The sequence below is a fragment of the Corvus moneduloides genome, chromosome 6, assembly GCF_009650955.1.
Source record: "Corvus moneduloides isolate bCorMon1 chromosome 6, bCorMon1.pri, whole genome shotgun sequence".
Taxonomy (NCBI): domain Eukaryota; kingdom Metazoa; phylum Chordata; class Aves; order Passeriformes; family Corvidae; genus Corvus; species Corvus moneduloides.
In genome coordinates this window covers 31,559,083-31,692,473 of record NC_045481.1, presented here as the reverse complement: position 1 = coordinate 31,692,473, position 133,391 = coordinate 31,559,083, and the positions used below count along the sequence as shown (strand labels likewise).

Below are 133,391 nucleotides of genomic sequence, written 5' to 3'. Positions count from 1 at the left end.
TCTTCACAGTGGCTGGTATGGGGCTGTGTTTTGGGTTAGTGCTGAAAACAGTGTTGGTAATATAGAGGTGTTTTTGTTATTGCTGAGCAGCAGTTGCACAGAGCCAAGGCTTTTTCAGCTTCTCATATTGTCATAGTAGAGAGTACCTCCACCTGTGAAGGGACTGGGGGGACATGGGAAGCTGGGAGGGGGCACAGCCAGGACAACTGACCCCAATTACCAAAGGGATATTCCAGGCCATGTGGCATCATGATCAGTATATAAAGCTAGGGGAAAAAGGAGTAAGGGGGGATATTTGGAGTGATGGCATTTGTCTTCCAAGTAACTGTTGTCCTGGGGATGGCTGAACATCTCCCAGCCTGCCCATGGGAAGCAGTGAATTAATTCCTTGTTTTGCTTTGCTTGCATGCACGACTTCTGCTTTATGTATTAAACAGTCTTCTACCTCAACCCACAAGTTTTCTGGCTTTTCCTCTTTATTTTTTAACTTATGTATATTCTTACTTTTTGGATTCTCTCCCCAGCCCCAGTGGTGGGGGAGCGAGTGAATGGTTGCATGATGCTTAGTTGCCAGGTGGTGTTAAACCACAACAGCCCTTTTGACCTTCTTTTACCAGTGTTTTCTTATATGGACCTTCAGAAAATCCAGTGGCTGAATCTATGATGAAGACCAGAAAGGCATACAATCGGATGGAAGTAATTATAACATAGATGTTCTTAACGTATGAAATCTCCACAATTTTTGAAGCAACTATTTTGAATTATTTCTATTTAACAGAAGACGTGGCTTTATTGAGTGCTAAGCTTTAAAAAGTGAGAATCAGGACAGCCATGACATCCTCCCACACCCACAGACAGAAATCTAGAAATTAAAAACATTGTTTATGGCAGTCGGGGAAAGAAGAGCATCCTGAAGGCTGACACACTTATGTTGACCATCTGTGTACATCAGTGCCAGTACCTCAGCAGTCTCTTTCACAGCTCACAACTGTCTTGTACCATATGACTGAACTTTAAAGGGACTTTTGTTTCAAATGGGCTAACATAATTTCCCTAAATGAAGGAGTATGCATCTGAGAGCAGAGATTCCGAACATAAACTCTTGCTCCTTTTTAAACATTAACATCCAATTAATAGAATGAAAAAACAAGGCAAGAAGAACTGGACAGAAATAGCCAGTTCTCTTTTCCTTTCTGTTTTAAAGTATTATCTCCGTGCTACCCAGAGTGATTCATCACTGTACAGTTGTTCTGCAAAACTGAGCAGTTTTCATATCAGTCAACAATGTAGGCTAAGAAAAAGAACTGGGAATAATTAGAAGTAAAACTAGCATAACATAATCTATCAAAACTAAAAAGAAATCTGGTAATTTAAGAGATACTGTGTGTACAAGTAGGTGGCAGCATTATTCCCAGGGTCTCTCTGTAAATTTTCCTACATGCCATTAAAGTATTTTGCTAATTTATGTTACAGGACAATACCTAAATTGGTAATTTCTTCCACTGTCTTTTGATAGCATTGCTTATATCTTTCTATCTATCTATATACCTATACCTATATATATATGATATATATGATAGCCAAGCATATGTATCAGTCACTGTTTTAATTCCACAAGGTGTTCCTGAAAAATTGTAATTTTTCTTTATACTAGAGATGTTCTGTGTATGAGGGAAAACAAGTTGGAATTTCCCAAGTTGTCTCTTGACACCCACAATTGAAAGATGACTTTGGTTGTGATTATATACTTTCCTCTCATAGTGTTACCATTCATGCAGTCCACAGCTTTCTCCGTGTCCATTACTGAGTTTCCCATCTGTGGGGGAAGGAAAAAGAATCATGAGAAAACTGTCTAAAATACATTTTGTAACCATCTATGCCCATGGGTGTGGACTTTGCCTTTTCCCCATGCCCTTTGCAATATACAAACATAGGACCACAAACACACAAGTGAGAATACCAAAGGAAGAGGTCTCAGCACACAGCCATTACTTTCCAACAGAAGGCCTATGTGACTTTAGCTATGTCACCAGTGCCCTAGAGCTTTTCAGTTTTTGTCAGGATTTCTTTTTCACTAGTCTGCCAGCTAGCCATCTCCCTCAGCAGTCAGATAACTCTTGGTGCTAGCACAAGGAAGAAATAGAAATGCACAGCCAGGATTAGAAAATGAAGATCTGGATCAGCACTGGCTTGAATCAGCTTGAACTGATACAAAATGGCGGCTGTGTCTGTCTGCACAGCAAAGTGAAGATGGGAATTTTGGGGAAAGGTCTTCTGCCAATTTATTATTATGTATTATTAGGTATGAAATCTCTACAATTACAAGTTGCCTGTAATCTCGCTAAAAAACAAAATACATGACTCAGTTTTATATTGAGGTAGGTAAACCTCAACCATTTACTTGTGTGAATATGACAAGTCACAAATTGTTATGCTGTCAAAACTGCTTGAGAGATGTTCCTGCTGCCAGACTTGCAATGGGCATTCTCAGACAGCCTCATGGCAAGAATGGGGTGGAAGGGTCCTGCTTACTGCTGCAGCAGGGCCATCACCTCCTGGTCTGCACTGCCAGCAGAGATGGCTTTGGGTTCTATGTGGTAGGCATTAGCTATTTGCTCCTAGAAGGAAAAATAAAGCTGCCCACAGACGCATCAGCTGCACATTTAAAAACTTCATTGCTTAGTCCTTCTCATATAGGAATAAAAAATGAGATTTCTTGAATTCAAACAAAACGGAGGCAGACACTATTTTAATGCAGGAGAGGTACAAATAATTTGTAGTACTAAGAAACATTTAGCATACAATTAATTGACCACTAGAGGGGATCATAGGAGTGGAGTAGGAGTTGAATGTACTACATGATAAATGCTTTCCTCTAATCCAGGCTCACCTACCAGCGATGTTGTACTGTATGTGCACAGTTTAAAAATTATTGAGAAAAGAAAGCACTCTCTGTGTACTTAGGTTGATATAAGAAGCTTATATTAAGTTTAAAATACATCAATAACAGGTTTACTTGTTACAATGACATAGCTTCTTTACACAGATATTTTTTCACCAGTTTAACTTAGTACAGAATAAGTCTGTTCAGCTTCCATCTGTAAAACAGTGCTAATAATTCTTTTAACCCAGAAAAAAAATCGGTTCTGTTCTTCAGACTTGCTGTCATTTAAACAAGTGTAGCTTGCTTGTTTAAAAACTAATGTTAAGTTGCTTTTAATCCTTCTTGTTCTTATCTTTAAGGATGATTTAGGAGTAGCCACCCCAGGCAGTATAAACCTCATTACATCATTGTGGAATCAGACTGCAAGTTGACATTGATCTATGTATTTTAATTACATCAGTCTCACAAAAAAAGTATTTGCAATATGAATGATGTGATATCAATTTCACCAAACCTGAACAAATTTCCACTAGCTACAAGGATCCTGCCCATCCTTTTACTGGCTATCCTGCTGAAACTGAACTTGACATCCCATCATAAATATTTGATTTAGAAATCAGCCTTCTAACATCTTCCAGACCAAATCAAGGCACCTGAAGTAGTGACATCAAAGTTTTCAGTCCAGAATGAATTCTTTCAAGAAACTATGCACAGTAATAAATTCTGCAGAATGCAAAATTCATTTCCTTGAAAATCGCCTGCTCTCAAATGACTTTGTTGTGGCACATCTCTCTGCACAGGGGTGGGAGAGGTCAGAGCCAGGCAGCCATCAACACCTTGCACAATGACTGCAACATACTCACTAGTACCCTTTTTCCAGTACTTGTCTAAAAAGATGGTGGCTTTTCACTGTCCTTGAGTTGGAATAAAATGAATAATAGCTTTGCAAGGTTATAGACTTAATTGCACACATTTGAAGTTACTGAGTTCTGTCATTTACCTTTGAAGTAGTAGGTGTGGGGCCTAAATATTTCAGTGAGACATGCTTGTACCTTTCAGCATCACTAAATAAATATAAATAATCTGCTTCTCTTTTTTTCTAGAGGTGTATTACAAGAGAAGCATTATGACTATTGAAAGAACCTAGATTTCTTTTTGCTTAAGTGGAGTCTAACGTGGAATATTAATACACAAAATACAGAAAGAAAGGCGCTGAACATAAGCAGCTTTATAAAAGGGAAAGCTGAGTGACTCGTGGAATTGCCTGCACCTTTCACCTCTGTCAGGGGACTCAGTTTGTCTTTTTGCTACCGACATAGTAATTATACTGTGAGGACTAATTACTTCTGAAATTTCTGTGTTTTTTGTTGTTGTTGTTGTTGTTGTTGTTGTTTTTAAAGAAAAAGTGAGAAGATGATTTAGCCCATAGGTGCCCAGTGAACATTTGTTTGCAGAAGAGGGTGCAGAGTGCACCCTCTCCTGTAGATGTTGTTCCATTATGAATGAGATTGAAGCCACAAACTAGTGCAACATATTAAGCGAGCAAAAAAAGACAGACCTGCAGTAAGTCTGGCCCCTGCTACAGCAAATGTTCAGCCTGGCAGGACAAAGCAATGAATATTCCAAGTTCATATTTCTCATTCTTTTAAAAATAAACTCTGCCCGTTTTGCTCTTCAGACCATATGGCATGAATCATTTCAGGGAAGCATTCATCACACCATGATTTACACTGACATTATTTCTTAGAAGTTAAGTGGTGGGGCTTCACTGGGAGCAGCTTCGTGTATTACAGCCATTCTCTTCTCTTTCACTTGTTTCACTGAAAGGTAACTTCATTAATCTCAGCTCAAAACTGGAGTTATGGGAGTGAAACCCAAGCACAAAGTGTTCCTGTTTTAAGGTTTTCTGGTTGAAAATTAATTTACTCATAAACACAAGCTTTTTATTTTAAGCTTTTATTCTCGTGTGTGATGTAGTCATAGGTGCCCAATTGCTACTTTGTTTTCATTTTAAGAAAGTACAACAGAAAAAAGTCTTATGATAGTTATAGCAAATACAAATTTAATTAGAAAACGCTGAATATTTAAATGGAAAAGAAGGTATGTGATCAGGAGTGTGAGTTCCTGAGAGGGATTCCCTGAGAGGGATTCCCTGAGGTCAGAAACCTGCTACCGTGTCCTGTGTCAGTAACACTGGAAGACTGCAGAGTTGTCCAGGAAAGCCTGTGAACAGGGGCACCACAGACACAGTGCTGCATCCATAGGGAAACTGGGTATGTAGATTTGCAGCAGCTCCCTCTCTCAGCTCTCAACTCTCTTTTATCACTACCTGTTTCTTTTTTTCCATGGATTTCCCAAAATTAAGTGAATTTTCTGTGGGTTTTCCCCCTATTAACCCCCTGCTGAGAGATCAGAGAAAGAACTTCTGCATATAGTAAGACAAAATTATTTCTCTGCTAGTCATGTACACAGCATGACCTTGGGAAATCACTTAAAGCTTTATACTTCAGGTGTAAAAGAACACTGTTATCTGGGTAGTAAAGCTGGTAGACTTCTGGTCTAATACATATAAGAAATAATAATCATCCTTCTGACCTTGACTGATAAAATGTAAAGTATCAGAATATCTATCCTAGTGAAAGTAAAAGACAGGAAACATGGAATATTATTAAATGATGGGAATAGTTTACTTCTTAAAAAAATCCGTGAATCAAAACATAAAGTGGCAAATGTTGGGTCTTAAATGTAAAGCTGAGACTTTCAGAGTATGAGACATCCATTCCACTGGGGCTTGACTCACAAGTCATACTTCACAATTTATAGCAAAACTGGGTTCTTAACATATTGGAATAAAGATTTTTAACAAGCTTCCATCTGTTAAACCAGCGAATTGGCTTGGTCTGGTCATGCTTGCTGTTTTAATAAATAGCCAGCATCATTTTTCAAACCACAGCTTTGAAATTAGTTTGGAGCATTCCAACTCACACTCGTTGTGGCCAGTCCTGAAAGATTGACGTTGCTTGTACGTTTGGAGGAGCCTACATCACAGAGAGAGCCCAACCTCCCATCCTGGTGGCTTGGAAGAAAGGCATACCAGTGCCATTTAGGAAGGGTGGGCTGAGAAGTGACCTCAGGATAGCCACTTCCTTGACTAACGGTATTGCAAATGAGACATAATTGGTCTCAAACAGGAAGGGAGTTAACCACTAAAGTCCGAAAGCAACTCCCTGTCTGGAAGGTGTGTTTGCCACAGCAAAAAAAAGCTACTCTGTTAGCATGGGAAAATGAACTGAGGGCATATTTGTCTTTTTGCTGGGTTTTTCTTTTTCAACAGCACAAATGAAAATGTCAACAAAGAAGTGTGCATGGAATTAAATCCTTGCTTTTCCCTCTCTATAACAAGACATTTAGGGTGTACCTATATTTTTCAATCATTTTATATATTAGTATTAAAGGTTAAAGCAAAGCATCAGTAAAGATAAAATGAATGTTTGTGGTCAAGAGTAAAGCAGTCAAAAAGCCATCAAAAAGAAGTCATAATGGGAGAAGTTATTAAAAAAAAAGGGGGGGGGGATTAAAAATATGACTATTAACAGCTAAAAAGATACACTAGCATGAAAGGCTGAACATGTTTGTGTTATGCACCATGCTTCTCAAGTCTTGAGTGATAGGAGTATCCAAAACAGAAATGATGAGGATTTGGATGCTGACCACCAATCTATACCATTGGAGTGTTTCTTATGAGACAACAGGAATAAATGAATTGTGCAGTTTGTTGTTTCTTCTCTATTTCTACATCGACGCTCATCAGTTTCTCACTCATGCTTTTATGGGGTGTTTGATCCAAACCTTTTCTCCTTTCCATCTCAGTCTTGTCCCAGTTCTCATGAACTCCAAGAGACTGCAAAGCACAGGAAGTGACAAAGGTTCAGTGAAATGGTTGCTTAAATAATATAATCTGTTTGAAGCAGCTGAGGTGACATAGCTGAAATAATAAAAAAATGAGTAAATTAAAGGAGCGTGAAGCATTTGAGCCCAAAGTATTGAAATCTGGCAGCATTAGAAGCAAATTAAAAAAGTATGATGTGGCCTTTAACGTATGGAGTCGTCCTCTCATGGAAAATTCAATACAAACTCACATGCACACATCCATACCTATATGTATGTATATATAAAAGCAGGTCCTTAACTTATATTTCAGGCTGGGGGGAGGTTTTGGTTCTAAGTCTCTCTTTTTCAAATGATTCACTTAGGAACTGCTTTTGTGAAAAGTTCTTAGCATAATTCTATTGGATTCTCCTAGAAAAAGAAATAAGGTATTTTTAGAAAGCTTATTTTGCTTTCCCTTGACCTGTAGGGCTTTTTTTTTTTTTTAATAGTAACTCAGTCTTTTGGTTTTCTTTCATCCCTTTCACCCCCTCTGTTGCTATTCCTTGAGAACTGTGGGTGGCTGATGAAGCGGTGAACATCACATGATGTCACTTAGCAACCTGATGTTCATAAATAGCAACAATCATTTTTCTAATGGCTATTTTCCCCATCAAAAAAAAAGTTTAGATCCATTCCATTCTGACAGTGCTGAATTCTTCGTCTGATTTCCAGTACATTTATTGCTTATGCTTTCCTTTTTGGGGGTCCAATTTCACATGATTATATCATGGCTGATGATATTAGGAGGCCTCTAACTTTTTTCTGAGCTTACTGGTAACATGCAATGACAGTAATTGTCAGCACCATTGAAGATCTTTAAGAACAGTCTCCTCTCTGTTTTCCTCAATGCCTGCATTGCATGTCTCAGATGCTCTCAACACACTGTTGGTGAGATGAAATCAGAAGGGTCATCCACAAAAAATGTTTTTATTTTTAAATATCTTTGGAGAATGCTCAGGAAGCTCAGAGATTTACCAATTCTTTCAGAAAGAATCTGGTAGGATTTGTGTGTATCCTCTTAGTATAATAATTTAAAATATTGGTTTTACTGTGAAGGACTGTGTCTGTTAAATGACAATTTTTTGCAAACAGCTTACCTTCACGAGTATTTAGATGGAAACCAAAAGAGAAGATTCTAAACTATGGAAAGTAGAATTGTTCAAGCCTTTGAAAAGGATCTTGCAAAAAATCGCTTAGGAAATACAGCAAAATTATGCAACCACCTAAGCCCAGCTTGTCCTTGAGGAGTTCTCTCTGAGAGCACAGAAGAACAACCAACCCCAAATCCTGTCCGTGCAGCATCCGTTCCCCTCTCCCTAACCATATGGCTGCTCCTCAGAGAGCTGGGGGCTCTGTAACTGAGAAGAGGGAGTAATGTGGGTGAAACCAAGACACTGTCATCGTGTGTGCGTGACTGCTTCCACAAATCCTCCAGCTACTCTGTAAATACTCCTCTCCTTCTCACTATTTGCATTAGTAATTCATACACCAAGTAAGTAATGGCTGAACTACACAGATGGGAAAAGTATCTGGTTTTCTTGCTCCCTTAATTGTTTTATAATTTGATTAAAAAAAAAAATATATATATACTACAGAAGAAAGAAATAAGGAAGACTGTAGTTCCTTTCTATTTCCAAGACATCTTTGTCATTCATACCTTCTTTCTGTGGATCTGCATTTCAGTTCTATAAAACTGGGGGAAAAACCCCTCAGATAGAAACACTTATGCCCCAGAGCTCTATACTGCTCTCACATAGCTGCAGTCTCTCGCATCAGCAAACTGTTGCTATCTGAGCCACTTTAGGCACAGCAGCTCATGTCTGGAGGGTGACAGCAATGAAATCTCTACAAGCAGTCTTGAAATTTTAGCTTCACTGTGTCTAGTGGAAGCCAAAAGAATAAAACTGCAAAATAAACTGCTTCCTCTTATTGAGGGAAGTGAGGACAGAGGTACCTAATCAACAGCTCTCTGTCTACTAAAACCTTTAAACTCAGCTTAACAGGAGAGGCAGATAAAGTGATACATGTAATATATTAATTTCTACATTTTCTTCCTGTGAGCAAGCAAAATTAAGACTATTGTAATGAAAGATGAATTAATCCAAACTGGAAATTGATGTAAATTATGCAGACTGAGAAAATGAATATTATGGCCTCTGCAAATGCATTTTTTATTCTCTGCCAATACAAGGTTTATTTTTTTTTAATTCACATTTTTATTACTATATACTGATGGGATTATTCACAGAAACCATCACATTCTGGGTCTGCTGGCTGGAGACATAGGAAGACAAAGTCCTTAGCCTGATTACTTCCCGACATTTATTTGCCTCACAATCTTTTTGCATTTTATAGTGCGAATTAGAGTTGGAAGACATACCTAAATCAAAGAGAGGTTGTGGGGTGTAGCAAAACTAAAATCTCAAAATAGCTATGAGCTGCAATGAAGATGATTTTAGGAAGGAAGACTATTTCATGCTCTTTGTATTTCAGTAGATAGTGCTCTGTATACTATCTGCACACACAATGTATATGCATGGAATGGTTTTATAAACAGTGATTAGTATGTAGCCTTCCCTTAGTGCAATGGAAAGAACTTCTGGGGAAAAAACCTATATAGTAAATTCAAGCTATTCACAATTCTAGTTACATTTACTTGAAAATATATGTTTTGTCCCTTATTTTCTAACTCATCTTTGAGTTCAAGTATGTTCATAGAGGGGTTTCGCTTCAGTAGATCTGGCTTCTGCAGCAAAATATCAGGTAGCAAGTAAAAACATGCTAGTAAATAAGCTTCACAGCTTAACTGAATTTCATTGTAAGCTCCATACACAGAACTACGTGTTGTACTTAGATCTTTTTAGGTACTTATCTGAGAATGATATTCCTGAATAGTCTTTGAAAAGCCCCATTTTAACAGTAAACTTACTTTTAATACATTTTATGTTAGCTCTTGATGCTGACCTTACCAAATTATCATTCTCCTTATTTGTTCCAGACATTAGGGGACACCTCTAACACAATTGGTATTATTTAGGACTTCTTTTGTGGGAGCTTTTGCTCATCCTTATTTTATTTTTTTTTACTCTGTAGGCACCCATTCAGATGCCAACCTACCTAGAAGATTTCCAATTATAAATAGGAATAAAAAGTAAGTAGTGCTGAGACATTACAAAACTTTGAGTTATGCTGTTTCCTATTTCTTTTACTAAATGAAGAGTTCAGCATCTTGCAAGGCAGGAAGCTCTCTGTTACAAATCACAGTATGTACAAAGTATGTAAGTTGTCAATGGCCCACTATTTTGGCAATGGAAAAGCTCCTTTAAGACAATTTGAGTACACCTTGTAGGCACCCAGGGATCTTTTCACCACTCCTTTCTCACACAGAGCTGGTGCTCCTTGCTCTCTCTTTAAACATAAAGATAAAAATAAAGATCGTGAAAAAGCATTTTTAGATGGAAGAAGTTGGTTTAGTTGGTGATTCCACTGAGACACTGCTGTGTTTCCAGAAGAAAAATTCAGTGAACATAAAGGAGGAGTCAGGATAACATCCTGGAGCAGTTTCTAGGCCAGTTTTCAGCTCTATCAGTTTTCTTGAAGACAAGTTAATGGAGGGGCTCAAGTCCCCTAGGTTTTGTATGCAACCAGCTGCAATGCTGTGGTGTAAATGTGCAGCCTATCTTTCATAAAAGATGAAGAGTCTTAGATGTGGAAGGGTAAAGCTCATAAAACAGATTGATCTGAGCAAGAGATAGCTTAGTTATCCACTGGGAAATACCAAGGGACAGGCAAGGGTCCAGGTGTTGCTGTTGTTCTAAGTAACAGTCAAACTGTGTTTTTTAATCACTAAGAAAAGAGGGGAAGAGGTTGTATACTTCAACTCACTATTTCTACATTTTCTATGTTGTGGGAGACCCAAATTCGAACTTCTCCTGTGCAGCCTTTGGTCACACCCCTCAGGTCACACCCCTCCAGCACCCCCAGACCCATCTGCCAACCCCCATCACCCCATCATGTGTGATGCCAACCCCACCTCCCCCTGCCCGCTGTCCCCGCTTCATGTCCCCAGCCTTGGCCCCCCCATCTCACCCCCATCATGTCCCTGTCCCCATCCCATCATGCTGCAGGCTGAGGCTTTCTCAGGCAAGCCTTCTTCTTGAAGACTGTCAGTTATGAATAAATTGTTTTCACTGAGAAATTCCTAGAATGAAGTCCTCCCCTACCCAGCTGCATGCCTTGGAAATGTGCCTTTTTGACACAGCAAATGTGTGTTCTATAGAAAGCAAACTGCACTGAAGAAATTGTCAGAGAGCCCAGTGGATGGAACAATCACCATCCATTAGGAGCATTGACACTAGCTCTGATGGGGTCTAAGCCTGGCACTCTTAGCCCAAGGGGTTACTCAGACAGGCTGCACTACTGGGACTAATTCACATGCCCTCCTTACTGGAAAATTTTAGGTAGTAAATCAAGAACCATAGATAAACTATGAGGAACCTCTGTTTTGTGAATCCTGGCAGATCCCTGGAGCTGCTCAGCAACTGGTTGTTTGGTATGATTGCAACCTGATGCACCTGTATGTCCAGCCAATGTATAATATACATTCACACATGAAATATTAGGCACTGAGTGGTTTCAGGTGCTTTTTAGTGTGGAGTAGATAAGGCAACTGTGTCTGTAAGTGCTTACAGAGACACTTGAAGAAAAAATCCTGGCTCTGAATTTAGCTCACAATCCCTATGAGGCGCAGTTGGCTGTCCATGAAAAGGGAACACCTCCTGAAAGTATTATAAAGGAAACTTGGTAAGACTGAGAAGTGTAAAGGCAGTACAGCTGTACAGAAAGAGGGGCAGGTTAATGTACTTGATAGAATAAGACACTCTCTTGAAATATAGATCTCAGCTGGAGAAAACACATTTTCAAACAAAAATGTCAAGTAAGTTTCTTTCTAGATTCTACAGCTGTAGTAAACATTTATGAAGAAATGACCAATTTGAGAATCAAAAGGAAGATTAAGAGCTTTAGTTTTATACGCTAGCAGCCAAATTCATTTCTCACTTTGTGGAATTCATCCAGGCTTCTACTCTAACTTTAGTGAGTTATTCCAGATTTAAACCAGTGTAAGCAAGGGCAAGTTAAAAATACTTGTGCCACAATTGGCCTTGAAAATACATTTCTCCATGATAGACGTTAAACTGACTGCTGAGGCAGACAGCATGTCTTGCCCATAATAATTTTGTATTTGCTTCTTTTCCTCAGTCCTTAAAATGAGTTCATGACTTCATGACTCTTAGAGTAAGTGCATTATATAATGAATACACTTTTTATTCAATATTTGGGGGAAATTAAAGTAAATGTTGTATGTAATAATACTGCATGGAAAAAGCAATGATAACAATCACATGAAGGAGTTAATATGAAGGCATTTAGTTAATCCTGTGGTCTGAGGTAAATGGCAGACAATCATGTAAACCTAATTAACATCATAAAACAAAGACAAACAGCATTAGCCCATCAGTTCTTGGCTAATCTCTTATTTTCTTCAGAATATCATGAATTGCATGAAAAGGTTAGGGCTTACATACTCAATTAAACCTAATTCCGTAAATGATTTGTCATGCTTTAGCCAAAATTGACCCAGACTTTCAATCTACGCTCCTGCAAGCCGATCTTACACAGGCGGACCTCTGGAAACAAGCTTTGCCTAATGGCATTTCCTCCATGTTATTCTGGTACCTGAGCACAGAGAGAGGGATTAGTGAGAAAACAGAGAAACCACACAACCATTGCAATAATTATGATACCAAATTTCAGTGCAGACAGTTAAGTGAAAGGAACCTTGCTGAAGCATCAGCACCTGGGAATGAGTACGTTTTCTTTGGATTTTATTTTTGGTTGGGGGAAGAATTTGTGACATTTCCTTTGGGGCTTTATAAAGCAAATATCCATAATGTATCATTACATTTAATTTCTGGTCATTCTCTTGTTTCCTTCTGCTGGTCATTAATCCTGGAGGATTCTACATCACTCGTAGATAGTCTTTCCATGAATATAGTATTGTGGCTGAACATCATGAGATGTACTTTGGATGTCACAAAGGTCATTTCTTTATACCTTTTTACACAAATTTGGACAGAATATCAGAGGATAGACAATAGGAAACTTTTTTAAAAACTATTTATTTTTCACAAATTAACTTAGAATTGAGTAAATGGGAATCTCAGATGGATTTTTGAAAAGTGAGTATTTTTTTATCTGCCTGAGCTACCTGAGAGAAACTAAATTTCAGCTCACAGATGAGAAGGATTATCAGATTAAAATATCCATGATAAACTAGCATGTTTTTCCTAGGGAAAAGGGTAATAGATTTTTTTTTGGTTTTTTTTTCCCTGTTTATGTAGTACATATATGTTGCTTGAGAATAAACAGTTCAGTTATTTCATTATATGTCAACTGTTAAAGGGTAAAAGTGCTAAAATCAGGTGCCAGCCCTGAATCCTTGTCCCTCTTCAGTCCTGACCTGGCAGCTGACCATCCCCAGGGAGAGTCAGTGGGGATTTTCCTGTATATACTGGGAGTGACAGGGAAGACACATAGAAGAGCAATTGTCTATCTGCTGGAAATCTCTGTTACGTTGTTCTGCTCAATTTTACCTACGTATCTCCATCTCTGAAAGGAAGAGGAGGAAAAAAAATCTACTGGAATAGAGAACAGCTTTTCTACTTTAAACTCAGAATTTGTGCAAAATATTGGGTGCTTTGTCCATGATTCATGAAATTCAATGGACATTAGCTATAAACTTGAGAATTTTTTGTTTTGCAGAGATGTCACTATGATAGACTTTGAAGAACCTTTCTATTCAATTTGTATTGTCATACTTTGTTAACTGTATTGCCCTCTTCCTGTTGCCCTTCTTGTTTTATTTTTTCTCCTAATGACAAAGCAGTCTAATTAGATTTTTTAAAAAAATTACCCAAATATTAGTCTTTATTGAGAACTAATAGAGTAAAGAACTCCCTGTTAAGAAATAAAACAAATTAAGAGGGATACGTGCATGTAAGTAAAGAGGTGTCATGGAATGAGAGGAAAAGGGCAGCACCTTTAAATTAAGAAAGGAAAATGATGTAATAATGATTAAACCACAAAACAGAACTCCAACACAGTGAATAAGCAATGAAAATAAGGTAATAAAAAGGAGTACTGAACTAGCTCATGAGACATGTTATTACAGTGAACATTATGCTAGGGACTGTTTATTTTGCTTGGCATTATGGCCACCTTCAAGGTTGCTATGACAAATGTGTGAGCGTTTAACGGAAAATGAACATTTTTTTTTTAGCTAAGAAGGCATCCACCAGCTCTCTGCCTACTCAATTTCCTAAATTATGTGCCACATAAATTTAACTTCATTGGCACTAAACAAATGTTAACGTTAACCACTTATGGGTTAAAGCAATTTTTGAAATATTCAGTATGTTTCTCTGTTGAAATTCCTCAATCCATGAATTGTAATCCATGCAGTTTTGCTTGAAGAAAGCATTCACTCAAAATGTAAGGCACAATAACAGCACCTAAATAAGAATTTCTACTAGCTAAAGGGCTGATCCAGATTAAAAATGAATATATTCAGCTTCTACTGGATTTAAGGGAAATTAAAGTTTTTTTCATAACTGGCCTTTCAATGACTTTTTTTTCCATGGCACTGAAAGAGTCTTATTCATGTGTGACTAAGTGACACTAAAATTTATGCCAGGTTCTTACAGCAGAGGGAGTAAGGGAGGAAAAGCACAACAGGGTTTCTCCGTGCGATTTACAAAAACATTATCAATGTTGTTCATTCATTGAGCAGTGTCAAACTCAGAGGCCTGTTACCAGCTGGAATAGATGTACTGGACCAAAGAGGGAAAGGGGAATTGGGACAACCACAGTCTGAAAGTGAGGTAAAAGTAGAGCACAAAAAGGTCATTGGAACCCAGTGCACAGGAGGGTCACGCATTGACAGGGCTGTTCTCCAGGTTGTAATCCAACTTCTAAAGATTAAACTGGGTGTTTGGGATGTTTGGAGGCATAGGAAGCAGGTAAGGAGTTCCCACCTGGCCTGTCAGGATGTGTAAAGGGAGTGGTAGAAAGCTAGATTAACCTTGCAGAATTTGAAGCTGTGCAGGTAGTGCTTATTAATGTAATTAAATAATGAAAATACTAAATGGTGAGTGAGGTCACAGTGGAAGCTCTGAGATAAGAAGCAAAGATGGTGTAGAAAGACTATAAGATCAGGAAGCCCAACTAATCACATCTCAACATTTCAAAAGGAATGGATCGATTTCCTCTCCTGGGACCTCAAGCTGAAGGTACATTGCCCTCTAACCTGACAACAAAAGACATTATGTGTGGTATTATTGATGGAAACCTTGTTATATGCTTTTTCTTTCCTGAAACATTGTTTAGGCATCCCTTTGTTTGCTAGTTCTTTCTGTGTTTTTAGGGGATGATTGGAAGAAAACCGTCATGGTTTTTACATCTTAACACAAGATTTGCAATTTCATCATTGAGGTGAGTGATGATGAGATGAGATGTAACTCCGTCACTGCCAGACTAACAAAAATCATGAGGAGGCTCCAAGTCACAGCACAGGAACCTGTAAGACTACAAGTGATACTGATCATGTTCTTGCCTGATGTTTGCTGTTGAAGATTCAGACTTGGGACAGATCTCCAAAAGAGCTGTCCATGACATTGTCAAAGGATCTCTAGAGTAGCATGCATATAGATGAGGCACCTCTGCAAATGTTCCCAAAGCTGATGCTCTTCTCTTCTAAAGCTACAGGCAGCAAGTAGCATAAAAGCCTAAACTTGCTGCTCAGGGAACACTGTATGTAAGCAAACAAGTGACTGAGAACTAGAGAGAAAAAAAACCACAAACCAACCCAAAACACTTTTCTAGAATGTACTTGGTGGTGGGAGAGAAGCAGAATCTCCTGGCTGTGGAGATTTTGCTTGAGACACCACAATTTGTTTACCTGGTTATGCAGATTTTGCTTAAGGTACCACAATTTGCTTCAACATCAGGGTGGGTATATTTGCCATTCCTTGGGACATGCTGTGGTTCACTAAGCTCTCCTCAGCTGAAAAGAAACTTTTCATGCCATGCCTCTGCAGAGTGCTGCATGCGATATTTGTGTTGTTAGAAGAGCTGGAATGGAGACTGTGTTTGAGTTAAACAGATGAGCAGAACTAATGCAGGGGTTGAGCAAGGCTGAATACCAAGCTGCTAAGGTAACACCAGCTCAGCTTTCTCATTTTGATCAGTTAATGGCTTGAAAAAATTGAAGTGAACTTATACAGCTGATGTGTAGCATCAGCCCTCAATAACTCATCTGGAACTATTCCACCTGAAGAAGACTCTCAATAAACCACAGTAAGATATTGTTTACATGTTATCTAGTTGACTGATTAACTGCTGCTTGCTCACTGACATACATACTGGATGAACATAAGTCTTCAGCAAGCCTAAGTTTTTGGAAGAAATCACGACTGTGCACTCAGAAATCCTTTGCATTCACCACATTGTATATGAGTCCAGTTAATATTTTAAGCAATTTTACATCCTGAGTTGCTGAGATCTATGATCACTATAAATTCCTATATTCAAATATGGACTTGGAGGATGCTACCAAAAAAAACCCTGTTTGGGAAAGATCTTTGCTTCAGTCCTGATTTGACATCACAAATTACTGTCAGCTGTGACTTAATAGTCAGTATCATAAGCAGACAAAGGTAAGACACTAAGTTTCCAGGTATTATGCTGATCTACATGATGTCATGCCAGGCTTTTGACTAACTCTGCATAACATAGCTATATCTATAGATATATGAATAACATAGCTAGACTACGTCCACTGACACTAAGCACCACTTGTTGATACTTACCTCTTTACTAGCTTTCTCTGCTTTTGTAAGAAATCAAGATAAGAGTGAACTGACAATCTTTTGAGATCTTCTTTAAAACTCTTGCTGTAGATGTGTTATTGACACATTACTTATTGTCCAAAAAAGAAACCAAAGAACTCACTGAAAATTCTGTTAGCATGTAGCTACCAGCCACATTTCAGAAGTTGTTTAAAGTCTGGTAAGTGACTATCCAAGCTTATCAGCAGCTGGTGAGATTACTGCAAGTACAGTTGATCTTCAATGTCAGAGATACAGTTAAGCACTAACTGCACCATGTAGTGGAAGTAGGGAAGAAAAGGATCATTGCAAGATGACTGCAGCTGATGAGGTGCCATCCAATCATCCATGTAAATATGCAATCTGAAATTCCTCTTGGGCTGCATCACAGATGTCAAAGTTCCACCAAGTCCTGGCAGTGTGTTCACCAAATGCTCTGACAGCCAAGACTTTCATCTCAAGTGATGTTGTGTTAGTATGTCAGTTGCTGTGTTTTTGCAGACATGAATCATTAATGATGTCAGCCTTTCCTAAATGACCTTTGCAACACGTGGGAGCAGTTCCATTTAAATGTTCTTACGTCCAGTTACCACACACAGAGTTTTAAACTGGGCATGCTTGAAGATCCTTTCTGCAGTACAATCATTGATTACACAAGGTGAGATTTTTCACACATGCAAAATTTGTAGAAGGCAAACAATCCCAGAAGCGGTTCACACACACAGCAGGACCTAGTTTGTCCATTTACAAACCTGTATCACGTTGATGTCTTGCAAAGGACAGGTCTTTAGCCAACAACCTGATAAGGAAGCCTACATTTTTTAAAGGTCATTTGTGTATAAATGATAGTAATGCAACCCATCACTGATTTAGTACATGCTACTTATGAATCAAAGAGCAAGCCCGGGTGGTGTTCTGTCCAGGTCTACAAAAAGACTCCACTGTGTTACCTTATGATTGCCTGCTTCGTGAAGGGGAAGGCTTCTATATCTTCCTCCAAAGATTAAAAGTAGGTTTTCAAGTGCAGGTGGTTAGGAAAAGTGAAAAATACACAAATCAAGGGAGCAAGGACTTGAAATAAGCTGTTGCCCAGTGCAGGCAGCTTTGCACTCAAGATGTAACTGAAGCCTGTCCCCAGGGGTATGATTAAAGGTAACTTCTATCTCATTTTTCAGCAGATATGTAGCCAACTGGAAATACCTGCACTGGGCAAAGCACATTGTAAAGGTTAGTTTGGAAGAAACTATTATGTGTTATCTAGAAATATAAAAGTCAATTGGTTGAGCATTTTCTAAATAATTCTAAGTAATAACAACTGTCCTAACACACTGTTACAATACAGATCTGCTAATGTTCTCACCCTACTTTTCCCTCTAAATGTAAATGTTTATGTTAAAGAAAATCAGAGGGAATGGAGATAACTGCTGCAGCGAAGGAGTTTAAGTAGACACATCTGGGCCGCACATTCAGGGTGTGAAGTCAAAGTGAGTCTTACAGCTCCAGCGCCTTACAATCCTAACTCTGGTGCCAAAGGTATTTTACTGCAAGATTGAGGAGCGATAGCATGGAAAAGTACAACCAGCATAACCACTCCCGCCCTCCCTTAGCTTACTTTCCACCTTATGGGAGGAGTAGGGGTTTTTTTGGTTGATCTTGGGGCAAAATCTTACTACCTTCCTTACACTACTGTAAAGCCTCACAGCAGCATTTATCAAGAAGTGGTATCTACAATTAATAAATCTTGAAGGAAAATACTATCAGTGGTCAGAACTGCCACCACATTCGTAAATGTGAGCCAGTTCAGAGGTGTCAGGCTGAACAAATGAGGACTGAGGGGAAGGCAAAGATGTGACTGGTCTAAAGGGAGGAGAAACTTTAGGCAATAATTGAGCATTTTTTTGAGAAATGGATTAATGGAGAGAAAAGCTATAGAGAGCATGGAGTCATCAAGGATAGTGCAGGAAGGACTTGAGTCACAATCAGCATGTTATTGAGTAAGCTGATGAGCCAGACTTACCACTTCACTGCTGGCTGGAGGTAAACGAGCAGGAATCTGTTGGCAGCAAGACACCCAACAAGCAAACGGTGTAGTTCAGGTACTTTTGAATTTTCCAGAAACACAAAAAGGGCCAAAGTTGTTAGAAAATTTCATTTTTCTAAACTTCATAGGAGATGAACAGGACTAAGAAATGTGATCTGGCAATTATATAGTTAAAATCTATTCTAGTAACCACTTAAGACAAATGTCATTCTAAAAATGGGATGAATATTTGTGTGCAGTAACATTACTTCAATTTTTTAGTAGTGGCATGAAGGGGAATGACTCAGTCTTCTCAAGTCCCCACCCATCCTTTGGCTCTGGCTAATAAGAACATTTAAAATTTTGTAGTAGGTACAGGGTCCCAGAACCACTGACTAGTTGCCAGCTCTGCCTGTACTTACCCAGGTTCAGTCTCACCCTGCTGCTGATGCTTCAATATGAGCAGATGCACATGCCTTCCAAATATACTCTGCACAGGCATTTTTACCTAGCTTTGCTCAGGCTTCAGATTCCAGACAGGTTTTAGAGGTGCTTTTAAGATAGACTGGTAATCTGGAAAAGGTTTGGAGGTCCTGAATTAATTTTTTTTTTGACTAAACTATCTTGAAGTTAGAAACTGTGAAAACATTTTTTGTGCCAAAAGAGCACGTGAAGCAGCTGTTCAGTACTTACACAAACACCTGTGAATATTTTTAAGCTTACTAACATTTAGCTTCCCCCTCACCTCAATACCATGCTAATACCTATTAGTTATATTGAAAAGCCTTTGTTCATGAAATATATTCATATTTTAATAATTCTGACAGTGAAAAACATTGAGTTATAGTGATGACATGACTAAAATGACAGTCCTTCAATGGTAACTTGAAATACTCAAGCATTACCAGTAGGATTTGCCTCAAAATTAGAGATCAGATTTAGCAGGCACAAAATTACATCACTTATTCTGAAACTCTTTTGCTTCTCCAAAATTCTTAATTTTCTTGAAAAACAAGCCACAGAATTGCTGATGCAGTAAGTGAATTCTGGAGATCACCTAGTCCAACCTCAAGCGCCCAAAGCGGGGTCAGTTTGAGCAGATTACTCAGGGACCTGCCTCAGTGAGTTCTGAATGTCTCCAAGGATGGAGTCTTACCACCTCTCTGGCCAACAAGCTCCAAAAGCACTAAAGCCTTCAGAACTATGACTTTAGAAATGTAAGTTTACTAACGTAGCTAACACAGAGATATCTGTGCAAGTCGGCCACAAACTAGAACTAATCAGAAGTCTGGATAACACCACTATTTTAGAACGGTGTTGTTAATTGAAATGTCTGGACAGCAATCAACCTTCCATACCAATCAATTAGCTATTCATCTGTTGATCTGCAAATCACAGACATGCACCATTTACAAAGAGGAGCGTTCTGTAGTATGACTTGGCAGATTTCTGAGATACTGCCTATTATGGAAGAGCCAGGGCCTTGACTGTATCACACTTATTCATTCAGGTACACAAAAAGGCTGAAAGGCCTTGGAGAAGTCAGGAGCTGCATAGCTGTATTCAGAATGTTTGAAATTTCTTGTGAATGCTGCATCACTTGTCAACACATCCTGAAGAGATTCATTTTGTGAGCAGGGCCAAGGTGATGCTCCTCTTCCTCTGCTCTCCCTCTCTATTACTATGATTCCACAGAGGTAATTTAACCTGTGTCCCACAGTATACCTCTTCACTTTGCAGGGATCACCATTCTCACTTCTCATGTCTCTGCTAATTTCCAGGCTTCTAAGAACTAACTGAAGATCACTAAGCCCAAGGAAGCAGGAAGAGTCATTCAGCATTCTCATGAGAGAAGTAGCCCTGAAAGAAAAGCAGTTCTCTCCTTCATAAGCAGCATTTTTAACACTTAGCTGTAGAGTCATGGAAAACAAGAACAATGGATCGTGCACAGCTGGTGACTCAAGTGTCTCTAGTACTGTTGAGGACCAACAGTGACAACCTTCCCAAACTAATTTCCACCTTGTTGGTTTCAACATAGTTCCAACAACTGTTACAATTATTTAACTCTATTACCAATGTGATTGTTAGGGCAAGTGAGCAATTTAAGGGTTGTTTAGAGCTTCAGTGTTTTAGTTTTCTTGCTCCCCTTGAAAAGAGTCGCCCAGTAATGTTTTGCAGAATCCAGCCCACTACCCATCTTATAAACAGTTAAATGCAAGTAGGCAAGAGACAAAAGAAAACTTAGGTAAAACCATATCAGGCTTGGAAAAGAGTTCTTTGGATTGATCAGTCTGTGGCTGAATACCCACCTAATGGAGACAACTTGTCAGCATTATTCAAGAGTGATGCAGTATTTCAAACTCTTTTGGTCCTTGCAATACAACTTTTAAATACTATTTATAATGGCCATTTAGTAATCAGCAGCTATCATCATCAGATGCACACACAGCCTGTAAAAACCTCTATGTGCTGGCAGAGAAAGCTGAAGATGACTTCAGAACACATAGAAAGAAAAAGGGAACAAGTTACGGAGAAAAGACAGGAAAGATGAAGTCACTGTAACACTTCCCTCACAGGCAATACAAAGCAACAACAGAAAAGCACCTAAGGACACTGACAGGTACAAAGAGACAGCCAGCTCCAGCAAAGGGCAGTGATAACTGCTGACAGCAGCAATATGTTTGCAGAACCCCTTTTTACTTTAGAAACAATATTCTCATACTTTTGGTTTGAAAGAAGTAGTTCACTACACCGCTTGCTGTTTACGTGGGATACAAAATGGCAAGTTACCTACACAGAGGGCTAGGAGGCGTCAGGTGTAAAGAGATTTTACTACAAATGTAGTACTGGAAGGAGAGAGCTCATACAAGAATGGCTTGGCAGGTTGCAATATTGGAGTAAGGAAGATTAGCCCCTAACTCAAAGCCAGATTTGCATGCAACAGTAAGTTTGATCATATTAACAGGCTTTCTTGTAGCTAATTTTAGCACTGACCAGAGAAACAGATTTGGTTGATCAGTACTGGGTCGACATTTAGAAAGGTGTCTCCTCCTCTTTCAAAGTTATTATTTGGTCAGCTTACTTACCCTGACTCGTATTAGTCAAAATCAGAATGCAGAAGAGGTTTTTGTTGGTGGTTTAAAAAATAAAAAAGCAGCAAATGCCGAATATGAAATAATTGTTCCTGTGCATTACCTCGAACTGACATAGATAATTGCATATTGCTAAAAACATCGGATATAATTTGGTGGGTACTGAGATATGCCTGGAGTCTGCCAAACCACCACTTAGCTGAAATCACAATTATCTGAGAAGCTTATTCTGTCAAAGACATTTTTTTCCTCAAATATTTCCAAACTCCTCAAGCCAGGGCATGGATATCTAGAGATACAAGTTTCTTGAAGAATTGACTTATGTCTTTTTTTTTCTTTTTCCTTCTAGGTAAAACCAAGTATTGTTAGTGATTCACAGTATGCATTACTCAAAGCACAATTAAGTCAGATCCCATTGTTTGTGTACACACGCTGTCCAATCTCAAATTAAAGGTATAAAATGTGAATTAATTTTATTGTCATTCATTTACGTGTTAGGTCTGTTTCCAAACTGTTAAATTACAGCTCAGTGTTCTCAAATTATGGAAGTGATGATACAATCCTACAGATTGAAGTCTTTCTGTTCGGCACAGGATCCCACAGTGATCCATGACAGTAAGCCAAAAGGTTCAAGAAACAGTGATAAAAAATGCTGAGTATTAATTGCTAAATAACTTGGATATTTTTGTGAATTCTCTTTAGAAACTGGCCACCAGCTCCGTGAACTCCAGTAACTGAGTCTGACTCAGCTGTAAAGAAAAAAAGATCAAGGAAAAAAAAGAATAAGAAACAAAAAACCCCCACAAAATCCACCACCACCACAAAAACTCCAAAATCAAAAAACCAAACCAAGTAGAAAAAAGAATGAGAAAAAAGAACAAGAAAAATAAATCAACCATAAAAAGAAATGAACAAGAACCCCTTGTTCAAACCCAGAAGATTGTGCATTAACCATGACATTAAGGTAGATTTGTCCGAGATGTAACACTAGGTTTCTAAATTGTATGAAACCATGTTTAATGCTGAACTACTTTCTCATATGCGGTTTTCACATAGTTCTATAGTTTTCTCTACTAACTCCTCACCTTATTAGTCATTCAACTCATTTGCCTTTTTCATTTCTCTGGTGCATTTTCACATCATCAATTAAAAGCTCAAGTGTCTACACTTAATAGTCCATGTAACATTTACACCTGGCAATAAAAATTCTTCAAGTTAGAAACTGATCAAATGAATAGGGAGAATTACTTTATTGGCTGTAACCAATAAGAAAACATTTGTAAAACCTAGAGGCAAATACAATTCAATTTAAAATAATCTATCCTAAACCCTGACTACTGAACTTTCAAATTATGGTTTCACAGATTTCTACTTGTTCATTTTTCTTCATGGACTGATTAGTTTTTTCTTCCTTTTCTGGTGTATATCTTATTCTGTAACTTACACAAAGCTTAGAATTATATTCAGAGATACACATTTTTGAGGTGGGGTCAAGCGGGAACTCAGATATATACGTTTTATGGAAAGGACTCTTGACCTCCTCAGCATGATGTCAAGGACAAGTACTGCTGTGCATACAAAGCAAGCTGGTATAAGCCCATTTTTCTTTAAAACATTATAGAAACTCTTACAAATGGTTCTTAAAATGAAAGATGCTGGAGTTTGACGGTAATACCTGTATTTACTTCTTTTTATTCTGTTCTTGAGCTGCAACGTTTCATGTGCACTGTTCTGAGCAATCCCAACACAGAATGGAAAAACATGTTATTTTTTTCATTTCAAGGTAGTTTTAATCAGGTAATTACAGGAAAAAACATTGAAACAGTTTTTATGGTGTTATCTACTACGTCAACTTACAAGGATATGATGTAACAAACCAGTTACAAACTTAAAGACATATATTTACATTATATACTCAAAATAATAAGCTATATTCATATTCTTTAAGCCAACACCTATGGGATGAGTTAATTAAATTATACATCATTTAGTAAACACAAATAGCAGTCGAGGTTTAATGGAAACAATATACGCATGAGGCACTTTGAGGTCATTAGGGTGAAAAGCAAATGGCACCAAGCAAAAGAAGGAAAACCATGTACAGCTTATACTGCAGCTTTAAACATGAAGGCTGCTTTTTCACCAAATGCTTTAATTTCTTTAACGAACCACAACTTTTGTAATTAAGGGAGAGAAACTTTCAGATGAAAAAAAAATCCCCAAATGAAAACTCAACAGCCCCCTCAACCCCTCTTTATATTTGTAAATGCACCAAAGGAAACAAGTTTTATCACCCAGCTGCTGGACTAATAGTACCATAAGGCATCTTTTTAAAGTTCTTGTTTTTGTTGCCAGCCAGTGATCCTAATCTTCATTTTACTAATATGAATGTATAGCTGTACTGGCTGCACATTGTGCCGTAAGCTTGGAAAAGATTTAAAGTCTAATTTAAACCTAGGCATTATTTACACGTGTTCAGCAGTATCCTCCAGGTACACCTGAACAGATTGTTTGGAAGAGAACTCATCTAAAATGAGAATGTTATATTCCAACATGCACAATTAAGGCATTCTTCAAAATACCTTTGCTTCTCTAGAGGAAACTGCATTGATTAAGACTGTTTGAAACATCTCTTCTATAAGCTCTTTAAGAGTTTTATGTCATCATTTTCTGCTGTTTACTAAACAGTTACCATAATAATTGTAGATGATTATTAGATATTGCTTTTACCATGCACACAGCTGTAGGTATACCCTTCACAGCTACTGAATTTCATGTGTAAGAGTACACACCTACCCATGCATACTCACAGCTTCATTTGTACCACAAACAAAGACCAAATTCCCTCTGCGTGAGCATCAAAACTCCATCACTTTGCTGTGGTAAGAACTTTGAGATGGAAAATTAAAAAAAATAATAATCATAATAAAAAATGTTAATAAACGCACTTTTTTATAAGCCCCGTGACACAATGAAAAGAATTTTCATTTCATTCCTGGTTCTTAAGCTCCTGTAACAGGCCATCACAACAATTTTAAACCTAAAAAAATACATGGTTAAAGGATTTTTACTTCAGTATTAATAATGAAACTTAAGAAGCACGATGAGCTAAAGCACCCCAGTCAGATTCCAAATGACTGTTCTGTAAATTCATGGCTAAAGCATAACCTAATCGCGTACCTTAAACCGTGCACGGATAGCCCGTTAACTGCGGTGTCATCAAGAGCTGTGCCTGAAGGCTGCCGAGCTTTCGCCCAGTAGATGGTGCCCGAGCGCCGCTCTCACTTAACTTCCCCCACTTTCAAGGGGAAACAATTTTCACGGTAACCGAGGCTTTCAACGAGTGAAGGACGTAGTATTCAGTGACGGTTTCCAAAGGCTCGGGTCCCCTCCAAGCAACACAAAGCTCTGCTGCTACATTCCTGACAAACTGTAGCTCCGATGTTAAGGGCAAGGATTACAGATCGGGGAAGAAATTTCTCTATTTCCAAATGCTTTAGAAAGTTATTTCAGAAGAGATAGAATAAACGTTAATGTGCCGCCAAAACCAGAAGATGTATGGATGCAACAAGCTGTTCTGGAAGGGGTTTGCTGTGTCTATCTTCCACTGCTCATCTCCTAAATGTAACAGTGGGTAAGACCCCTAGCACCAGTGAAAAAGTACACATGCATGCTACTAAAACCAACCCTTACGGACCTTGGATCTTTGCATTCGTTTGGTCTCTCAAACCAGGCAAGCTGGCTGACACTTGTAGCACAACAGGAACAAGCGAGCATGGGCCCATCCAGTAACCTTTCTTAGATGATACAAGTCTTCAAAGAGAAAAGCAAAAGGTGAAAACATTTTAGCAGCAAAGTGGTTAAATGCAAGGTGAAAATATTAATGCACACATTTAACAAAAATATTAAAGTATATGTGTCATATAAAATACAGTACAGGACCAGGAGTTTCACTATGTTTTATAGTGCTCAGAGGAAACTGCTAAAACTAATTTCTTTCTGAAATATATATACAATATGATTATATAGCATTTTCTTATACAGCCAGCAAGTTCTTTTCTTAGGTTGTTCATACCTCTCCTGAATTAGGACCCAAGCACTTACAAATATTAAATTCCTCTCATTCACTAGAAAAACATCACCATTTTTTATGAAAGTTGTTTTTAAAGTTAACAGTCTATTCTAGGCAACCAAGTTTAGCTGAAAATGTGTGAAGCATGAAAACCAACCAGAGTAGCAGCTTTCAAATACATAAACAGTAAAACCCAAGACTGCTGCTGCCATGTCATATTCTTGGACTTCAGCCATCCAATCAACTCTTAATACAAAACTAGAAGCTCTTCCATAACTTCTATAGTTATCAAGATATTTGTCATCTTTTTCAATGTGAAATAATACTTTGAAATGATCTATGTACAAAAGGCGGTCAATTCAAGCTGTAATATAAATATAAATGTTTTCTTTTAAAAAGTATTTTACAGAAAGATAGTTATATAGATAGTTATATACATTTGCTCATTTTACTCCTGGGCTATAAAGGAAAATTAAGGGGCCTGATACGTGCAGAAAAAAAAATTACACAAAATATACTGAAGAAATGCATGGAAGTGAGAAAAGTAAGTCATGCATTTTTTAAATTAAAATTATTAGGTTCTGTGTTTAATAGCAAGGGTATACTGAAGACGATCGATCAGTCCCACTCCAGCCAAGATGTCAAATAGGCACCTTTGCTAATGAATCATGACGGTTTTTAGTGTTTTACATGTTTTTAACAAGAAGTAAATGTTTCTTACTTCATAACACAGCACAACATGTAATGCTTTTAAAAATTCTCTGCAGGTTAATTGATTAATTCTTACCTGAAAGTTAGACTTACTAAGTACAAAACCATAAGAAATACCATGCGCAATATACCACCATTCATACACATACACACACACTCTCTCCAGCCTCCCTCCCCAGCCCCGCCTTCAAATTTCCCCAATTAAGAAGTTCACTCAGTTTTGCCTGGGCTGCAATTTATTTCTCAAGCTAAGTCTTTCGTTGTTCTTTTTGAACGAAACACACAGTCCTTTTGTTTTTGCCCGTTCAAATTAGAAAAAGTTGTGGTTCAAAATAATGAAAACAATTTCACTTTTGTTATTAATCTTTTGTTTTAATCATAGTACTTGATAAACAGCTGAACAGGATCCTAGTTTAACAGAAGGATAAACAAGAACACTGATGACAATTTGTTACAACTGCCTTAATGTACCTTTTGCTTAATGAACATTTGAATATGCAAGAAAGTATTTTTGGAGGACACCCCAAAAGAAAACAACTTGCTGGTTGAACAACAGAAACAACGTCCTTTTTGCTATTATGTTGAAATCAAAGTCGTTTATATATAAAAATAAATGTTATGTTCTAACAAGAACATTTTAGACAATTACATCTGTGCTTAACAAAAAAATATTGGTCACTCAAGACTAGAATAATTAATATTTTAAAGGTTTTTAGATTATCAGAATGCATGGATACAACTCAACACAAACTGTAGCTGAAGGGAACCAGGACTGAAAAATATCAATTTGTCCATCTGGAATAAAAATGCAACTAAATTAACTATTTAAAATACTACCATGGAATGTGACAGTAGATATGGTCCATACCTACTATATCGGAGGGAAGGAAAGTTTAACATGTAATAATTCGTACCTTACACATTTAGTTAAATATAAACATTTGTTATTTATACATAAAGTTGCTTCCAAAAAACTATTAATAAGTGATTTAGTTGCACTTAAAATCAGTTTCATTTCTCATTTGCTGAGTATTAACTTTTCTTAATCTTAAATCAACTGTCACTAGTGCACTTTTAGTTAAAATTTCCCCTCAGATAAGTTTTAATCCTTTTAAAAGAGCCCCCTCACCTAAACCATGAATGTACAAAGTGGCAAAAGTTAATCCCTTTTAGTATAATCATAGTTTATATACTCATTTTATAGCCAATAATAAGAACAGGCTTTCCTTTGCAAAATCTCCTTCACAACTCGCAACAAATGCCACGCACTCAAAGGAAATAGTTAGGCGTGGCTAGCACTTGTAAAATGCCAAGGTCTGACAAGTCTTGTTGCTTCCTCCACATCAAGCATCTCTTACGTGAAAGAAGATTCCCTTCAGCTTGCCAAAAAGCTTCCACAAATCCAAGTTAGATGCTTCCTGGAAACAAAGATTTTTCAGCTCTGTTTGGCACAAGACTGATTCATCCCGCAGCTTTATGCTTTCCTCCACAGCACCCACACACCTCACCACAGTGATGGCATGCTCTCAAGGGGAGGTAGCAGCACATACATGGAGCAATGAACGAGAGTGCCACCAGTGCTAACCAGCGTAAGCAGAACTTGTCATCACTAGTGTCACACGAGCAAGGATCAGAGAAATCTCCTTCAGAGTCTGACATGCAGTGATACAGCATGCTCTCTGCGCAAAGCATGCAACTAACTTGGTAGATACATCTTTTAATAGGATCTGGCGCATCTTGACATTTTCCTCTGCCATTATCTTCATGATTAAACCTTTCCTGGCAGTATATACAGCGGGAACGCTCACCATCCTCTTTTCTTCTTTTTGAGTTTTTAAATTTTGATGAGGAAGGCTGAGTTTTAAATACCACAGAACTCTTTGAGTCTTTTAGGGAATTCAACTTAGTTCCATCCCCACATGGGTATAAATAGTCAGATTTTTTACTGTCTGATTTAGAAAATGGTATATTTGAGTCTGCGTCATCCCTCTCCAGATCATTCTTCCACATGTCAGGATGCCTGTAGTCTGCATAACGACGTATCAAGATGTCACGAGGGTTTATTCTGACAATTTCATCTTCGTCCTGAAAACTAACATGTCTGATTGACTTCAGTGGGACCTGGAATGGCAAAGTAAGAGAAGTTTACTATGGTGAAGTCCCAAATTTATGTCCACCTACAATGTAAATCTTAGATTAGAAAATTAAAAAATCAAGACTTCTTTCCCTTGCTGAGGATAAAAAATTCAGCTCTTTTCTCACTACTGCAATTTACAGACTTCCCCACAATAATGAGTCTTTTGCAGTGTATTAGGTCTATGAGCTTTAGTATTCTTTCCTGACTTTTTAGTATCGTGTAAGAGCTTTGGCTACTTTGGTATATGCATAAAACTTGATGCTGTTCTGTGAATTATGCTCAAAATTAGCGTGTTAACATCTTGAAGCAGAAACTAATTCCACAGATTAATTATGCCTTATGTGCTGATTTCATGTGATGATCTGCTTCTTTAGGACTAACTCCCTGATACATTCACTATTGTGTTATCCAGGGGAAGCTTTCCTTAATTCCTGCTCTAAGTTTTCAAACTCTCTCAAATTTGTAACAAGAGCATGGAATACTGGTTATTTATTGACAAAGCTGTATTCTAGATGAGGATTTTGCCATATGAAGAATAATATTCAGTATGACAATCAATCAATAACAGCAGCTTCTGAATGCATCTCCCCTTAGCTAATATACAGTACTTAAATTGATTAGTTTAGGACACCAGCAGGCAAAGACCCAAGTGTTTCTTAAATTCTCAGCTCGTAATGAAATGACCATAATTTAAGACCTTCTACCTCAAGAGGCAAGTAATAAGGAATGTGCTAAACACATACAAAACCAGCAGAGAAATAAGAGTTTTTGTTTATTCTGTCTTACAATGAATGGGCATGGGGGCATGAAAAAGTTGTCAAAGGTGACAAAGTTGATAGAATCATCCAAACTGAAATACTGCAGGCCTTAGTGTAAGATAGCAGATTGCTACTAAATGTTACTGAAATCACATTACAAGTGACTTGCAAGAAAAGGTGCAAATAATGACAGAATAAAAATTTAGCACATGTGTATAGAAGTAGCTCCTGAAAATAGCAGACAGTGCAGCAATAAAGCAAGGGTCTCAGTATGCCCCAGTATTTCTACCTGACAGGCAGGCAATTATTTTCTTACACTGTGGGGCTATTATAATCAGAGCCAGATTATGAGTAGGCTTCAAGTCAAATTCTGCCTTTTTCTCTGTCAAGTGCACAGCCTGTAAACCATCTCACAGAAAAGACAAAAAAACCCTCCCCTCCCTAACCTATTAGTCTTATAAATTCTTCCAGAACTGTGAATTACTTGGGAATAATCTTTGGCATCAGTATTGTTGCTTGGAAAGTGTTTACCTTATTAGTACTCAAATTAATGAGAATTAATGTGTCACCATTCCATGGTGAAGGACAACAACTGAACTGCATGTTCCTAATCTGTTGCAGTGTGTGAAACTACTGAAGATGATGTTTTAGGTTAAAACACTTCTATGTCGCTTTGCACGTGTCTGTGCTCCTACTGCGCAGAAGTCTGCATGTCCTGGTTTTGGGGTAGGAGACAGAGAAGGAAAGGAGGAAGGCAGCTGGAAAAGAGGAAGGAAGAGCTTCTTAAAATATGCTGTCTTCTGATTATGTAAGAATATCTGTAGCCTGCTCTAACCATCACTTCCCTGCTCAACAATCCTTGTGTGATGAGTACAGAACTGTAATTAGAGATGCTTTGCCCTGGGACTTTCAACTGGAGTACGCTAATAAGAACCTTTTTTTTCTTGGCTCCAAGCCACATAGTTGAACTTCCACAAGGTTTCAGGGATACAGGGAGAAGAAAGGTTATATCCTATTCAGTTAACATTGCTCCTCTTCCATACTTCCCCAAGCTCTTATGCAAGCAGTTAGGCTTCCCCTTTGCTTATAAAAGCAGACTGCTTCTCAGCCCTATTCTGTTTTCAGAATTCCAAGAGGAAGAATCTATTGTTTAGCAAAAATAATTAGATGGCTAATTGGCTTTTTTGAACATTTTACAGCATAAATTCATTTAAGAAGCCGCAAAAGTAATTAGAATTCCATATGTTACAGGCATAAAGGGTCCTTACCCCACTGTCCACATAGAATATTATGCATGCACATAAGACATTAAATAAAACCCATTGTTTAAAAGAAAAAAAACCCTAATACCTCAACACAAAAAACCCACCCTCAACCTCCCATTGCCCAGACAGCTAGTAGCCATTAAAAATCACTACAAATACTAGCAACTGTAGAATCTGACCTCTCCTTATCCTTTGAAGGCTTTTTATTTGTTTGAGCAGAACACACCACATACATAGAACTCATTTATTTTTTTCAAGTCCCAAGCCAAACACCAAAAAATGCTTAACTGGCATGTTACAAATAAGGCACCACTACATTCTTTATGCCACTGATATTAAGAAATACTTTTGAGTGGGAAATGCTGAAAAATAAGCAAAGTGGAGAAACGCTGGAAAAACTTTGTGTATGAAGAGCATTGTTAAATGGTACCCATGTGAAGTACATGAAAATTTATCAACAATACACAATCCAAAGTCAGACAGGTACAAATACCAGCAAAATTTAATGAGAATAATGCATTCAGTCCTCTAAATAGTCAAAATTGTATAGTATAAATGTCATCTATGTGAAGCTGAAGCAGGAAGGGAGGAAGAATGTTACAGCAAACTGGAATTCCACATAGAATCTGATTCTGAACATGATTAGCCAACCAGAAATTAGGCAGAAAATTTTTGTTGATGCAACTGAACGCACAAGTATCGTACCTTACTTGAAGGGGTGCACCTTTAGACAAGGCACAGTCACTTGCTTGGTACTGTAGCCTTTGCTGTTTCTCCTCAAAGAGATACACCTGATTTTGCTCAGCTTACAACTTCTCAATATGAAGACACCAGCAGCTGCCTACATCATCGCAAAGTACTACGTTTAACACACATTTGTGTATCAGAAGCTGGAAGGCTGAAGGACTTGAGTGTTTTTTTACTAACAGTCAAAATACTACAGGTAAAGATCTGAATTGTCATTAATCACTTCTTTAGTTTGAGCAGGTACTCCTTGAGTTATTCAACTTATGAGCACAGTAAGAGTGTTCAAACTTATTTACTGAAAATTGAAACAAACTCATTAATTAGCTCAAGATCTGCTGTGCCACCTGGTCACACGCATGGAGTTTAGCAGAGCCAGTGCAGTGCGTACACATGCAGAATGTAAGGTTTTGGTGACCTGCCTATATTCTAAATGTGTGTACCACAAGACCATGCAAAAAGCTGAATGTGTCTGTTGCTTGCAGGTGGTTCTACAATATGAGAAGAATATTTAAAAAAATATCTACTTAAATTGTCATGGAATGCCCCATAACTTCAGTTTTCAAGAACTGAATGCTAGCGTTGTCATTTGAAAGAAATTTCTGTTTCATGTCTATCAGACAGACACAGACTAATCAGTTTAATACAAATAAATTATCATTTTCTCAGCAGTCAATTTCATACATGCTCTTAAAACGTATAAAACATGTATTTTAAGCTGCTGCACTTTTCTTTACAATACAGGGAAGACTAAGAGCACATACATCACTGGTTACTGTAGCTATTAAATATTAGCTGCAATAACCGAATTACCCATCCGTTCTATTCTAAAAAATATTTAGAATTCTCTTTGCAAGTAAATGGGAAGAGGGAAAAATATGTACTTGAACAGAAACAAAAATATGAGATGACTTACACGAAGAGATAATTCGAGTAGATCAATGATTAAAAATCAAAAATTAATAATTTCAAGCTCCTTAGTTCTCCAGATAACACTGTTTGCTTCGTTTTCCCAGTAAAGCAGCTTAAGAGCAGCTGATACAAGACTTTAGTACAATCCTATTTTTCTCTGCAAAAATAACTAAAAAGCTTTATTTCAAGCAGCAGAAATATTTTTTGGTAAGTCTTCAGAACTACTTGAACTTGCATTCTGCTTTGACTTCTGCTATTCAGCATATTCTAAAAGCTTCCCATGTGTTTGATTCTAGACATAAGACCATCAAATTAATTATTATCCAACTTATTAAGACTACTTCTACAGTCTACAAAAACTGTCAGTTCTTTTAGCTTTAGAAAAAACCAAAAATGTATAGTGCTAAAGGAAAAGCTGTACCAATGGCTGAATACTTTTCATACATAACTGATATACTAATATATATTTTTTCCTTTCTGTACCAAAATAGAGTATTTTAGTTTAAATAGGCATTTAGAAAGCATAAGCAATGTTTCAATAAAAATATTTAGCAGAAGTGCCCTACTGTACAATGCATCCAAGCAATTTTAAAGATACTTTTCAATATTTCTAATCAAAACAGTATTATTATACATGTAACCAAGATTGAGCTAATACCCAATTAACATTTTCTGAAAAAAAAGGCTGCAGATAGTGAAATCTGCAATACAAAAACAGACTTCAAAGAAATTAAAGGTTTATTCATGTAGTCTGGTGCATTACAAAGATAGGCAAATACCTTCACAAAGCTTTACCTCTGCCATAATAATGCTATAATATTTCAGCTGCAAAGCTTATATTGAACATTTCAAGAAGTTGAGAGCACATGGACTTAGCACGCAGTACTTTCTTGTCAGAAACTACATACTGTGCCATTAATACAGCAAGTAAAGTAAGGACTGCTTCTTTTACTGGTATTCTTACCTGGTTAGGTTGGCTAGGAAAACAGGCTCTTCTGGTGCTGAAATCCTCAAAGGTTGAAGGCCTTAAATTTGCACTGTTGTAAGTTTCACTGGTTACTACAGTTTCGTGTTGAAAAAGGTGATCTCTCATTAATGAACCTGATGTATTTTCTTGAGCAGTCTAGAACACATAAGAACTCCCTTGAAATGATTTTTGCATTTATATAAAAACAACACCAAACCCACCAAGTTCATACATAAATGTGTTACTATTCTATATAACGTGCTAGAGGCATCTATAAACACAAGTATTCTTAAATGCACATTTTTTAAAGCATTCAGAAGTAGGCAAATACTTACTTTGAGTCAGCCTTGGTAAATACAGAATTTCTCTGCAGACAGTACACAACTTGGGCACTAGAGATACATGCCTTTGAAACTCAGTTGCCAAATCAGACTTCTTTAAGGAAGTAGAGATTAACCTGTCTCTGAGATGATGTTTAACTACCCACGAGCCTACCAGTATTTACAAAAACACAATTGGAGAAAAAAAAAATTCTGAGACTACTAAGGCAAAAGCTAGTCAGATCTTTTAACAAATTAAAAGCAAAATCAGCTGGAAGAGAAAGTCAGTTTTAACCTATACTGGCCCAATTAAAATATCTAATTGAAGCAAGTGTGAATTAAACAACTAATGACTGTCTTTTTGCAATTAAAGTTGTATCAGGCAATCTGATACGAAAGTGAGACCATGAAGCAACATATAATGAGATATCTGCATTGACCTGTGCCATTCAGAATAAGGAAGAGGAAGTATGTTTGGGTGGAATACTGGCTTGTAAGATGATCCAATTTCTGAAATGAATACAAAAACAAACAATTCTCATTCTTTAAGCTTGACTGACTGGGACATACTTAGGATACAGCAGAGCATTTTGATACAAATTCCATTGGGCTGCCAAAAATGCACTGTATGATATTTTGTTTGCATTGAGAGATGCTATAAAGTTAACTGGCTGTCATAATCTGATAGCACTGAGAAAATTCTGGCATCATCCAGCTTCCAGCAATGAGACTGTTTCAGCTTTATTATATGGATTTATATGCATCAAGAAAACATTCAGAAGAAAAGAATAAAAATACTACAGAAAAATACTGAGGCAGAGACAAACCTGAAGTTTTGGCAGGTTAAATATTGACTCTGAATCATTAGTTTTCACCTATCAAAATACTTAAGGAACTTATTCCAGGGGTACATTAGTACCTCACATACATAAAAGCCTAATGTATCAAGTTCTAAGACATCTAGATAATATGAAGTAGACTGTCTGTAGCTAATTTTGTAGGAGAAAGAAAATAATTACATCACTAAGAATTTATATATTGTTCAGAAGCACTGTGTGGGAAAACATTAAATTTAGTAATTAATTAATGATCAGCGTAATTACTACTAGAGAGCATACACCCCAAGAAAGACAATAGCTCACTCAATCAGGTTAAAGTTCCCCTGAAAAATTTTGAAGACAGGCAAAACACCAAAAAGAAGTACTATTTGCAGATCCTTGAGCATGACACCACCACAAAGTAATTGACCCTGTTATTGTCAAAATCAAATTTTCTGGTCAAACACTGTTGGGAAAGGAGTATAAAAGAAATGTTGGAATGACTGACAACAATTAGACTTCATATATGTATACTTATTTTTAGAGCAAAAAGCATCAAATATTAGTGCAATAACAAACATCTTCCTAGCAGGTGGTACTCCTGCAGATACATTGCCCAATGACATAAAAAGCTTCCAAAACAGTGGTTCAAACCACAGAAGAGCTGTATTCAAAATGAGGAAGAAATGCCTACAACCATTTTTGGTCTGAGCAATGTTAAAAATTACTACAAGCATTTAAACTAGCAGCTAGAAGCCATTTTACAGAAGCCACAGTGATAAGCATCCCCTTTCCCCTTCCCCTGGCTATTATAAATTTGAATGGTCTAGGGAGAAGGGAGCAAGCTGCAAAAACTTCTACTCCTTCCTTCTGAAGGAAAAAAGGCATACTACCCACAAGCCAGTCTTTATCTCTGGGTGAGATTTGCAGCAGCCTGCATTATTTCCTGTCCCTGCAGGTGGTTCACACCTTTTTTTCTTTAAAAATAAACTACCTACACTAGAGAGCAAAAAAGGACACACGCACACGCTCACACAGGCAGACACGTACTCCACTTGGCAGTCAAGGAGGGCTCCATCTAATGAAGGACACAGGCACAGATCATCTCTTACTGTGCTAACTAGCAGTGCCAGATGATGTACGAAACCCAAACCTTAATCTTGAAGCAAACCTTTGTGCCCTATACACAGCAATTATCAAAGAATGCTTTTAGAAAATTCCAACACAGATACCACAATTCAAACTAATTGACTTCAAGGACAAATTTTGGGGTGGCAGCAGACAGAGAAAGGCATCTGACCTTTTGTAAGGCAAGAACTCGCCAGACAGCATTTTGGAAAGCACAATGCTCAGCTTACCAGCCTATATGCTACAGGTAAGTGGACACAGACTAACTTCTGGTATTAAAATGAAAAGCAATCATGTCAGTTATGATCTTCTTTAGCCAATAAATATTCACTGTGCTGAATTACAGAAATGCTAGATGAACACGCTGAACTCTCTGCTTTTAATTAAACTGTAGTTTAGATTCACTCAAACTACATTTATTAGTATCCAAAAACCTTTTCATTGGACAACACTTCCTGCTCCAATGTGATGTTTTATGACAAGGTCATAAACACCTGAAAACCCACATTTTTAATGGAAACACTGACAATCTGAAGTAGGAAACAAAAGTGGTACTGAAAATGCATTTAAGTAAGAAGCAAATATATAAAGTTTTCCACAAGAACATATACAGAACAAATATACAGAATATCACGCAGTAACACAGATGCACACATTCTCCTTTTCTACTGTCCAAAGCAATTACACCGCCCACATTCAATATTCTTTAACCACAGCCTACAAAGTACAGTGCTGGCATAGGTTATTCACTATCATCTGTAAAGTAACCTACGCCAGTTTTTAATGCACAACGGAAATCTGGTTTGCTCCCAGCTGCTGGTATAATAATTACTGTCCTATGGTTGCTAAGAGATACTCTGAATTTTTTTCCAAGACTACTAAAACATTTCTGTGCACACAAGCAAAAGGATGCTGGGTAAAGCAATAAAATGACTCCAGCTGTAGCTCTCCAGCAGAATTCAAAGCCAGATGACAGCTGTAGAGAAAATGAAAACCAGACTGAGCTTCTCTTGTTCTTCAAATTTTCTCTCCTTACTTCTCCCAGTTTGCCAGAGTTAAGTCTGGGAGAGAATTCAACATTGTTCTGCAAACATTGTTAAAAATGTTCTCCTCTAAGTTTAATGATTACACAGAAGGATGGATGAGAGACCACATTTCCGCTGCATCCAAGTTCTTGCATTTACTTCCCATGAGGCCCAAAAATCTGCTGTTTAATGCTAACCAACACAAGAAATGCTTTTTCCTTAATTTCTCAATTGTGAATAAATGATACAGGTTTCAGAAACATCTGAATGACTTCCTTCTGCTTTAGCTATTTCTGAGACTGATGGAGCAATATATTTGGCAAAGAAACTATTATTTTCAGGTATGTGTTTTTGACATAGGCTGAAACATTACCTAGATTACTCTGAATATTTCATATAGTTTAAACTAAAAAATAAGACATTTGACATGCCTCTTTCTTCAAAGGCTTTTCTACCTGAATATATAGAGAACAGTACATGTAAAGCGGCTGCTAGGAATAATGGTGAGGAAAAAAATATATAATTCCTCCTGTTTTTTAAATACAACTCCAACAAAAAAAGCTTAATAAACCAAAATGATTGAGCACAACATATGAATAGATTTATTTGAAATTGACAATTTGAATGAGTATTACTTTTAGTTCTAAGAATTGGACCTAAGCAATTTATTAATTGCACTAAATATTTCTAATCTTTTGTGTTTTACCATGTAGTATTGTCTTATCCATAAAACAATAGTGTGTCAAGAGTAAATTATTTCACATTTCCTTACAAGTCGTAATGTTAAGTTATTTTTGTAAAATAAAACTTCTGCAAACATTTTGTTAGAGGAAAAACAAATTGAGTGGTCATTAAATGCACTTATGAAGAGGTCACTAAGTAGTGTATTTACAAAGAGGCACATGAACAATTAATGTCTTCCCTGCCTGCACCAAAACCCCTTAAGAGGCATGTAAGTTGCAGGTCTTTTCCCCTTCCTACTAACAAAAAGTCCAATGTACTTACTCCTGAAAGAACAAGCCAACCTTTTTATTTTCTGCTTACAATTTATCAGTCTACAGTTTTCTTCTGGCACTGCATAAGTGATCCAATTCTTATTACTTCAAAACTGTTAAAATGTGTTAGTAGCCTATAAATAACACCAATATGGCTGAATCAACAAAACCTGAAAGAAATTAAAGCTCAAGTACTCTATTTTTCAGTTCACAAAAGCAAGACCTATGCTTCACAGGATTCAAAACCCCCACAAAAATAACTTAAAATGCATGAGCTCTAGATTTCATTTAGATTTACTTCTAAGGAGAAAAGAATTTTTTTACATTTTTTTTTTTTAAACTAAGCCAGATGAATTTTAGAGCAAGAAGTTTACAATTGGTAGAGGAAAAGAATCTGAGCCAATCTTTTAAGAAACAAGCAAACTGACTTACACAAGCTGCTCATTTACTACATTAAAAATGCAAGATTTTATACCAAAAACATCTAAACTTCGTAACAAAACAAATTCCCAATGTGTATTTCCATGTAAGTACATATACATTTCCAGGTTCCATTTACCAACATTACAGGAAGTCAGACAGCTCTGCCTTAACTCATTTGTGTATTTCTATTTGAAATTAATCAGGTAAGACTAGGGCTTATTTGATGATAGGAAAAATTTGCATCTAATAAGTTAATTAAACAACTGAAAATAATTGTAATAATCTAAGCAACCATGAAAACCCTTAAGCGATAATATTTTAATACTAGGATTTTAACATTATTTGTGAACAACAAAGAGGCTAAAGAAACTATAATGAAGGTATGTCTTCTTAAAATGATAAATTTGATCTTCAGCAAAAAGAATGCCTTCTCTGGGAGATTTTATTTACAAAATGCAAATAAAAAAGTCAAAAATTTAGTGAACCAAGGTATAACATAACAAGCCAATTTCTAGCCTAGAAGGCACAAGACAAGAGTGCAGTTTTTTATTTACATTTAAAGTATGCAAATACAACTTCTGGACAATGACTATTTCTGCTAACTACTTCTATAAAATGTGATAATACTTATTAAAAAGAAGCATTGAGATTTCACAGTCAGATGATAATTTTTGATCTTATTTGGATCCTTTTATTTGTTCTCTGTAGCACCAAATATAACCAGCCAGTAAAATAATTTATGAAGCATGTTTAGCCTTCTTCATCTAGTCATCTTCATTAAAAAACGAAACAACAAAAACAAGCCACTGTTAATGAAATTTATGTACAAACTAAATACTATACTTATACTTCAAATGTACACTAAATATCGGATTCCTGCTGTGTAAGATGACTAGAACAGTATAGGAAAAATTACTCATTAATATTCTATCCATACTCTAAAATGCCCTTGCATAGATATACTCCAAAATACACTCAAAAATACTAATAGAGACTTTGGAAAACAGATTATAAAATAAACAGGGAAGCAAAAAATCACTAAGCCTTTTAAACTACATAGAGGTGGCAAGAAGTGGGGGACAAGTCAGCATGACTCCTCAAATATTCAATATATTATCTTTAAAGAAAGATGGTTTTACCCATCAAGTTAAAAAGACCCTGGGGTATCCACTTTCACTTATCAGAGTATCAACCTTGGGAGGGGAAGGAATTAATAATTTGAAAGAGAATGTGGACTATTCGGTATTTCAAAGGTATTCTTGGAGACTAGACCTGATGCCTGTAACTAAAATGCTGCAATTTTTCTACACTTATGTTCATTACCCTGCAATTACAGTTTCGTTATTGATACATAAACCTGGTTTAGATGAAGCATAGCTAAAACCAGGGTGGATTCTGTTTTTCCTGCATTTCCTTTTTTCTCCCCCCTTGGGTATTGTTATTGATAGACAATACTAGTATCATTTATTTTACTTCGGTATGCAGAGATATGGTAAGAGATATTGGCTAGCTTTTTTGTCTTTAGAAAACAGGACATCTATCCACAGCACAAATCCACTATTAAGCAATGTGTATTGTGATAAAGTCATTAAGTATGTTTTCCTGTCTAAAATGTAAAAGACAATTCTACCAGCAGTTTGTACCACACAAGATTGTTTCTACCTGTACTATATATATAGTGTATATTTTTATAATCTGTTTTATAGACATTTTTAAAAATATATGCATTTATTTTTTTAAATGGAAGATAAAGTAAACCTATATTTACATATGTAAATAGGTGGTGTATTGATATTCACATGTATATACAAGAGATGTTGTAAATACACTTTTCTCCACTTTCCCAATAACAAATTTGTAACTATAAAGAATCTCAGATATTTTCCTCAATTTTGGCATCCTTATATAGAAATGTAATAACTAGGCAGCAAAATCAAGAGGTAATTGGTTTGTTCTAATCTCATTAGGCCTGTTCAATTAGAAATGGCTCAATTATTAATCCTTGCAACAAACCATGTTTAAGCAAGTCTTTTAAGAGTTGATTAAGGACTGCATTAACTTTGGCACACATTTCCTTCACCCTGTCAAAATCTCATTTCTTTTTAAAATCTGAAATATCTAATATTTATAGCAATTTTACTTTCAAGTGCCTTAAAATAAAGCACTGCAAATAAAGAACAACAGGTGGTTGCACAGCCAACACTTACACAAATACATTTCTTCTACCACAAAATGAAAAGATATCAGGAGACTTCTGTATTGCCACTGCATTGCAGTATCCTTTCTAAATACTTGACTCTCAGTCTCCTATCATAATATCTTCAAAGCTGGCTGCTAATTTTCTTAATTTTATGTTGCAGAGGTTTTACACTGGATCTATTTACACTGATACAGAATTTATTATTGCATAAGTGACAAGACTCTTTCCCAGAAGAAATCACTTAGTAACACTATCGGTTTTCTGAATAGTCACTAAGACCCCTGAGTCAACTTGTTTTTTACAATCTTCATATTAATTTAAATATCCGCACTCTGAAAACTGAATATATGTGTGAATGAAGACACGGCTTTCCCTAAAACCATAAATAAGAATGAAAACATGACAAGTATACATAGACACAAGTAGGATTTACTCAGCTATATTATAGTTATTTACTCTCTCTGTGTATATATATCTATATATCTCCATAATTTTTTTTATACTGGCTTTTTAATTACATGGATTCTTGGATATTACCAGGCAGTGCTATGCACCAGTATTACAGTACCCATGGTATATGATATGGTACACATGTAAAGCACTGTAACTCTGAAGCATGGTTGGACAAATTTTTATCTCTTAAGCCATTATGACTTACAGAAATTGAATAGTGTGAAAAAGGATCAATAAAAACTTGAATCTCAACAAGAGACTACTTTATCTTCAGTGTGTTTTTAAAAATCATCTGAACTTCTCTCTTTGGACTAGATTCTTTTAACCATTGTCTCGGTATCAACTCTAACCATTTTATGTTAGAAGTGCTTTATCACTGCGAAGTGAAATCTAAGAAAACAAACAGGATGTACAAGTAAAGAAATTCTTCATCCCTCTATTTTCTTTTTCCCAGAAGAATATTTCATATTTCAATAAGATCAAAGAGGACATATAACTTGAACAGACATTTTGAACTTAAAAATTAAACTCAGGATAGTTAATGATCCTATAGATTAAATAATGACTACTTAGTTTAGGACAGACAGTATAGTAAGTCTTCTAGATAATTGTTCTGGAACTTATTTCATTAAACTGAATTTTGCTATTGCTCTTATTTTGCTTAGTCTCACTAATGACAGCAAAATCTGTTCAGTACATTTGCAAAAGAAAAAATGCACAATTAATTTAAAAATTTACTCACTTGAAAGCAGTCTTCTGCCACTTCAACATCACTTTGGGAGGGTGGATAACCTTTACATAAAGAAGAAAAAAAAAAAGTAGACAAGGTTATTTTCTTCTTATTTACACTTACTGCTTCCAATAATCCACACCATCTCTCAATATCCAGTGATGATGATATAAATATTCTTGTTTACTTTTTTAATCTATAGATCACTGTATTTCAAGTTGATTTAGTAAGCATTGCTCATTTCTACATTCTGCATTTTATATTCTGAGTATTCCTAGCCACACTCCTCTCTCTTGTCCCCAGCTTTCTTATAAAAGCATTTTCAAAGTCTTATCAGCAGTCAGAAGCAAGGGAGTATATTCCTTTTAATGTAGCATTTTGAAAATTAAAGGCAGACACATTTGGTTGGCATGAATGCATACTGTGCTGTATTTTGCTGTAAATCAGCAAAAATTGAAACTGTAAGACCCTAAGAGAAAAAAATGACTCTTATGTTCTCTAATTATTTGTCTTGAAGGGATATAGATGATATCAACACAATTCAAGAGCAGTCATTATAGTATGTCAAGAAGCATTTCCCTTCAGAAACATGTTCCTCCCTTTCTTAGGAGGACAACACACATAAAATCCCTAAATAAAGTTACTTTTTACAAGTCTGAAAGAGTTGTTCTTTCAATTCAACAGACACCTGTTCTCTTCCCTCCTTGTCTCAATCCAGCAATACATTTATCATTTTCAGCTCAGAATCTAGGCTTGATGATATCCTTCAGTTTGTTCACTGGTTTCCATGAATTCAATTAAGCTCTGGAACCAGTTGGCCATATTGCTATCTGAGTAAATTCTTCTACTGTTCCTAAAAACCTTTCCTCAGAACTACACTGTCAGCTGTTAGTAAAAACTAAACTATTAACTGAAAGTATGTGCAAATAAAGAGAGCACTCAACAGGTCACAAATCATTCAACTTCCTAGCTTATCCTATAAGAACACAGGAGTTGCAAAAAGCTGCTAAGATCCAAGTGAGAGAATATAACACTCCAGCTTCCTCCATTTCTTCACATCTAAAAGAAAGAGGCAATGCTTTATTATGCAGGGATGTTTCAGGAAATTACTTTATTAGTGTCTGTGAAACAATTTAAGACACTTGGATGAATGGCACTTTAGAAATGCCAGTACTATTTCAAAAACTATTAAAATCTCAATATACTATAGTTTAATCCACATGCTTAAATACTGTCAATGTTAATGTTACACAAAGTGCTTTGACATCTAATTTAGTAAACACTCAATGTCCCTCCACCCCACCAAGTCTTTCACCTGAAATATGTACCTTGAGAAATATCCTCTACTGCTCTCCGAATACCTCTATCAAATGCTCTTGCATCAGCAGGACTCTGAAATGTGAGGCCAAACTTTTTGTCATCAATCTTCCAGTGGTAAAAAGTAGGAGTAACTTTGTTGTAAACGAGGTCTTTCTTTAATGTGCATTCCAAGACCACCTTTCAGGAAGAAAACAGAAGGAAAAGATATCAATGACAATACATCAAATTTGAGAACAAAAGGAAGTCTTTGTGAACTACCTAAAAATATACATCATAAGAGCAGATAGAGGTCTCTTTTCAAATTTCTTCCTGCTACAAGGATGTAATTTTAACTTCATTTGCATTATGGCCAAATTATTCACTATTGGTTGCTGATAAGTGTTATGGGTTGAAGACACAATTTGTTTACTGAGTCAACCTTCCTATTCAAAAATCTCATACTCACAAAAGTATCTTATACCTGCAACAACCAGTACAGATTTGATAGATGTTCAGCAAATAGGTCACATCCCCCCAAAAAGCATTATGTGTGCTGATATCAGATTTTGCTGTATCACTGGGATCTACAAAATCTTTTAGCACTAGGCTAACTTCATGCTGCTTTCAGGAAGATTTTCAGATGTCTCCCAGAAAGGCTACTAGACAAGTGAAAGTAATACAAGAGAATTGTTTTAAAAAATGAAATTAATAAAACTTAAAATCTTTATGAATGTACTACTGCCTGCACCTAGACAAAAATACATTTGTGGCTCATGTTCAGCTATAAAGAACCAGTAACTAGGAATAATTAACAGAATTATTTGGCCTAAAAAATCATTACTGGTATACATGCACATTCAGTTATGAAGCAAAGTCACAGTCTTCACATAGAATCATAAAATAGTTTGGGCTGAAAGAAACCTCAAAGACCAACTTGTTCCAACCCCCTTGCCATGGGCAGCGACACCTTCCACTAGACCAGGTTGCTCACAGCTCCATCCAAGATGGCCTTGAACACTTCCAGGAACTGAGCATTCACCACTTTTCTGGGCTACCTGTTCCAGTGCCTCACCAACCTCACAATAAAGAATTTTTTCCTAGTATGTGATCTAAATCCACCCTCTTTAAATTTGAAGCCATTCTGCCTTGTCCTGTCACTACATGCTCTATTAAATAATCCGTCTCCAGCTTTTTTTGCAGGCTTCCTTCAGGTACTGGAAAGCCCTATCATTTCTCCTTTAAATAATCTGGTTTTAAAAATATATTTGAATATTTAGTTTACTGGCAAAAATTATTTTAAGCAACATTTTTACACTGAGTGTTTCTTGATTTAAAAAAACCCAATGTGAACAAGAAAGTATGGAGGGAGGTGCATTGATCTGCTCCCATAGCAGTACAATAAAGCTCCCAGCAAGACAACTTGTACCTCTGTATTGGTATTTGATGATGAAGGCTTACACTGAGAGATGAATGAGGAATTTCAATATTCTATCATTTCAGTAATATTCTATAATTTCATTGATGCACTTTTAGAATTCTAATTTTTTGTTTTGTTACATATGTGGCTTTTTGAGAGAAAAAATACAAAATTCCTCACAGGATGTGGTAAAATTAGTTTAAGTATAAACAACTGAGAAAATACCCTCCAATTAAAAAAAAGAAATAAATCTGTACTTAGGTTATTCTTACATATTCTTTGTGTTCTTCTTCTCCTTTCATTGTCTAATTATTACATAGGCAAATAGGTTTTTTCTCTTGTTCTTCATTATTCATTCCCCCTACACCCCACCAGTAATCATCTTCTCTCAACTGTTATTGCCTTTTACCTCTGCCTCTAGAAGGGTAATATTCTTTCTGCACATATAAACTCATTCAGCACTAAAATAATTTTTTTGTTTCTCCACTCGGAACTCCCTAAATGGTCAACAATATGTAGGTAAAACTGCCTACAAGAAAACATAGAAAGGAATCTAACTATTTGCTGTGGGTCTGCAGGAAAAGGTGCTGCAAGAAGAAAAAAAGTATAATTCTGCAGTTCTAAGGTGTATCAAATAATCGTTCTTTGTTCCTCTGGATGATTTTAAATTCGCTTCCTCCTTCAAAGAGCAGTTAAAAATGAAGGCTTCTCACACCACTGCCTTTTCTAGGTCTGTGAGCTCTTTAGGGGGACCTCTAATACATTAACACCAACTATTTTCACAGTCTATTTTGTGTGCATCAACACAAAACATCAACAAAAAGTACTGCAAGCCTGATTTTATAGCATCACAATGAATTTCTGGTCCCGAAGGAATTAATCCAGATTACTTAATACTGAAAATTCATATCCAGTAACAATTTTACCACTAGAGATAAAAACTGGATTAAAACTTCACTAAGTAGAAGCTATGATTTTCAAAGACACGCAAACCAAACTAGAAAATCCCCAGACCAACTCACTCCACCCCAAAAAGCAACACTCACCCCCCACTTCCAACCCTCACATTTTATATGACAAGCAATGATTAACAAAAAACATCCCATCCAACACTGCAATTGTTTTCAACTTGATTCAAGGAAACAATACATTTGAGGGGATGACATTGATTTTTCCCATCTAAACCTGTATGAAAACAGACCAGTTAACACAGAGGATATAAGTGAAAGGGCACTGAAAAGGGAAAAATATGTTGCATCAAAATTGTATGTGTTATCAGATATAAGAATCTATACAAGAAAGACTTGATGCCTGCCCGACCTCAGAGAAAACTCAAAAGCTACAGGTCTCAATTAGCAGTGGGACACAAATTTATAAACATTCAGCCCTTCAATAGTTTTTGTTACATCCAGAAATACAAAAAATCCAAATCAAATAAAAAAAACATACCAACCATCCCCTGAAGCATTTTTCTCTCCCTGAAACACTTCTATGCTTTGCAGCAATAGTGAATTTTTAAATTGTGAACCTTAATTTTGCTAATGGTTTCTTTTTGCTCAAGCATACAAACTATCACTGGGGCTGGGGAGGAAGTATCCTCATACACATATTCTCTAAGGCCTGGAAATGGAAACCAAGCCTTTTCAATGCAGATATATTTCAAAACTCCGATTATATTTTAGTGCACTTTGCTATGGTTCAGAACTCTCCACATCATAGGTGAACATCATATACTCTCCCACGCAGTTACCCAAAATAAGCACTCCCAAACCTTTTTAGGTAGACCTTCCCCAAGATCTCCAGGGGTAAGCACAGCAAAGACCTGAAAAATTGTAAATAAAGTGCCTACAGCTTAACTAAGTTTCATTTCAAAAAACACCCTGTGAGTTACTGTTCTGAAGGTTTTCTTTGTTTGGAGACTTAACATAAGACTTCCATGCCAATATGATACATCTACATGGGCAGATAATAGAAAATGTTGCAGAGTCATCAGACTCAAGACAGAAGAAAACCAGATCCACAAACGATCAAAATTTAAATTGTCAGAGCATAAATACGACTGTATGTCTCCTATTATTTAATGAAAAAATCCTTTTAATATCTAGATGTCACTAAGTGTAACACTAATGAATTCATTGCTACTCAAAAACACTTGTTTGCTTAATGTTTCTTTTCTCACCTCTAAAAACTAAATTGTCTAAAGACAATAAAATCTATTTGACTTATATAGACAAGATCAATCTCCAGAGTCAGAAATTTTCTACTTCAGCACATAAAACCAAATTTTTTTTAACAGAAGTGAGTATTTAAGATATGACATCATTATTTAGAGCTTATTTCAGAAAAAAATAAGAAAAAAACTTTTGCATTTGATACAAATTTCTATCTTGATAACAGACTAAATAATTGAACATTTCGAGATACTGGATAGTATTTTACTGGTTTCTAGCTGTACTTTCAAAGCTTACAAGAGCACATGTAAGATAGACAGCTTCACTGTTTTTCATTCCCAACCCAAATCTACAAACATAAAAGCACATCGTTTTTCGATGCCTTTTCTGCTTCACTCTTGGGAACAAGCAACATGACCTGAGTATATTCATGCTACAGAATGAATATACTGAGTATATGGACCCAGTGCCATGGTAACCATATGACATAATTATTCTATGCATACTTTTTTTGATTCAGTTAAAAAAAGATGATGTAAGCGCTGTACTACAGCCCATCAGAATCAATCTTCCTTCAAACTTTAAAGACAATTTAAAAAAGCAAGTATTTCAGTTTGTAAACAGCAGACTTTTAAAAGAGAATGGTATTTATATTCAGTTTTAGTTTTGTGCCTCTCCCTTTACACAATTAGTTGTTCTTCAACAGAAAGATTTTAAACTTTGTCACTCCTGATTCATGATCTAAAAGATACTAGTAATATTTTTCTTTCTCCATTGATAAAAACTTGCATGGCAAAAGTCTGGAGAAGAAAATAAACCAGAGAAGTCTATTAAACTTTTTGTTCAAGAAGGTAAAATTCACCAATGCCTAAAACCCAGTAAGTTTGTGCCTAATATATGTTTAACAGTAGTGCTATTAAGATAGAAGAGAGCTACTGTAAACACAGAAGGAGAGAACAGCACACCTGACCAGGTTATGAGGAAGTGCAACTGTTCCAAGCAGACTGGCTGGAGCCAGATCTAGGAAGGTGATTATAATAAAGGGGGAAATGTGTAATTATGTGAAAAGTCTTCACAAAATACCCTTACATTCCAACACAAATCTAAACCTGAGCAAACTAGCAGGGAGCATTCTCTCTCAAGTTAATTCAGTGGTGTCATCACTTTGATTTTCTTCTCAGATAACTAAGATGCTTTTTGTGAATACCACAAAATATTTTAAATAGCTTCGTACTGCACAAAAATTTTGGAAGTTCTACACGTAGTCTGAAGCTGGTTCATAGAAGGGCTGACAGCAACCTGCCTCTCAGGTTTAAAAAGAAACAACACCAGCCCTCTCCAACAAGGAACTTCAATATTTTGATGTTCATTCCAGAGTATTTAATTTATGCAGCTGATTTACAGATTGAGATCTATAGTTGTAATTAAATGCCTGCATAGCCTATAAAATACATGGCAAGATATGACACACTGGAATGGAACTGCAATGTAGCATCAGAAGCAGCACTTGGAGAAGCAGCAACTAAAGCTAATTCATTCCTCTTCAGTACAACCATTTAAGAGGCATCTGGAAGATACCTCCATCAAATACCTCACCTATGGATTTCAAGCTGCTTTGGAGAGAATTCCGCCTTTGTACTGACACATAGGTTAAACAGTTATACCGGCATTATGATTCCCATTTATCTTAGGTAAAAGCCATAGAACTGAACACCATTTACTTTCTAACCTAAGATATTTCAAAACCTATGCTGCCCTGTGTCAGAAAAGCGCTCCAAGTTCCACAATCCTAGGTTTCCAGGATAAGGGAATGTCTGTACATTTTCTGGAAGCTAAGCCAGTTCACAAAAGAAGAGACTTACTGGCCAGAGAAAAATCAAGACAATCTTGATTAGAAAGGTATTTTAACAATGTGTGACTTTAGAGGATGTTCCATTTGTAAAGATGACTTTCTCTTTTAATCCATAGAAGTATTTTCAGAAACAGCTGTGTGTACCTTGCAAAAAAGTCAGTGAACTGGAAACCATGGTCCAAGTGACTTCTAGATATCACAGTTGATTAAACATTCCTGAAGACACACATACTCAAAGCCTGAAAAACTTAAATGTTCAAAACTGTTTGTTATTAAAAAAATATTGTTACATTCTCTTTTCAAGTACAATGGCAGAGCAACCAACTAAACAGCATACTACTAACTTCTAAGATTATTCAGGCATTGAGATTACCAAGGGCATTCTAAAATGAGACTAGAGGGAAGTTGGGGCACAGAAACAGCAGATTCAGCATAACACTTCCTCAAAATATGAAGATGATCAAAATATTTGGTCTCTACTCAACAGCAAATACAGTGGCTTCCACTTTTATTTTTAAATAAAAAATAAAATATATCACTATTATGAAATATAATAGTCACCTGTCAATTCTATTTGGACTAAAACCCCAATTGCTTGACTTAATTAAAAATTGTTAAAAATTGTGCTTGAACAGTGAATCCACAGCAATATCCTAAGAACAAATGTAAAACCATTAACCATATTGAAAGCATAAGGATCAGAAAAGTTTTAGAATCAGTGATGTGTCCAACAGAATTTCTCTTTCAGTCCCTGCTACCTTCTGCCCTTCTAAGTAAGTGTCATGACCTAATTTTGCCATCACATATACGTAGGATCTTGTTTCTTCTGTGCCAAGTGGGGTCTTGTTGCATACTACACAACTTGGTCGTTAATTCATTACATATTAGCTGTTGCTTATAATTGCATTATCTGAAGTCTGTGGAAATACATTAATACATAGTGACCTTTCACTCAGTTATCAAAGAATCACTGGCTCTCCAGTATTCTTCTCCACACCCTAAATCTATATTTGTTAGTTCCCTGAGCTTTGTTCAATACACACAGGAGAGATGTTCATCCTAGCTGCACTTCTTCCACCTTTTATCCTGTGTTTTTGAGGGGCTGACTTCCAACAGCAACTTCCCATAACTACAGGAAGGTTACAATCTGCTCTGACCAACTAGTTAGGTCACATTTGGGGAGCAAGTAGAAGTAAGACAGATGGACACAGGACGGGACACACACAAAAAACCGAAAACAAAACAAACTGTTCAAGACAATAAAGGTTTGGAAAACATATTCACGCTAACATGAGCTTAATTTTAGACAGGAAGTGGAGGAGAAACATTTAAAATCTTCAACCAGAAGTGGAAACAAAACAAGGCTTGCCTAGAGGAAACGGAAAAGAGAACACCACAAACAGATTAGGACACTGATGGCTGGACATTTTTATATGCATGCAGGAAAAACATTAAACCAGTCTTTAGTTCTGAGCATTATATTATTTTTAAGGCAAGCTGTGAATGTTCCAAGTATTAAGAATTACGAGAAAACTATCAAGTATCTCTAAATGCAATTAAGCTTCTCAAAAAGAGCCTCGACGAGGCTAAAAAAATTCTAAAGGGAACTACTGCAAAGTGAGGAAGGAACTGCAGGTGCACATAGCTGTGTGGGAACACAGGGTACTCTGCTAATAGTGCTACGCCCCACTGAAACAACTGAGTCAGCAGAATTTCTATTTATATGCTCTCTTCCTACAGAGTCACAGTCAAGGCAGAAAACTCAGCAGTCCTGCCTCAAGGGAGAAACTGGTGTTTTTGAGGAAGGGTCAGCAGTACAGTATGAGAAGTAATTCTATCTTTTAAGCTCACAGAGGAGTCAAAATTCATTGGCAGAAAAGAATAAATTCTTGATAAAAGTCATTAAGATGGAGCTTTTGTGCCTTCGCCACTTCGCGTTTTTTCCACAGTAAGACACAGCCCCCATTCAGAAATGTTTGCCACACAAGTAACCAAGCAATCCTTTGTAAGCCCATTTTGTCTTAGCTCTGCATGTAGAAATGGCTGAGATCCTGCACCAGTTTTCCTTTTGTGAGGCTGATTTTCATGATGCTATTTAAGAGATGTTTATTACTGGTATTTTATGTAAGGTTCCTGATGAATGAATACTGTCTATGTGTTCATCAATCCAGGTCAGTTCTCGGACCTGTCAGCTTCATGCTGTCTTCCCATATGAAGTTGTTCTCATGTAAAATGGCTACTTTTTGTCATAGCCATATTCCACAACTAAGCAAATCATTCCTGAGGAATTTCATCTGATTTCATGTTCTTAATAAAATTCTCATTTCAGCACTCCTATTAAATGTATTATCACTGGTATATAAACAAGATTTAACTCTAATCTTTCATTGGAAGAAAAAAGCAAAATGTTTCCCAAAATGTATGGAAAATTTCTAAAAAATCAATGTACTTAGTTCTAAAAAAGCAGGGTATTACATTTAAAAACATTTAAAACAAATAACTGACTCTTTTGATACATAATCATTGTTATAGAAAAGTTCAGCAACAGCATTAGACTGAGACTATAAATTTACTTCGTAGTCTACAAGCAATAATAAGCAAGCATCTATACTTATGTCCCATATAGTTTTAATATGATCATTAAATAGATGCAAATTGTTACCGTTTTATCCCTGAGTCGTTCTCCATGGATAAGAAAATCAGCACAGCTATTCTCTTCCTGGGGAATGACTTTGAAGACTGTGACACAGCTTAGTCCACCCCCTCCAAGTGGTAACCATCCACCACTTGAGTCATCCCGGGTCATCACCACAGCTCGCACTCGTGCATAACTATTACTGAAAGAGAAGCAAAAGAAGAAATTAGTTTTCCATAAACTTAAACCAGCTAAGTCTAGTTAAAAACAAAACAAAAACAACAAAGCCACAACCAAGATCACGATAATTAATAGTCTTTCCACAAACATCACCTAGCAGAAACCAATGTAAGACCACTCTCGAAAAAATGTTCCTCTGTATTTTTATGCCTTCATTAGGATGTCTCAGAGCTTGTGATCTTTTGTAAAGAGACTTAACCAGAGAATATAGTTGCCTAGTCAAAACTCATATTCTTCTAAGAACTTTACACTCAGTGATCTAGCTAGAGGGCCGGAAAGAGAATAAGAATCAACTCCTGATTTATTTTAGACTAATCATGAAGCCAGTCAGCCACCATGAAATTGCACAGAAAAGAGAACAAGAAAACAGAAAGAGGTCAGGCCTTCTGTCACTGAAATCTAAACAAGAACAGGCTTCTAGCCAGAAACCCTGCTTCCCTTCATCCAGCTCTCCTCCCCATGCATATAACCTGTCCTTTGAAAGGGTAGGTCAAGACACACATTGTGGGGTTTGAAAACAGAACCAGTTATAGCTACTTAAAATCCATACTTGCAGTGTCTACTTGCTATTTCTCCCCTGCATTTGCATCGGGTGTAAAATTACTTGCATTTTACAATCTAACACCTTTTTCCATCATTTAGTATTCTTATAAAATAAACAAATTATTGTCATGTCATTACTTAAAATCCAAATTCCAGAGTATTGGAAAAAGAGGTTTTGGTCATTTCTCTCTCTCTCTCTCTGCTCTTAGTTTTTTCTTTTAAATTAAATGTAAACTTTTAGTTTTGGTTGTGAATTTGCCACTACATCACTTGGAAAACCCCATGGCTTGCCAAGGATGTTATAAGATGCTACATTTGAAGTACAGATTACTGGATGAATGCAGCAGTTAATGATTGAACATTTCAACACCTTAAAATAAGGTGTTATCTTTTTGCAATATATTCCTGGTGCGGGTTTAAGTACTTATGCCAGTTAGCACTAGTGATGTCAAATTTAAGGGTTGAAGAGGAAATATCAGTAGAGGACAAAGTTGTTCCTTCTGTATTTGAGATAAAACTATTCACCAAGATGTTGCACTTTTAAAAGATCACTGCTTTATTTCCAACACCTTCCCCTCACCCCCCCCAATATCCCAAAATAACAAAGGTAGGCTTTTTTGCATAATTAATATATTACATTCTCACACACACATATGATTCACACATATGATTCACTTGTGTGTGTGTATATATATATATGTATGTATAAGAATTTTGCTGGAGGCATCTAAGGCTTAAATACATAATGGTTTGCAAAATGGAAAATTATACAAGACTATAAATTTTTAGCTTATAGGCAGCTAAATTTTGTTTGCTGCCTCTGAGCAAAGCCCTGTCATCTCTCTAAATCTAATAGTTAAAATGACAGTTCAGTCAATGTTGCTCACCATTTCTCTACCAACATCTTTCACTTAAGTACTCAAACACAGCAGACAAATATAATAAAGAAAAAGCCAATCCTTCATTGTACGCATCTATCACAATTCTAATATCTGCAAATAAAAATGGCTGCATCTTGATGCTTAATAATATTACTGAGAGTTGAATTATTCCTTCACTGGTCTCTGTCACTGTGTTTCACTCAGAGCTAAGGTCAGATTGTAGTTGTACACTTCATACACAGGTAGTCTTTCACCTCATTTCTCTCAGAAGAACCTCTTCTGACAGAAACTGAAGACACCAAGACTCTCCTCTAAAACAATAAGAAATAGGATTGGTTAAACCGAAAAACTGTCATTGCTATTCTCAATTTAAGCAAACCACAAATTTAGCTTTGAAGTTATTCACTCCATAAATTTGGTCATAAATCTGAATATTAGAGGGGTTTTTTTGTATATCAACAGACTGCAGCAAGAGTACAGTTAAAGAGAACTTCCCTTAGGCTCCACAAGAAAGCTCAGACTATAACATTAATTTTTTCTTAAAATGAAAGTTCACACTCCACATCCATTTTCTTTACAAGAACTGCTAAGGAGAAGCAAAGAAGGAGGCTTAAGCTACTTCCATTCAATAGAGTTTTCTGACAGTGTTGGGATTTTTCCCCCTATCCTATACTGAGATGCCTAGTGTGGTCTAGCTAACAATCTCGAGTTTTGCTTTCCATATATTCCAAATGAATACGTTAAACATTTATCCTTTCAAATATTTTAGAAACTACTATCAAATCTACTGCATTAGTGCAAAGTAAAATTCCCCAAGGTAATATTTAATGAATAATCTCTTAAATTGAAACAAGCCAGTTTTCCCATACAACCACCCTGTAGATTAACTAGACAAATTCTGTACCTGTAACAATGCCAAAGTCTACAAAGAGATTTTTAGTTTTATGTTTCTGTTGGTGGCTGTTTTTTAATATTATTTTTTATATTTGAATGGAACTCATAATTGGTAACAATAGCTATTTTCAGTAACAACACAACCTGGCTTGCAATTAGCCAGAATGCTGGCAGGACCCATGAATGATTCCCATTTCCAAAATCCTCTGCAAACAAAACAGCATCTGCCTGTCACACTACTGGCACTATGAAAGCACTCAGAAGTCTTGTATCTCTAAGCATTACAGCCCCATCTACTCTTGGGAACTTTAGAACAAATTGTTACACTGCTGGTGTACCTTAGCGGTGGGAGAAAGGGCAGACAAGGCTTCAGTGTTTTCCTAACACAGCCTGAGGTTTTTACCTACTCTTGCATGTTTAGCAGCTCTATCAGGAATACCTGAACAAAAGAAAAACCAAACAAACAGGGCGATCAGTTGAGCATTGCTCTTACAAAGCCTTTTACCAGAGCTACCACAAGCGTGTGAAATGGAGCATGAAGAGCAGCATTGCAACAGCAGGTCCGAAGCTACTGTACGGAAGCCAACTTTTCTTGAGACTCCCTGGTTTTGGTTGCGGTCCCTGGAAATTCTTGAGGCAGTGCAAGGTTTAAAGGAGATTGTATTCTGGCCAAAGGGGCATGCTGCTTTCCTAAAGTCAGTACGAGGATGAGTAAGACTGGGGACAACGACACTGGAATCCAAAATCAGTGCTTAACAACTAGGGAAACAGATCACTCTAACATCTGAGTGCCTCAGGTAGGAGATAAGAGTATGGTATTCTTATGCGATTAAAGGGAATTATAAATTGGAATAAAGGAGAAAGAGAAAAAAAAGTTGTCTGCAGTATTTTTTCCCTCTAGCAGTGAAGATTTACTGAGGAGTACAGCATGTGTCTGAGTGCTATACCTAGTAAACCTGAAATGAAGCAATTTTAAGATAGTATATTAAATATGTTGCATGAAGTTTCACTCTAAAAGCATAATCAAATAAAGATTATTCTTACACCAAAATCAAAATCTGAGATGGGGTGAACTAAGCAGCCTGAGAAAGCATTAGTGGCAAAATCAAAGGGTTATAAACCATTAAGTGGACAGGAAAGATATGACCTACAGTCCTTGCCTACCATCAGCAGGCATTTTAAGAACATCAAGCATTAAAATCTGACAAGAGGTTTTAAAGGCTCTCTCCTCCCTCAAAAAACTGTGTGTTTATATCACTGTAATGCTCTTGGGCCCAAACTGACTTATGAGCTGGATGACCAAACTGTTGTGCAAGCTCAGGAAGCACGTCACTGGCCAAGACAGGCTGGGACCTTCAGCTCAACAACTAAGGAATAATCCTGCTTTTGGTGGCTGGGGAAGTAAGACAATTGTAATTTCATCACTGTGATTATTTATTGGTTTTGTGTAAAAAGTAAATTATTTTTATAATTTGGGGTATTTATTACATTTAATATCAAGACAACTAAAGATAACAAATGTTATTACATTTGTCCTTTGTTCCATTAGCCAAGCAAAAGAGAATGAATATTAAGAATTTTCTGCCAAAATACTTTTCCCAGAGAAAAAGGGGAAGAGATGTTGGGGGAAGTGGGGAATCAGCCATCTTGTTGCTTTACATTTATTTTAACCTAGTATCAACAGTAAGCAAATCTTCCCTCTCCTAATTCATACTAAACATTGCCATTCTTTTACTTGTACTGCATTTTGCACATTTCTATTTTAAAATAGGTCTGAAAAACAAAAGTGATTTCAGAAGTGTTGCTTAAAACAATTGTACTGTAACTGCAATTTTTTTTTTTAGTACTATACAGCTTACTACCATTACCATCAAGAAACCTGGATCTGCAAGTGGAATTATAAATTGAACCACAGAAGAAACTGACTTTTTCAGCTTTGGTAAAAATATTTAGACTTATAATTTCTTTCAAAGCTGGAAAGCTGATTTGAAGAAAAGGACCTCGAGTTTCATATGGACACCAAGCTGAACACAAGCCAAAAACATGCCACATGGACAAAGGAGGCCAACTTCCGGTGTCCCAGCTGCAATTAGAAGTGTTGCCAGCAGGTCACAGAAGGTGATCCTCTGTCTCTACTCAGCACTACTGAAGCCACACCTGGAGAGCTTTGTCCAGTGTTGAGCTTTCCAGTACACAAGAGACATGGAGCTCCTGGAGTGGGTCCAGCACAGTGCAACAAAAACGATTAAGAGACTGAAGCATCCATTGGAGGAGGGAAGGCTGAGAGAGCTGGGACTGCTTAGCCCGAAGAACAAAAGACTCATGGGTATCTTATCAGTGTATACAAATAGCTGAAGAGAGAGTGTGAAGAGGACAGGCAGAAGCTCTTTTCAATGGTGCCCAGTGAGAGCACCAGAGACAACAGATACAAACTGAAACACAGGAAGTTCCATTTGAACATCAGCAACCACTTTTTCACTGTGACGGCACCTGAGTACTAACACAGGTTATCCAGAGAAGTTGCGGAGTTTCCATCCTTGGAGAGTTTCAAAAGCCATCTGGACACAGTCCTGGGTAACCTGTTATAGGTGACCCTTCTTGGAGCAGCAGGGAAGATGACCTCCAGAGATGCCTTCCAATCTCAATTATTCTTTCTTTTATTTAATATCCTATTTCAAAGCACAGCAATTAAAAAAAAATACAACTTCGTAAATATAACCAATATGGGTTAATTTATAAGAATTCATGATACTTTGAAGCAAGAGTTGTCACTGTGCAAACTGCTGTTTAAACACTTCTGACAAGGCTAAGGGAAAAAAAAAGGCGTTCTGAAAAATCGTGACACACTCTGCTATGAAATTACACTATCTTTGCTGGCACACAAGTAACAGCTCCAGGCTTTTCTCCAAATGTGAAATGCCCATGGATCAAGGCTCTTTACCTTTGACTGGCACTTTACACACGTACTTTAGCCCCTCCAGCTTCTGCTGCAATATACTTTTGTGTTTGTAGCCTTACCAAAGGAGCATACATGAACCACACTTGGCTTTTTATGGTTCTTATTATCCAAACAGCTTAGCAGAAGACTTTATGATTCCCAGCTAGAGAAGTGCTCATGAGTACGTGCATGTCTGAGTACCAAAAGGTACTGCCAGACCACTGAGCTAAAATCTGTTTTACTTGCAGATAGCATTTTTTGAGTATTGACTCAATGTAGAAAAAAAATAATTTCACCAATATCACATAATCTTATTAGTACACTGCTGATGTTATAAACCCTTTGTTACTAAAGGTTTAGAGAATGAGTGCCACTGGTACAAAATATTAATGACTTACCTAAAACAGAAGGAGATGCAAATGTAGCACAAGGGCTAAAGAAGACATAATTTACATCACAAAAATGTATGACAGCATATCTTATTATTTTTTAATGAAGAGGATATTGCCATAACAGCTACTAAACGAGGCTCTGCTTAACATGACTGTTACCCTTCTCCTCTCAAAATTATATCAACAAATCAGAATACAAATCAGAATAAACACAAAACTCTTACTCTGGTAGAATGCAAAACTTGGCAGATTTTCTCCTCTAAAAAGATGCAAGAAGTATTCCTCACAATAAACAGCTAATATGCCTAGGAAGTTTATTTCTGTGAGGAGTTTAGCAAGGAAAGACATGGATTTCCAGGAGGAACTACAGACAAATGCTGTTACGTTTAAGATATTGGTAACCACACTGATTTTGTCAAAAAACCTGAATGGAACATTTCTGCTCAAAAAACAAACCCCAAAAATCTACAAAACAAAACAACAAGAAGAAAATCTACTTAAAGAAACCTGAACTACCAAGCAAAATGGCTTGTACCCAAAATTGTAAAAGGAAAAATCTACATGGGAAACTGTATTATGTAAGGAAGGGTTAACTCGTATCCTGAAAGGGCCAAAAATACATGATTACAATTATTATTTAGCAGAAGAGGCTCATAAAACAAGGTGCTTGACAGTGCACCTACAATTCAAAAGGGAAAATGAGACCCAAATGAACAAGTGTCAAAATAGTATATTGCTCTTGTGAAGTGTTCTCTTGGAGACAAAATAAGAACAATAAAAGAAAAAATTAATAATAGGAATGGGGTTCTAGTGCTCCTATTTGAATATAGACAAATTAAGATGTATGTCCATGTAAATTAATGCTGCAAGGAAGAATGGCTGCTGCCATAAGCTCTGTTGGAGAAGCTGTTAAGATTTGAAATCCATCAAAATTACATACAAAGTATGTATTTGACATTTGTATGAAAAACATTTTAGCCCTGCTCCCCAGCATCTTCTCTTGTTTAATAATTGTAGCTACTTTCTCTTACTTCTGTAGGTCATCCATAAGGGTTAAATGAAGTAATATTTTATCCCACTAAAGGAGATCACAACACATTGGATTCTACACCTTTTAAAGAAACTGCCTTCTGAAGGCCTACGTTTTCATAAGAGAAAGAGTTCTGTAACACCATCTGGTCAAGGCATATTACTTAGAAAATGGCAACTAATATAAAATATACAATAAAATAAAACCCCCAAACAAACTTACTTTTCTTTCTACCCTTCCCCACAAAAATGAAAAAGAATCAAAGTAACATTCAAAGATGGCTCTACAGGTTTTGGACACATGTAGCAGAACTAAATAAACAGCATACAGTATGTAATCCCTTTTGTAGTAGTCTGTGGGATAAGATGGACATGGAAGATGCTTTTTGATCACTTCCACAGCTGCCTGTTCACAACAGAGGACTGCTGGTACCAAGGACTCCTGGACTGGATTCCATTCAATTTTAGGCAGATGGGTAACACAATTCGAGTGGTCAGATCGTGGTACTCATGTACCCTCCAAGTTTAATGGGCTTCCTCCAGAAAACCCTAAATTTGCCTCATTTTTAAAAGCTGACAGCCATAACTCCAAAAATATCCACACTCCATCCTAACCTGTCTTCCCTTCTCTGCATATATTCTCATAGTTTTTTACTTCTTCCTTACCCCAGAGTTTCTGAAGATCCACAGGAATCTCTTCATTCAATTTATAGCACAGAACTGTCTGTACCCTCTTTTAATTCCGTGAAATCATTACTTGTTTCTTACCAAGCTACTGGGTTATTGATGCCATGTATTAATTCTGATTTGCTTACCATGGAAACGTGTAGAGAAAGGTTAAAGAGCCCACAAATAAAACAAGAGAAAGAGGTTTAGTTTGGGGTTTTTTTTTAATAAGAAAAGTTACCATTTCTTTCCAACCTTGCAAAAACAAAGGAACATCTAAAGAAATGATGGAACACAAGCTTTTCATTTTCTTGAGCTCTTCAGCAAACTTAGGACAAGCACAAGTCTGCAGCCTAAGGCAGATTCCACTGAGACTAAGACAACTTGACACTTCCAGTAAATGTCTTCAGACAACATCCATCCAGTCTATAATTTTTTTTTTTTTTTTTTTTTTTTTTAATGAAGCTTACAGATTCAGTTGCACTTCATTTTCCTGGGAAAAGCAATGATTACTACAGTTTAGAACAACAACTTATGGAAAGATTTTAGGTAATAGTTGTATCTGAACAGGTCAGAATTCTCTCTTCTCTCAGAGCCATTTTCCTCCAGTCTTATATGCTCACAAAGTCCAAGTATCAAGTATGCAAGTGCAATTAGATCACTCTCATTGTCCAAGCTGGTCATCTAGTTACTGAGGTTATGGATGGCAGGACTGGAAACCCTGTTAACAGATGTGAATACATTAATAAAAAAAGCCATTTTGTAATAAAGTTCTTGACCACTAAAATAAGATGAAGGTAACTAACACATCCCTCATGAACAATTTTAGCTACCCTAAGGTATAACAGGATGTACTAGACATGCTATTTTCAAACAAGCACCTGTGTACTTCTTATTCCACTGCTTGTTGTATTTAGGAATAGTACCCCACAAATGTTCAGAAAGCTATTATTTTCCTCCACCTAAGAACTTACATAGCAAAAATAAAGGACAAAGCTGTTATACTTTCTCAAACAGATCAGAAAACATTGTCACAGATTTTTTGTATTTACTCTGTCTGAATTTCTGTCAGGTTGTCCTGGACTACAGACCCTTTGGGCCGGGTCCATCTGTAATGAGCACAATTCAATGAAGCTTTGAGTTGCCTGTTGGTGTAAAGAGCTTAGGGGGTGAGCTGCTGCATAGTCTTGAACTTTTGGCAACACATTATGGTAGAAAAAAGCGTAAGATCCACTGAGCTTACTCACCTAAAATAACACTTAATATTAGGTAGGCAAGCACAAAATTTAAATTTTATTCTTATCACATTAAAAGAAATTTTAAAAAGGTACAGGTCATTTCTGGCATGCATTCCCACTCAGCCTGCACAGAAAAGGAACAGAACCTGGAACCAAATAAAGCATATCCATACTTTTAAAAATACTCTTCCTTTAACAGCCTTGTTGAGCTGTGAGATTGCTAATGAATGTTGTATACAAACAACATTCATGTGTTTAAACCCATGTGAATTGAAATTGTTGTATCATTCATTGATATTGTTAAATCTAAAGCTTGTCTCAACATTTACATTGACGTGGCTTTTCAAGGACTTTAACCAGACAATATGAAAGAGATCTTGCAAAGTAAATTCTATTCTAAGAAAATCCCTAAATTTCTACTTTTAACATAATAAGAAAACAATAAATATCCAAAAGGATGTTTCAAACACACACAAATGGACAAATCATAAATGTCGGCACTAACAAAACAGAAAGACTACAAACCAAACTGCAAAGTGCTTAACAACACCAACATCAGAGTAAAAAAGAAAGTCCAAATGAGCCTTAAGAAAGACAAGCTTGTAAACTTGAGAAAGTTCTATTTTAAAGAACTATTTTAAAGGTGTATGTTCACTGACCAGAAAAAGAAGCTACCATTCCCTTGCTACACAGCACCATGTTTTGTGGCTTGAACCAGTCTTTTCCGCAGTTTTAAGAAACCATGAATATTTCAGAGAGAGGAAGTAAATTGAAATAAAGACAAATGCAAATATTTCTATTACAATAATCCATCAAACTAGAAAAAACAAAAGATTAATAAGATTATTCAAAATGTTTCAATGGTATGCCCTTTATATTTGCCATACCTCAGCATGAATAATGTAACTTACATAGCCATTATGTAATTGTATGATTATGTTTGATAATCTCAGTAATAATTCGCAGCCTAACCAGCAGTCTAAGCATAGAAATAGGTGATTCACGAGCCCTAAGATCAAAATATAGGACTTCTAACAGTACATCCCAAAAAGTGTAACTAAGCCTTGATTTACTACATTCCCCACTCCAATTACTGCTGAAGTAATATTCTTCACAAGTTTCTACAAAAAGCTGCATGTAATGAATACATGGGTAGTGTATGAACATAACACAGAACAAAGCAATAACAAGGCACTGAAAAGCCTCTGAGTTCAAAATGAAGATTATTTAAGTTCCATTATTTGCTGCTATTCCAGAAAAAAAGTCTAGAAACTTGTAAGCAACTGCACAAAAAAAGAGTAAGGAGTACACATGCATTCCCCTGCCCCACCAAATACGTAATAAACCAAAATAAGAACAAATTCTTTATAAATGATAGTCATGAGAACTCCTATAATAATCTCTGTCTATTCAGCTACTTAAAAGGGATCCACCAGATACATTTTCCTTGTTTTGGCAACAACACAATCCAAAACAAAGGGTTACAACAGAGATGATGAGATAATGAGACAATTTAGTGTTATAATCACATCTCCTTGTTTCCTCTTTGGACTTTTAAAACCATTAATACCATTAGAAGGGTAATGGCCTTAAACTGGTGAAGGATAGGTTTAGATATTAGGAAGAAGTTCTTTGCTCTGAGTGTGGTGAGGCACTGGAACAGGCTTCCCATAAAAGTGGTGTATGCTCCATTTCTGGACATTTTCAAGGGTGTCTTGGATGAGGCATTGAGCAACCTGGTCTGGTGGAAGATGCCCCTGTCCATGGCAGGGGGGTGGAACTAGATGACCTCTGCAGTCCCTTCTAATACAAATAATTCTATGATAAATTATGGTTTAGGGTGGAACTTCACCATAACGAGGAATTTCTGATGGAGTGAGCTAAGTCAAATTGCACAAAATATATGATTAGAGTACCATTACAGCAAGTGCAACATGGTGCAATGGAAGCTCAAAACAGTTTCTAGACGGTAGAATCCAAGCAAGAAGTGAAACAATGGCCTTTTAGCTGAAGTCAATCATTGAGACAAAAATGTCACGTAGGAACCACTAAGCAGATTCTTTTTTTTGTGCAGCTCTGACTTCTATGTTGCACAGCTTTACTAGACGAAACTGATTGCTACCCACTGTAAAAATGTTTTAAGTGGCTATTTGCCACTTCTATTATACAAAATAGAGTATAATAGCTTATAAAATATAAGCTAAAGTACAAAACCAAAAAATCTTACTAAATTAATGAGATATACATTAAGTCATTCCAAAAATATTTGTGTCCCTGTATTTAACAGTACTGGAAATGAATCCTGACTGTATAATTGAAGAAATACAACCAGAAAACTAAATATCTCTGCTCAGAGAGACAGAAGACTTTATATATTCAATAAACATATGGAGAAATTAAACTGATAGAACAAATAGGTATAGATGGAGAAGATCAAACTCGAGGATTTTAATTTTGCTGTTTTGTTAGTACCCACGTGTTTTGTTACAGAACTTTGCTCTTATTGCAGCAACAGAAGGACCTTCTATATTCATATTCCCAGGACAGAGTCTACTATCAAAACAGTGATGATTACAAATAATTTTCTCTTATTATAAACAACAATGAATTTTGAGTACTTTTATCTGCAAGGATACTATCCAAGTAACTCAAATAAGCCAGGAGAAGTCATTAACTGTTTTATTAGCTGAAGAAAAGCAACCAGCATTTTATTATGCATGCTGAAAAGCAAGGTCAAAAGACCAACAGCATATTACAAGTAACTGCTTCAGTTGTGCTAACAAATAATCCCTAAATTTTGAGCCAAAATTTTCACTATTTAGCAATTTAAGCCTCAAATATTGGCTGTATCATACAAGTACATCTGACAGAATTCTGTACATTTCACTCAAAACCCAACACTGGGAATGCATTTATCACATATGAGCTTTACATATAAGATGTAAAATAGTGTTTTGAGGGCTCTGCTTCTTAAATTTGGTTGCTCAAATATCAAGAAGTTATATTGACTTGGAAGAGAAGAAAGAATCTTCTCTAGTCATGCAGCAATTCCTAGACAGATTCATTTGCCTGTAAGTTCAATAATACTGGGAGGAATGGATAAAAGACTTTTTTAGTCAGTAAGTTCTTAAAAAGAATAATACTAATAAAGAGAAGCAATTATTTGAGTAGAAGAATTCTAGAACTGTCACCAGGCAATTTATACCATTAGGTAGCTACATCCTTGTAGCTCATCCTTGTTTGTTTCAACACCCCTGTGTTGACTGGAAAGCATCGTATGGCCAATGCTCAAGACAACCACCTGTATGAGGCCTTTTCACCAAAGACCAAGTAAAAAACTTGATATTGCCTATTCTACATAAAAAGATGATAAAAAAAAAAAAAACAAAAAAAACCCCAGCTAACACATTTGTTTCTTTAGGAAGCACCAAAAAAGGGATTGCCTAAGAGTTATTTAAGGGGAAGAAGAGGGAGCTAAAAATGCCAGAACTCAAGTAACCAAAGTGAAGTAATAGATGTTTCAAAAGTCAGTGACATGAAAAGATTGAGAGTGAAAATATGGCTTGTATAAATTGTCCCCTGCCAAGTAAATAACATTAGCAGAGCAAAGAAAAGAAGGAGAAAAGAAAAGGAGAAAAGGAGAAAAAAAAAAATAAGGGACGCAGAAGGAGTAGGAAAGAGAAAGGAAACAGTATTTCCTTTTCCCAAACAAGAAGCAGCCACATGAGGAAAAACTAGGTGCCCTTCATCAATGAGAAGCATAATCACAATGCACATTGCTGTTTAACATGCAATACTTATGCTGTGGCGTTCTATAATACACTGATTTTTTTCCTGGATTAAAAGAGAAGTATAAAATCTTGTAGCCAAATTTAAGTTAGAAAAAAATTGGTTAGATTGGTTCCAATTAAAAAACCCAGAGTAAGATAGAAATTTTTCATTTTTAACTGTATATTAAGTAATTGCCAGCAAATACAAATTATTGTATCAAAATCTACATCATATTAACAGTTTTAACAGGTGGAAAACTGGTAAGCATCATGAAGGAGTGGAAAGAATGGTTTTAAGAAGTAAGTAACTCTGAGTAAGCAGAGACAGCTGAAAACGCACAGCAATCAGATTTCTTTTAATCTTTCCTGAAACTACTCTGCAGCATGATCTCAGGAGGTCCTTTAACAGAGACTTGTGAGAGAACATAAAACTACTGACAGTTCTGCACTATCTCCTACTAATAAATCTAAGGCGACTTGCATAGCTACACTACAATTTTTGTTATAAGCACTTTAAAGTAATATGATCCAGCACTGTTGCCAGAGTCACTCTCCATCCTTCTCTTGCCCTAGTCATTCATTTCCACCATGCACTTTTCTCCACTGTTTCTGCAGCTTTGCAATGATCAACATTAGGAAAGCTGATGTGAATCAAGAATAATCCAGAAGAAAGAGCAACTTCAATCCAGAACAATTATCCAACCCTAATCAGTAAATTACTGTCACAAGGCCCTCCCATAACTACCCAAAGCAGTTCTGTAGATATGAACTTACTGCAAGCTCCTGAGCAGTGTCTGAACACATCTATCAGTGTTCAGTTTATAGACAGTAGAATTTGACAGTGTTTGATTCACTGTCAGCAACTGCTGCCAAACTCTCATCCACGTAAGTCCGAATGGATCACAGAAACGGGTCAGTCATTTTACAGCCCGGTTGGAGCTTGCCTGCTTATCTACATCACATATGTATTTTGAGATTAAGACTCAACTAACAGTATGAACACCCAGGATTTAAGTCACAAAGTTTGGCACATTTGTCCTTTTTCTGCAGTATAAAAATAAAGAGAAAATTTAATACTCAAGTTTTTTGGCTTCATATGTACAGAATTATGAGGACCAAGCATGTGAAAAACTAATGAAAAAAAATATTCTTCCTCCCAAGAAACATATATTTTCTTTCTCTGAATTCTTATGGCAAGAGGTTTTGGCCCTCCTGGTATTAGTAAAGCCCAGCTGACATGCTAACAAAATGAACAATTTCCTTTATGTAATGACTGAATACACAAAAGGAAAGCACTCTTGATTCCAGAAGGTGCAAAGGGATTAACTCTGGTAGCACAGAAAATAAGTATTCTGAACACTAAAAACTTCATCCCATAATGTAGTGAGAGAAACCAGAAATTACAAGAAATACTATTGAAAATACATCACAAGAAGAGAATCAATTATAAACACATATAACCTGCACATAGCTTTAAATCTATGTATCATTAATCCATGCAAAAGCTAATACTTTCAGTGCAGATAAAAAAGAAACGAGTACTACAATCCTGCACATTAAAACATTGATACAGCATATATGGCCAAACTCATGAAACAATAATTTTACAATAAATTAGCACTAAAGACTGAAGTCCTACTGTATGAACTTACAAGTCTGAACACAAACTACGGTAAGCATCAGGAAGGGTTAAGAGTACTCAGTCTGGATCTTTTCACTGGAAACAGCAGCCTCTGTTTGGAAGAAGTTTAATATATACCAAACAAATGTGATTTGCCTGAAGTGATTCATCACCTCACCTTCATTGATGCATAGTCACCAATACTCAAGGAAATATCACCCAAAAAAAGTTTTAAAATAGAAAAGTAGCTTTTCAAAACAATGTAGAAAAATTCACTTGGCAACTGAACCTTTTCTGCTACAAAACATTTATTCACAATAAACAAAAACTGAAGAAATGACCACACTGTTAACTAAGTACTTGTAAAGGAGATGCTTTAAATTGATATCAGTCAATTTATTGGTAAAACACATTCTCCAAACTACAGTACTAGTGGCATCATGAACCACTGTTGCTTGTAACCACTTTTCCCCCCCCCCAGTTTATGCTCCTACATTATTATGCCAAGCGCATAAGGGAGAGGAAATACAAATCTTCTCTCTAGAAAAGACGAAGAAGGGGAAAAAAAAGCCCCAAACATGAAAACCCTACAAGTTTTGCAGCTATTCATCCTTTAATAAGGATCATTATTTACAGAAAGTCATTCAGCATTTATTGAGAAAAAAGGAAATACAAAATCCATGGATTTCAAACATTAAACATTGGGTTCCAGTAAACTGGCACTCAAAAGAAAAAAGATTGCACTCGTGTAAGCATTTTGACACAGACAGACGATGCATCTCCAGGAGACAAATTAAAGAGCGATGCTCCATTGAACAGTTATGTGATAGGAGTACACTGTACTATGCAAAGCACATAAACGCTACGTAGATCTCTCATTTTTTTGAGTTCCTTATTAATTGCAAGATGTTATTCATAGGAGATGTCTAAGCAGCCCTAAATCTAGAGCTCTATCAGTGATTCAGCATCTGTAGGTCTGCAGCAAAAATTTTTTGCTTTTGTGGGATAATGGGAAAGCAGCTACGCACCTAAATCCAGCCTGAATTCTTCTCCAGTCTTGGGGTACAATTTCCCTACCTCCTTTGTGTCAACTTAAATCAGTATACAACTGTAAAGAGAACTTGTTGTGCAACCAAAACAGAAAACCCATCCTCCCAAAAAGATTGCTCTGACAGATGAGTGCCCCTACTTACCTTCAGTCATGTGCCCCTTACATCTAGGGCCAAGGCTGTGCAGGTGAATGCAAACTGTGCCTTTCATTGGTAGCCCAAAACTGTATTTCATCATTAGAAATACAGGTTTACATAGGTTTTTCAAGACTTATCTAAAATATTCATTTTGGGGAAGGCATGTATGTATAAAATAATTTTTTTTTATCCACAGGAAAGCCATAGAAGTTGATCTATAGTCTACAGAAAATTTTTAATTCTAAATAGACTGCTCTTTTGTTGTTTACTACTTTAACTCGGTAAGGCAGTAAAGATTTAAATCCGACTGAAACTGATGACCGATATCCTAGCCATTTGTCTAACATAAAAATCCATTTGCTCCTCCTGTACACTCCAGGAACAAATAACATTACCCCTTTGCTTTAAGGGACCCAGAAACCAAGAAAAAACTTCTGTTGCATTTGGCATATTTCAATCACCATAGATCTATTTATATATGTACTTCCACCACCAGGTGTTAACCCTAGGAAAGTCTCATTCAGTCAGGGTACTGCTACAGCAGTGTTTTCCAGATAAAGCCAGTAGTGCATACATTCAGCTGAATGTGGATTTTGAAAAAATGGAAGTTAAAAACAAAAAAAAAAATCAAGCCATGATTAACTTCACACAGCTAGAGGTTGAGAGCACCACAGCCTTGTTTCAGTTATGAAATAAATACTTTTATAATTTTAAATTGAAATTATCCCTTTAAGTTTATTTATGCATTTACTCTTCATATTCATATTCCAGCTTCCTCAGCAGCATACACACAGTTAAAACTTGATGCTTATTAGAATAGACTTCTGGTGGGAAGTGCTAAGAATTCACCCCACTGCCTACCAATCTATCCAGAAATCTGTTCTCACTCCTACTTCCTCCTGTCTGTTCCTTTCTGAAACAGCAGTAGGGGGGTTGGGAGTTTGCCTTTCCTCTACTGGATCACAGTTGTGTACATGAACTATACCAGACCATATGGCAATCTCTCTCAACTCATAAGAGGCAAAACAAGCTTCCTACCAAGCCAATCTGAAGAGAAGCAGGCAAGAGCGAGAGCTTACAGATACCAGTGTCCACATGCCATGTCCACATGTCACAGAGACCAGTTACTACATCTTGCCTATATCAGAAACATAGTGAAGATGGATCTTCCTTTCATGACGGGAAAGCATTGAAGCTTTAGTGAACACCAAATTGCAAAACTCCCGTAGGAAAACCACTCCAAGACACAGCACCTCAGGAGATATTCCACTACTCATTCTCAGTGAAGAGCTGGTAAGATTCTCAAAAGGGCCCAACCTTTAGATCCACGAACCTGTGTTTAACTCTGGTAAAACCAGAATTGTCTGATCAAATACACTAAAATAGGATCTCGCTCATGTTCTTTTCTGGGAAGTTAAAAATTATTTTTACACAGATTTTATTTTCAATCTAATATATTAATAATCGCATTTCACAACAGCTTTTAGCCCAGCAACCAAATTCTTGTGTAAAACAGCACATAATTTTGTCAGCATTTTTACACTAGGTTTTAGGGTACACAAACTTACATGAGCATGCAAGAAATTACTTGACAGAAAATAGTTCCCTCAGCTGGAGCTACGTAATTTTTACTTTTTAGTTTAATTCAATTAGTAGAGTCATTATATCCGTATACCAACACAGGCATATAATTTTCCTATTTAATTTTTCTGCTCACTGCTATGTTCTTAAATTCTTTACTACCACAGAGATAACTTACTGGGAACAACAAGAAGCCACTCTACCAGAGGCAATAGGGAACAAAACTCAAGCGGTGGAAGGCATTGCCTATTACCTGCCCTAAAGAAACATGAAAACCACCAGAGACAGACAACTGTCAAGTAGCTGGAGATATATCCAGGATCTGCCTACATTGAAACATTACTGCAATAAGGACCAAAACTAAACCACAGTTTCCCATTGCACCATTTCTTCATCAGTATCCTACACAACGTGGAAACAGACGTGCCACACAGCATAAGAACTGCCTAATAGTCTGCCTTTAATTTATAGGCGTTAATGCACCTGTCACCAATGATCTATGACATTTGATACACTAATACCAAAAGTGTTATTGTAAAGAACCATTCAGTCCTCACGTTAAGGTTAAATATTCATCCCTCTCAATTTAAGAGATTGTACATTTCACTCTGTCCACATTACATAAACAAAAAGTACATAAACAATTAAAGAAATAAGGAATTTTAACAAAATCTCTAAGCACTAAACTAAGAAGAAGCCTGACCACATATGTATTTCCCTTAGAGAGAAAAAGTCATCCTCTACTGAAACACTGCTATAGATATGACAGAAGTGTCACACTTCCAGAATACCAAAGAAAAATAATTTTCTTTTCATTGATAAGCAGCTAGGAAAAGATGGCACCTTTTTATTTTCTTGGTTCTGCTTTATGTCATAACTTCATATTAAGATTAAACATCCAAAAACCTTAAGTGTTCAAATGTTTAGTGCGAAAAAGTTGAAGGCTTATAACTTCCCCTCACTTAAACTTTATAATGAATACTGGCAAGAGAATGTCAAAGGTGCCACTAGCCTATCACATCGTCAACCTGCATAAGACAGCTGTAAAAAATAAAAACCCAAACAACCCCAACAAAAAAATCACAATTCCCCCATTCCCCCCTCCAAAAAACTCCACCTTCGACAGAAACTTAAAAATCTGTGTTTAACAGTAAAGTGTTTAAATACTAAATCTTAGAAGTCCTATAGGGCAATACAGATTTGAGAAATTTCATGGCACCTCTTTAGGAATGAGATTCTCTAATTCACACAATAATTTGAAAAATTTGAGGTTCCGTTAGTATCAAGCATCATTATTTCTTAGGGGATTTTCCCAGACAGATTATATGTCAAATAAATTTAACCCCAGAGATGTAACATGATCTTCTAACAGTTTGACTAAATTACAAGTTTTAAAGTAGACAGCCATCAAAGTAAGGAGAACAGGCAATCATGAATTCAGGAAATGTACATTGCCCCATAGTCAGCTAATGGCAACTTTAATAGGATGTGATGGATTTTTCTCCACCAGGAGAAAATACTGCCTGCATTTTTGCTTCAACAACCCACGCCAGCTGACTAATGGAGTTATATTTTTGTCTCGTATGAGGATGGTTACTTGCCCATCCTCTAGCAGTTGCAGAATGAAACATTAACAACAGCTGTGGGGTGAACAGAAAAGCTGCTCTATTTGGTAGCCAAGAACCAAAGTACAGGCCTTTCCTCTCAAACAGTGGAGCTCATTTTCTGTCACAGGGTGACGAAAAGACACAGCACAGAACAAAGCCACTTTTAGGGCCTGAAGTAGCTAACTGAAGGTAATTTTAAGGAGTAATAAATCTTCATGGGAAAAAAAAGTAAAGGACCCACAGAAATTAAAAATAGGGTACTAGGATAGATAAGAGCCCTTGGGATCTTAGAAGCTGTTGCTGAAATGAAATACTGGTGGATCCAGACAGGTTTCTTAAAACAACTCTTATCAAATACTATTAAATATAACTCTTTAGCTCAGCATACTAACAATCCTAATCGTAACAGACCAATCCCAAAGAAACACTCCTGCCATGCTACTGAATAATCAGCATATGCCTGCAACTAGAAACATCTTTTTATGCAAACACTTGGGCTTCAGTCCTGCAAAAATTTAAATATATCACTCTGAGTAGACCTACAGATCTCTGTGGAAGTCTGTAGAGTTTATCACACACATAAAAGCTAACACATATTTATAAGTCTTGCAGGATAATTGCTTTTGGCAGAATATAAATAACATTGCTCTAATGTGTTTCAGCATCATGGTCTCCTGCTTTAAGAGCCAGACATTCTGGTGAAGCCTGTCATTCTTGATATAAAGAGTGGCAGCTGCATAGCCCACAGAGACATTTAAGCTTCTCTTTGCATTTTCTTTAAAGTTTCAGAATAGTGTTTGGGCATTCTGTTAAAGTAGCAAGAAAGCTAACAAGTGAAGCTGATAAAAATTGCCTATAAATGCTTTCTTACTAGTGCCATGGATACCACTGGTAGGACTGGAAGCAATTCTTAGACAAACTATCTATAGCTTCCAACACTGCCAAACAGGACATCAATTCGTCTGTGGAGTTTACTAGGTATTTTTCCAGAACCCAATGCACTGGGCAACAGGGCAATAATTCAGTATGAGAAGCAGTTTTAATAAAGGACTCTAATGTTCACTGTACTATATACTTCAATGAAAAAGCTTAAAAATCTGCTACAAGAAGAGCTTTCAAACTGCAAGACAGCCATCTGAAAAAATTTTAGAAATTTAATGCCAGCAGTTTGCCTAATTGATTTTTAAATGCATACCTAAAACTAGGCCCTAGATTTCTCTCCTTGTCAGTCTTTTTTTTTTCTTTCAACATTGTCTTACTGTCTCCATTGCCTTTCATTCCAACTTCTAACAAGGATAGACAGGAGCAAAGAACAGTAGCTTCAGTTACCATCAATGCCATTGAGAATTAAAAGAATAGTATATATCACCTCCTGCAAGCCCCAGCTGGAACAGCAGACCTGTCTTGGCAGAAGGTCCAGCTCTAATTAGGAGAAAGGAATTAATATATTTTGTAGGTAGCCCTTACAGCAGCTTTACTTTTGTCCTTCCACGCTCCTGCCCTTATTTTCATTTGATGCCTTCATGTCTCTAATACCACTTTGAAAAAAGATTTTACAGCTGAGAAGTGTTGCATGCAACAAAACCAGCCCTGGTATAATTTAACTCTAGTCCAACAACACAAACAGCTATGAGGGGGTAAAAAAGTAATTTAAAACACTCAGCAGCTCTCTCAAACCCATATGAATTCATTTACAGTTGGTATTGCCTTGGCCCAAATAAGCAGTTAGAATTTCCTTGAATTCAATTGATTTCCATTAAGCATATTTTTTTTTTTGTGTACAAAAATGACAGACTACAGTTAAGTGGAACACACAGGTAAATTTTGAAGTCTACACCTAACTTTTAATCAAGAAATCCTTTGTTTGCACCTCAATCGTATTTAGCGTAAAGCAGCATCTTAAAAAAAAAACCAGACAAACCAAAACCACACAAAAACCCCAACAACAAAAAGCCAACAAAACAAACAAATAACAAACCCACCCAGTTTCCAAGTATTAATGAATGAGCCTTGACTGAATGGAGACTGAAGGAAAGTGACACAGGCAGTCTCCTCCCTACTTCATGAGGTCCTTGTTCAAGGCCAAAACCCAAGAGCACCAGCGCCTCCCAATCCCTTTCTCTACCTGCAAAAACACCACCTTAACATCAGAAAGCAAGCAGTTGACACTGACATGACCATAAATTCAATGTATTTCCTAACAAAACTGAATTGCTAAGTTCTTCCTTAGAACATCATGATTACTATTTTCCCTCATCACCTTATTCACATGGTTCTTGTGAGACAAATGGTTTCAAGAAAAGAAACACCCATTCAATACACAGATACTGAAATACTTCATTTAGATTAGACTAATTTCAAGTTCTACCATCAAGCATGAACAGTGAGTTATACCAAAAGATTAAAACTGCATAAGCTGGCATAGCAACTTCAGTTTGCTTGAACTTCTAAATGCCAGAAAACACAACACTTCAATTAAGAACAGATAAACCACCCAAACCTAAATTTCTGCTAAAGTCAAATGAAGTCCTACCAAACAACTACGTGGTAAAGTTCCCCACCAAAGAATCCAGAAAGAAATAATATCTTTCAGCTCAAAGCTCCTAATGAGGAAACAGATGCATATGGGATTTAACCAAGTTCCATAGCAAATGGAAAAGTCAGAGAAAGGATGTAAACAAGAATTTTTGCCAGATCCTTTATGACAACTCTTACATTTTTATGTAAAGCATGATCATCTTCAGGTAACAGCAGCATTAAGATGTTATGATAATAAAATATAGTACTAAATAATTATTCATTTGTGATGCTCTTGGAACACTGTCCAGATATTAATGGCATCTCTGAACATGTTCAATGTCTATTGAGTTTCTCAGACATTTTCAAAGGGACATTTCCAATCTACCAGAAAGGAGAAATGGTAGCTGACCCATCTGTAGTCTTCAAACAGTTCTGAAACATCATCTGCCTTGTCACAACTTCCCCAAACCATTTCAAACCACAGATCTGTTTTACCATTAAAAAGCAAACAAGTGAGCATTTAAGTTCAGTAGATTTTAAATAAATCTACTCCCACTCTCTCTCATTAACTGATTTCAACTGTAAATTTGCTTTAGTTGCTTTAAGAGGGGAATATTAACTACATAGAGTCAAAGTTATTTTGTGTGTCAAATATTTAGTGAAACTGGATTTGTCAGTGTCGATTAAATGCAGTGCATTAATGGAATTCTCTTTTATTTCTATTTTAAATGGCTTGTGTACTTATACAACTGCAGTTTATTCTGAACTTCAAGGTTAACAGAAAGGGTCTGAAAAAAACGCCAAACCCAAACAAAACCCTCAAATCTATCCTGAAGAGTTAAGTATTTCAAATTACATAGTCTATGAGAAACCTTTATAACAAACCCACCAGTAGCATATATGAGGTATATCATTGCAAATCTTCATACTGCTTGGGGGAGGGGGCATTTGCTTACATCTCTTAAAAACACCCATAGACTTATGAAGATCTATGACTGCCCTTTTCTGGGTAGTTTTACAAAGGAGCAACAACTTCGAGACCTGTCAGTGTGACAGGTAAATAATTTTGTGTATCTCAAGTAATATGATTAATACTGAATTCAACTTAACTCCTGTGGATTTTGGAACTTCACTTGGTAGCAGCCAAGACTGGGCAACTACAGTACAAGCCTAGTATTGGAATGAATAAAGCACACACACAACATTTTCCTTTGTGAAGAAAATGGTACATAATGGAGCTTGAGAGACTGAAGATTAATGAACCTAAGTTTTATCATCAGGAAAAAACAAACCTTAAAAAATGATGGACAGCAGGAATACATAAACGTCTCTACTTGCACTGCCAGATGCTAGAGCAATTTCTGATCATACTGTCGGAAGTTAAAGGCATACAAAAAATACCTGGCTATTTAAACTGGGAGAACTATCGATCTGAGCTTCTTGTGATCTACTGGAATATTGCATTTTTGCATTATTGCATGGAAGACCAAAAGATCTTCCTACTTTTTGACCAGCATTGTTATTGACAAAGCACAAATCCCAAAGACAAACAGGAGTACATCCTGACAAAATAATTTGCTGAATTAAAGTAAAAACTCATTGCAGAGGAAAGCAAGATCAGTCCTTTGGAGAACACAATTTTCCAGTGTAAATAAAGCTAACAGAAGTTATAGCCTACTGAAAACATGATACAACCAATTTTTTTTTGTTGTTAATGATAAAAGATTGAACAGCATCTTTCACTTCAGTTGTTAGGAATCAAATATACTGTTTTATTCTTTAGACAAAATAAGGGAAGCGAAGTAGTAACAACACTGAAAAAAGTCGCCTCTCACCAAATACACCCTAGATCATGGATATTAATGCTGTAACTGGGAAATGACAGTTATGTTTTCTCCACTGTAAAATACATAGGTATAACTGAAGAAATAAAAAATGCAAAAAACAAATAACTTCTACTGTAGGATACTGTAATTTCTGCACTACCTGACTGTAATTGCCTTTAACTTTAATTGTGACGCAATCTCAGAAAAGCTGACCAAAATCACTCTTGCCCTTGAGAAGTGTCACTTGATCCTTCCTCCTTTGCCATGTGAAATACAATTAGCATCTCTCTTGCAACTTCTCTACTGAAATGCTCTTTTCCTGAAGAACATGGCAGAGATAAGGCAGAAATATGCCTTATTTGGGATGCTAAGTTGATCCAAGCTCATGCTGAAAGAAACATGAGTATCTTTAACTAAAAGCTCTTACTTCATCCATTGAGCTTCAGTTGTGGGGCTCAAGCAGCATAGATTTGCCAAATGGTAGAAAAGCCAATCCTGTATCTGCCAAGAGCCGCTCAGGCCTAAAAAACCAGCTGAAATAACAGACTTGGTTAACTTATTTCCAGTTATTCCTCAAGTCTAATCCATGCATTTTGGTTGTGTTCAGAAAAGGAGCTATACATGTAACAGTAGTTCTACTTCAGGAAGATTTGTTTGCAAATATCAAAAAAGTTGAATTTTGTGTAGCAGAGAAGTGACTCAACATTGATTTTCAACATTTCTGTAATATCTTTTTCTTTCACTGCTGAAAAGGGGATGAACTTGTAGCCTGTGGGAAGCATTCTCTCCTTCTACAGCAAAGGAAACACATATTTTTATTTGGGTTATGTTTTTATTGTTCCAGAGTGGTAAAACACAAGCTTCTTGCTAGCATTGCTCAAGGGTAAAACCCCAGTATTAAGACCTGTAAGGATGCTCAGTGGACCAGTGAAACATCTCAAAGAGACACTAACCAGTGGCTCACTTTCCAGAGAAGCTTTTGAGGATAACCTCTATGAGAACACTAATACAGAGAAATACTCAGAAAAAAAGTACTTCCTAAAAATACTAAAAACCAAACCAAACCTATGAGGATGGCTGAAGGCCCACACAGCTCAAAACCAACACATTCAAAACATGGAAAAGATACATCACTTTCAGCAGTAACAAAACTATCAAATGAAAAACAAACAAAAAACCACAAAGAAACAAAACAAACAAAGTAATTAATGCAAAAAACCTACAGTTTTCAAAATGTACAGCAGGGAAGGAAAGAAGGGAGAACCTGAAAAAGCTCCTCTAATGAGCCAACTAAACTTACCAGTTTTCCCCTAGTTAACCACAACTTACTCCGGAACAAGGGAAATAAAAGGCTCCCCACAGGAAATTACACTATACTAAAGTACAGCACTCTAAATTCATGTGTTGTTCTGGAACAGCTTCCTTGAATAGACCTGTTCTTCAACCAGAATTCAGCTAACAGATGAAGAAGAGCTCATGTTTTCTACCTTGCTTCAGGGGAACGAATATGGATGTGTTCTCCTTGTGCAGGATTTGCAGGCAGCCATAACTGAGAAATGAAAGCTCATGAATTCATGCATCATCAGCCCAGGCAGTTCAAAGAAAAAGAAACCTGGGTTTGTGTCAGTGACAAACATACGTTTGCCAAGCATCTCTTTTACACTATGCAGAATACCCTAAGTATATGATGGAAGATACTTAAAAGTATGTGATCAGGTAAGACTACTTCAACTTCTGAAACCATTACCGAAACATCATCTTCGCCCCTCAGACAACCTGAAAACAAGAAAGCATGTAATCTCATAACAAGATTACCTCAGCCTGCCTGCAGCCAAGAGGCTGGGGTGCAGGTATGGTCACAGACTCAGTTTTCTGTGCCCCAGGCAGATGCTTAACTGATTTCTGCAAATCCTCCATTACCTAACATGGATTGTTAACATGCACGATTCTTCTGCATCACCATAGTAACAAAGCACGTACATTTTAAGGTGCATATGGGGGCTCTTCTAGAGGATGTGTCAAGTTGAATACACCTAAGACAATATAAGATATTTTAAGCTAGCCCCGTTCAGTACAAATACAGAAAGCATGAAAGTACTGTGCTAGAGATCATCATAAGATTGCTCAAGCAGTGGTTACACATCCATTAAAAAGTTTTCTGGAGACTGAAAAAAGTAGAAGGTGAAGCAAGATTCTGTCAAGATGCTCATGGGTCTTAATGCATTAAAACAACTGTGTAATTAACAATGGCCTGATTTACACACACTAACTTCTTTGGGAACCACCGAGCACAACATAGGAAAAGATTTTATGAACACAGTTTACCTACAAATTGCCCCACCCACCCCACCCAAAAAAGGAAAAAAGATCCAGATAGAAAACATATTTACTCATTAAGAAATGACAAGCAACTGACATTTTCATATCAATGAGAATGACAAGTACCTTGCACTTACAGGCCTGAACTATGATGCTATTCCTATAGGATACATGAGTTACACCACAGAAAAACCAGGCTTAATGGCAACCCATACATTAGATGCCTCCACAGCAAATAAGCCCATACATTGTCAACAGTCTCATGGCACTCTGTGACTTGCCACAATGTGATGTGTGTCTAGTGTGCATCTCATAACAGATGCCATTACTGCCTTAAAAGAACCAAACCAAAAGGAAATTCAACATAGAAAAGGTATTATTCCGTCAAATAAACTTCTCAAAAAACTAGAGAGAGCTTCCAAACTGGGGGGGGAGAACCCCCACCTTTCAGATAAGGATTAAGAAAATCACATTAGCCAAAAGAATATAAGAAACAGCACGCTACAAGTCTGGATGCAATTACAGCAATATTACCAACATTTGAAATACTCCCATAGTTGAAATCTGAAGATTAAAGACTAAAATCAGACCAAACTCAAGAAACAAATCAAACAAAAAAACCCTAACAAACCTGTCAGAATAGTGCTTTACTTTTCAGTAATAGTATTTATAGAGTTTTAACGCTTACTAAGATGCAGTCTTCAATTACACAGAATCACCTGTGCATGGTCAGAAGACACGATCCTCCTCTCTGGCACAGGAGGAGCAGTAAATGAGGCAAGGGGTTGAAAAAGAAGAAAATGGGCATTTCCTAATATTGAAGGTTTGAGAGCACAACCTAAGCAATCTGAGTACAATCCTGGATCTGTCTTACTACCAAAATCATCAAAATTCATACACCCTGGCCACATGGATTGTATTTGAGTAAAAAATCTCAGTTCTCAACCCCAACAATTCTCAAGCATTTAATTTTACAACTTTGCATTCCCTTGGCATGCTCATTATTTACAATTGGTACCAGCATCAATTTCTTCTTAAAAATCTTCCAGTTAGAGACAGCAATGCCAGAATTTGTTTGCATCGTAGTAGCACAGTCATACATCAGTAGCACAGATCAGTATCATTTGAATCACAAGCGGAACTTGTAAGGAGATAGTTAACTAGCCCCTGAAGAGGGCACAAACATACCTATCCTAAGTCTGTCCTACTACAAAATTTCCAAATTATTCTTGGTCCTAAAGCAAGCAAAGACCAGTGATTATCAACAATAACTAGTGCTTACAAACATATAGCTTTTTTACATAAGGTCAGCTCCATACATACATTAAAAAAACCCTCAGGATTTCCCATTTTAAATGTACAGGTCTCAGCTCTAAATCCTGAATTAGCTTCTTTACACCTTTAAAAAAATGTATTCCTGTTCAAGGTTCAACATGTATCAGCCTCAATCACAGGCCTCATATTAAGGCATGCTGTACTAGGATCCAGAATAAGCACACCACGCACAGAAAGAAATACCCAGGGCTCAGAATACTTTATCACATCTGAGAGGCTGAAAAGTTTCTAAGAAGCTACATAAAAATTCCTAAATCAGAGCAGGCACTGTACTCCCACCTTTCACTACCCTTACTTAATCCTTTCAAAAGGCTAAGGAGAGAGAAATCACTTCTGCCCTCAAGGTTTATACCACTTCACCAAAACAGTTCTGCACAATTTCTAAAGGAATAGAAACGCCTGGCAGGAATCCTCACTGACAGCTATATCTTACCAGTTCTGGGGAACTGGATGTTTTTCAGGGAAGACAGTCAGTCTCAGTAACAATTTTTAATAAAATTAACACTAGATTTCAGTAATTACTTGTTTCATTAATGAAATTCTTGATGCTTCTTGTTGGTACGCTTGTTTGTTGACAGCATTTGACTTTATTTATAACTGAAATAAATCAGTTTCATTTTTGCTTTGACAAACTTCAGTTTAGTGTCTCAACTAGCCAGCAGGAGTCCAAGAAAAAGGTTGATTGTCAACAGTTGTCAGGTCATCTTGGGGAAGGCCTATTCATTTATTACTGTTTTACTGGAGTTTTTTTAAAAAAAATCTCCAAAAACCCCAACTCTTCCATAGACTTTCATGACACCTGCTCTCACAAACCATTCCAGTAAAAAATTGGCTCACAAACCCATTCAAGCCAAGCACTTGGGCCACAGAATTCCTTCTGGAGTTCCAAATAGGTGAGTGTTAAACTTGCTATAACAGAATTAGACTTCCTTACCTAATCATGAACAACAGTAGTCAAGACACAGGAATGTATACATCTGGGGGGAGGGGGGGGGAGAAGAAGAAATACATGCTATACCATCTAATTTTTAAGATGGTTTAGATGTTTCAATGGTACACATTTGGTGAATTTTATTGCATAGTGTGCACATGAAAAATATTTCCTTCTGAATGGAAGCTTGGTATCAGGCAGCAGTGCAGAATGGAACACAGTAACTGATGAAGTTTCTATGGCCTGTTTTCCCTGTTTGAATTATTTACTGTCATATGACAGTGAGTTCTTACAGAAAAAAATGCTTGTGAGTGATCTCCTTTCACAGCTAGATTAACTTACCATCATTACATTGGGAAAAAATTAATAATAGTAATAATAGCAATAATAATAATAATATCATCATCATCTGTTTTCCCCACCTTAATTGGAGCATTGGGAGTTAGGGCCTGTATGTAGCAAGTGAATTGTTATTTAATCAGAACCACATTTACTAACAAATTCTAACACTCAGAGCACTTAAATGCAAATTTTTTGTCCCTTAGCATGTCTAAGAACTTGTAGGTTGCTTGGGTTTTTGTCTTTTTCATATGTAGGAGAAAATTATAATAAAGTAATGAATATAGACAAATTAATATATATATTTTAAACAAATTAATATTGCAGTTATCAGCATGAACATTACTATAAAGATAAGCATTAGAAGACTAGAAAACACATGCACTTGAAATGTCTGCTTGCTTTATATAAGTGAGTGCTGTTCAATACCACCGTAGTCTTATAGATTCCTATTACAATTTTCAGATGGGAGAGGTACTGTGCTTTTGTTAGTATGATATACCATAACATATTTTACCATATACAAAATGTTATCACTTTATGAATGAGAAAAACCACAGGGAATAGTGCCAGCCAACAGATTTTACTAGAGCATAGTCTAAGCATTAACCAAAAAAAAAAAGAAAAATCTTCACTTACCAAATACAAAAAAAGCAAGTACAACAGGAGCATGTATTGCTATTGTCTTAAGTTTAGAAATATATGCCAATAAAAAAGAGCATTCAGTCCTCTTCCATCAAAAAATAAGCATTGCTGAAGATGGGAGACACACCTAACAAATATTAGAACGTATAAAAAAAATGTTGCAAATGTGTTTACATCTTATTGAATTTAATTTGGAAACTTTGTAGCACATCAGCTGCCAATAATTAACTAGACACTTAACAGAAAGTGCTTTCAGAAAGAGGTACGGATATTTTCAAGGAAGAAGAGAAGAACAAATTTTGTATCTTTAGGGACCATTAAATTTCTGTTTGCAATCAGTTCCAGCCATTCAATAACTGTGCAAACTGTGCTAGTTAAAATTTACTTGCTTAAGTGTCGTTGCACACTAGAACAGAAAGGAAAACGAGAGATTTCCTTCTTAAACAGGCATAAAGAAATTGGGATCCTGAACAATATGGCAACTTCCGACATCTTTCAAATTCCTTTAAGTAACTGCAACATGTTCTGAGGAAGAAGCATAGAAGGGAGAAAGCAAACATTTAAACATCTGAATGGCAGCATTTAAGCCATACACTGTACGTCCTCTTTTTGAATCAAGGGAGTAACAACCAAAAAAGACAAAATTATTTCCTTTGTCTCCTTTTTAAACTTGTGTCAATACTCTGAAAAGTATTTTTTTTTTTTTATTTCTGGTGTTTGTCATAATCCCAGTAAGTTATCACCTGTACACACAGTTTCTCCAGATATACAGAAGAATGGGTAAATGACAAACAAAACTGCCAGCGTTTACCCCCAAACGCATCAGGATAGCCCTCAGCTTTAATCCTGTGACTTCTGATCCTGTCAGGATATATTCTTTTCAAGAAACAACTTTACTTTTAAATGTCACGCTGATGTCCTCACTGTCACTTTAAGGCATCAAGAGCATTAAATTTTAAATGAACAAACAAGGGAAACACTCGGCATTCTTGAATTCAAATATTATTGCTGGCTCCAGTTATGCTGAAACATCCAAAAGCATTTTTCTGCAATATCACAGTAATCAAGGACTGTTGCTAGGGTGAACCTTTTTTTAAAAGAAAGAAGTAAAAATAACCACCCCCCCCAACTGACTCTCAGATTATGTAACATGCAAATTCAGTTTCACCTTCAAAATAGTGTCACACAATATAAAGCCAAACAGACAGCAAGAATTCGTTCATAAGACTGGAAAAGCCTCCCAAGGACTCTATAAGGAACCATGCCCTCAGATGAAAATATATCAGAATTGCAATGATTTAATATAATCAATTGGGTTAGAAGATCCTTTCCTTAAAAAAAAAAAAAAAAATTATTAAGAATTTCAGTGTCTATATATGCCCTAAACAGCAGAAAGAAAATTAGCCTGCTGAAAAGTGTTAAAATCCTCCCAGAACTAATAAGCCCAAACTAATTGGCATTACTTTCTGTGATACAATTTCACATTCATCTTTCAGTATCTGGGCTTGTAAGACAAATTCAATACAATTCTGAAGCACAAATGAAGTACAAACAGTATTTTCATATATATTGAAGGAAGACATGAATAAATACCTTATTTGAAAATTTAGTTCACCTTAACTTTTTCAAATCAACACTTCAGGATGTTTATAGCATCATAACCTAAGGCTCTTAAGCAAACAGCATTAGAATATGTTGTGTTTAATTTACAATCTCTTTAATTAAATTATCTAGGAAAATGAGTATATTTATGTGGTAAAACAATCAGCATGTGACAGTCTGAACCTGTAAAAATACAATATGTAAAAGCAACTCTGAATATGATTCAAGAGCAGTAGCATTCCCTGAAATAAAAAGCAGCCACCTGCAATACAGATGAAAGTAAACAAGCCAGTAAAGCAGTGCTCCTACTTTTCGATTGCAGCAACTCAGACTCCATCTTAAGCCTGTCATCATTCATCCCTACTGAATGAGGACTACAGAGCACAACAACTATTCTGTTTTACCTAACAATGAAATTCAGTCGCATTTCTAGACAGCAATAAAAACCTGTCACCAAAACAGGAATTTGGTACAGTGCTCACTGACATGTCTCCTTTAACATTATTATGTTACGTTGCATGAGTAGCAAATTGACCCGTGAGTCCAAAAATCCTACAAATTCCTTCATTTAAAAACTGATACTTTTTGTGAATATATTGTGTTGATGCTGACCACCCTGACTGCAAAACATCACTGAGGGAGAAAACGAATAAAATTATCCGGAGGTATAGAAATACTTTCATTTAACTAATACCTAACACCTAACCGACAAATACAATAATATCATTACAATAGCAATGTAAAAATTACCAATGAAGACTCATCTGTAGTAATCAGAATTTTATAAGGCTGCCTTCCATATGTTCATGATCAAGAAGAAACCTAGTAGTCCTTAATGTAGCTTCTTAATTAATCTTTCCCACCATCACTAAGAATTTATTATTAACTGAGGTCAAACTCTAGACACCACAAATATTTATATCTTACTCTGTAAAATGAAGTTTTATAAACAAAAACTAACACTCAATTACCAGAATATACCTGGTAGCCACAATGACACAAAATGCATTGCAGAATACCCGTATTCACTCTTATATGCTGAAAGGTCTGTTAATGTACTCAAGGCCATTGATGTCATCAATTCTACTGATAAAATTACGCATGGTGAACTTTAAATATACGATGAATTTCAGTTTGTACATCTGTCCGATTTTCACAAACGGTTTATATGGCATTTCACTCATATATCCCAACCATTTAAAGTGACATGCTTGTGCTATGTGCAAAAGCAACCAGAGAGAAATGATGACTCTGGCCATGCCGAAAATGCTGTCAACAAAAGCAAAGCAACTGAGAAACATTTTTCTTATTTTTCTCCTGATATTTTAATAACTGAAGTTAAAAAAAACCAACAAAAAACCCAATCTATTCTTTAAGAAAAAGCATTGTTTATAGTGCTTTGTAAAGGTATTTATATAAGAACACATTTAGTTCTATGGCACCACTGAACAAACTCAAAGCAAATACTGTATGCGAGCTTTCCTTTCTCATATTAAGTAAAGATTAGTAATATTTCAGGTATTCTCTTAGGCTGCACTAACAACAAGCCTCCTCCACTTCATGAATGTATAATTAAGGATCACCTCAATGCAATTTGTTAAGATAATGAAAAAGTGTACTCGTGAGCAATGAACATCACAATTTTAACACTGGCAACCACAAAACAGTTACATCAAACAAATACATTGTCTGCTCCAGGGATCCTTCATCAGTAAATTTCACCGTGGGGTTTTTTAATTTTCAGTATATTTAAAATCAAAGATAATACATTGACCTCTAAACAATTTATGCCATATTAAAAACATTTCCAGTATTCTGATATTTCAGAATAGGCATAGGTTAAGGAGAAACTATGATTGCTAATCTGCTGTAAAATTCTCAAAGTAAACAGACAAAAATGAACCGCAATGTTGATTTCTATCAATTTAGTTGCCTTCACTGTCACCTGTATTTTACAACAGGCAACATTTTCAGATGCCTTATTAGGTATGACTGACTTCCTTCTGCACCATGTTGATCTCTTGCAGATGTAAGGCTGTATTGTTCAATGAAATGTAAATTACTCCAAATGGATTAAAACACTGTCTTGAAAATGCGTTCATAATAATGAATTTGATTTTTAGTATTCTATTTTTGAGTCAGTATTTCTGGAGGAGAAAAATATTTCAACGTTTTCTGAATAAAACTCTTCCTTGTTTAAATGTAAGATGGTACAGTGAGAAGGTACTTCTGAATTAATGCTCCTCTATAGGAAAAAGACAAACATAAACCATAAAAATAAGCCTTTCTCGTCCCTCCACATCCCCCTTTACAGTGACTTCCCATGCTCGCAGCCATAAGCCCTCTTTCTGCTGCCCTCTCCGATAAACCTGCCGGCCTGGCTGCCTCTCCCTTCCCATGCAGGTCTGATCTGCGAGGCTGCTGAATGCAGACACTGTACTGCACTGTGAATGGACAGCCAGGTATTTTATGAATGGAGCGGATCACGTGCTCCCAGCACCTCCCAGAGCTGATATTTCCCACATAACTGTGTCAACAAGCAGCGAACAGCACATATTAATACAGCAGGTCCTGGAGACCTTCCGCCGCCGGCCGCGGGCCGCAGGCCGGCCCTCGGCCCGAGAGCAGCCGCTCCGGGTGCTCCGCAGGGCAGGTTCCGCTACAGGTCAGCGGTGGTGACAGCAATTCTTTTTCCGTAATTTTTTTTTTATGAATGGAGATTGTGGTATGCAAATGAGAGCGATTCACAAAAAAAGGAAACATGGCGGCGGCGGCGGCCCCGGCTCCCGGCCCCGCGGGCGCCGCGGCGGCTCCCCCCGGCCCGGCTCCCCCCGGCCCGCTCAGCGCCGCGGGCGGCAGCGCCCGAGCCCCGCGTCCCGCTGGGCTCCGCTCCCCACGGGGCCCGGCCGGCGCCGCTCCCCGGGGACCCGAACGCCGCGTTTGGGGAGCGCACGGGAAGGTGCGCAGGCTTTGCTCGGAAGACGGCAGAGAAATGGGAAATCCATCCTTCCTGCCGGAGGAGCCCCGTCCGCACCCTGCCTGTCAGCTTGGCTGGTCCCCGGCCGCTCACCGCTACCTACAGATACAATGGGCGCAGCGCTCCCTCCCCACCGCCATGGCCGCGGCCGTCACCGCATCATTCATAAAATCAGCCCGAGCAAACACCGACATCGCAAATCGTAACGCTACGGCTTGGAGACCGCAGCAATCAACTTTAAACTTCCCGATCACAGGAAAAGTTTCAAAATACTTTATATTCCTTTTCCAATGCCATAAAGAACTCAGATGTTTTCTGACAAATATTTATCGCTTCCGACCCAAATGTATTTCAAAGACTGATTACATGCAGGGGAATACAGCCGCACACACACACAATCTCCTCTGGATTTCCTCCAAACCAGTCACAGTAAAAATATTAAGAGATCCTTGAACTATCCCTTTCCTCTCTGGGGGGGTGGGGAGGGGGAAGGGAAGGGGGAAAAAGTCTCAAGTGCTCATTTAAAGAAATTAAAAAAAAAAAAAAAGTGGGGGGGGAAAGGGCTTTAGGGTAGGTTTAAGCTGTATTTACACTGACTGACTCATCCAATTAAAATTCAGGAGCAGTTTCCTGCAGGATGAAGCTCCCACACACTACTTTCCATGTGAAATATCTACAAGTAATGGGATATTATCAGAGGTAGTACGTGCCGATACCTCTCTGGGCATTTCAGACCCATCCTCCCCCTCCAAGACACCAGACACCATCGTTACCTGCACCGTTTTCTACCGGGCTCTAACTAAACCAAGCTTTTCCGGCCGGCGGCTCGTAGCCCTTCCAAACCAAGCTCCTTCACAAAGAGGGAGCTTCTGGGCTTCCATGTACGCGAGCAGAAATGCGCAGTCCGCGCAGGGGGAGGACAGCACACGTACGTGCGCGGGCAAAGGCCCCGCGGGGCGCGGAGCCGAAGGGACGCCTCGAGCCCCATCCCCATTCCGATCCCGGAGCGGAGGGGAGGGGGAGCACCGCCACTTACTCGTTAGAAGTCGCCGTCTCTTCGCTCATTTTCTCCTCACCACGATCCGACAGGCACACGGAGCAGCACCGACGCAGCCAGGGCGCAGCCAGAACTCACCAGAAACTTCACCATTGTTACCCCCCCCGGTCTGCCGCCCCCGGCCAGGGCACGGGCGATGCGGTGAGTGAGGGAGCGATGGGGGGAAAGGGGGAGGAGAGCGGTCTTTATCCTGGAAACCTGAAATCCTGTTGTCCGGCGGTGCAGCGTATTTCCCCTGTCTTTGGAGATGATGATGATGGTGGTGGTGGTGAAGGTAGTGGTGCAAACAGAAGCAACAACCACGGATCTTCTGCTCTTGAGCTGCTCCCAGTTAAAGGGGGACAGAGTTGTGGAGACAAGGGATGGCTCCCCGCCGCAAAAAGCTGCACCGCACCGTCCTCCCGCTGCAGCTCATCTCCCGCTGCAGCCGCCTTCGCTGCTGCCCTCCTCCTCCTCCTCCTTCTCCTCCTCCTCCTCCCGCTGCTGCTCGGCCGCCTCCCTCCCTACCCGCCCGCCTCCCGCGCACAGCCGGGGCAGGCGGCGGCAGAAATTCCTCCAGACACCGGAGCCGCCACAGGCCGGGGCCGGCGGGGAGGGAAGGGGAAAAGGGGGGCAGAGAGGCTCGGCGAGGATCTCCCACCCCCTCCAAAGCGACGCCGAGCACTGCGGAGGGAGGACGCGCCGGCCCCAAGGAGAAGGCTGGCGACGGGGGGAGGGAGGCGTTTTAAACCAGCCTGGGGGTGGGAAGGGGGGGGACGGCGGAGAGCGAGGATGCGTCACGGCTGTTTGTGTGAGGAGAGGCGCGGGGAGGGAGGGGGAGCGGAGCTGCCAGGGCGAGAGAGGAGCCCTCGGCTGCAGGACGAGGGGGAGAGGAGGGAGAAAGCCCGCAGGGAAGTTCAGCGGCGGCGCTTCCTCCCCGGCAGCAACTCCATTAGCGGCCGCTGCCGCCGCCTCGGCTCCTCGCGGCCGCCCCCGCCTCCTCCTAACAGGAAAACTGGGCGGAAGCGTTGACTTCAGGCTCCTTCCGCCGCCACAGCTTGATCCAAAATAACCACGGGGGAAAGGGAGGCGGGAGAGGAGGGAAGAGCGAGGAGAGGAAAGTAATCCCCTTGACCCGCGCCCGCTACCGGACGGCCTCGCGCCACCACCCTCCCAGCGGCGCCCGGCGCTGCCCGACGCTCGAGTTTCCTGAAAGTAGTTCCCTCCCCCTGGCGCTGCCTCACGCGCTTCCCGGGGAGCCGCCGCCGCACACGCACGCACGGTGCCGCGGAGGGATACGCGGGCTGCCCGCGGCCGCGCTCCTTCCTGCTCCGAAGGCGCGGGGCCGCCGCTCCCGGGCCCCGGCGCGCCGGGCGCTTCCTGCTCGGAGCGGGGCCGCGCAGACCCCCGGGGCCGCCGCCGCGGGCCGGGGAGGGCGTCCTGGGAGTGGTGGGAGGAAATGGCCCGCCGGTGGCGAAGGGCCCAGCTCGGTCGCCTGCAGCGGCTAGGGGCTCGGGGCGGGCGCGACTGAGCGCCGGAGTCTCCGCCTGCGGGCTGGGCTCTCACGCTTTGCTACTTTTTTGAGCCGAAGTGAACGTAGCCGGGAAAGTGCAGCTGTCTCTGGGGACCGCGGGGGCTGGTGAGGCGGGACCCCCTGCCCGATAGCTGCTACGGGTGGCTGCTCCCGGAGCGCCCGCCCTCAGCCCCCGGGTCCCGCTGGAACGCGGCGTGGAGCGGCTGCACTGGCGAGCCGAGCCGAGCGGGCACGGCAGCGCGGGGCTGCGCCGCTTCGAGCGGTGCCCTGTGAGGCTGTACCGGTGTGCTCTCCGAAGACGAGGAAAAGCGGGGCCCTTTTTGTAATTATTTCCGTAACTCCCTAACTGCGGTTCTAAGGGGGTGACGGCACGGGAGGGTGTGTGTAAACTTGAGTTGTCCGCTTTTCTAAATGCACACTGAAATGGAAGCATTTGTAGTTGATTTAGGTAAAGCAGTGAAACCAAGAAGCAGAGCAACCAAATCCCTTTTCAGGAACTTAGATGGTAAATGTGCTGCTTGATACGACGAAAAAGTGGAGCAGAGCTGCAAACCCGGAGGACTCAAAAATCATGAGTCAGACCGTCAAGTAAATTAGGTTATAATAAAAGATTATACTGTGGTTTTGTCTGTCGGTTGGATTTTTATTTCTTCCTTCTTAGTCTTTGTATGCATGCTTGCCAACTGATATATTTTATTGTCCAAACTTCATGGAGAACCCAAAACATAGTGGTGCTATGGTAAGACATCACTTTCCCAATGCACATTCCATTGTCCCAGGCTTCCTGTGTTCTTCCTCACTTTTTCACAGCTGCTCTCTAAGAACCTTCTCTGTCAATTTTAATCCCATTTCATTTTTCCCTGTAACTCGAGATTTTTTTCCCCAGCTCTGGTGGTACCATAGGAGTGGCAATGAGCTGTTCTCTCATTCTGTTTGAAAAAGATGGGGCAAGCTCCCCTGGCAATAATAACGTGTCTGATTCCCACACTACTGTTGATTGACTTTTTTCCAAGGAAGGGAGAGACAGGGACATGGGAAATCAGGAGAAGGAGTTTTCACCATTTCAAGGGAATCTGAAGTGCCTCACATCACTGAAGGCCAGACTATAAACTTGCATCATCTGTGTGAATGCACAGAAGCAGGGCAGTATTGCATTTGTGAAGGGTATTTGTTAAGAAAATTGTCCCTTTTCACTAAGCACATACCGTTTTAGTCAGATTTTTATTTTGTGGAGTGGTTACTTAGAGCATTTTTATCTTACCTAGAAGGCAAGGAAAGACATGTTTCATTTCTAGATAGTTTATGTTGCAACATTCCCATGGATTGAAATTCCATGTTTCTGTAAAAGGGTTCTACCATGAACTTAACGGTACAGTTACAGTAAACTGCCATCATGCTTTCTCTGATAAAAACACTAACACGTTACAAGCAGCACACATCTCAAACCTGCAGTATTAAAGTTTGCCTCTTTATCTAGGAGGCTTTAGGGGGAAAATTTGTTGGGGTCCCTCCCCCGCCGTGTAGCCCTGGGAGAGGGGCCCTGAGGGCACAGACACGGGGTTTCCCTGCCCCTGCTCAGCCTCGTTCCCATCGGTTGGTTTGTGTTCCCTGCGCGGGCAGAAGGACCCTTGGTCCCGTGACTGGGACAGTTCCTTGGCAGAGCTCTGGCCATGCGGCTGGAGAAATAAACATCTCTGAAACATCTAGCAAGAATCTGTCTGTCCATATATATTTCCTTTCCACGGGACTCCTGGTTTGATATATGCGTGTTGCAGGATCCCCACTGCAACAAATGGTGGAGAATTGAGAGCAGAACGATCCCCGATCCCTAAGCGACTGATTTGTGTGAGTAAACCCTGGAAACTTTGGATTCCTCTTCTTGGTTTTGCTTTGCTATTCCATATCTAAACTATGGAGGAACAGTGGGAAGACTCTTGGCTCTCCGAGCCGCATATGGACATTTATCTTAAACTTAAAATGATTCTTGAACAACGATTTGTAAATTTTAGCTTGATTCAAGCTCAGAAGGAACTGAAACACTTCCTGGCATGGTTGTTTAAGAACTTTTTCTATGTTTCTTGGGATTTAATTCTTACCAAGGGCTTTTGGAAAACCGTTTGGACACAGTTAATACTGGAGTCAAAATATATGCCGATGGAAGAATATTTTCGTGAATATTATTTAGTTACCGAGACTGTTGAGCAATGTCAGCTGTGTCCTGGCGAAGGGAAGCCTGGCGCAGGGACCGTGCGGCCCAGGCCACGTGCACCGAGCGCTCTCCGAGCAGCAGCAAGGCAGTTCCCGCGCGCGGGCGGAGCCACGCGAGCCGCAGTGTCGGTGGTGGAGCGGGGAGCGGCGGGACCCGGCGGTGCCCGCCCGGTCCCGTGCAGCGCGTGGTGGAGCGAGCCCCGGGAACGCCCGACCGAGACGGAGCCGCGCCGAACCGAAACACGCGCTGGAGCAGGGCGCGGGGGAGTCGTCGCCCGGGGGCCCGGCCGAGACGTGGGTGCAGCGCCTGGCAGCGGCAGCGAAGCTGCGACCAGAGGAGGCGACGCACGGAGAACTGAGCGGCGCGGCCCGGCCCGGCCCGCGCAGCCCCGAACGCGACCCCGGGAAGAGCGCGCAGGCACCAGCAGCCCCGACAATTCCAACACGGGAGCGACCGAAGGAGAGAGCAAAGACGCAGCGAGACAAAAAACAGTAGCCACTCGGAAAAAGATCATAGTAACTAAGACCTTAGGGATAGTAAAATGGTATAATGTTAAGCAAAATTATGGTTTTATAACAAGGTGTGACAACCAGCAAGACATATTCGTGCATAGAACTGCTATTAAAAAGAATAACCCTGAAAAATGCATCCCAAGCTTGGGAGATGGAGAGGTGGTGGAATTTAATATTGTACTAGGGAGAAAAGGGTTACAAGCATCGCAGGTCACTGGGCCTGATGGTGTTTCTGTGAAAGGCAGTATATATGCAAAAAATCGTAGTCATGTTAGACAATATCTCCATTGTAAGCCCCCCCTACAGTCTCCCTTTCCTAATCCCACCTTTCCCTTTTACCCTATGTCCTATTACCCCCGGTGTATTCCCAATCCGTTTTTTCATCCATGGTTTCCCTCACAAAACCATGCTTTTGCCAATTGTTTCCCCAGAAATCCCTTTCCAATGCCGAGTGGGGGATGAAAAGGGGGAGGGAAGAAGTTAAACCCTCTCCTGCCTCAGTTTCCCCACAAAGCATGCTCAGAGAGTCCTGTCTCCCTTCCGTCAGCCCTAAGATGTTCCACAGAATCTGATTGGACATTTAAAGACTCAGGAGGGTGGCTTGTTTTGTCTTGAAACTGTTCTTGTTATGTTTATCCAGTTGTTTTCATTCTCCTTTTATTAAAATAAAACGGGTGAGGTGTTGGGGTCCCTCCCCTGCCGTGTAGCCCTGGGAGAGGGGCCCTGAGGGCACAGACACGGGGCTTCCCTGCCCCTGCTCAGCCTCGTTCCCATGGGTTGGTTTGTGTTCCCTGCGCGGGCAGAAGGACCCTTGGTCCCGTGACTGGGACAGTTCCTCCGCTGAGCCCCGGCCATGCGGCTGGAGAAATAAACATCTCTGAAACATCTAGCAAGAATCTGTCTGTCCATATATATTTCCTTTCCACGGGACTCCTGGTTTGATATATGCGTGTTGCAGGATCCCCACTGCAACAAAAATTTCCAATTGTTTTGTAATTTTTTTTTTTTTTCAGAAGAGTACATTCAAAAATGGAACAGTTATTCATGGCACAACCTCATCCAGATACTAAAAATACATTACAAACCCAATTTTATATAATTTTACAGTTCACATGAAAAGTGTTTAAAACTCAGCTGTGGGCACAATATAATATTCTACTTAGCAATAAGAATCCTTTCAGAGAATTTCCTGTCTTGTGGCTGGCAGATAATGTGACTTCCTGCTGATTTATTTCTCATTTTCTTTTGGCTTTAAAGTTGAAATATTTAACATTCTGTAAGTTGTTATTTTGATTAAGATAAGTCAGTTAACATGATTCTGTACAAGAATGCTCAAGAATAGTTCCATTTGTCAGATGGTGGTGTAGCTCTATTCACTGCACCTGAAGAATGACACACTGCTCATTATTCTAGGTGTGTGGTTTTTATTCTAATTCCTTAAATATATTTAATGTGACAATTATTTTCATAGTGGCAATTCAATAAAAGGAACTGGTTTTTAATATACCACAAATAATTTCAAATAATTTCTGTCTCCTTAAGTTTTTCATGAGCATTTTTATTAAGAATAAAATGTGTATTCAATTGTCAACTGAAAAATGTGAGACTCATCCAGGGTTTCTATTTTTCTGTGCGGAGGTAGTAAGGGGAAAAGGACCCACTGCTTCTTCACCTGTGGTAGGCTCTTCGACTCCCGCAAGCAGTCTCATGCTGCAGTATGTGAAGCAGAGGTCTTGCAAGCAGTTTCTCTCCCTTTACCTGAATATCCTAAAGAGGACAGAAAATCTGCACTGATTTGTGTCTTGATTCTGAAATCCTGTTTGTTTGTGTTCCTCTGCCCAGATTAGAAAGGTCAAAGAACACAATCCTGGAGTACTGGTGTTATTTTGCTGAGCAGCAGTTGGTTTCAGGGCTTTCCAGGTTTGATTCTTTTGAGCAGAATTAAGTGAGCAGGTGTTTTCAATGCAAATAGTTTATTTCAGTAGTAGGTGTGAGCCCTGCCTGTGCAAACAAGGCAGAAGAAAGTTAGGCATGTGTCACCATTCAGAAACCTCAGACAAATGACTACTTTGCGTCCCAACCAACACATGTTTTGGGGCCTTGTCTTTCTTTGTATATTTGGTGCCTCTTTGCTTTCTGTTGTTAGAATCTGGACAAATTAAGTGTCCTGAGTTGAAATCTGGCCACCTTCTCTATGACCTGGAAAAGTTACCTCTAAGAAGGAAAGTTTCTGTTACTCTTCACTAGAGCTGCTGAAATGTACTCACTTTTTGGTGTGGGTACAGGGGTGACTCCTTAGCCAGAGACAAGATATGCTCAGTGTGGAATAGGGCAAATGAGGTTAAAAATCGTGATTTTTTACATTGCATTTGATCATTTCCTGTATCAAATGTCTCTTTAGTTGCACTTTACAGAAACTAATTTATATGTCAATGCTGTTGCTCTGCTGTAACATTTTGATAGCTGTGGAACTTTTGAAATGAGAAGTGGGGAGGCAACCATTACTGCTAAAGCAAAATGAGGGTAATGTATGTTATTAGGAAGGCATATAACATACAAGAAGAAATCTGTGTAAGTGTAGTGGGCTGACCCTCGCTAGACACTGGGCACCCACATGAGCTTCCCTGTCACTCCCCTCTGCAACTGGACTGAGGGAGAGGAAACATAATGAAAGGTTTGTGGATTGAGATAAGGTCCAGGAGAGAGATCGCTCACCAAATACCATCACAGGCAAAACATATACAAACATGTACAAAACATATACATTTGGCCCAGTCTTCTTATTCACCATCCCTTGAAATGGTTCCACATGTGTCTGTGACACCTCTGATAAAAGAGGTGGTCAGGAGTGGTCATGGAGCGTAGCAGGACTCTGAGTCTGTGGCAGAAGAATTATATATAGATGTATAATGGAGGTTAGGTTGCATAATTCTGATCTGCATGGCATTCACGTCTTAAAATCCATAATAGGATCAGTGGAAGTTAAGTAATGCAATCCAGATTAGTCAGTCATTGCAGAACTTAAGTGACCAATTCATGGCTCTAAGCCCTAAATATGAAAGTTCTGAACTCTGCCGCCACAAACCACAGTTATGCTTATGTTTGTATCCAGATGCTAATGATAAATTTACAAAAAATGAAGGTCAGATGGATGTTCTGCCGTTTTGAAGAAAATTATTAGAGGTCATTTGGGAATTTCTTCTGCAGTAGCTTTCCTTCACAATCCTAATGTGAGTTAAAACACTGGGTGGTCATTATACACCTTAATAAGGATTTGGCTAAACTGAGCTGATTGAATCTATATTAGTATATCAGCAAAGTCAGACTTTGTTAAGTTCTAATCAGGAATCCTGTTACTGCATATGGGATAAAAAAGTTGTTTGTTCTACTTGATGCTACTGTCTCAAAAAATGTTTTCCAGCAGGATACAAAACTATGTTAGAGTCAAATCCTTATAGATTCTATTGTATTTGAGATGGATCTAACTCATCAGAATATTGAAGTTTCATAAATTATTCCAGTTAATGATTTGCAATAACCTACAACTATCTGGATGGAAATTACTGCTACATGTTAGAAAGATGGAGACCCAGGTGGGAGGATGGGGAACACACCTTGTGATGTTGATGTGGCAGATGTGGTTTATGTGCATAGCAATTGCAGTGGTCATCTGTGGTATCAGTTGTTCAGGAATTTTGTTCTGTCCTTTTTGAGCATGCTCACAGGATGCCTTGGGATTAGTATATGTTTGGTTTTGGTGATACCTTACATGCTTTACAGCCAGTTAGGGCAGCATTGCTACTGAAACAATCAACCTCACCTTCCTCCTACTCTGTTGCCTTCCCTATCTGGCACTTTAGGTGACCCAAGTATCTGTGTGTTGGGCAATGAACTTCACTGAGATATTCACCTAGATTAAAACTAGCATGGGAAAACCACCCTGATTAGTGTTTCAGTATTGCCAGCTAAACATGCGACTAGATAAACACTCATGCTCACCCAAGAATGAATAACATGGAGTGGGGAGCAAGAAGATGGTGACAGTGCAAAACTGCTTTTTATGGAGGCAGTGGTGAGTTGTGGCAGCCTAAAGTGTGGCTTGGTACAAAATCTGGGTAAATCCAAGGAAGAAAACAGACTAAGTACACCGAAAAAGGCTGCAATCTCATTTGTTCACAAATGGTTATGCTAAGAAGTAATTATTCAGTGAAGAACATGCAAAAATCTTATTTAGAATCTTGTTCTCAATTTAATACAAGCTTTCATATGAGGGGTTTTTTGGTTTTTTTTTTTACTTTTTGACTTGTTATGATCATTAGTCACCTAGAAAAGCACTTCTCAGGATCCTCCAAAGGGACAACCCCAAATATATTTGGAAATTACAGTGGTACCTGCTGGCCAGCAACTGGGGACAGATTCATTGCAGTCTTTTCAGCCCATATAAAATAGGAACAGGAGACACATTTCTGTACCATATGCAGAAATGCTCTGTCTAGGGGAAACTGTGGCCTAATGCACCAAACACAGAATGACCCATCAGCAGTCCTGGTTCTCCTCCCGGCCCTGCCACCCCTGTTTTGTGCAGTCTTTGGCAATTCATTAAAATATTTACAGGGTATGGCATTGGAAAAAGAGCTTGCAATGTAGTTGAAGAGATTTCAGCTGAGATGCTGTGGTCAGTTTTATGCAGACTTTTAATTAATTCAGGGCACTGATGGGTAAGTTTCAACTTGCCATTGCAGGGAGTTAAAGCAGACCTGTTTCTTTTGCAGTAAAATGAACAAGGAGCATTTACATAACTGTTTAATATGTTCAGTCATGAGGAAGTAAGTTCCTACATCACTTGACTTCCATGGGAGGATAATTCTTATTCCACCCTGATTTCTCTCACTTCTAGAAATAAGAATGGAAATATCCACTCTATTTTTAAGGGTCCCTCAGATATGCAAACAGATACATAACTTTCTCCAGCTTTTCTGGTCCAATAGAAGCAGAAAGAGATCAGGAATGGATAAGCAAGGTCTGAATGGAGTGTTAACTCGAGTGCAAGTGAATGTCTTTGCTTTAGAAATTAGACTGCGCAGTAACGGAATAGCGAAGAGGGAGCTTGCCTTGCACCACTTCAGGTGCCCAGTTATTCCAATATCTTCTTCCACCATGCTTATTTTTGCCATTTCATCAAAATAATTTAGTTTAAATGAATGTTAAACCCAGAGACTTTCTGCACTGTACTTGTTTATTTTCCTACAAATGGTCTTGTGCTGCAAACCAATGTGGTGACTCCTCTGTATGTGCCATTATTTCTAGCAGGCATACGGAGTTGTGCTAAATTAACTAATGGTATGATTTTACCATCAAAAAAATTCAGTTTAATCATTGTACATGCATGCTGCCTCTTGGAGAAAAGCTTTAACTTGGAGAAGGATAACAAAAATCTAAAACACCAATATAAACTTATTTACAAATCAAGCATCCAGTATAGATGTTTTTTTGGTACTTATACTGCATGTTTCCATTCCTACTTTATTACTGCAAGTTTCCATTCTTACTTTACTATGAAGCAAGTTCATCCTTTTATTTTAGAAAAAACTGTATTTTGTCTAGAGTAGTGGAGATTATGAATATTATTTTAGAATTTTAGTCTGCTTCAGATCTGGGCTATTTTTAATTCCATTTGCCTAAGAGATTATTTTTTTTCCCAAGACGGACTTGAAGGAAAAAGTTCTCTTGCTTACTTCCGCAATTCAAGCTCATCATGTGTAACCCTAAAAATTCACTGCTTCTAGTTACCAGCATTGGGTCGTATTTCTGGCTTAGTGACTAGCTTAGACCAGTCACTCACCTTTTAGATGGCCAAACAAACCCTACTTATGAGTGCTTTTTATACTGTAAGAGATGATCAGTCTGGCAAAATGACTCTAGGGTCTTTCAAATCCTCAATTGTTCTGATGTCTCTCAGCTGAGAAATAAAACAAGGTCTTGATTAGCAGTGTTTATTAAAAGCCCTGTGGCACTTTTTGCCCGAGCTGACTATAGATGGGTAATCACATCGACGGTTACATAACGAAGATAAACATTTCACGGCATTATAAACTCTCCTGCTGTGAAGCACAAGCCACCCACCAACTGCCTGATTTTAGGAAGAACCCTCTCTATTACATAAGTGTTCAGTATGGGGGTTTCTTGCACCTGCCTCTGAAGCATCTGGTACTTGTCACCTTCAAAAACAGGATTCAAGACTCGATGGACAACTAATCTGAGCCAATCTGGCAATTTTTATGTAACCAAAGGCTCTTTGTGACAGGGGGACGTGTCATAGTTCTCGCTGATGTATCTGCTGAGTTCCCAGGGCTATTTAAAATGTGTATTGTATGTTCTTCCTTAAAAGTTCATTTTTAGGCTGCTTGATACAAGGTAATATTGTAGGAATCGCTGTACAAATGTGCGAGTGGGACTGTATTCATATGTGTGATTGTGGGTGACTTTGAAGTACATTTCTGTTCATGAAGAAGCAATGAATTGCTAGCAGAGAAAGTGGGAGTACTATTACATAAGTTGGAGCTATTCAGGATATCTTTAACTCCTTCTCATATGCTTGTGCATTTTTCCTCTCCTTGCAGAAAGTGCAGAACAGGTGTAACTATTCAACATCGTCTGTATCTCACCCTAGATTCAACTCCTCCCTACAGTGTTAGTGGATTCCTGATTGCTCTCACAAGCAGACCACATAAATGCTACCAAAATACTTGTGAAAGAATTTACACAATAGATTTGTACCAAGGGACTTTATTATTTATAAGAAAAAAATTTTAGATACCTTCCACTGAAGTAATATTTTTGATTTCAAAGCAATCTGCAAATTGCAAATTGGAAATCTGTTGTTTTTCAAGAGGATGTATTGGGCTCTGGGATGGTACAAGGTCATATTAAAATCAACCAATTTTCTGTCTAGGCCATATTTAAATCTCACTGATGTTTTTAAGAGTTAAGCTCATGCATAAAGTTAATGACATGCTTGACCTCTTTGCAGCTTTAGGATAGTGTAACTTGCTGTCTGTATTAAAACACGTCTAAGAATTTCCTAAACAAAAGTCTTGTAGTGCACAGCAACAGTGAAACATTTTATTGTGGGGCATTAACAAAGCCGTATCTAATTGAAACATAATACTCTTTAAATAAAAAAAAAAAAGGCAGCATTAGATGCTGTATACATGTTCCTTGGTAATGATATTTAATATTTTAAACACCAGATTAATCTGAAACTCTCCAACCAATAGACTTCTTGAAAAGCTCTCCAAACATTTTCATCCATTGCTGTGGGTTCCAAATGTATTGCCTCTTTGTCTTTTTCCTGGTTGCACTGATTGCAACTGTCACTGAGTCACACAGCTCGCTTTGGGCCTGCAGCCAAGCTGATTACAACAACAACTTGTGAACCATAAAAAGGTAGTCTCGGATCTCAGAGAGAGCTGAGTTATAAAGAAAAAGGACACACTTAATCCTTCTGAAAAAAGACTGGACTCAATAAGTACTTTTGCATTGTTCTCTCCACTTTTTCAAGAATAATTTAGTTATCAATGGTGATATTAATTCTTTTGAGACATCACAGCTACAAATGGAAAAGATGTTGAAGCTGTCTGTAGTCTGTCAGATGCTAAGGAAGTACCTGTTAGTGGATAGATCACAACACACAAGTTTAGGGACAAATGTGCCAAAAAAATTTATTAGTTCTTTTCAGTGTATTTCAGTGTTACATGGGCATGTCAGTAAAATGACTGCTCACCAGCTCTCTAGGAATATTTGACCTCTCCAAGGTTTAAACAATAAAAACTAACAAATTTTTTTTATATACATTTTATATACATTTATATACAGATAGATACTTTTATATCTGTATAAATCTGTATAAAAGTATATATCAGATATATACTTTTATATACATTTACACAGATATTTTTTAATACAACGGATGGTAAACATACCAAGTAAGAAGGAATTAAGATGTTGGCTTTTGGGGAGCCCTGGAAAACACTGTAATTAAAATAATATCACAACCTTTTTGGATGACTGACTCCCCATCTTCCACAGCACAGCATGGCACACATAAATCATTTGGACAAAAATAGTTTACTTCCAATATTTTAACCCATATATTTTATTTGATTAGTTCAGTGGGGTTGGGTATATAGGTAAAGGGTTATACTTAAAGTGTTCAGTTTCCCTGGTGAAACATCTGTTCAAAAATGAAATTTTGTGTAGGAAGATAAAAGAATTCTCTAAAGTAATAAGGAAAATAACCATTAAGTTATGTGGCTCTGCTCACATGAGCACCTATGTTAGATAATTTCTCTGTTGTACCGACCTATTAGCATTAGAACAATCCAATATATTTCTCCTCCATACTTAGTGGGAAGCTGATCTCCCTCTTCATTCCCTAATTAAGAGAAAACATTTTAATATCCAGCCTAAATCTATTCATGATCAGATTATACCCATGTGTTCTTATGACAACACTGTCTGCCAGATTAAATTGTTATTTTCGCCCTTGATACATTTAGTCCATCATACCGGTCCCCATACTCTAGATGAACCAGTCCACAGTCTTCCATTTTCTTCTCATATGCCAAGCTCTCTATTTCCAAGACCAATTGAATAGCCCCTCTCTGCCACTACTTTAGCTTGAATTCATGCTTCTTGAACATGAAATACAGCAATTGTGCAGAATAGTTCATATGAGTTATTGCCAGGGCTCTGTGCTAATGGTATTATTCCTTCCCCATCCCTGATAAAGCCTATGAATGTATTTCTCTTTTTCTTTGGTTATACCAGATTGGTTGCTCAAATAGTTTTATATCCAGTTGATGTTTACGTGTCCTTCTCCTCCTGGATCTCCTCTAGCTGAAAAGCTTGGATTTTACAGTAAAACTTTTGTTCTTAGTTTCTAAATGCTTGACTTTAGCCTTTGAACTTCACTTCATTTCTGCTATTCCAGTCCTCAAAGTCACCCAGTTTTTCTGGTGTGATATCTACCTTTGTTGCCATTACTGTGCTTTGTCAGTCCATCTCATGACCACAGCTGTTTTCAGTAACAATCTACATCCATCCAGATGCAAATAGGACTAATCCAAGAGCAGTGCTTTAGGAACTCTGCTTGCTGTCTTTTTGCAGCTTGATGATTTCCTTTCAACAACTGATGAGAAACATTTGCACTTTGTAAGGTGGCATGGAGACCACTGCTCCTGCATCTATTTTTAAATGAGATTTGAAGATGCATTTTGTTAAACGGAAGAAGTAGAGACAGAATAACTGCTTTTTTTCCCAAAGGTATTAGAATCATCATTCAAGGCCTTAAAGCTATTTTTGTCCATCAAATTTTCCCCTGCTACCTCAGTCTGCTAACATTTGCAGGCAGTTCACTAGTTTACATGAGAGCATTTTAACAACTTCAGAACTATAATGGACAAATAAACAGTACTAATATTCAGAGTAAGCATAAAGAAGCATGATCTGATTTTTATGCCTCATTTGATTTATAATTCTGATTAGAAGGCATCAGAAAACCTACAGCATGTCTCCCCTTTCATCCAAGTTTGATTAAAAAACTGTGGAAGTAAAACTAAAAGCCTTTATGAGAAAGAAGGTTGTCAGGTTGATTCAGATCCAGAAATTCAAATATGTCTTGGAACAGTAAGGCAGAAACCATACTTAGTTTCAGTTTAATCTGCAAATCACAAAGCTGCATAAGGACTAGCAACAATTTATATAATTCTTTACAGTTCAATTATACAAGGCAAGACATAAAGAGTAACAACCCCTATCTGCTTTCTCTCATTTCTTAGGTTGTAAACTGTTTGAGGTAGGGCTTGTTTTAAGATTATTCTGTTTCCATAGTGGTTGGAAAAATGGGCTCTTTTTCTTAGTTGGCACTATTGTAAGAAACACCATTTCTGAAGAAGTATGGACAAAAACTGCCCTGTTGTCAATGAATCATGGATAATAATGCTTTACATATTTCCTCTTAGCCTCCACATTCTGTAAGGATAAAAAAAATCTCCCACTGTAAATAACAAAGTACATGTATTTGCTGAACAAAGAATTGTGTTCAGTTAATTTAATGACTAAATTCAAGTCACAAATATACGAAAAAATTAGTAAGGTTTTAGAAGCTATTTTTAATTCTTTCCATTGTACACATCAGCTGCAACATATATGATATGACATTCCTACATCTCTGATCTTCCCTGAGAAGGGAATTTTAAACCCTATTCTTGATTTTCTGAGATTGATTAAAATGCTTCAGCACAGCTGAATTGTGCAGGTGTAAATTTTCTGTGTGTGGGAGGAAGAGACAGAATTGCTTCTCTTCAGCCTGATCTGACTTACACTACAGCAAACAGCCTTTTCTCCTTTACGAAATGTGTGGTAGTTAAGAAGCATCCTGCTCCTCTTGTGATCTGGTGTACTGACAGAGTGTTTCCAGTTATTCATTCTAGATGGAAATGCAGACAAGTACAATGAAGAACACATGGCTGGAAATGTGCTCCGGGTTTTTGGTTGAATTCTTCCATTGCTAAATCAATCTAAATGCTTGTGAACGACCCTCGTTTTTAAATCAATTCATACACACACACACACACACACACACAGAGTCTCTCATTCATGGACACGCATGTATGGCCATGCACACATACACAACTGTGTGCACAGATATACATACATATGTATGTATACATATCTCGGGCATGAATCAGAATGGGCCGGGTTGGAAGGTTGTACTGAGTCCCTGTGGTAAGAGCATGAATTGATTCTAGATCTCTTGATTTCACTCTAATATGTTAACCGCACATTATTCTCCTACTGTTACTAGAAAATGTGTACCTGAAATTGCTGCGTTATCTGAGATTGCTGGGAACTGTTATTTAGCTTGACTGGCTATGAATCAATTTAGAACAGTAAGAGTGGGCATACTAAAAGTGGATTGGTAAAGCATTTTGGGAAATTAGGAAATTAAACCCCAAGAGAGCATCAAAGAGTGAAACTTTCTTGAAAGTCAATGGAGAAAGCAGCTGACTGACATATATTTTATAGAGAAATCCACCTAGTGTGCAAAAGCAAATGTTAATGTAAAAGCAAATTTTTTTTTCAGTCATTTAATTAGAAACTTGCTGTGCACAGGACACAGATTCCTGGTGAGCTGCAAAGGGCTATCCAGTGAAAAATACATTTTGAGCATGTTCTTTGGACTCTTGTCTTTTAGATTCCTATCAATGAAGTCTTGAGATACCATCTGTGTGCTGATATGCCCTCCTGAATCAACACAGTAATTACCTCTGTTAAAATAAAAATAGCATCTGAGAAGCACTCCTATAACCTCTGTTAAGGTTTCAAAACAGATAAAGAAAATAAGTTTATCTTCAGAAATGAGAAGTCAAGCAAAACAGTCATTCAGCACATTTGTCTACTTTTTTCCCTGATCTCCTGAAACTATCAGAAAAATTTTGCTTCACAGTATTAATGATCTGACAGGAGAAATGATTTTTTTAAGGTTTTTAGAAGTGCAGGAATAGACAAAATGGGATAAAGACATACTAGAAATAATCAAGGAGGGTATTTTTCTTGGTCTGGTGCTAAATTTCTTAGTACTTATAAGCTTTCAAAATCAGCTGCTGAATTTTGAGGTGGAGAACTTGATTACAATATGTAGCAATAAGCTTTCGCTGGTTTTTATTACTTTAGCATTTATGTAGATGACATCGACTGTAGCAGTTAACTTGGACTTTCAGGCAATGATTTTTTATGGGCCATTATTCCTGCATGTATTTTCAAGTTCTATGTCATATGAATCCTATTGTCAGGAATTTTCTGTGCTCCACTGTATTACTGATCTAACAAATATTACAAACTTCCAAATATGCGTATGTTTACATATATGTTTTCAGTTTTGCTTTTAGGAATGTTACTATGTTTTGTATGGCTTATAGAAGGTTTGGGATTGAATTTCTGCCTGGTGTGAGAATGTAAAATTATATTATTGAGAAACATAAGCTTATGGCAGCCATAAATATATATGAAATGTAAAAAAATAATATTCTTCTAGATTACAGGAAATAGTCCCTTTTATATCTTCTGCCAACCCCACAGTGCAAGTGATATCTCCAAAGGAAAGACACTGTTACTGGGAATATATAGTTTTGCAATAATTTGCTAACAAACACTCTCTAGATCTCATGATTTAGGTACAAGGCAGCCCTGAAGCAGTCTGACCTTGGGACCGACAACTTCAAGACTTTGGGAGTGCTAAAGGAGCAGCCTCTTGCCACTACTAATCTTCTGGACATTTCTGCTGCGTCTAACTGTGGATCAGGGTGTCTGTCCTTTAATCTTCCCACATCTCATTTTCCTTTCTCCAACAATGTCAATGCTTTTATTTGCTTTTCCATTAGAAATGGAGTTGTAATCAATGGCTTTCAGGATTGGTGAGCGGCTGACATTTGCTTTGGGATTACCTTAAACTGTGAGACCATTACTGTCTCCTGTGTTGGCCATGAGTATATTTCACTGATCATATATGCTAGCTACTGTATGGTGATTGCTTCTATTAAATGAAACACATGGAAGAAACTTTGCCAGCATCTTAATGAATCTTCTGAGAATGATTCTCTTGTGGTTCAGCTGCCTTGCTGAAACTCCCAGATCTTTCATTTTCATATCTACCACTTACATTTCCGTAGACTTTTGTCATTAGCTCACAGATAAGGTGATGAAATATGAAGCCCAAGATTTGGTGCACGCTCTTGCTTTCCAAATACCACAAAGATTCTTCAAACACTGTAGACCACAGAAAATTTATTATGCAAGTCAAGCTATTGTAAATGAAAAAAAGGTCAGATGCCAAAAAAAAAAGCTGTTGTACAATTACATATATTTATGTTTCAAATGCTCTCATGGGGTTCAGAAATGCAGAATAGATGCTACTCTCAAATTACTCACAGGATTGCTATAGAAGTCATCCTGCTATTCTTAGAAACAGTTCTGAGAACATTTCTTTTGCTGCACCATCACGAATATATCCTACTTCATCTCAAAACCCACAGAGACTCAGAAGCCTGTTCTCTGCCACCTTCGGATTGATCAGGATACCCCATTCCATCATTTTCGATGAATCACTGAATCTTTCCAAGCAAGATTGTTACGAACACGTAACTACCACCCAGGTAACAGAAACGGTGCTCTCTCTACTTACTGCTGAGCGAATAGTCACCAGCTGGGAAAAGCAGTAGCGGGCATCAGGCAATACACAAAAAGCTAGAGAGTCAATATTAATCAGCCAATGTGATGAAGAACTGAGCTGGAGTATTTTTTGCTAGCTTCAAATAAATTCTTTTTATCTTTAATATTACATTGGAGTCTCTTTACATAAATCATGGTTCTCAGGCTGCACCTCACAAAATGTGATCAGCATTTAAAAAGAATCACTTTCAGTCTGACTGCAAATAATATTTTAAGGAGAGATCCCCTATAGAGGATAAAACTAATTCTACTCCTATTTGTATCAATTCGAAAGCTTTATTTTTAGATTTTAAAACTGTCCCCGATTTGGCTTCACACTTTTCTGATTTTGTGTTCTCTTTTCCCATCCATTTCCCAGTTTTAGATATTTCTCTCCCTTCTTTTTCTGCCCTTCTCTTTGGTGAGTCATTCTTCTATGTATACTACACATCCTTTCTCCCAAACGCATATGTCTGGTAACTCTTATATGGAAACTTGAATTGGTGAAAATTGTGTTAATGCACCTGAAAAAGCTACAGAATATTAAGATTTTCATAATGGTATCACTGAAAAATCTGATTTTCTACTTTCAATAGACTTCCTCTGCAATATATTAGTGATCTAGTATATTCAGCACGATATATGAATCTCTCAGGTTTTGTAATGCAAAAACACATGAGTCAACAAGTCTTAAGAATCAGGAAGAGGAATTATATCTTCACAGAGAACAGAAATGTCCACTAAGACTGGCAGGTTCACTAATGGTCTGTTGGACTATCTGCATGAGAAAGCCTTCCCTAGTAAAACCATGCAATCATACAGTACAGAATATTCCTATGAGACATCTGCTTGGGGTTTATTTTACCACTTCCATGTTGTACTATTTTGGCATGACCATCATTAGGCTTTTGAGGTCTGAAACAAACCTACAATAAAATGCTATTTTTTTAGTATAGTTATAAAGCACTCACAGCATGAAACCCATCACTGCCTCCTCATACACCACAAGTTAGGAAATGGTGTGGGATCACATTTGCCTGTTGCTATTTTCTTAATGTAATTTGATTTTTTTTCAGCTTTTAAAAAACTTTATTTTCTTTATTTGTTTATTTATTTATTATTTACAATCCTTGTATTTTCAATAGAGGAAGGTGAGCTACCAGAAAGTAACACACAAAGAACTCTTCAAGATATATGAAGATAAGCCAAAAAAGAGAGAAGTCTGAGGAGAAAAGTGTTACATTCTTTGAGACAACAGTAGGTCTTCTGATAAAACGTAGCCTGTTCCCATTCTTCTTACTCTCATTTGAAAGAGATGCAGTATTAGATGCTATCTGACATCAGAAAACACACAAACCCAAATCTACATATGCAACTAATTTAATCAAAGGGGTGGGAGGGGTGACTAGAACAGATCAAATGACAAAACCAGACACTGCCACATGAAAAAATGGAACTGGGAATGAAGTGGGTAAAAAATTTAGTCCATACGGTTTCACTATTGATGTTCAATGTCTTTGTCATCTGCTAAACACAGGGAGATGCAACTTGAAGTATGTTGTCCCGGTTGAACTTTTTGATGGCTGCTTTCCCCATATTTCTCTCTAAAGAACAATAAATCACCAAGGGCTACTGCAGAACAACATTTCCTTATTATTCAAGTAGAAGCTGTACTTCCTGTCACCTCCAAATGTTGCTTAATATAGAGTCCCTGGAGAGAAGGACAAGAAAGCATGGGGTGTTTCTTACTGTGCAGTAAGATGGACTGCTTGCCTGTGGCACACAGAGGAAGGCTTTAAGCAACATAATTTTTCTTTTGATCCTGAAAAAGATTCAGTAGTAAAACCACATTGTTGGTGCAAGTGTCCTTGGACCAGAGTGAGCTTCCTGCTGATGGGACACATGCATGAGACTGTGCTGAGCTGGTCCAGGGAAAGTAGTAGGAGTTGCCATGTTTAGGGATCTGGAACAGGCAAGTTCTAGGAAATGGACCTTGCAGTTATGGAGAGACAGATGAGATATTTTCCCCCTGACCAGAACTGTTTTCTATATCCCATATTATCTTGGATTGTAAAGTAAGGATATTGGAAGACGGGGGCAGACCATTTGTTGCAGTTCCTCTGGGATCAGGAAGGAAAAATGAGCAGGAAGTACAAAACAACCTAGAATTCATGGCTTTAGCATTCAAATAGTGCTTAAATAGTTAATACCACTGCCATAAGTTCTCATGAGCTAGAACTTCAGCTTGGGATCGTGCAGCACAGCAACATTACCAGCAGTATTTTTGTTGGGATTCAATTTGGCACAGGATTGCTGGACATAGGATGGAGGGGCCATGGGACCTGGCTGGCAGGTACTAACGGCACAGGTGTACAGTGAACAGCACAGAGCTCATCCTCCAGGTTGTCTCATAGTTATTCTAGTGCTTTATCACTGTGGGATGTGTTTTTCCCCACTATGAGAAATAAATTTAAGTCACAGTACTCTTATTACTCAAGTGGGATGAGGCATACATGTTTAATATCAGTGCTGGCATTTTTGGAAAGCATTGTAGATTATGTTTCCTGCTGTGTCCAGAATTCTCATCCGTTCAATAAAACAGTTTCTACCCCTGTCCACTCCCCCAGGCAATCACAGTTGCCAATTTAGAAATTGAAACACTCTAGATCTTTTGAGCATCTTAGTCTTAGAAAAGATGTATCAGATTTAGTGCCAAGCTTCTGCTTGATCCAGTCACACATTTTGATCAAACTTTCAGAATCAAGTAAAGCATTAAGTACACTTCTTCCAGTATTCATTTTTTCGTGAATTATTCAGTAAGTCTAAAGCAGTAATTGGCTGCTCTGTGTTCTGAAAGATAGCCTCCCCCTCTGCTGAACCACAAGTATGAATATTGAAGGAGCCATCTAATTCAGACTCAGGCGGATATGATCGTTACACAGTTTTTTTTTCAGGTGGACCAATAGCTAGCATCTCCACTTATGGGCAAGAACATTTTAATCCACAGAAGGATTAAACCTCCAATTGAAGTTTACATGAATTTTTACCAGCAAATTTAACAAGATCAAGATTATGTCTCAAACAAACCATTTGAAATCTAAGCAAATGCATTTTTACTACCCAGATTTTTATCACGTCTGTGTTATTGGTTGCAAATAAGTTCAAGTCAATGAAAGAGCAACTATCTGTCATTTAGCTCTCTAAGAAAGGTGCTTGTATAGAAGCTGCAATTTGCACTGCCTTACTTCAGTAAAAGCTATATGAGTAGCTCTCATCAGTGCGGAGCTATACTGTGCTCTAGAGCAGCCTAATCAATTGCCAATTTTAATTTCCAAATTGAAACTGCTTATTAGACATTCAAGAGCAAATATATATATGCATGCAAAAGCCTGATTTTTAAAGGAACTCAACTCAGAAATAACCCTGCTTATTAGAAAGAAAAATAACCCCCCAAAACTTGAAGTAAAAGGTATGTTCCCAGCTTGAAATTATTCTAAGTTTGGAGAGAAATTTAAATATTGCCTATAATTTTATGCAAAGTGGTCAAAGTATTACCATTATAGTCCCAAATGTTTGCCCTTGCTCTGCATGAGTGTAATGAGAGTCAGGTCTCAACTGATCAGAATAATTAAATCATATGGTGATAATACAGTAAATAAACATTACAAGGAAAATCATATAATTTCTTTCATTAACTCTGCATGGCATATTCTCTGGCAGAGTATAAGAATGTCAACAAAATGCATAGCACAACACCTTATCATGCAAATATTACACATGTAAATGAACTGAAACCTGATCATTTAATTAACAATTGTCTTGGTGTATAAAAGACTTTAAATATATTTGAGTATATTAGAATATACAGTAAATATTTCCTAAATTTTAAATCCACATTTCATTCAGCAGGCAGGGAACAACTCCGTGTGTCATATTATTATCCTGGAACTTCTGCTTTCTAGCAAAAATCTGTAAGATTGGTTGTACTGATAAGACTGAAGTGTTACAAATTTAGGGAGCCATTTGTGGATTGGATATTTATGGGTACTTTCCAATTTCCATCTTAATGTATGTGTGTTTTTCTGTACACACATATGCAGATATAGAACAGAAGATGGAGAAGAATGTTGTAAAGTAACTTGTGAGTAACTTGATAGGACACCTGCATACAAAGAGAATGTTACCTACCTTAAGTGCGCGGCAAAAGCTGTACCTATATGAATCTATAGGTGCATCTGTAGCTTTGCTGTAATGGAGGAGGCTGTGCTGAGTGTGTTTTTTACAATGAGGACAGCAATGTTCCAATAAGCCACCTTAAGGTAGATTTGGGCAAGCTCATTAAAGGAATTTGTGTGCTGTAGCACAGTTACTAAGGGTTTCAGGAAGTGCTTAGTTTTGGTTGAAGGATGGAAAATAGATTAACTGGTTTTATTAATGAATGAAAACAATTTTGGGCTGGTAATATATCAAAAAAACCCCATAATCCATTTCAGAGTTTCATAGTACAGTCATATTTTATAACTGAACACACACATATATATTATGAACTAATGCCTGACCAGTTCTGTATTTCTAAAATGGAGTTTTACAGTCACGTTGCACCTCAGCAAAAGAAATGCAGAGAGAAAAGTTTTTCTTTCTCTGACATGTGTCAGAGTCTCCACCTTAGTCACTCCTCTTTCCTAAAGAGCAGCATCGAGTTGCTTATGTGTTAGCACGTCTCCTAACATTATTTTAAAGCATTCAAGAAATATATCCTATGGAAGCTGCTGCTGGTAATGGGCTTAGTTCTAAATGGAAAGTTGAATCAGTAATATTCTCCAACAAAAGTCGCAGAACCAAGCTAGGTTTTGGTAGTGCTTTGATCACAGTGATCTATGCATATCCACACTGCTGTAACTCGGTACAGGTTAGTTTTTTTCCAGTAACCCAACTTTTGTCAGGTCTGAGATCACAGGTATTTGGATATCCTTGGTGCTCAGAAACTGGTTGTTTGCACATGAAGGAAACAATAATATATACTACTATTGCTACTACTACTACTGAGATAGACAAATGTAAATCATACATTTATGACAAAAGATTTCCAGAACTGAAAATTGTTCCAGAGATGAATGGAGTTACAAGTCTGAAAAGACTGGAAGTTTGAATCCATCCAATCTGGTCTCAGCACCTTCCTTGGTATTTTTCTTGCTGACTTTCAGATGCAAGGTTCTCTTCAAATTATTTTTTTCTTAGCGCTGGGTGTTTTAATGATGACAAAGAGCAGTGAACCTAGTATCTCATAGAGCTCTTTTTGTACCCCTGAACCCACATTATTATCAGTATTTCATGCTGTGTTGTAAGATTTAGTTTAGATTATTTGTACAGTCCCTTGGGGGTTTTATGCAAAAAGCATAGTGGAGATAGAAGTTACTTTCAATAATGAAACTTTTATGAAGATCCTTTGATGCTGCAAAACATTATTTAATTCTTCCTATTTTATAAGTCAATTAAAAATAAGAAACTAAGTTCTGACTTATGTACTGACTACCAGAAGCACTTACAACTCAGATATTATGCTACTAACACAAAATTAACAAAGTGAACATGCTCAAATTTTTTTCAAAACAAGCTGTTTCTAAAGCAAAGTTAGCACTAGTAACTGATTTAAGTTCCCTTTCGTTTTTTTTTTTTTCATAAACATAAGTTTATTCCTAAACCCTAGTTTATTTCTAGACCCTAAACAATAGAATCTTTGGCCCAATGCAACATGATAAATAACTAGGATGCAAAATAAGTAACAGCATAACCCCTTTTTTTTTGGTGTGTGAATTTGTACATTTTATTGCATAGACCATGTCATATAACCAGAATAATACATGCCCTCACTTTTCTTCTTTAAGTTCTGTTAGCCATTGCTCTTTATGGTGAGTAATGATTTGTACTGGAACTAACTGAGTGCAGAGAGTGTAAAGTAACATCTCCACATTTAGGAGCATTTTATACCCAGTTTAGGCTGCACTTGTGCAAGAGCTATGCAAGAAGAGTGAGTGAAGCTCTTCAACTGTAAAAATGGATGATTCAGCAAACCATTGCTTTTATGAGTCACACTTACTTTGGTGAGCAGATTTTTGATCTTGATGACTGTCTAAACCATCATGAGAAAGCATTCTGAAGAAAAGTTGTAAGTGAAGTAACTGACCCATTGCACCCCTGCTACGTAGGCAAAAACTATATATTACTATCACCTATAGTCAGCTTGTCTGGATCTAGCCGGCAGTTTATAAACTGGACCTGTTCAAATCCAGGTTTGTCTGGCTACAATGAAAACTGTGCTTTCAGGTTTGTTGTCCACATACATGAGTCCAGCACTGGCAAATAAATCTGCAGCACAGAATGATTTTATTTAGCATATCACTAATTTATCATTGGACAAGCAACCAATTTCAGCCATTAGGCTGGTGACCTAACCTTTGCATAGAAATCCCAGGTGAAGGACTTGTTTTGCATCTCATGCATGAAAGCTTGAAAGGACAGGAAAGCCAAAATAAAATGTTCAGAAATTGCTTTAAATGCCTTTTAAGGGTCAGATTTAACTCTTTAGTTGCAGAAAAACAACTAAATATGGTTGTTGTATTTGTAAAATGCTCTCTGGAATGACCGCTATGTAAATTAAATTCCCACATCAATTGTTGTCTCCCTATGAGCAAAACTCATCAGCTGAAATCATGGAAATAACGGTCTTCTTTTTTTTTTTTTTTCTTTTTTTTTTTTCTTCTTCTCAAATAGCAGTTTTCTATGCAGGTCATAAAAAGTTCAATCCCAAATGAGAAACTTTTCAAAGGTTGTGTCCAGTTACAAACCAGTAATTTAGGTCAGCATGAGTATGTGGCCAATTTGTAAGGCAAGATGATGCAAGGACTGGGTAACTCAGTTTACTGCAAAAGTGGTATTTTTTTCTTAAGTAAACCTAACTTTCCAAGGTAGATTACTTCTATATTAGTTGAATTATTTATCCTAGTAAAGAACACTACCCAATCTAAGATTCTTTAGTTTCTTAACTACCCTATTTACATAATTGGCAATGACCTGCATGTGCAAAGCAGTAACAGAATCATTGCTGTCCTGTACTGAGAAGTGTCTGCCAGAACTACATGTTGTCTTTTAAAAGTGGAGGTACTTTTTTGGTTAAATAATGCTTTCCTTAACGAATTCCACTCTTAATACTACCAACATGCATACCAAATGTGGAAACGTTTTAAATCCTCTGACTTTCCATTTATATGCCTGATCACAGACTAAAGGTGAACAAGGGTATCCATTTTACTGGAAGTCATCAGATAGATACTCTGTGCTATACATCACCTAGTAAGTGTGTCTGTCACTCATGAATGGATAATTACTTGGATGGCAACAACTGAGGTCCAGTCCCTTTTGATATCCAGAAAAATGGTTTGGTTGATATCCAGAAAAATGTTTTGGTTTTGTACCTGTGATGAATGGCCCAAAAATCTTTTGCTTATATTCAGTGCAATCTTTAGGGTTCTGATCACGATTGCTATAATAAAACTCCAGGACTACAGAAACATTTCACCAGTTTATCTCATAATGCTTTACAAAGAAGTACAGTTTAACACCATTTTATAGCTGGAGAAATTGAGTGTGAGAAAGATAAAGTGACAAGACTGAGGCCATGAAAACAGCTAAGCAGAGACGGAAAACAATTGAAGCTGTCTACATTGTAGTACTTTAGCCACATTCATGAAGGATTTATATAATTTTGGATGGAAGAGATTCAAACATTGGGCTCTGCTCTGAGTTTTAGAATTTTGAGTTGTGATCTCAGCTGGGATCAGTCTCTAACTGATTTATGGTTATTTAATACTGGGATATTCTTGGAAGAATGAAAATATACATATTTTGCCTTATATATTGGCTCATACTGAAGCGGCTTGGAATCAGAAAGAAGAGAGGCTATCTTAAGAGGGATGTGAAGACATCTAAAAAAAGTCTTTGTGTTTGCTAAATGTGGGGGCTAAAATAACATCCAGTCCCATCAGAAGGTGACAGGTTGTGTTCTCTTCTAAGTGAACTGATTCTGAAAAAGGAAAAGAGTGGACAAAGGAAAAACTTTTCATTCAGAGAAGTTAAAGGACCACTGCTTAAACTCCACATTTCAGGCAGAGATGAATCTGACAGGAACACACCCGCTTTCTCCCAGAGAGCTGTTCATGCCAAATCTTTGGAAAAGGGAAAGCCAAACATTCTGTAGCCACTGTAGCTCAGAAAGAAAGAGAAAATTGTCTTCCTATAAAGCCTATCAGCACTTAAAACTGTTTTGTCTCACTGGAGTAGTGCAGAACTTCTAAGCTGGCCTGTAGGTCAGCGTCTTCATATTACAGATGAGAAATTCAGAGACTACTCAAACTATAACATCAAGTAAAGAAACTTGATTTGTGGCCTTCATAAATCCAGTCTTCTGTTTAAACAAGAAAACGGCTTTTGGATTGATTAACCATGCCAAGAAGGGATTTGGAAATACCAGAGTAGAAACCTCTAGCATTGCTCTAGTTCAAAAAGATAATTGTTAAGTAAACAGAATTTTCAAAGCAAGAGCTTTGCTCTGCATAGCAAATAAGCACTTAATCAGGCATGTAAATGGAAGAGAGGCATCTCAGGTATTTTCTGAAGGTAATTTAGGGGCACTTAGGACTGCTGTTACGCGCTTGAGTTGGTACCCTGACTAGATTTATAGAAGTGGTGGAAAGAGATTTTGAGAAACTAGATAAAGGTTCTTCAGAGCTACACAGAAGACTGAAGGTCATCATGGAAATGCAAAAATTACTAGGAAGCACTTCAGATTTATTTTTTGTTTTTATTGTTTTCTAGTCTCACATTTGAGAAATATGGAAAGGATCATGCTAAAACTGAAAAAGGACAGGAAAAATCACAGAAGAAGCTGTGTAATACAGAATTGAATTATGCATGAATATGTTTGAAGTTCTATATTGAAAAAGAAAGGACAGCAATGAGGAACATGAGGAAGCACTGGGAAGAGGATGCAAATGTTCTGAGGGGAATTACTGTTGTTCATTTCTCTTCCTCAGCTGGTTGGTCTGGCTTCGGGTGAATTACTGAGAAGATCCATCACAAGTTATGTCTCTGTGGCTGCAAGGGTTGTGATTAAAGTGGACTTCACACATGTAATTTGCTCAGGTCTGTTGCCAGAGCAGGGTTGTTTGGGAGGGACCGGTTCCTAGCTGGGCAGGAAGCGTGGCAGCACAGGGACGGCAGTGCTGCTGGAAAGGAGCTCTGCAAGCTGAGTGCTCTCCTTCCTCCCCTCTGCCACCCACACTGCTTCCGAGGGTCTGCTCTTTTAGCCAGCTGACACAGGACCTCCTTGGCAACTGGGACTCCATGGGCTTTTGGGTGCTGTTACCCAAGAAGGGAGCAACGTGGATGTCCTCCATGGAAAGGACTAAGTGCACTTGTTGTCTACTAGTTCTCTGGTCAAACACAGCATAAATTCATTTGTGCAACTGAGGTGCGACCTCTGGAAGCTGCTTCATCATGTTCTGTCCCCTGCCATGCGTTTCCTGTTTGACAGAGGTCACCACCAGTTTCCAGCAATACTTAACAGGATACAGTTAGATATTTTTTCCTCTATATACTTTGAACGTATTTAGAATAAACACATAATTGACTTCCCTCAGCTTTTTTTTTTTTTTAAGTATTGTGTAGGAATATAATCTCATCTTCAAAACTGGACAAAATTTGTCTAACATGTTTTTCAAAGCATGTCAAACATTTTTTTCAAATTTTGACTTGGGCATCCATAAAAAGAAATTAATTGCGAAACTAACAGAATTTTCCTTTAACTGTTCACATTTTCAAATGGAAATAAATTGCTTTTAGAGACTCAACCCCAAATAAGTAAAGCTAAATTCAGTGGATAGATCGAATGACATATTACACAGTGCTTCAAACGGAATATCTTTTGTGAAAAAATGAATAATGAAAATAAAGAAAGAGATAGACACAAAAATTTAGAGCCAGGCTGAGACTTCAGCCCTTACAATAAAGGCATGTACCACCAAAGTAGGATAATTCTGCGGTTCTTAAAATTACACTCTATTATATTGTGCCAATCATTTGCTAAATCTGCCATCAAAACCACATACCTCAGTAAGAGAATTTTTTTTTTTTTACAGGCAGCAAACCTGTTATTTTCCTGACTTAAAGCCATATGGTCTCTCTCAGACCTTCCTCTGCAGCACAAATTTGCTTGTAATATTGAGATTAATTCTCTGTTCAGTAAATGCTTGTGAATCACACCTTTACCCATCTGTCATCCTGTGTCAAAAACGTGGCACTCCTGTATCTACAAACATTTCATTCACCTTGGGTTTTTGAGTGATGCTCTCAGACTACATTTTCCACAGATTTTATTTTTATTGATTCTTCAGTTTCGTGTCTGTCTGTCTCGTGTTCAGTCTCTTGTGGTGAATGCACTGAAATGTGATTGTAATGGGTGAAGTCACCAGACTGCTGACCTGATTCAAGGTAGATTTTCTGAAAATAGGCCAAATGATCCCATTTTAATGGACAATAGATCAGAAACTGTCCTGCACAGAAGCTCTTTGCATTGCCGTTATGGGGTTGTGCTTGTGAATATGTAAATACTGCTTGAGATATTTTAATTAACTTTATTCCAACAAAAACTGATTTTCTGTCCACATGATAATAATACCCTTAGGTTGTTTGTAAAATAGTTTATAAAGGACAGTTCTGTGTTGAATTTTGTTTGTTTTTAGAGTGTATTTTGACAGTGGTGAGTATGTTACCGTTTCCAATCTCACACTGAGAGAAATAAGTAAGATTGCTATTTAAGGAGAAGATGTTTCTTTTCTCTATGTGTAAAGCCAACTGTATAATAAGAGTAATATGACATTGGGAGGAGATTAAGGAACATGAATCAACAGTGTTTTATGTTCCTGCTGACTTCTACATTTTAATAGATACAGGTTGGAACTAATTTGGCGCCACGCTTAAAATATCCCCAGACCTTTTCTTGTTCCTGTTTTCAGAGGTCTTGCCAGTGTTATGATAGAAGTACAAATCACTGGCTTTACTTCCCATCCTTTTTTTTTTTTTTCTATGTAAAAGCTGCTGACATTTCAAATGACAAATCTAGTTTCCTCCAGTTCTGCAAAGAGGAAGCCTGACTTCAGTGAACATGTGAATCAGAAACTACTGCCAAATGGAAATGGTGTCTTTTGGGGTTAAAGCTTCAAAGAAGGGGTCCTGTATTATCTGCACTGAGCTTACTACATAAGTAGTAGCACAAAGCCAGACAATGACCTTCAAATTTGAATATGCAGAAGGTACCTTTACAAGCAGGTCTCCCAACTCCCAAAAGAAAAGAGGATTTGGCAGCCGAACTAAGGAAGTTCTGCTGTCACTCCCATGTCCATCAGACAAGGAAAAGCTCAGAGAGGTAAAAAAGGGCAATGTAAGTGGGTGGCAAGGTGGGGTGAATATTATTTTTACCTGTTCTTTCAAGTTCTGAGAGGAATCACTGGATAGATAAATTAAGTAGCAAGCCACAAGGATCATTTTGTAACTCTTTTTACTTTGCTAAACCTAAAGAGGCCGGGAATCAGGTGTGTTTGCGAATTCTTAGAGATAACATCCCCCTTTAGGTTCACAGATGAAGCCTCTTGGTATCTAAAGAGGGAAAAATTCTTTTGTTCTAGTGAAACAGCCTGCACTGTTTCTCCCTTATTTCTCTCTACAGGATTCTCTTCTGCAAGCTTTACTATGATTGGGATGCAAATTAAAAGACAGGGTGGGGAAACATAAATTATGACCTATGACAGAGCAGTTTAAAATAGAGTGAAATACAAATACAGGTGTAAATAATAAAAAAAGCAGTATAAATAAAAGTTGAGGTCACATCTACTCCACACAGTCATGTTGTTTTTATTGTGGGAGTGACAAGGGACTCCAACAGAAGCACAGATTCCAACTGTGCTCACTGCTGCTCAAAGACAGAATGTAACAGGTATCTGCTTCTAAGTACAGCCTAATTTTATCCAGCATCTTTACTGAAGAAGATGTTCTAAAAAAAAGTCATGTGTCTTTGAAAGAGGGAAGACACCACAGAATATTACATATTGTCAAAAAGAAATTGTGTCAGAAATGTGTTCACTCATTCCAGTGCAAAGAGAAAAAGTTTATATTTTTATCTTTATATCTTTTTCACATAGATCTCTTTAGAGATCACGTTATTTTCAGTCCTCAGAAAAGTACTGTCTTTTTTAACCCCCTTTTGAGAAAAACATGTATAATTACAGAACAGTACTGAGCGGCATTAAAGCAAAAGTGTCTAGTGTGTTCTGAAAAACACTATATAATATTTAGGACATTGTATCACTATATTAATCACCTTTATTATCACAGAAGGAAGCATTCAATTAGAAACAGACATCTGAAATTTGGAGTGACAACACAGTAGACCACAGAGACTGGTAACGTGAGAAAAAGCATAATGACACCCTTGTGCTGGGCTGGTATAATGCTGAGCACCAGGGCAACTGGGAGTCACAAAAATGTTACTTGCCAAATAGTTTTTTTGCTTTAGTGGATAAAGTTACAAGTAACTTTGAATGACAATCTTGGCATATAAATGGTTAGCAGATATTAATTCCAGAATTTAGGCAGCTGTCTGGTGCAACCCGATATATTTTGTAAGTAGTTTTCCATATAAAATGTCTCACAGAAAGCTTTACAGCGAATCATCCTTTGAATATGCACACACAAGAGTTGCAATATAATCCATATTTGACATATAGAGACATAGTATAGGCAGAGACAAATGAATTAGGATCTACTGTAAAAGCAGACACTCATAAACAGCAGCTAATTAAGAGTTTATCAGCATGTCACTATGCATAACAAACCCTAGTATTTCACTAAAGCATAGTGGCGTGTGCAAGCTCAGCTGTCAGATCTTGTCAGATCGGAGGCTTATGCGAGGTAAGGCCGTGACACTGCACACAGCACTGTGCTGTATGTGGGAGTAGCAGGATACAGGATGACAGGATGGTTCTTCTGTAAATTCACATCACTGCTTACATTTTTCAGAATTAAACCCTTACAAAAATGCCTATTCTATACAACATTTTACCTTAAGTAAGGTAAGACATTGGGGACTTTGTCTTATAGAAATAGAAAGCAAAAACAAAGTGTAAGGTATTAATATGAAATAGCACCCTACATTATCAGAAGACAGATGCTTTCACAACACCAAAGAGGCAGCTGAACAAAGGAATGGTGTCTTTAGCTGCTGCTAGACATTCCACAGTGTGCATGTGCTGTGATTGTACGAATTATGTGAGCTCATCACTCTCAGTGGCAGAAATATGACAGAACTAAAGTACTTACTATGCCAATATGAAAAATATTCTTGTTTCCTTCAATTTTCTGTTAGTCCTACAGAAGTCGCCTTTTTCTCAGCACAAAGGTGCAAAGACTACACAGCAATGATATGAAACAGATACTTTCTATTTAAGCTTCAGCTTGTGATCCCTCCATTGTGATCACTAATTGTGCAGCTTAGGGCTCACTCTGAGTCTCACAGCTTTGCAATATCGCTGAGAGGTCAGCTGGGACAGAGTCAAAGTATCCTGAATGATCAGGCTTCAGTTTGGCAGCTGCAAGTCTCTGACTGTCTGATACCTATCATTACAAAAAGTCTTGCTTCCAAGTTTCCTTATCTGTTTTCTCAGGATCAGAAGAGGATTCATTTCTCATACTTGAAATCTTTCAAGTGCCTTCTGCCTGACTTCTGGATTGCCAGGGGCTTTAGACAGAAAGTGCTGCTGAAATCCAGAATCTCAGAGAATAAGAAAAGCCTTTGATCTGGAAAACTCTCCTAAAGAAGAGAAAGAGACTTCCTTTTTGTCAATATAGATAGTAGGCATGTTGAAAACATTTGCTTTTTTATAAGAGGAAATGTGATTCTGAGCTACATCAGAAACCCACTGACTGTAATTTTAATTGTTCCAACATTTATTAACATGGACCAACTTCTTGCAGTCTATCAATTGCAAGTAGTGACCATCAAATTAAGCTATTTGCAGTAAAATTCAAAGCACAAGGGGTAGTAGGCCTGCGAAACTTTTTACCAAAGGACATTGTGGATTTAGGCAATTTACAACATTTCAGAGAAGGTTGTCTAACTGGGAGAGAGATGTGTTGGTGGATTTCTGCACAAATGGTATCAGGATTAGGAAGTCTTCAAATCTGAAAGAATCAAGAGACTGGGAAAGTGTATGTTTGATCTGCTTTTACTGGGTTTTATGCATTTAGTTATGGATATTGCTGGAGATAGAATATGGTCCTAGACAAACACAAGGCTCTTTGTAAAGAAATTTCTGAATTCCAAACTGCTGGTTATCGGGATCTTCCAAATACCAGGGAATGTTGACAATATAGTCTTCCTGTTCTTATACTCTTCTGCAGGTCCCTGCTCTTGACCAGTGCTGGAGACAGGATGTGGGGCTACAGGGTCCTTCAGAGCTAGTATGCTAGGTCTGGAGCTCTTATGCTCAAGAATAGCAGTCTAATTCAGGCTAGTACTTTTCCAGTCACCCTTTTTATCAAGACTGTTCAGAGGCATATTCTGGCATATCCTGCTACTTTTCATCTGTCCAGTACTCTCTGTGGGTCATTCTAGAAAAAGGAAGTAAAAACAAAGTACTTAAGAGAATGACTGTGATCGTGACTTGGTTCCACAGCTACAAAGCTTTGAACCCTCCCACTATTCACAGTCTCACAGAATATAAGACCATTAGAATTGGTCTCAAAATTTTTGAGAACAGTTGTTTATATAAACAACTCTTTTATCTTCAAAAAATTTCTTTTTGGCCTAAATATTGCACCTATGATCACAAATTTCCGCTTTTTATGTGGCTTAAAAAAAAATAAACAAATAACAATAGAAAAATTGCAGTAGGCCTTTTTGCTTAATTTCCTGAAAATACAGAAGTGGCTTCTTGGTGGGACTTTCCAGACGTATGTACTTAAGTCAGTTTTCTCTGAAACCACAAAAATGTCTCAGAGTTTATGCCTGTTTGTAATTGTGCATTTTAGAACATTTCTGATTCTCTGTTAGTCAGAACTTGATGAAATATTGCAGGAATGTGTGCTTCATTTTTTTTTTTCATTCTAAAGCTAACAAAGGATGATCAAAAAATACCCAAGTCAGGCATCTAAGCTCTTTTTCAAAAGTGACTTTTCCATTCAGAAGCCCAAGTTACAATGAAAATTAAAGTCATGTATTCATGAAATGTTTAATCAAGGAAAAAAATGTTTCAAGTAATTAACTAGGTCTATTTTCACACTTTATGAAATGTAAAGTGTCATCCAAGGTCACCAACTAAACTTGTTGGAAAGTTCTTTTCTCAGCCCATATTAGTGACACATGCAAAATATATGGGAAAAGGTCTACAGAAATTAACAGAATGGGAATTTAAAACACAATTTTAATAATGTCAGAACAGAGAGACTTGTTTTTTCACCATCTTCTACACATGAAATTTATTAACATCTATGCTTAAAAACACAGTAAGAGGGAGAAAATGTTTCTGAAGGTCTGTGGTGACTTTTAATGACTAAAAAGCAACAAGGTAGCAAATACCCAATTTTAGCATTCCCTATGTATCACTGCTTTCCTTTTAAACTGAGTCACGGTGGAATGTGACAGTTCCCTTAGCCAATGAGGTCTATGCATTTTTCATGCTATCCACAAACATCACAAGTAAGTTGTGGCCACGTTTTTCTGATTTCATGTCAGACATTGGAAATCTAAAATGTGAGTGACAAACTTTGTCCTCAACACATAAAAACCTGTTCTGTATGCTCAAAACTGCAAGTATTCTGCAATGTAGCTGCTTCCATTAGTCATGTGTTATTTCATTGGAGAAATGTAAAGGTTTTGCAAGGAGGCACAATCATAAAATCATAGAATAGTTTGGGTTGGAAGAGACCTTAAAGAGCATCCAGTTCCAACCCCCCTACCATGACCAGGGACACCTTTCACTAGACCAGGTTGCTCAAAGGACCATCCAACCGGGCCTTGAACACTGCCAGGGGTGGGTCATGTAATTTTACCAAAGAGGTTGCTAAATTAAGTGGCAGGGATTTGTTATACTAAATGTATAGTGCTCACTAGCTTGCTCCTGTAGTTTGAGTACATTCTTTCTAGAAATTCTTTTCATACAGACCCACTGAAAGGAGTTCCTGGATGCCTTTAATGAAAAGATACTAGACTATGAAAAAAATCTGGATTTGAATGGGAAAATGGGAGAGCGTAGGTAAAACTTTAGAACCATATGGCTGTACAGTGGAAGAGCTTAACAAGTGGCATTCTAGGGAACATTAATATCTATTAATCTAAGTAAGTCTGCATCTGATTTGATACATAAATTATGGAACGACCCAATGCCTAGTTTTTAAAGAGGATCACACAGAATACAATTTCTCAGTAAAGGCAGAAAGAAAGGAACTATGAGCCAGGAAGGAGAGCCATTAATAGGGTTTTTTTGGTTGTTTTGTTTGTTTGTTTGGGTTGGTTTTTGTTGTTGTTGTTGTTGTTGGGTTTTTTTGGTTGTTGTTTGTTTGGGGTTTTTTTTGTTGTTTCTCAAAATAGCACAAGGGAAACAGCAGCTGAGAGAAAGAATTAAGTCTAAGAAGCTTTCAGGAATTGGCATGGAAATTGATCAGTTGTGAATGAATGTACTTTTCAATTCTTGGTACAATTTAATGGAGGAAGAAGTAAAAGCATAGTCATTTATAATTCTAATAATGTAGAAATGCTTACATTAATTTTGCTGTGTGCATCTTTGGGCACTACAGTATAAGAAGAATATAGAGCTATTAGAGAGTGTCCAAAGGAGGGCTGTGAAGCTGCTGAAGGGTCTAGAGAGGAAGACATATGTGGAGCATCTGAAAAACTTGGCTTGTTCAGCCTGGAGAAAAAGAGACTATGGGGAGACTTCATGGCTGTCTACAACTTCCTCACGAGGGGAAGTGGAGCGGCAGACACTTATTTCTTCTCTCTGGTGACCAGTGACAGGACACAAGGGATGACATGAAGCTGTACTAGGAGAGATTCAGGTTGGATATAATGAAAAAGTTCTTCACACAGAAGGTGGTTGGGCACTGGAACAGGGAAGTGGTCACAGCACCAACCTGACAGAGTTCAAGAAATGTCTGTACAATGCTCTCAGGCACAGGGTGTGACTCTTGGGATGTCCTGTGCAGGGCCAGGAGTTGGACTTAATGACTCTTGTGGGTCCCTTCCAATTCAGGATATTCTATGATTTTATGATCTTTGCTCTTGCTAGTTACCTCTAATTGCTGATAAAATTCCTAGCAAAACCTGAACAGAAGGTCAAGTCTCAGGCCAGAAAGCTTGAACCATTTTTATAGATTATGGTTTCAGTCATGTTTCTAAGCATTTCAGAATATATGGCTCTGATTTTTTGGCTATTTTACAAATATCTTGAGAGTATTTTGTGCAGAAACCGTCTAATTCATCTGTTATATGAAAGACAAAAGAAAGTTTATTTTGAAATTCAGGATATCTTACAGCCCTATTAATGGAAAAAGGATCTGAAGTAAGTAAGGAACAGATAATCTGCATTCAGAAAAATACAATGCAAGTTGGTCTTTCTAAAATGAATAAAGGAAAGATTTTCTTGAATTTGCAAAATAATCATTATTCAAGTCTGTAAATTTTTTATAGGTGTCTTGATAGAAAACTGTTTACAGGGTGTTGATATTAGATTTTGGTCTCTGCATGCTCACTTAGACCAGGAAGCGACTAGACTGAAAATGGATACATTTGAATAGCAAAGACAGAGGTGATTCTTAAATACAAGCTTTGAAAATATTAAAAGTAGGCTTGGCAAGTCTTTCTTCAGGGAGTGATAGAAGGAAAACTTCTGGAGCCAAACTAAGGCAGCTTCTAACAGACCACCTGTACAGATGAGTCTGAATTTGTAGCTATCCAGCCCCATAGATTGTGCAAGCCAAAGTGAAATACACCCTCAGTCTGTAAAGACAAAACTTCGTGTGCACTTGCATCCGTCTCTATCACCGTGCTGCTGAGCTTCTTAGTAGCAGCTGCAGAGGTGGCTTCAAGGAATATTACACTTCTTCTGCCTTATCTTTCTATTAGGTTTTTTATAGAGAAATCCAGAGAGGATTGTGATTCAGAGAACAGCTGCTTCTTTGATTCGCCTCTTCCTGTTCTCCTTCAAAGGCTGCTGTACGTAAGCAGAAGGGCATCGGCGGGGTCGCAGGCAGGGAGGGGTGGAAGCCATGCCCAGAAATAAGGACTGCTTTCCTCAAAACACGGGTGGAGAGACAGTTAAAGATACCTGCTTCTTTTTGAATTCAATTCCAAGAGGAATTTGGCTTGAGTTATTAGGTTAACCTGAAAAAAGGGTTTTGGACATTGAGTAATATCCTCATTTCAAAGTAAGGTAGCAAGAGGAAATAGCGTCATTTTTCTAATGACTTCTACGTTTTAAAACGTCTGTGAAAATTACCAACACAGTTAGTAAGGAAACATACACTAGTTGTTCAGAATTAGAAATCATCTAAAAATCTTAACAAAAATCAGGATTGGAGTTTATATCTCACTCAAAATATGATTTCCCTGTGCTTCACCAACACCTGGAATTCAGTATGCATTTGACTACCAGTGGTAGGCAGAATAGTTTAAATTAGTTTTCTATGTACAGCCTGTAGGTTAGGAACAGTGGACAGTACTCTGCAATTTTAGTGATTGTTATCTGTTTACTATAATTACAGAGATATTTTAAACTTCCACATTTTGTTGTAGACATAATATTAGGTAGGGAATAGAAGCAGAACATTTTGAGTAATCTGTTATTGTGGACATATCCTGAGACTAGCTGATGCTATATTGAGTCACTATGTGGTTAACTGTGACTAGGCTAAGGATGTTATTTTATGTTTTGTGTTTGAAGCTGCAAATGTTGACTTTTGCAATCTGAAATTGCTCAATTAAAGAAATAATAATAGTTTTAATTTAAAGCTGTGCCTATGCGCACACACAGATTTTTCCTTTTGCTTGCTAGTGACTAGTTTACACTGCTGTAGTTCAATTTGATTCAGCTAAGTTTCTCTTGAAGCAAACTAGCTGAACAATATAAAAATAAAAATTCACACCGAACTCCAATGTAAAATTTATAAGGGATATATCTGTAATATATTTTTCAAATGTTTGTATTCATAAGCAGATCCCGTATCCTGATCTTGTTTCCACTAAATAGAATCAAAGACAGAACACTGTAAAGGAACAGAAGTTTAAGAAAAACATACACAAAAGTTATTCAGCAGTACATTTAATATGATAATTCTCTAAAAAAGAGCTGAACGACTTAAAAAAACCCCCCTTTTTCAATTGGTAGTATTCCTAGCTGCAAGGATCTGATTTAGCATTTTAGGTTAAGCTGTGGCTGGCATAATCTCCTCGTAATTTTGTGGCTACTGTAAGTACCAGCAGCAAATGCAGCCTCTGTTCAGAGAAGATCAGGAATTCCTTTTGAACAGGGTCAGGAGCCCAGAGATGTGGAGGAATAAGGGAGGGAGCCATGTCATACTGTTTCCTCTGTGCAGGACAATGCAGCTAGCAAAATGCAGACATATACAGTTAGTAGATTACAGACATTACTTGCAAAAAGTGTAGGTGATGTGTGAAACAATTTTAATTGATTTTGAGCTAAGGGTAAATTTCTGTTTATATCAAAGATTCAATTTATTGCACTGAAGCCACAAAGGTACCCTGAAATTTTGTGGCTAAGGTTTACAGAGATGTGCGATTAAAAAGTGTTTATATAATTTTATTATATATGCAGACCCTAAATCTTTATAATGTCTTAATATGCAGAGCCTAAACCTTTATAATGTTTACTGTTAGGTTTCAACAGTAATATTTTTAATAATCTGCATTGTTGCTTTTAGGAAGATATACAACATGTGCCTTTCTTGGGACACAAAGATCACCCAAAAAATCCTCTGGCTTTCAAAAACAAAATTCAACATCACAAAATTTTGAGAAATATTAATTTGGCAGCCATCAGTCAGTGCTTCCAGATATTAATTTTCCCATTTCTAATTACGTTTCTGCAGGAAATTTCCCTTCCTGCTTCTTTGCTAATAGAATGGTTCCTAATCCACAACAGATGAAACCAGGAAGTAAATTCAAGCGTCAACTAAAGAAGTCTGCCGGTTTTTAACATGAGTTAGGGAGTGCTGCAAGGACCAGCCACCTTGAAAACAAGAGAGGAAATGTACTTGGAGATTTAAAATTTAAGTGACAACACAAGAATTGCAAATTGCACCTGTCTTTTTTCAAGAGTTCATCTGCTTTTTAAGTCACATAGGTATGCCTAAAAATTGTACCCTTTGTTAGTAGGAAATGATTCATACTTCTAGGAGATCCAAGCATGTTAGTTATGAGAAAATCCTAGGCATTTCAGGAGCACACCCTGTATTTTCCAGCTTATAATATGTACTACAATCAAGTGACCATTCTAGAGATAGTCTGAAATAGCATTCCTTACATACAGCACACAGCATTTCAAATCCTCAATACCAATTGTTTTAGTCTCCATACCCCTGCTCCTTTGTGCCTTTTCATGGTCCATCTCATTTATTGCAATTGGCCAGCAAGCCAATGTCTACCAGCTGCCAGCTGTTTAAAGAAAATAAAGTGAAGAAGAATCCATACTGAAGTGTTTCTCTGTCTTTCATGAAAACAGTTTGCATTCTACACAAAAAATTCTTCCGTGGTATAAGGGAATTGACGTCAGTACTGTTACACCCAGGATGATTTTGGCCCTGCATATCTATTATGCAATACTTTCAGATGCACAGTTCTGTGATGAACAAATGACTGCCAGATGTGAGAGTAGTATTTTCCCTTTTTTATTGAGATCCATGAACAAATTCTCGTGTGTGGACTGTGAACTTCCTCTCTGTGTGTATGTGTCTGTGCTCTAAGAATAACTCCGTAGAAAATATTTGAAATGGCAACATAAGAAAGAATAATAAAAGAAGCCCTACATTTATTGCTCTTAAAAAAATAAAGCTCTTATAATTATCTTTCATACATATGATACACACTCCTCCTTCCTTCCTGCCAGGCAGGATTGATAATGTCTACCAAAATACTGACCACCTCCAGCTTTGGGAGAGAAGCCCCTAGAAGGAAGAAAAGGTAAAATTGATAGTTTGTCCTTCTCTCAAAGTCATGATGGGAAGCTTTATAAAGACACCTGTAGTTAAAGATGATCAGTGTCACAGGATGTGTGGAAGAATCCAGTGGCATAGAGCCATCTGTTGGCTTTCCAAGTATAGCCACAATTTTTTTCAATTAACCATAGTAAAAACGATGAATTTTCCAAAACTGTATTTCTGCATTTAAGCATGTAAGTAAGGACCTAAAAGCTCTGTATGTTCATTGTTCCAATGGATTTAGTCTTGATTTCATGAGAGTAAGTAACTGCAAGGATATGCTTTGGAGGGATACTACACCAAATACTGTTTTGCTTCCTTCATGTTTTTTCACACCCTTTATGACAAACATCTTGGATTCCTGGTTCTTCTTGAAAAGATCTTCCCACCTAAATAGCTTACTTTACAACTGCTTCTTTTACCTACTGCCTAGGATCCTAATACTACTGATACAACATCTACGAGTTTACTGCAGAAAATAAACAGCTCAGATGAGTAAAAAAGTTCCTTTCAGATCATGTTTTCCCAGCATTTTGTTCTTCTATAAATGTGGGTGATAAGTAGAAAACATTTCTTGCTTTATCCTTTCCTCTAGTTTAATTTGTTCTTTGTGCTTGTATTTGGTTTGTGTGGCAAGATTTTGGTAGCAGAGGTCTACTGGGGTGTCGTCTATGAGAAACTTCCAGAAGTTTCCCCCATGTCATGCCAGGTGGCTCCAGGATGGACCCACTGCTGGCCAAGGCTGAGCCCATCAGCAACAGTGTTAGCACCTTGGGCATTACAGAGTTAAGAACTCTGTTGCACAACACCAGCAGCTCTCAGGAGAAAGGAGTGAGAATATGTGAGAGGAACAACTTCACAGACACCAAGATCAGTGAAGAAGGAGGGGGAGGAGGTGCCAGAGAAGAGATTCTCCTGCAGCCCATGGAGAAGACCATGGTGTGGCAGCTTTGCCCCTGCAGCCCTTGGAGGCCACAGTGGAGCACATATCCACCTGCAGCACGTGGAGAACACCATAATGGTGCAGGTGGATGCCTGAAGGGGACTGCGATCCTGTGGGAAGCCCATGCTGGAGAAGTTCTGCAGCATGGTTTGTGAAGAACTGCAGACTGGAGGAAGGATTCACATTAGAGGAGATTATGGAGAACTGTCTCCTGGAGGAAGGACCCCATGGTGAAGCAGGGGAAGAGTGTGAGGAGTCCCCGCTGTGGAGGAAGATGTGGCAGTGGCAATGTGTGATGAACTGACTGCAGCCTCCATTTCTCATCCCCCTGTCCTGCTAGTGTGGAGGAGGTAGAGAATTTGGAAGTGAAGTTAAGCCCTGGAAGAAGGGAGGGGAGAGGGAACATGGTTTAAGATTTGGTTTTATATATCACTATGCTCCTCTGATCTGCTTGTTAATAAATCCAACTAATTTCCCCAAGCTGAGTCTGCTTTGCCTATGACAGTAACTGGTGAGTGATCTGTCTCTGTCCTTATCTCAACCCATGAGACTTCCACTGTATTTGCTCTTCCCTATCCAGCTGAGGAGGTGAATGACAGAATGGCTTTGCTGGGCACCCCACCACAATGCTAACCCCTCCCCTGAGTGCCAAATGCATTGGACTCTCAGTGTTTAGGGCTGGGACTGAAGTATCACTTATGGAATTGATTCCGTTCTGGAGAAACTGAATGCAACACATTTTTACATGACTTGGGTTCTTCTTGCAATGCACCCAGCACGTGAAGCTGAGTCAGTCTCCTGCACGGAATAATGGTACTCTAAATGATAACAGTTTAAGCTGACCATCAGTATTGCCTGATGTTAGATGGAGAGGTGGACTTGGTTTGAGCTGTATGCAAAAAGCAAATACCATGTATCTAAGAACTTCAAGATTGTGACCAAGAGATCCTTTGAACAGGAAAGGAGGGTGGGATTGGCAGAGATTCCACCTTTTTGATTTAACAGTTAGGTAAAGGAATGCTGAAAATAAGCCTATGTAGTTCTTGATATCTCTTAGTGGTAGGCCTCCTTCTTTGGGTTAATCTTAGGTTTCTGTCTTCCATCTCCAGAAAAGCTAGGAAAAATTGGAGAAGCTTATAGGAAATAATTAAAACCGGTGAAACTTTAAAGGACCACTTCAGATGGATGGCTCAGGCATAAAGACATTTAGGCCTGATACAGAAAGTCACAGTTGCTGCTGTGAATATATTTTCAGACACAATGTATCTTACATAAAACACAGTTTCCTTGTGCATAACGATTCACTATTTTTTTCTCTGCCTGTTGGCTGAAGACAGAAATGCATTCTTTTTCTGAGAGACAGGAGGCAAGATTCTGTTTGAAGCCACACTTATCTCCTAGTCATGGCCAAACATATATGGGGATGGTGGGAGGAAAGACTGATGGAGGACAACAAAGTCTTTTCCCTGGCAATAAGAGACCTAGCTTGGGAGGTCCAAAGCAACAAAGTCAATGGGAAGGAAGGGTGCACACAACAGAACTGCAGAAGCAGAAACAGTCCCTAGTGGAGAATCACTTTTGGGTGGCTCAGACCATTTTGTTTGTCACCTTACAAACACAGAGGACGAAAATACATGGAAAAACAGAAAAGCTTAGACAAAAGGCCAAGATACCTAAGGTGGAAACAATCTTGAGATCTGTTTCTAGTCAGTGCTGCACATCTGTATGCATAACAAAAGCGCTACCCAGCTCGTCATAAAGTTAACAGCATAGAGTGATCCAAACTGAGAGCAGCAGAGGAATTGTGGATGAAGGCAGAGCACTCAAGCTGGGGGAGCTGGGGAGTTGTGTAACACCTGCTTGCAATACTGTTGGCGCTAGCTACCACTGAGACTGTCACTTTCCAAGTTTTCTGAAAAAGTGTAATAGAAAAACCTTAAGACAAAAGGACCGGTATTTCTGCAGAATTCCCTCTCTCTTATTCACACCAACCAATTTGTGAGATGATGTATTCAGTATCCTATGGAACTCTAATGAACTCAATGAAGTTATTTAGGGTATAAATCAGAGTCAGTTTTGCTCTGTTTCCTTTAGATTTCATATGCTTATTACCCTCATAACTAGCTGGTCCCTCCTCCTTTTATTTCTGCAACTCATTTCCCACAGCTGTAGTATTTATTCAAAATCCTTGGCTCTTGTTTTGCCTCTCATTCTGCTGCCTGAATAATTCGATCCTCTGGAGTATACTACTTTAAAACTGTTGCACACACCAGATGAGAGATATTTTTGCACCTCTTTTCCAAGGCCAGATTAGAAATGAAATTATTTCTGTTTAGATAGCTAAAGACTGATCTCAAATTATATATATATATATATTTTTTTTTTTTTTCCTTGAGCTTGTATCTCTCTTTCAGTACACAGATTGAAACACAGTCTCTGCCATAATTTTTAAGACTGCAAGCAGGGAGTTGAATGGGAGCCAGGGTATTATTTATTAAGACAGTCTGGGCAGTCAGTGAGGTAAAAGCAAGTAATTTGTTTTGTATATAATGCCCCTTGATGTTATTTCTGTTTGTCATGCTAATATTGTTCTAGATCTCTGCTGTGTCAAGTGCAGACAGGAAACAAGCCAAGAGTGGTGTGTCCTTGACAAAAAGTACATTTAGAAACAATAAAAAATAATTACTTTGAACATTCAAACACAGTAAGCGCATTAATTGTTAATTTCTGAGGTCCTTGTGGAGATAGCTGTTTTTAGAATGGCTAGTGGTGAAACAAAATTAACTAACTACAGTTTCTTGTCTCCTCTGTTTAAATTCTGGAAGGAAAATGTCCAAGATTCATGGAGTAGGCAAGCCTTCATTTCCAACAGAATCATAGAATCATTGAACAAGAAAATGGTTTGGGTTGAAAGAGCTCTTAAAGAGCATCTGATTCCAAGCCCCCTGCCATGGACAGGGATGCCACCCTCTATATCTGGTTGCTTAGAGCCCCATCTAACCTGCCACAAAACACCTCCAGGGATGAGGCACCCACAATCCCTCCAGGCAACCCGTTCAAGTGCTTCACCATCCTCTGAGTAAAGAATTTCTTCCTAACATCTAATCTAAATTTTCCCTCTTTCAGTTTAAAACGCTTGTCCTGTCTCTATCTGCCTGTATAAAACGTCTCTCTGCTTTTTATAATCCCTCTTTAGGTACTGCAAAGTGCTGTAAGGTCTCCTTGAAGTCTTTTCTCCAGGCTGAACAATCCCAGCTCCCTCAGCCTGTCTTCAGAGGAGAGGTGCTCCAGCCCTTGGTCATCTTCGTGGCCCTCATCTGAAGTCTCTCCAACAGGTCCACATCATTCTTATGCTGAGGACCCCAGAGCTGGATGCAGCACTCCAGCTAGGGCACTCTGCACTCTCACGAGGGCAGAGTAGAGGTGCAGAATTCCCTCCCTCACCCTGCTGGCCATGCTGCTTTTGGGGCAGCAAGCACACACTGTTGGCTCATGTCCAATTTTTCATCAAATAGTAATATAATAGCAATACAAATACTTAGCTTTAAACATAAGGATTGAAATTTCAGTCCTTTCATCTTTTTAACCACACTTCAATTCTGTAGGACAACGTCTGAAATGTTTCCTCTGAACTTCTTATTTTTATGTATTACAGAATCACAGAATCATTTAGGTTGGAAAAGACCAAGATCATCGAGTCTAATCTTTGACCAGTCACCAACTTGTCAACTAGACCACAGGACTAAGTGCCATGTCCAGTTGTTTCTTGAACACTTCCAGGGATGGTGGCTCCACCACCTCTCTGGGGAGTCTGTTCCAATGCTTGACAACCCTTTTCATGATGGATTTCTTCCAGCCTGATATCCATCCTGAACCTTCCCTGGCACAGCTTGAGACCATGTTGCCTTGTCCTGTCACTTGCTGCCTGGCAGAAGAGGCTGAGTCCCACTTCACTACAACCACCTTTCAGGGAGTTGTAGAGAGCAGTAAGGTCTCCCCTGAGCCTCCTTTTCTCCAGGCTAAACAATCTCAGCTCCCCCAGTTGCCCCTCATAGGACTTACTCTCTAGACCCTTCACTGCCTTCATTACCCTTCTCTGGACACGCTTCAGCTCCTCAATGTCTTTCTTGAAGCGAGAGACCCAGAACTGGACACAGTACTGCTTCGAGTTCCAGATGAAAGTTCAGACTGGTGTTTTCTTTCTAACTGGTGTTAATAGTTTGTCTTGACATATGTTTGCCTGGTTTCTGAAAATATTTTTCAGTTAAAGAGTGACCTATAGTGCTAAGTTCAGAACTAGGACTTGGAATTTAGTTTGCAAAAACAAGAGCTGGAAATCACGCGTGTCAGTTTTTGTCCATACATTCTTTTATTTATCAATAAAATGTGTATATAGATATTGAAATATTTTACACACACACAAACATATCTGTGTATGTGTACAAACATGCATATACATATAAGAGGCATGACAATGTACACTTTGTTACTAACTGTAACCATTATTTGGCATTGTAGAGATCTGGCTTAGTCCAGAACAAAAAAGTCTGTAACGGTTTTCTTCTCTGCTACCAGGAAGATTCTCACATTCTCTTGTAAGATACTAAAATTTTCTATCAGTTTGACCCCTTCTGTGGTGCCTGGTGAAATCTGACAGCAATCAATTGTTGTTAGTTATTGGCCAACACATTTTTTAAACTGTAGTGGTGATGTAAGATGCCTCAGGGCATACTTTGATCTCATGTGCTTTAGCAAAAATGGAACACGAGGCAGTACAAACAATAAAGATATCCCCTTTAACTTACTAAAGAGCATATTTTAAATTTGGAATGAAGTTTCACACTAAATGTTTCTCATTACCATTGTCAATACAAAGCTAATGTTGAAGACAATGGTTAGAACATTAATCATGTAGTGGAGGAAATGTCCTAGCTAAACTGACTAAGCAGAGGCATTCTGGAGAATGTTTGCTCTAGGAGTTAGTCACCCTTCCACAATCACAGAGCTGGCTTCCACTAACACAGAGGTAGTTGGCTGTGGGGTTGACTATTTTTAGTATGAACACATAGAGATGACTAACACTGCATCATGCCTTGGAGTGAACACGTAGCATTTGTCAGAAATACATGTTCAACAGAATTCAAGAAATACCATGAGTGACTGTATCTGTGTCTAATGAATTTCTCATAGAAAGGAAGTGATTGAGCACACAAGGCAACTTCTCCATACAAAGAAATAATGAGTTTGGTGAGCACAGAGGAAGAAATGCGTGTCTCTTAAAATGATCATCAAGGAAAAGTAATGGAATAAGCCAGAAAGATCATCATACTCCAAATTGTCCTGCTATCTATCGTGATGCTTGTGAAGTCCAGTGGAAATGGGTGTATATATGACATCAACCAAATCTCAGTGGGGCAGAGAGGATATGAGAATTGTGCACTTTGTGTTAAGTATTTGAAAGATGTAAAACACGTACGGCTGTAAGATGAGGTGCTGAAGGAGATATGAAATATAGCTCTTTGTGCTATTATACTTTTTATCACATAGAAGAAATATGATTGTGACAACAATCAGTGGATGCATAGAACTGAAAAGAGGAAAACAAGTATAAATAGCAAGGAAGCCCCATAATTATTCCTTCTCCATATATATACACAATACATCTTTTCAACAGTCAAAAGGAGAGTTGACGTTCAACTTTTCTGGTGCACAAAGATGTATAGCAAGTACTCATTCCACTTGCATAAATATCAGAATTTAGCATGGTAGAACATTCAGCCAACTTGTATGACAACTTGAAGAAAAAAAAAGAGAGGAATAAAAGGAGTGAGCTAGTTCAGAGCAAGCAGACAGTAGTCTGTCATGCAAATGGAAGTATTTCTTGTTTCACATGCAAATCATCTGCAGATTTATTTGTATTGTTGAACTGTGTTCACTTATTTCTAACTTTTATTATTTTAGGAGGAATGATATTTTTCACCAAGTACTATCTACATAAATGAGCTCATCTTCCACACCCTGGCATACTACACTGCGGGTAGTGTGGTACATGAGAATCCATGGTGTCATTTTGACATGACAACCTTTGCATCTTCTGGTGTGGCAGGCTTGCTTGAAACTGATTTGGTTGCGCTACCATTGAAATAACAAAATATAAGTATCAGACAAGAAAGACTCACAGATACACAGGAGCCATATGTAGCTTCCATACAGTTAGGGCTCTGGTTAGGAACTGAAGCTGGCTAAATAAAGTTTTTTGAAAGGACTGGACAGAAGTTCTGTCTCAGGTTGTATTCCATGCAATTCAGTGACTTTTGTATGCTGGTAAAAGTAGATACTAGAGAGAATGCAGCCTGTCAAATCCACAGTGCAATCATGTCAATTTTGATGTTTTCCATTTACTGTGAAGGGTCCTGAAAAGGTCCTATATATTAATCTTTTCTTTTTTTTCCCCCAGAAACAGCACCAGCTGTCCTCTCTGTATGTGAGAGTATAGTTGTTTCTATTAAATCAAGGATGTTTCTGCTTGAAATTACATAAATAGGACATCTTCAAAAACAAAAAAGAAAATATGAGATACTGATTGTCACAGATGTGCATGGATAATGGAGGTCTTCTCATTAGAATCATAGAATTGTTAAGATTGGACAAGACCCCTAAGATCATGAAGTCCCACTTAACCAACTTAACCACTGCCGTATTCACCATTAAACCATATCCCCAAGTGCCACATCTACATGCCTTTTGAACACTTCCAGGGATGGTGGTTTCACCACTGCTTTGGGCAGCCTGTTACAATGTATAACCACCCTTTCAGTACAGAATTTTTTCCTACTATCGTATCTAAACCTCCCCTGGTACAAGTTGAAGCCATTTCCTCTTGTCCTGTTGCTTTTTACCTGGGAGAACAGACTGACCCCTGCCCTGTTGCAACCTCTAGAATCATAAACTAAAGTTGGAAAGGACCTCTAAGATCATCAAGTCCAACTGGTAACCCAGCATTGGCTTGTTCACCACTAAACCATATCCCAAAGTGCCACATTATGGAGCTTGAGAGCCACATAGGAAGCACAGTATATATTGTAGGGTTGAACCTCCTCTGTGTGTTACAGACCATGTGTGGAAGAGTCAATGAAATTTCACTGTAGGTTTTCCAGCTGTCTGACATAGGTCCACTGGAAAAATAAGGGGACAAGATACATTTTACAATTGTTTCACCCTTGCAGCTGGCCATGTCTCAGCTACTGCATATAAAGTGGGGCTTAGGAGACCAGACATGCCATCTTCCCACACAGGAGAAAGATGACCAAACATAACAGAAACTGGAAATATAGCTCAGGCAATGAGTCACTCGTTTGTGACATTCTCTGCTATGGTATGGGAAGAAACTTCAGCATATTCTTCTCCTGTAATGTTCAGCTGTGGAGCTAATTTCAAATGAAGCCACACATATATCTGACACACCCAAACCCATACTTCATTATGAGGGATGTCCTATGTTTTAGACCCAAATTTACATCAGTCATGTAAGGACACAGTGTCCTCATTTCAGTTATAGTAAATTACTGCATGAGAAACACTGAATCATAAAGCTCAGATTTAAAGCCTTTATATTTAATTTTTATCTCCTTGCCCTCTTTGTTTGTATATTCATTTTAGAATTTTGACTATGTTATCATGCTTTATTAAAAAACCTCACTAAACCTTATAGACTATTGGGAATAACTCTTCCCTTTATAGAATTTAAACCAGTAAATAAGTTATCTTGTAAGCAACCTTCTGTAAAGACCTCATCTCAGAAAACACATTTTTTTATCCTTTATAATCAGTATGAAGTGATAGCATATGACCTCACTTTTCAATTATTAAAGAAAGTTTTACAAACACCAGGAAAACAAAAAAATTTTTAAGAATCATTCTAGGGCACAGTATTCTGCTTTTGAAAAAAAAAATCTATTGACTATTTGTTGCTTACTTATTTTCTTCTTTTTTTGTTTGTTTTTGTTCTGTTTTCTGAAGAAATATTTTTGAAAGCCACTTTTCTAAATGGCATTTGTTCCAGAGCATTTTCTTTATTTGTTGCAGTAATGTTTATATCCTCTTTTGGAAGGGCTCAGATACTTCAATACCAAAACTTACATATCTATCACTTCAGTACAGCCATCTCTGAGGCGCAATGCAGAAACTACCGCAGGAGCAAAAATATTCACTAATGGATTAAATAGCAACTCCTTTTTTATTGCTTCTTCCTTAATAACATATTAGTTATTTAGATGATTGTATACTGAGAAACACTTGCAGCATTATTTTTTAGTAAACCAAAATCTGTAAAAGTAGCTGGTCTCATCTCACTATAAATGCTATTTGTCAAATTAGTCATCTTTCCATAAATCTCTGAATGTCCAACTTATAAAGTGATCACTGTACACTTGAATAGCTGTGATTTTCTAAGAAACAGAGGAACTGGTGAATGTAGGGGAGAAGAAACTATTTTCCCAAGCCGTGCACATTCTTAATATGCATATATAATTTTGGGTCCTGCTGCTTGCTTCTTTTTGTTTTAAACAAGTCTTTGTTCCTGTTTCTG

The 133,391-nt window shown here is 37.9% G+C and overlaps 1 protein-coding gene and 1 long non-coding RNA gene across 5 annotated transcripts in view; one reads left to right on the top strand and one right to left on the bottom strand.

The window, feature by feature from the left end:
- Window positions 1-23,637: 23,637 nt before the first annotated feature.
- Window positions 23,638-85,102, bottom strand: SPRED1 (sprouty related EVH1 domain containing 1). Of its 3 annotated transcripts, none has more exons than XM_032111249.1 (7): window positions 85,020-85,098; window positions 55,951-59,206; window positions 50,930-51,104; window positions 42,857-43,025; window positions 41,541-41,590; window positions 33,434-33,592; window positions 23,638-28,774 (listed from the first exon to the last, which is right to left on the bottom strand). In XM_032111249.1, the coding sequence occupies exons 3-7, from the start codon at window positions 51,071-51,073 to the stop codon at window positions 28,115-28,117; spliced, it is 1,182 nt and encodes a 393-aa protein (XP_031967140.1). In that variant the 5' UTR covers window positions 51,074-51,104; window positions 55,951-59,206; window positions 85,020-85,098; the 3' UTR covers window positions 23,638-28,114. The 3 variants fall into 3 exon arrangements, with proteins under 3 accessions (XP_031967140.1, XP_031967139.1, XP_031967138.1); XM_032111248.1 differs by having other exon boundaries at window positions 55,963-59,206; XM_032111247.1 differs by lacking the exon at window positions 55,951-59,206 and having other exon boundaries at window positions 85,020-85,102.
- A 43,673-nt stretch (window positions 85,103-128,775) lies between these two features.
- The window catches only part of LOC116445924, a 14,549-nt gene continuing 9,933 nt past the window's right edge, over window positions 128,776-133,391 (top strand). For both annotated transcript variants that reach the window (XR_004240946.1, XR_004240945.1), the window contains exon 1: window positions 128,776-133,391. This exon is cut by the window's right edge and continues 1,710 nt beyond it. This is a non-coding gene — a long non-coding RNA (uncharacterized LOC116445924).

Excerpts from the sequence above, each read along its gene's own strand:
- SPRED1 (XM_032111247.1), bottom strand. The coding sequence starts at position 85,048 with ATGAGCGAAGAGACGGCGACTTCTAACGA. Across the intron at positions 43,026-50,929 it reads AACGACTCAGGGATAAAACG|GTGGTCTTGGAATGCACATT; the intron begins GTAACAATTTGC and ends TCTTCCTGAAAG. Across the intron at positions 28,775-33,433 it reads TTCCTAGCCAACCTAACCAG|GTCCCACTGAAGTCAATCAG; the intron begins GTAAGAATACCA and ends TTGCCATTCCAG.